This window comes from Lathyrus oleraceus, chromosome 3, assembly GCF_024323335.1.
Source record: "Lathyrus oleraceus cultivar Zhongwan6 chromosome 3, CAAS_Psat_ZW6_1.0, whole genome shotgun sequence".
Taxonomy (NCBI): Eukaryota; Viridiplantae; Streptophyta; class Magnoliopsida; order Fabales; family Fabaceae; genus Lathyrus; species Lathyrus oleraceus.
Genome location: NC_066581.1, coordinates 254,060,078 through 254,204,256, shown reverse-complemented (window position 1 = coordinate 254,204,256; position 144,179 = coordinate 254,060,078).

The window sequence follows — 144,179 nt, the reverse complement described above, 5'->3', positions numbered from 1 at the left end:
TTCTCCTTCATGGATGGCTTTTCTGGCTATAATCAAATTAAGATGGCACCAGAAGACATGGAGAAGACAACTTTCATAACCCCATAGGGCACCTTCTGCTACAAGGTGATGCCGTTTGGTCTGAAAAATGCTGGCGCAACATATCAACGAGCTATGGTGACTCTTTTTCATGATATGGTTCATCATGAAATCGAGGTTTATATTGACGATATGATTTCCAAATCTCAGACAGAAGAAGAACATTTGGTGAATCTGCGGAAACTGTTTGAGCGTTTGAGGAAATTCAAGCTGAGACTTAATCCGAGCAAGTGTACTTTCGGGGTGAGATCTGGAAAATTGCTGGGTTTTATTGTTAGCGAAAAAGGGATTGAGGTGGATCCTGATAAAGTGAAAGCGATACAAGAAATTCATGAGCCAAGAACAGAAAAACAAGTTCGTGGTTTCTTAGGAAGGTTGAACTACATTGCACGGTTCATCTCTCACCTGACAGCCACGTGTGAGCCAATATTCAAGTTGTTAAGAAAAGATCAGGCTATCAGGTGGAATGATGATTGTCAAAGGGCTTTCGAGAAGATCAAGGAGTATTTGCAGAATCCTCCAATCCTTATGCCTCCAGTCCCAGGGAGACCGCTGATTATGTACTTGACAAAACTTGATAATTCTATGGGTTGTGTTCTCGGTCAACACGACGAGACAGGTAGGAAAAAGCATGCCATCTACTACCTGAGTAAGAAATTCACAGATTGCGAGTCGAGATACTCAATGCTTGAAAAGACATGTTGTGCACTTGCATGGGCTGCTAAGCGATTGAGACAATACATGCTGACTCACACAACCTTACTGATCTCCAAGATGGATCCAGTCAAGTATATATTCGAGAAGCCAGCTCTCACCGGAAGGGTTGCTCGTTGACAAATGGTACTGACAGAGTACGACATCCAATATACATCCCAGAAATCCATCAAAGGGAGCATCCTGTCAGACTATCTTGCTCAACAGCCGATTGAAGACTATGAGCCGATGAAGTTTGATTTTCCAGATGAAGACATCATGTTCCTCAAGATGAAAGACTGTGAAGAGCCAGTTGTTGAGGAGGGACCTGATCCAGATGAGAAGTGGACTTTAACGTTTGATGGGGCCGTCAATGCCAAAGGAAGTGGAATTGGTGTTGTCCTTACTACTCCGAAAGGTGCTCACATGCCTTTCACCGCTCGTCTGACTTTCGAGTGCACCAATAACGAAGCTGAGTATGAAGCGTGCATCTTGGGAATTGAGCAAGCCATTGATTTGAGAATCAAGACTCTGGACATCTTCGGAGACTCAGCTCTAGTGATCAATCAAGTGAATGGTGATTGGAATACTCTCCAGCCTAATCTGGTCCCCTACAGAGACTACACGAGAAGACTGTTGACTTTCTTTACCACAGTAAAGCTGTATCATATACCTCGTGACGAAAACCAGATGGCAGGCGCTCTTGCCACTCTATCCTCCATGATCAAAGTGACTCGGTGGAACTATGCTCCCAGGAACGAAGTTATGCGCCTTGATAAGGCCGCGTATGTGTTTGTTGCTGAACTGGTAGTTGATGACAAGCCCTGGTATCACGACATCAAGTGCTTTCTGAAGAATCAAGAGTACCCTGCAGGGGCATCCAACAACGACAAAAAGACTTTGAGAAGATCGGCAGGCAGTTTCTTCTTGAACAAAGACGATGTGCTAAATAAGAGGAACTTCGACATGGTCTTGCTCAGATGCGTAGATAGACACGAAGTGGACATGTTGATGTAGGAAGTTCATGAAGGCTCCTTCGGTACTCATACCGGCGGACATGCAATGGCTAAGAAATTATTGAGAGCGGGTTATTACTGGATGACCATGGAATCTGATTGTTTCAAATATGCTCGGAAGTGCCATAAATGCCAGATTTATGCTGATAAGGTGCACGTGCCGCCAAATCCTCTGAATGTGATGTCTTCGTCGTGGCCGTTTGCTATGTGGGGCATTGATATGATTGGAAAAATTGAGCCGACTGCTTCCAATGGGCATCGTTTCATCCTTGTTGCCACCGACTATTTCACCAAGTGGGTCGAAGCAGCGTCATTTGCGAAGGTCACCAGACATGTGGTTGCCCGATTCATCAAGAAAGAGATCATTTGTCGCTATGGGATTCCCGAAAGAATCATTACTGATAATGGTTCTAATCTCAATAACAAAATGATGAAGCAGTTGTGCCAGAACTTCAACATTCAGCATCATAATTCTTCCCCTTATCGTCCTAAGATGAACGGTGTTGTTGAGGCAGCAAACAAGAACATAAAGAAGATTGTGCAGAAGATGGTCGTTACGTACAGAGATTGGCATGAGATGCTACCCTTTGCCTTGCATGGGTACCGTACTTCAGTACGTACGTCGACCGGGGCAACCCCTTACTCCCTTGTGTATGGTATGGAAGCAGTCCTACCTGTTGAAGTGGAGATTCCTTTTCTAAGAGTCTTGTTGGATGTCAAGTTAGCCGAAGCTGAATGGATTCGGACAAGGTTCAATGAGTTGAGTTTTATCAAAGAGAAGCGAATGGCAGCCATTTGTCATGGGCAGTTGTATCAGAGTCGGATGAAGAGAGCCTTTGATCAGAAAGTGCGTCCTCGATGTTTCCAAGTCGGAGATTTGGTGTTGAAAAGGATCCTTCATCCTCAGACAGATCACAGGGGCAAGTGGACTCCTAACTATGAGGGACCATATATTGTCACTAAGATTTTTGATGGTGGGGCCTTAATGCTTGCAACTATGGATGGTGAAGACTTCACTTCCCCTATGAACTCAGACGCAGTTAAAAAATACTTCGCATAAAATAGACCCGCTGGACAATAAAAAGAATAGTCCAGGCAAAAAATGGGCATCCCGGCGAATCAAGAAAATAAAAAGGTTCGGGCAAAAGTTAGGGATAAAAAATGAAAAGATTGTACACCCGGTAAGTTAAAAACCTGAAAAGGCAACTTAGGCAAAAATGGGTATCCCGGTGGATTGAAAACCCGAAAGGGCAATCCAGGCAAAAGTTAGGGATTAAGCGAATGACTGCGTTCTGAGTAGTTTTGAATCTCATCCCGTGTCGACAACCGGAAACTTTCAAAGGATAAGAAACAGTCCAATCACCTTGTTCAGAAAGCTGATCATCTGGAGGGTCTTGAAGACGAGCGAGTCATAGCAAAATTGGAACCCGATAGAAATCCATTTCACATATTAATTTCTGTTTTTTATCTTTTGTGCGATTACCTCTTTCCAGGGATTGCTTCCTGATGTAAATGCCTATTCAGAGGCCATCCAATCAATAAAATCATGTTATTCAATACATCTCTGCTTTCATTTTCATTTTACTGTTTTGTTTGCAAAAATGACGTCTGAATTTTTGATAAACATTGCATCATGAAACATAAGAGCTTTACAGGTACATGCTCAACAAACATTTAAAATTGCTCTAAATTTTAAGCGCTTTGGATCGTCTATTCAGAACAGGTACACCCGGGGCATTTCCTTAATGTCCCCAGCAGATGATCGCGGATTGTTACTTCAACAGTTGGTAGTTGGTATCCTATTCCTGCAGAGCTGGTCCAAGCATTGGATTCTTCAATCCCCAGCAGGTTCTCACTACTGAACTTCCCCAAGTATGTGTTTTAGACTATACACTCCCCAGTAGAGTTGACAGTGCCAGACTGTATACCCCCAGCGGAGTTGACAGTGCCAGACTGTATCTTCCCAGTAGAAGCGGTTGCTCCTCAGAATTCGATGCCAGATCGATAATCTCGATCCCAGATCCGTCGTCTCTTTCCTTGAAGCAGAATCTCAGTACAATATCGGTGTTTGCCTCCCCTGCTGAGTCGTCTCTCTTGTAGATTTTGGTTTCCAGAACCACTGTCACTTTCCTTAGCAGCAAGTCTTCAGTGTCATTCTCTCCCCAGGCAGAGTCTCGGTATCTTGTTATTTCCAGAACACCGTGTGACGGGTCATTTCCCCCACAGAGTTCTTTGTGCTGTGCATCTCCGACAGCATTACCTGGGTCTAGAAGATTGTGATCATTTCCCCAGCAGATGTCCTTGCCTCAGCTTGGCATTCTCCCTAGCATTTCGCATCCCTTGCATGTAGAATCATATCGCATTGCATCCTCCCAAATTGTGTAGCATTTCCATTTTCATGGAGCATTACGCCACTGAAAAATTCAAACATAAGCATGTAAAGCATAAGACATTCTCGGTATCCCAAGTGATAAACCAGAAGCTTGTTTCCAGTACTCAGATTGAAGGTTGTTTATGACTTATTATCCCCAGTATAGGTCGTTGGCCCACGTGCCGCCTCAATTATCATTTTCCTTATTTCTGCCGATATTGACAGGCATGAAAGTTTTCCGGTATTCAGACCGAAGTGGCATTCAGGCCAGTTTTCCGGTATTCAGACCAAAGTGGCATTCAGGCCAAGTTTCCGGTATTCAGACCGAAGTGGCATTCAGGCCAATTGTCCGATGTTCGGATCGAAGAAGTTTCCGATGTTCAGGTCGACGCAACTTGTGGCATTCAGGCCAATTTTCCGGTATTCAGACCGAAGTGGCGTTCAGGCCAGTTTTTCCGGTATTCAGACCGAAGTGGCATTCAGGCCAATTTTCCGATATTCAGATCAAAGAAGTTTCCGACATTCAGGTCGATGCAACTTGTGGCATTCAGGCCAATTTTCCAGTATTCAGACTGAAGTGGCATTCAGGCCAATTTTCCGATATTCAGATCGAAGAAGTTTCCGACATTCAGGTCGATGCAACTTGTGAAATTCAGGCCAGTTTTCTGGTATTCAGACCGAAGTGGCATTCAGGCCAATTTCCCGATGTTCAGACCGATGTTAATAATCTCATATGTTCCGATACTCAGATCGAAGTCATTTCCAGTATTCAGACTGGTGATTGGCATTCAGGCCATAGTTTTTCCTCTATTACCACTTATTTTGGTATTCAGACTAACATTCTTTTTTCGGTGTTCAGACAGACTCTCACCGTACCAGACAGATTCTTTATTGATATTCAGATCAAGACCATCTCTTTGCCGATTCTGACAGGCATTGCTACTTCATTTTTCTCACTTCAGAGTAAATTTCCGGGTTTTTTATTGTATTCAATCCCTTGATACCTCGAAAGTGCGAAAGTCGTTGCTATCTCCCTTTCGGGTCTCTAGTTGATTGAATAGGGGCAGCTGTAATACCCCAAAATTTACCCTTCATTTTTCATGGAACCATGGGATTATGTTTCACACTGCATTAGCATCATACTAGGTCATACTCATTGCATACTGCATCAGTGACTTGGGAAATCAGGGTTTGATTGCTCACTCCTTAACAGAAGGAGCCCACACAAAGCAAGACTAAGAATTGAACTTCATTCTCCAAATATACAAGTCTCAAGGGGTTCCATATGTCTTATTATGGTCCCCCAGTTCATCAGTGGAAGATTCAAAGCTCTCAGAGTGTGCATCTGGATTTAATCACAAATTAGGGTTTCATGGCTATCTGCAACAGGAAAAGTTTGGTTGGAAGTGAAGGAGCTTATCCATGTCATGATTATAGAGGCATCTTGGCCTAAGAAGATCCACAATTATCTCACAAAGATCCATTGGCAATCAGTGCAATCAGTTTCTAGTCATTTTTGCCCTAAAACTAGGGTTTGGTATAAAATCGGTTTATTTCTGATTCCTTGGGTGAAACTCATTTCCATGACCCTCCATATGTCCACAAGGGTCTACATACAAAAAATCAGCTCTTTATTTGAGCCAGAGGTGCTTCAATTGATCAATGAAATCGGGAATCAGACAACTGTGGGTCAAAAAACTCAACTCCTGACATTTTGAAAGTGGAATCTCAAAATTCATGCCTAAGGGAGCCTACATGTGAAATTTGATCAAGGTTGGATCATGGATTCATCACTTAATCAGGAGTTGGAAAAGTTACTAAATTTGGAAATAGTTGACTTTCCATTTAGGGCAAGTTTTTATGGTTTTTGCACCCACTTTAAGCCCATTTTCCATCAAGATGCAAGCTCCATTTGAAACTTTCTCCAACATGAAAGTTGTTCCTCTTGTTCCAAGCTTTCTAGAGATATAAAGTTTGTTTCATTTGGATTAATATTGAGAAAGTTATGCTTGATCAAAGTGAGACATTATTTTAGGACACTTAGAAAATTTTCTAAGTCCAAAATCTTCAAGATTTGTCAAGACTTATGGGCCAGGTTTCTTGCACTTCAAGGCATCTTTTGAAAATACTTTCTTCATGACAGTTGTACCTTGCTATGTCCTTTTTCACATCCTTTTTGAATCATCCCATTTGGATCATTGGTTTGAAAGATAGACTCATCTAAAGTTGGTATCATAGACTGAATTTTTTGACAGCATTTAGGCCAAACTGGCCCAACCATTCTGCAGTTGTGGGACCTGAACTTCAAGGCCATTTTTCACCTCTTTCCACTCATCATTTCAACTTGTGTTCAACATGAAAGATGTTAAGCTCCATGCCCTCTTTCTACTGTTTGCATTGCCTTGCCATTTGGTTACATATTCATCAAGATACAAAGCCTCAAAGTCACCCTGTCGGACTTATTTCCATGCCATGCTGCACAAACCAAAAACGACCAACACACACTTTTTACCTCATTTGGCCATTTGCTTTATGTTCACTCACTTAAATTTTGCCACATTTAGCCATTTCTTTTCACACCTCATTTTTGCACCTTTTGTATCATTTTGCTCATGAATCCAAACCAAACATTTCAGCCCATTAACACTTAAAACCCTACATATTTAAACATCAAAACCCTAATCTTGAAGGGTGGTGGCTGTAAAAGTTCAGAGCAAGAGCAAGCAAGGCAAGGTTCTTGAAGTTTCAAAGCATCTCATTTTCCTTCCATCTTCAAAGGGGCAGTGGATCTTTCGTCCACTAGGTAAACATTTCACTCACTCTCTTTCATGCTCATGCTATGCTTGCTCATCATATTTTCCATGTTCATTTAAGTTGGAGTTTTATGACATTGATTTTCGTTGTATCCGTGTGCATGAGCCCCCTTGCTGTTCACTTTTCTCTATGTTCAAGCCACTATTTTGAATGAAACAAAGCACCATTGTGTTCCTCTCATTTCGTACTTGAATTTTGATTTTTATACCATGCCATTTGGTGCCATGAGTTGTGAGAAATCTTGGTTTGAAGTTTGGAAAAGATAGGCTGCGTTCTTCGCGTTTTGCATTCATCTTGCATGGAGTGAGGGTTCGCATGAGAAAGGTGACGCGTGGCACGCTGTAAAATCGTTGGATCGCGTTTGTGCTTTAAATCCTGGCCGCTGGCAGCTGTTTTGTCCTATATGACTTAAAAACTAGCATGACCAATTGATATGTGTGACATAATTATTAAAATGAACATTTTCTTTATGCTGTCACGCTGGGAATATTTCACTGGGTTGTGGGCCTTTCCACCCTACTGTTCGCACCCCACATGTTGCTTGGCCCATTACCAAGTCCATTCATTTTCATTTTTATTTTGTTATTCTTACTTTATTTTGCTGTTTTTGTTTTTAATTCACAAAAATATTTTATTTATTCATAAAAATACCAAAAAATATTTTTTATATTCCTCAATGTTTTATTTATTTTATTTTAATTTTAATTTTCATATTTATTTAATATTAATATTATATTTTAATTATTTGTTTCAAATAGTCCATTTTAACACACTTATTTGTATTAATTTTATTTTCATGACTTAAAATTATTTTTAGATTCTGATTTTTTGGATGAAGGTTGACCAATATCTCATGGTCAACCTGACCTTTTCTTGGAATTTTATTTCCCATTTTTTATTTATTCTTGATTTATTTCTAACCTAGTTTTGTTGTTTGACTTTTCATTTGACTTCTGTTTTATTTCAATTAATTTATACACCAATTTTCATTATTTTTGAAATCTTTTTGGGGGATGATGATGTCCTGACCCTACCTAACTTAGTTTAATTTTTCATAATTTTATTGATTAATTTACTATTTATTTGGTAATTTTCAAGTTGACTTGACTTTTCAGTTGACTTTTCCATGATTGATGTTTGATATAGGGATTGCTTAAGGCAATTGAAGAGATCTTTCGATCCTCCCTTGTTCATCTCATATGCCATATATTAGAGGTTTTTCATCTTGATTTTATTTGATCCTTGCATCATTTCCCGATTAAATTATTCAGTGATCCTTTGTGTGCATAGTTTCACCTGTCGGATTCATCTGATATTTTTTTATACTTGTTTCTTTCATCCATGCTTCTATTGTTTGATTGCTTAACATGTCTATACATCTCATGCATTATCTAATTCTCATTCATTTCATTATTTGATTCTTTGACTTGATCATATACCTGTCTATTTATCTTACTGATTAAACTGTTGCCTACTTGTATGGTGTATGAGGCATATATTACTATTGTCTGATTACCATGAACAACCCCCATTCGTAACAAATGTATCCCTCTCCCATGAAGTGTATAATGTTTATTCTTTCATTCTTTATTCATCTGTTAATACAAGAAATAAAACAAACATTCGATAACCTTTTCAAAACAAGATCAAAACCTCGATCCAACGTCGAGTAGTCATTTTTAAAACTTAACAGAACCAGCACGTATTCATCCATTCTTTTGTAAGTTGATTGCTTCATGCATCGCCATTTCTCTTGTAAGTCGATTGCTTCATGCATCACCATCTACCACCTGTAAGTCGATTGCTTCGTGCATCGCCATCTACCCTTATCCCTGGTTCCTTTCCTTGCTCCATTCGTCGATTCTTGCTCCGTTTAGGTAGCACCCATTAGGTAGAACCCTTTGTATGATAATATAGGTAGTACTCCCTTATTCTTTTGTATGATAACATAGGTAGAATTCCCTTATTCTTTTGTATGATAACATAGGTAGAATTCCCTCGTTCTTTTGTATGATAACAAGGTAGAATTCCCTCATTCTTTGCATGCTAACATTAGGTAGATATTCCCATTTATAAATCCTAACAAATAGGTCCACATTGCATGATAACTCTAGGGCAGAGCTTCCCAATTTTTAGACCTTCCGTGCGTCTCCGATCCTGTGGCATGTTAGTCTGTCCTATTGCAAAGAGGTAACTGCCTAAGACTCGATTCAGCGAGCTACGACACCTGCTGCTAGGACGTGAACACATTGCCCACCCTCCTTTGACACAATTGGTGTCCTCCTTTGTAAGTCCATGTTCAGATGGCAACCCCTAGGTAGCCGAACTACGGCAACTCTGATTCTCATGTTCATATGAGATATGTAGGCACGAGACGCGATGTCTTGCTGAGTTTGACTGACGACTAACAACTAATCCTTGCTTGCTTTCGCCCTCGTTGCGATTCTTTTCTCTCGCCCTCGTTGCGATCGAGACTTTCCCTTTCTCTTGCCCTAGTTGCAATCGAGACCTTTGTTCCCGTAGTTAGCTGAACTACGTTTTGCTCTGATTCTCATTCCAGATGAGATACGTAGGCATAAGACGTGATGTCTTAGCGAGCACACTTCTCCTTAACCCATAGGTAGCCGAGCTACGAAGACTCTGATTCTCATATTCATATGAGATACGTATGCAGTGGATGCGATATCCGTGCGAGTCATTTTCTTTTTGACCCTTCTTTTAGTAAATAGTACATTAGATAAACACACACCCTTTAGACAAGAACAACAAGAGTGGATCCCGTAGAGTACTACGGATGCGTAAGGGTGTTAATACCTTCCCTTCGCATAATCGACTCCCGAACCCAAGATTTGGTTGCGAGACCTTGTCTTTTCCTTTCCTTTTTCCAGGTTTACTTCGAGCGTTTCCTTTCCCTCCTTTGGGATAAATAACGCATGATGGTGACTCTTCTTTCATTTCTTTTTTTCGCCAGTTGTGTTTTTTTCGTAGTTTAGGTTGCGACAATAAGGTTATCAGAGTCATAACCAATTCCTCTTTTCTTATTATGACTTGCACCATAGAGCATAGAAGCCATTTTGCTTCTTTCAAGTCCGTTGTTTAGAAATTTCTGAAAAGCTTTTTCATATTTGTATATGATAGTGTCAGAAGTAGGTGGAGCTTTAGAAAGGGTTTCTTCAAGTTTTGAACATTTCTTGGTTGAAAGTTCATTTCTTTTTCAAGAATAAAATTATTTTCTTTAAGTTCATAAATTTCTTTCTCAAGTTTATCACACTCTTCAACAGTCTCTTCATGAACCTTTTTCAGGTTCTTGAATTTCTATCGAATCTTCTGATACAAGCTCAGAGATTCTGATAAATAGGCGTCTAGATCAGAACGAGAAAAGTCAGAATCCCTCTTCAGAGTCAAACTCCCTTTCAGATGAACTTCCAGAGGTGGTGGCCATGAATGCAACATTTGCTTGCTCATCTTCAGAATCAGATTCTGAAGTGTCAGATTCAGAGTCATCCCATGTTGCCATGAGTCCCTTCTTCTTTGCTTTGAAAGAGTTCTTCTTGAAACTTTCCTTTATCGAGTTGTCCTTCTTTAGCTTTGGACATTCATTTTTATAGTGTCTAGGATCTTTGCATTCATAACACGTGACTTCTTTGTTAGGTCTGCCTCTGGAGGTTGAATCTGGATGTTCTCCCTTCTGTTTGGGCCTTCTGAAGTTATTGTTTCTTTTTCTCCAGAACTGTTTGATTCTTCTGGAAAGAAGAGATAACTCCCCTTCATCATCAAAATCTTCATTCTCAGAGTCATCATCTTCTTCTTCTTCAGCTTGAATGGATTTATTCCTTTCAGGCTTTCTTCTTTCTGATCTAGACTTTAGAGCAACAATTTTGCTTTTCTTCTAAGGTTCATCTTCCTCTAGCTCTATTTCATGACTTCTGAGAGAACTGATAAGTTCTTCAAGACTTATGCTGTTCAGATCCTTGGATAACTTCAGAGTAGTAACCGTAGGTCTCCACTTCTTGGGAAGACTTCTGATTATGTTCTTGACATGATCTGCTGTAGTGTATCCTTTGTCCAGAACCTTGAGTCCTGCAACTAAGGTTTGGAACCTTGAGAACATTACTTCAACAACTTCATCATCTTCCATTTTGAAGGCTTCATATTTCTGGATTAAGGCCAAAGCCTTAGTCTCTTTAACTTGATTATTGCCTTCATGAGTCATCTTTAAAGAATCAAAGTTTTCTTTGGTTGTTTCCCTGCTGGTAATATTCTCGTACTCATTGTAGGAGATTGTGTTCAACATAATGGTTCTTGCTTTATGGTGATTCTTGAAATCACGCTTCTGATCATTACTCATTCTGTTTCTTGGAATAGAGATACCAATTGTAGAAATAGGAGTTCGTAACCATTTGTGACAATATCCCAGAGGTCAACATCGTAGCCTAGGAAAAAGATTTCAATTCTATCCTTCTAGTAGTCAAATTTTTCCCAATCAAAAACTGGATGTTTAGCGTTGTAGCTATCTCTTTCATTTGTGTTAACATGATGTTTCACACTGGATCTCTCTTTACTATTAAGTGTTTGATTCAAGAATCAATAACAGAGCCTAAGCTCTGATAACAATTGAAGGTAAAGAAAAATAAGAAATGGGGGTTTGAATTGTTTTCACAGTACTCAAAAACTTTAGCAACACTACACACACAAAAGTAAATTCTAACAACACAAGAATTTTATCCTGGTTCGCTTGAAAAACAAAGTTGCTCCAGTCCATCCAGCCAAGGTGATTTCGCCTTCAATAAGGACTTAATCCACTAATCTCAATAGATTACAAAAACGTCAAAGAGTTTAACAATATCTTATCCTTCTCAAGTCTACATATTTAAAATAGTCACTTGAGGAATATCAACAAATTTTTAGAGAATTATAGGTGTTTGCCTTAGTGCTTCTAGGTAAGCAGTGTAAACACAATTAAGAACAACGAAACAATGACCACACAATATGAGCAACAACTCTTGTTTGATTACTGAATATTACAATGAAAATATGTTGAGTATTGTAGATCTAAGGTATTGTTGAATTCTATCTTTCCAGTATGATGTAATGAGGCCTTTATATATTGCTTTGAGATGATACCGTTGGAAGGGAATCAAAGGAGATTTCTTGCCAACTATGGGAATTAATGTTATTAATTTTCTTGTTCTTTCCGTAGCAGTCTCAGGACATAATTCATAATTTCCTTAAAATTAATTACACCATACTTAGAATGTTTCTTAATTAAGTCTTCTAATCTAGTGATATCAGATAGAATGTTGAGCGTGAACCAAAGTGAGTGGAGTCAGAGTCTTTGAGTAGTAACTTGCAGTCTTCAGAGATTTTCTTGAATAGTCTTCAGATAGATTCTTTTGAATAGTCTTCAGATGTTATCCTGAATAGTCTTCAAATAGATTCTTTTGAATATTCTTTAGATGTTATCTTGAATAGTCTTCAGATAGATTCCCTTGAGTATTCTTCAGATAGATTTTCTTGAATAGTCTTCGGATAGATTTTCTTGAATAGTCTTTAGATAGATTCTTTTGAATAGTATTCAGATGTTATCTTGAATAGTCTTCAGATAGATTCCCTTGAATAGTCTTCAGATGTCACAGTTGAACTGCAGTGTCAGATTTTGTATGTGTTTGCTTCTTAGAGGCGTTCTTATTTAGAGTCAGAGTTGATTTCTTCGTGTTGGATTAACTTTTCTGGACTACGTCAGATGCCAAATATTAGTTTCCTCATATTCATTTTACCTTAGAAGCCTGCACACTTAGAGAAAATTATTTGGGTACCAGTTTGTTTCATTCTTTGTTATCATCAAAGCTTAAAGGTATATTGTAGAACTAAATTCTTGTTATAACAGTACTTGTTCTAGCTCTTCAAGTGATAGAGGGACAATTTTAAAGAAAAATCCTCATATGTCGCTGGAAGAAATAGAAAAGACATTTCATCTAAAGCCATTTGTCATTATTGTGATGATAAGGTTCACATTAGGCCTCTTTGTCATGTTAGGAACGTTCAAGTCTCCAATGGTAAAATGACATGGATTCCTAAGTGTAACTCAACTAACCCTAAATGACCCACTAGTTTGGGACCTAATTGCTTATTTTAATTTCCGCGGGAAAGTCTTGCCTTCGCAAAAAGATTATGGTTTCTAGATAGCATATGTTCAAGACACATGACATGAGATGCTTTCATGTTCATAATGTTCGATGAGAAGGAAAGCAGTCATGTCACATACAAAGACAATACGAAAGGTGAAATTCTCGGTGAAGGAATTGTGGGAAATCCCTCCACAATTACCATTGAAAATGTGCCTTTACTAAAAGGGCTTAAACACAACTTACTTAACATTAGCCAATTATGCGACAAAGGGTATTTCAGTGTTTTTGATACTCTTTGTTGTATGATTGAGCATAAGGCAAGTAAGAACCTTATGTTTAAGGGTTCTATTATTGAAAATGTCTATATGCTTGATCTAGATGACATGTCAATGCATTGAACTAAGTGCTTAGTAGACAAGAGTGAAGATTCTTGGTTATGACATAGACGCTTAAGTCATTTGCATTTCGACTTGTTAAATAAAATAGCATCCAAGAATCTAATGACTAGTCTTCCTAAAATGAAATTTTTAAAAGGCAAATTATGTGATGCTTATGAAATGGGAAAGAAAATGAGAGTGTCGTTTAAATCGAAAAATATTGTTTCGACACCAAAAACTCTCGAGCTTCTCCATTTAGACTTGTTTGAACCTTCGCGGATAAGAAGTTTATGAGGCAACTATTACAGATTTGTAATTGTTGATGACTACTCTAGATTTACTTGGATGTTATTTTTAGCCCATAAGGCTGAAACGTTTAAGGCATTTATTGATTTTGCTAAGCTTGTTCAAAATGTTTTTATATTTAAAATTATCACTCTTCGTAGTGATCATGGTAGTGAATTTGTTAACCATTAACTTCAAAACTTTTGCACCGAAAATGAGATTGCTCATAATTTCTCATGTCGGAGAACTCCATAACAAAATGGTATTCTTGGGCATTAAATTTATGTTTTGGAAGAATTGGTCCGGACTATGATAAATGAATGGCTTATGATACATCAGAATAATGTCTTCACGTTTCTCTTTGGATGTTCAGAGTCAGAATCAATACTTGGATTTAATATGAATTTTAGTCTATGGTCTTGCACACTTGAACAAACATTAGTATACCCTATTATTCTTCAAATACTTTGTTATCATAAAAACCCAAGGGATATGGGACAAACCAATTTTATTCCAACAAACTTTCATAACTTGGTTTAATGAAAGGATTTCTAAAAAGAGTAGTGCATCAGAGACAATTTAATGAATGTCACATATACCTATGTTTAATGTAGTAACTTGGAATGCATAAGAGATTAATAAATTTTCATTCTATACAAATCAAAGGATGATCGTAGTTCCATGCAAAATAGTGGGGATATGGTTGAAGCTGAATCTATGTACTTCTCTAGTTCCAAAAATAACAATCATGTACTAGAATCTATAGCGTACTTATAAAATGATATTTTATTTCTATGTGCTTGGTTCTAGAATGTTGAATATGATTCTTTGTCAAATAGATATTATCAATATTATCAAAAAAGATTGGAATATTGCTTCCAATTATCTGATAGTCTTCCAACTGATATTTCATCCAGAGTAGTTGTGTGCAACAACTTGCAGTTGAGATATATTCTGCTTATGTTATAGACAAAGCAATTGTTGCGTGTCTTTTACTAGCCCAGAATATTAGGTTTTCACCTATGAACTGACAACTTCCACTAGTGAATTTTCTTTCGATTGTATCCCTAACATAGTCAGCATAACAAAATCCAACTAACTTACAATCTATGGATTTCTTATAAAGCAGACCTAGATTTGTTGTTCCCTTCCAATATCGAAAGATCCTCATAACAATTGTTAAGTATGTCTCTCTAGGATCTGCCTGAAATCTTTCATACAGACAAACACTAAATAAAATATATGGTCTAAAAGCTATTAAATAAATAAGAGAGTCAATCATACCTTTGTATAGCTTCTAGAAGATGTTGGTTTCGCTTTCCTCTTTGCTCATGTTATAGGTTTGATGCATAAAAATGCTCATGATTTTGCAATGATCAAGCTTGAACTTCTTTAGAAGCTCCTTTGGATATTTAGTCCGATAAACATAGACTACTTCTTTGCATTTATTGATTAGAATTCCAAGGAAGAACTTCATCTCTCCCATCATACTCATTTCAAATTCAGCTTGCATTGTCTTAGAAAATTCTTGGCAAAGAAAAGCATTAGGTAACCAAATATCATATCATCAACATAAACTTGGACAATTAAGATATAATTTTTAAGAGTCTTTTTAAATATCAACTTTCCCTTTCTGAAATCCGTTTTCTAACATAAAATTACTCAGTCTCTCATACCAAGCTCTGGGAGCTTGTTTGGGTCCATAAAGTAATTTCTTTAATTTAAAAACATAATCTAGATGGACTGAGTCCTCAAACCTAGGTGGTTGTTTGACATACACTTCTTCAGAAATGACACCATTTAAGAATACACTCTTAACATCCATTTGGTATAAAATGATATCATGATTGATAGCATAAAATAGAAGTAACTTGATTGACTCTAAGTGCAAAGGTTTTAGAGAAATCTACAAGTCTAGCCTTATTTCTTAATACTTCTCCTTGCTCGTTGAACTTGTTTATGAATACCCATTTTGTTCCACTAATGTTCTTTTTTGAAGGTTTGGGTAACAGATTCCAGACATCATTCCTTTGAAATTGATTTAACTCTTCTTGCATAGCCACAATCCAGCCATCATCAGAAGTGCTTCATCAATAAAAGAAGGTTCAGTCATGGAGAGTAGTCCTAGCAATGAATTCTCTTCTCTCAAGGCAGACCTTATATTTCTAAGGCTATCTTTGTTTCCAAAAGTTAAATCTTATGGATAAGAAGACTTGTACTTGAAGTTCTTCTTGGATTGTGATGCATTTGAAAAGTCATCTTGTGCTTCTTCAAATTCTTCATTGTCAGGATGAGCTTCTGAGGTAGGATTAATTTCTGGATCATTAGCTTCTAGAATAGTGATGGCTTCTGAGCATTCAGCTTCAGATGGATTGATTGCTTATGAACTTCCAGATTCTTGATCTCTAGCTCCTGATGTGTCTTTGAATACAAAACTTTCTGGAAAAAAATTGAACTAGCTCCGACATTTTACTGTTAGGCTCTTTGTCATCAAATTTAATGTGTATTGACTCTTCAACCATATTGGTTTTCGAGTTATACACTTTGCATGCTTTAGAGCGTTCAGAGTATCCCAAAAAGATACCCTTCTGAGCTTTAGCATCAGATTTCTTCGGATAGGCTTTGTTATTTATAATGTAACAAGTACATCCAAACTGATGGAAATAAGAGATTCTTATCTTTCTTCGCTTGAAAAACTCATATGATGTCTTGTTTAGAATAGGTCTAAAATAAATTCTATTATGAACATAACATGTTGTGTTTACAACTTTTTCTCACAATTACTTAGGTAAGTTATTTTCATGGATCATGGTTCTGGCCATTTCTTGTAAATATCTATTCTTTCTCTCTATAACTCCATTTTGCTGTGGAGTTCTAGGAGAAAAGAACTCATGAAGAATTCCACGTTTTTCACAAAATAGTTCAAATGACTTATTTTAAAGTTCACCACCATGATCACTTGTTACCTTTAAAATTTTAGATTTTTTTTTCCAGTTGTACTTGTATGCGGAAGATGTTGAACACATCATATGATTCATCCTTGCTATAGTCATCAACAATGACTAGACCATATTAATTCCCATTGATTGATGCAGTACTAGCAGAAGCAAACAAATCAATGTGAAGTAGTTTTAAGGGTCTAGAAGTAGAGACAATGTTTGTATACTTGAAAGAAAGTTTGCTAATTTTTCCTACTTGTCATGCTCCACAAAGAGCATGTGATTGATAATTGAGATTTGGCAATCCTTTAACAAGTTTCAACTTGTTAAATTTAGAGATTAATCTTTAGTTAGCATGACCTAACCTTATGTGGCAGATCCATTTCTCATCACTCACAAATAGAAGGCAAAGTACCTTATGATCAACCAATTTAGAAAAGATGATTTTTTAAACATTTCCCTTTCTCTTTCCTTTGAACACTATGGACTTGTCAGATTCGTTCATGACTATGCAATTGTTCTTATTAAACATGACTTCATAACCACTATCACAAAATTGATTAATGCTCTATAGATTATGTTTTAGTACATATACAAATCAAACATTATTAATTTAGATAGTGTTGTTACCATTAATACTCATACCAGTGATCTTTCCTTTCTGTTTTTCATTCATCAAAATGTATGCAAATTGATTTGATGAATGTATGTTGGCTTGTAAATCTTGATTGAAATGGCATGACGATTGTATGAATTGATGCATTTAAATAATTTCTCATATATAAAAGATTTTGAAGAGTTTTTTTCCTAAAATTATATAATTTTTATTATAATAAATTTTTAATAATAAATATTCAACCTATTAAATGTTAAATATATATTTTTAATTTATGAGAAATGAATTTGAAATAATTTCTCCTACTATAAAATATATTTTGATCAAAATTATTTTTTAGAGATATATCTAAAAATTACATTTTAAAAAATCTATAGAAAAGAGGCCCTTATGTCCGCCTAATTTATATAGATTGCTCAAACCTAGCTTTTTCAATCCCTAACACCGAGCCCTTTTTTTATCGTGATTGTGGCAAATTACAGAGAAAGATCGAAAGAGAAAAATGGCCCTGAGAGCATCCATACTCCGTCATGTTCGCATGCCAATCCAAGCTTTAATAATATATTTTAGTAGATTACTTAAAATTAATTTAATAACAAAAAAAATTGTAGTGTGTTAAAAATTAATTAAAATCTTTTTTCAACTCTACATTAAAATCATTTAATAATAATATAAATATTGTTACTCCAAACTAATTTAATAATATTTTTTAATTGATGGCAAATTAATTTTATAACAAAAAAATTGTATTTATATTAAGACAACTAAATAGTTTTTGCCACAATTAAAAATTAATTAAAAACTTTTCTCTTAATACTATTTTAAACAAATTTAATAGAGTTATTATCTTTCTTGGCTCCGTATATTAACTTTTAGATTTATTTTGATTCATTAAATTAAAGAGATTCGTATTAGTTTTTTAATTAGATGAAATGGACTAATATATAACCTTTTAAAATATGAAAGGACAATATAAAGCTTTTTTAAGTTAACATATGGGTGAAAAAGAATATCAAACCAATTTAATAATATTATAAATTTTGTTGCTCCAAACCAATTTAATAATATTTTTAATTGATTTCCATAAATTAACTTAATAAAAAAATATGTATATATATCAAGAAAAATTAATTAAGAATTTTTTCTTTTAATATTATGTTAAACTAATTTAATAATACTATAATTGCCTATATTAAAAAATATTTATAATACCATAAATTAACTATACACTTTCACACTCTTTTACACAATAATTTTATAAAAATGAGTTATATTATTGGAACCAACATAATGATAATAATAATAATAATAATAATAATAATAATAATAATAATAATAATAATAATAATAATAATAATAATAATAATAATAATAATAATAATAATAATAATAATAATAATAATTCAATTTTATATTTCATTAAATGCACTTACTATAGTTAAAGCAATTGGAAGATATTATTAAAATATATATTGAATTAATATTTGCCATTAATTAAAGTTTTTTTTGTAAAATTATCAAATGAAAATAATTATAATACATTAACCATATGGTTAATAGTAAATCTGCCTTATAGTATGAGGTGAATTTGAAAGATAACTTTGTAAGGGTGTTTTGAACCTTGAACTTTAAAGTTTTTTTTAACTAAAAGATGAATTAAACTTACAACTTTTTTTTTTGTAATATAATCGAAGTAAAATTAAGAATAATTATAATATATTTATTATATTGTTAATATCAAATTCGGTCCGTCATATGAGACAAATATGAAAAACAAACTTTTATGACAATTAGTTAGCAGTTATAGTGATGTAAATAAAATTTTAGAAAGATTGATCCCTTGGGTATACATAATCTTGCCAATTGAGCTACAATACTTTTATTTAGTCCATATTTTGTATACTTAATATTCTTTCTGTCATATTGGGAAGTAATATTCAAATAAAATTCATACAAAATCACATTTAAATAATATTCAAAATAAAATCACAAACTAAATAATTATTTTCTTAAATAGTATTAAAATAAATTTAAATGATATTCATGCATATTCTTTCAAATTCACCCATATAACACTGGGGAGTTGAATATTTTCCTTTAACTATATTTTTATCATACTTTATCGAGTCATTAAAAAAGCGTTGAAACATATTATACATGAGACACATACTTCCCAGTAAATTATAATTTTTTTTAAAATTATTTAGAAAACAATGGTATATTTTAAACACTTAAAAATAGTTGTTATTGATAACCATAAAAATAAATATGAAACAGAAATTTATCAGTAAAATATAGAAAAGTGCTACACAAATATTGGTCAATGATTATTATAAAAAAGTACTGAGCAAATTTTTTTCATTCATAAATATATAAAAATCATGATAAATATTTGTCATAAGTAAATAAAATGTTTTTTTATATATAACAATAAAGTGGTTATCTATTTCTCATATAAAAAAATATAAACAAATATAAAATTTATTCTTTCCATAAAAATAAAAATAAAGAGACTCTCATGTCTGCAATACAATTTAAACCTGCGGCTTTTGGTTTGTTTTTACTAAGTCAATTTTTAATAACCGGTTGTGTTGATTAATTTAAAATTTATTAATTAACTTTATATTGCATTTCTTTAATAAATCTAAAATATTATTAATTATATATTATAATAAACCCCTGCAAAAGCACGGGTAAATTGACTAGTTATTTATAATAATTAAATAATGTTAAAATTACAAAAATAAAATTTTGTCAAATTTTAAGAATTGGACATGTAAGTTTTTAAAATTATTATAATTGTAGTTTTATCAATAATAAATCTCTTTGATGTTTAATTTGGTCCCAAAAAAATATTATATATTCTATAATTATAATATTTTTCTCTTGCATTCTCATTAATCTTAAATATTTTAATCTTATAAATCTCATTATAACATTTGTCTCTAATCTACTTAATATAAGTTCAACACTATAACAATCCTAGCTACATGTCATCTTGACAACAACTCTAGACAAAAATCTTAATTCTATTTTTCATTAAATTGACCCTACTTTTAAGAAGAAGAAGAACAATAATAATAATAATAATAATAATAATAATAATAATATCCAGCTACAATTATTATAAATAATAATAATAAAAATAATAGTAATATTAATAATAATAATAATAATATAATATTCAATTACTAATATTAAAAATCTCCAAATAAAAATCATTATTAAAAAAATCTTCAAAACCTAGAAAATCTAGAAATCTAACCTATATTACAAATTTTATATAATATACATAAATCTTCTCTTGACGCCTGTCCGCTGAACGGTCAGCGAAACCACTGTCTGCTGACCGGGCAGCGGAACCCCCGGCTAACCTTGCGTAGGATTATCAGTCGCCGAAACTTAATTTGGTTTATTTAATTAACAAAATTTAAATTAATAATAATAATGTGTTTATTATTATTGTCTTGTGGTGATCGGTTATGACCTTAGTTTTCCTTTATTTTGTTTTGTGATTTTAAATACGACCTGCGTGTCGTGTCTCTCTTTTAATCTCTTAATGTAACTTCTTTTCTCATCTCACTCTCTCGTATGTAAAATGAGTTTCTTTTATGTAATACAATGTTATGAAGAAAGAGAAGAATACAATATCAAAAGAGGACAACCTTGAAGATCTTGCTTGGAGAAGCTTAGATCGTTATTAGGTTAGCTTAGGTTCTCTCATTGGCTTGGGAGAACAATTGCGCTAGGGGCCATAACTATTTCATTTTGTATGTATGTTGATGCATGTGAATGTACGTTGATGCATGTGAGAGACGATTTATATGATAAATAAGCCGGTGAGATCAGAATAATTGCAAATTCCCTCAAATTAAATATTAAGTTTATGCTTTCCAAGTTTTAACACTCATCAAGACTAGTATCGAATAATGTAGGTTTCGCCTACGCGAGGTGCATGTTCTATATTAGTAAGGTGCGTTGGGATAATTGTGATACCCAATTGCTAAAACAATGGGTCAAAGGTAACTAAACAAATTATAATAAGATTATATATGTTTAGAAGCAAGAGTTGGAAATGATTCATATGATGGATTGGAATAAGGAGTTATTCACCCAACTAAAATATTCGAGAGTTGTATTAGATACAATTGGAAGAAGTTCTTACCTAAATAACATAGTTTTGTGTAATCCACCTACACGGACTTAAAATAAAGTGAAATGTGGATCTCGACCCACTAGAAAATCTTCCAACGGGATTTTCCACATCAAATGGTGAGGGTCATTTGTTTTGAGTAAAATAGTGGGAGCATATTTAATTAAAGGCCTAATTAAATATGTTATTTTAGTGATACTTATATTTTCATTATTTTTCATCTATATTACCATGACAACAAACACCTCTAACAATATTTTGCAATCAGTCCTTGATAAAGAAAAAATATCTGGGACAAATTTTCTAGATTGACACCGAAATCTGAGGATTGTCCTCAAACATGATAGAAAGATGTATGTCTTGGAGAAACCTGTTCCTGAAGAGGAACCTCCTAGTTCTGCACCTAAGGTAGAAAGAGATGCTTATTAGAAGGACGTCGATGATGCCAATGAAACTGCTTGCCTCATGCTATCTACCATGAACTCAGAGTTGCAAAAGCAACATGAGAACATGACATCGTTCGATATGATCAAACACCTGAAGATGCTCTATCAAGAGAAGGCAAGGCATGAAAGGTTTGAAGTTTAAAAAGCCATTTTTCAAGGCAAGTTAGCTGAGGGAGCCCCTGTAGGTCCCCATGTGCTCAAGATGATTGGGTATGTGGAGAACCTTGGGAGGTTGGGTTTTCCCCTCGGAAAGGAACTTGCGACTGATTTGATCTTGCAATCGTTGCTAGATAGCTTCAGTCAATTTGTCCTTAATTTCAATATGAATGATATGGACAAATCTCTTCCTGAACTGCTAGCCATGTTAAGAATTGCTGAGCAGAATCTGAAGTCAAAAGGGAAGTCCATTCTGATGATCGAAAATGGAAAGAGACAGAATAAAAGACCAACCAAGCAGGGTGGTAAAGGGAAAGGAAAAGAAGTTGTCAAACCCAAACCCATAGCTCCTGATTTGAAGCCTAGTGGAGGAATAGCAAAGGAAGACACATGCTTCCATTGCGGTAAAACCGGACACTGGAAGAGAAACATCCCCAAAGTACCTGGAAGATAAGAAAAATGGAGTAGAGACTTCAACTTCAGATATTTTTGTTATTGAAATTAATTTATCTACTTTTGCATCATGGGTATTAGATACTGGATGCGGTTCTCACATTTGTACCAATGTGCAGGGGCTAAAAAGGAGTAGAGATTTGGAAAAAGGTAAAGTTGACATACGAGTTGGCAATGGAGAAAAGGTTGATGCTTTAGCCGTAGGAACTTATGTATTGACTTTACCTAGTGGTTTAATGATTTAGTTAGAGAACTGTTATTATGTACCTGCAATTAGTAGGAATATCATTTTCGTTTCTTGTTTAGACAAGTTTGGTTTTTCATTTATAATAAAGAACAATTGTTTCTCCATTTATTTGAATGATATATTCTATGTTATTGCACAAATGAACAATGGACTATATCCTTGATATTGAAATGCCTATTTATAACATTAATACTAAAAGGATGAAACCTAATGAGTTAAATCCAACTAACCTTTGGCATTGTCGATTAGGCCACATAAATGAGAAACGTATTTCCAAACTCCATAAAGATGGACTCTTGGACTCTTTTGATTATTAATCATATGAGACATGCATATCTTGTTTAATTGGAAAGATGACAAAGTCTCCATTCACAGGAAAAGGTGAAAGAGCTAATGATCTTTTGTCCCTCATACATACTGATGTATGTGGACCATTGAACATATCAGTCAGAGGAGGTTTTCAGTACTTCATCACATTTACTGATGATTTCAGTAGATATGGTTATGTGTATTTAATGAAACATAAATCAGAGTCATTTGAAAAGTTCAAGGAATTCAAGAATGAAGTACAAAACCAAATAGGTAAGAATATTAAAACTCTTCGATCAGATCGAGGTGGTGAATATTTAAGCCTGGAGTTTGATGACCATCTGAAATAGTGTGGGATTCTATCCCAACTTACTCCTCCTGGAACACCCCAATGGAACGGTGTATCTGAGAGAAGAAATTGAACCTTGTTAGACATGGTCCGATCCATGATCAGTCACGCTAATCTTCCAAACTCCTTTTGGGGACATGCACTATTCACATCAGCTTACACACTTAACCGTGTTCCATCCCAAAAGGTTGAGAAGACACCATATGAGATATGGAGTGGTAAGAAACCACATATGTCTTACATGAAGATTTGGGGTTGCGAAGTTTATGTGAAACGACAAATTTCAACTAAGCTTGAGCCCAAATCTGACTAATGCTTATTTATGGGGTATCCTAAAGAAACAAGAGGGTATTACTTCTACAATCCTTCTGAGGGCAAAGTGTTTGTCGCTCGAACTGGAGTTTTCCTAGAAAAGGATTTTATTTCCAAAGTAATTAGTGGTAGGAAAGTAGAGTTTGAAGAAATTCAAGAACCGCAAAGCATCAATACACCTATGGAGGAATTAGAGCAGGAAACACAACTAGTTTTGGAAGAGCAACTTCTTCAAGTAAAACAAGACCAACGTAGGTCAAGCAGGATACGTTACCTACCTGAGAGATATGGATATCTCATAACTGATCAAGGTGATGTATTACTCATGGATCAAGATGAGCATGTAACCTACCAAGAGGCCATAACTGGTCCCGAGTCTGAGAAGTGGCTAGAAGCCATGAAGTCTGAAATGGATTCCATGTACACAAACCAGGTTTGGACCTTGGTAGAGCCTCCTGTAGGAGTTAACCCTATAGGATGTAAGTGGGTCTTCAAAAAGAAGACTGACATGGATGGTAAGATACATACCTATAAGGCAAGGCAGGTTGCAAAAGGATATAAACAAATTCATCGGGATGACTATGATGAAACCTTTTCACCAGCTGCAATGCTTAAATCTGTTTGGATTTTACTTGTTATCGCTACATATCATGATTATGAAATATGGCAGATGGATGTCAAAATTGCTTTCCTTAATGGGAATCTTCTTGAGTATGTGTACATGACACAACCTGAAGGATTTGACATACTAGAAGAAGCCCAAAACATATGTAAGTTACAAAGATCAATCTATGGATTGAAGCAAGCTTCCAGAATGGAGATGAGCTTTGTGCCTACAAGAAGATTAGTGGGAGCATGATAGTTTTCCTGGTATTATATGTAGATGACATATTACTCATTGAAAAAGATGTTCCTATCCTGCAACAAGTAAAGTCTTGGTTGGGGAAATGCATTTCTATGAAGGACCTAGGTGAAGCAACCTATATATTAGGAATCAGGATCTATATAGATAGATCATAAAAACTTATTGGCCTAAGTCAAAGTACATACATAGATAAAGTGTTAAGACGCTTTAATATGCATGATTCCAAGAAAGGATTCATACATATGCAACATGGCATGTGTCTATCAAAAACACAATCCCCTTCAACTAAGGAAGAAAGGGGTCGCATGATTAAGATTGCATATGCATCTGCAATAGGATCTATCATGTATGCCATATTATATACTCGACCAGATGTCTCGTATGATTTAAGTGCAATGAGTAGGTACCAATCTGATCCCGGTGATGCTCATTGGGTAGCTGTCAAGAATATCCTTAAGTATTTGAGAAGGACTAAGGGCTCATTCTTAATATATGGAGGTCAGGAAGAGCTTGTTGTAATTGGATACACCGTTTCTAGCTTCCAGACAGATAAGGATGACTTTAGATCGCAATATGGTTATGTGTTTTGCTTAAACGGTGGCGCTGTGAGCTGGAAAAATTCAAAGCAAGATACAATTGCTATTTCTACAACCGAGGCCGAGTATATTGCTGCCTTAAATGCAGCAAAGGAAGTTGTTTGGATCAAAAATTTCATTAGTGAACTTGGCATAGTTCCTAGTATTGTGGATCCCATTGGTCTCTATTGTGATAACAATGGTGCTATCGCACAAGCTAAGGAGCCTATATCTCACCAACAATCCAAACACATACTTAGGTGTTATCACCTCATTCGAGAGATAATAGATAAATGAGATGTGAAAATATGCAGAGTACCTACACTTGACAATATTACTGACCCACTGACAAAGCCTCTTGCGTAGCAGAAGCATGATGACCATACTAGATCTATCGGCATTAGGGGTATGCGTGATTGGCTATAGTGCTAGTGGGAGATTGTTGGTGCAAGCCCTAGAGGCCAATACTTTTGGTGCTTGTATCGAATTATTTATTAATAATAAAAGGATTTTTATTTATTATGTTTGTTTAATAAAGTCTCTAGAATAGCTAGTCCGTTTAATGTATCAAGTGTGACTTAATCATGAGATCCCGTTAAACATAAGGACATTATTCTTAAAGTATCTGTAGTTGAGCTTTGTTGTGAAGTGGGATAATATTAAAGCATTAATACTATTATGTATATAGACTGATGATCACATCTCATGGATCATGGATAAGGAGTTATCAAGTCTTAAACATAGGTATGAGTATTAGGAGTAATATTTATACTGGACTGACCCGCTATGAGAATACTATATAAAATGTTATGCAAAGTGTCATAAGTTATTCTCATGGTGATAGTGGTGTATACCACCCTTTGACCTAAAACCACTATGGACCCTAGATGTAAAGTCGAGTGATTTATAACTGATCAAACGTTGCTCGTAACTGGATGACCATAAAGACAGTTGATAGGTATTCCACGAAGCATGCTGAGGGACATGAGTGACCTAGACGGAATTTGCCCATCCTGTGTAACAGGATAAGTGTCTACGGGCCCAATATTGAACTGGACAAGGATGACACGGTCTATGCCTTGTGTTCAATATAGACATAAGGGAAAAAGAGTAATTGTACACATAAGTATTATCACAAAAGGATTTGCCAGATCACATGACATTTTCGTGTCTTGGGTAGCAGTGATGTGTTGCTAGATACCGCTCACTGTTTATTATGTTAAATATGTGATTTGATATAATTGCTAATGTCGCGAAAACCTACAGGGTCACACACAAAAGGATGGATTGATGAGAGATAGAGTAAATAAGGAACCCCGTAAGGTACGATACACTTAAGTGAATTATAGAACATCGTAAGGTATGGTGCACTTAAGTAGAATACAAGATATGGTAAGGTACCACGTGCTTAAATGATTTTGGTATATCATAAGATATGGGCCACATACACTTAAGTGGGCTTTTTAGCTTACAACCCACACAAGTGGTTCTATAAATAGAACCCTTGTGCAGAAGTATTTATTCAGATGAAAATTTTGTTTCTCTCTCTCTCTCTCTCTCACTCAAAGCCTTCATTCTTAGCAGCTAGCACTAAGATTGAAGGAATCCGTTCGTGTGGACTGAGTAGAGGCGTTGTCACCATTAAACGTTCGTGATCACTCCTTAGATTTGCATCAAAGGATTCAATCGCCACAAGAGGTAATGATTTCCATCATTGATCATGCCCATTCGTAAGGATCACTAAAGGAGAAATTTTTAATTTCCGATGCGTTTTGGATCGCTATTCTCCTTCAATAGGGTTCGTGGATATTCCCTGTATTGGTAAGAAATTTACCTGGTATAGTGGGGATGGGATTTCTATGAGCAAGTTATATAGGTTCATTCTATCTGATAATTTAATATCTAGGTGGGGAATGGTGGGTCAGTATGTGGGGGGAAAGAGGTATCTTTGATCACTGTCCCATTTGGATGAGAGTCAATGTCCTTGATTGGGGACCCAAACCTTTCAAATTTAATAATTGCTATTTGGAACACAAAGAGTCTGAGGAGTTTGTCAAGATTAATTGGAAAATATGTCTATACGGGGGGAAGAAAGCCTATCTAACCAAAGAAAAGTTCAAAATTCTTAAGGGGATATTAAGGGTTTCAAATAGAGAGATATTTGGTTGGCTTGATCTAAAAGTGGAAGAATACATCAATCAGATTAATGATCTAGACATCAAGCTTTGAGCTTATCCAGAAGAATCCTTTAGGGATATTTTGATTAACAGAGGTGCAACTACAAAAGAGACGTGGGAGAAGTTAGCTTTAAAAGATAGATAGATTGGTCAGAAATCCATAGTCAAGTGGTTAAGGGAGGGATATGCTAACACCAATTTTTTCATTCTTGTTTGAAGAATAGAATTCTGAAGAATTCCATTGTATCTCTGAATTCTTGGGGAGGTCTAGTGGAGTCTGTTGGGGGTATCAAAGGGGAGGTGTTCAGTTTATTTGGAAAGAGATTTAAGGAACCTGATAGTAACATACCAACTTTGGATGGGATTGAATTTAAAGCTTTGACCATTGCTAAATCTCATCTTATTAAGGAACCCTTTACAAAAGTTAAAATTAAGGCTGCAATGTGGGATTGTGATGGGAACAAGAGTTCAGGGCCAAATGGATTCAACCTGGAGTTCATAAAGAGGAGTGGGAGTGTGTTGAAGAGTGATTTGTTAGGTTTCTTACAGGAGTTTCATGTAATGATACTCTTCCTAACACCTTTACTTATTCTTTCTTAACTTTGATCCCTAATAATAAGAATGCAATAGGATTGGAAGAATATAGGCCAATCTGTTTGGTAGGCATCCTTTATAAGATTTTATCCAAAATTTTGGCCTCTAGATTAAAAAAAGTTCTCAGTAGTATTATTTCCCTTAATCAGTCTGCTTTTAGTCCTAGAAGACAAATGGTATATGGGGTTATGGTAGCTAATGAATTAATTGATGAAGCATTCAGAAGCAAGAAAAGTTGTATGTTTCTTAAAGTGGACTTTAAAAAAGCTTATGATAGAGTTAGCTGGAATTTTCTCAAATTTATGTTGAATTTTGGTGTCAATTGGTGTAGGTGGATGGAGGCTTGTGTCTTTTCTAGTCATATTTCAGTTTTAGTTAATGGAAGCCCAACCAAGGAATTTAAAGTTGAGAGAGGATTAAGGTAGGTTGATCCTCTATCACCTTTCCTCTTTGTTCTGGTGACTAAAGCTCTTACTGGTCTTGTTAAGAAAGCTGTGGAAATTCGAGTGTTTACTGGTTTCAAGATTTCTAGCAACCTGTCTTATGATATTCTTTAGTTTCTAGATGATACTTTACTTATTTGTGAAGGCACTTGGCAGAATCTTTGAAGTGTGAAGCCCATCCTTAGAGGATTTGAGTTAGTGTCAGGTTTAGGGGTGAACTTATGGAAAAGTAATTTATATGCTATCAATATTAATAAGAATTTTACTGAAGTTGAATCTAATTTTCTTTCCTACAAAGTGATTGACATTCCTTTAAAATTTCTTGGTATTAAAGTGGGCAGTTGTTAGATGCCCAAAAGTGCTTATTTGAGCTATCATATGTGGGCATCTTTCACTCTTTTGCCTTGCTAAAATTGTCAAAATCACATTTATTTTACATGGAATGCGTTACATTGATAAACAAGCTTGGTGCCTTTGATGTGTTTGTTATTGTGCAGGAAAGGCATGAATTAATTGATAATAAAGACACAAGAGAATTGGCAAAGGAACCAAAGCAAAGGAGCATTTCATCTGCCTGCTCGCTAGGCGAGGCTGTGGCGAAGAATGGTTTCGCTAGGCGAGCTCCTGGCGAACAGCTCCAGTAAATTAGCAAATTAATTCGCTAGGCGAGCTCATGGCGAAGTATGCAGCGAATTCATTCTGTTTTGGTGAAAAAGTGCAGCCAGCACTCACTCGCTAGGCGAGGCTCTAGCGAGTCCCCAGCGAGCATTCCAGTAGCTAAACCTCTCAACCTCGCTGGGGGCGAGCTTGGAGCGTTTCCTTCGCTAGGCGAAGGTATGTTCGCTAGGCGAACATGACAGTTTAGCAAGCCCTGTTTGCTCTGGGCGCAGGGGCTTTTTGTGCCCATTTTAGGACCTCGCTAGGCGAGCCATTCTGCTCGCCTAGCGAACATGACAGTTCTGCACTTGTCTATAAGTAGCAGGTGCCACTTTTGGGCACCATACCTCATTTTTACCAACTTTTCCATTTTTTGTACTTTCTCCTAGATATTTTACAGCATTGCTTTGTGGGAGATTTTATGCCCTAATTTCATTTCTCTTCATCTAGCTACCATCTTCCACAAAAAGAAGGTGGATTCCCATCCAACTTCGATTATTCGACTTGGATGTTGATCAACCCTCTTTTCTTACTTGCCGACCAAGCTACCATGAAAATGAGTAGCTAAGTCTTCCATTTGTCAAGGTTAGATGTAGGTGATTGCTAGCTTTGTGTGTAAATGTAAGGATCCTCATATGTGAACTCTTTAACGGTAAATATATGATGAAAACTTTGTTTCTATTTAAAACTCTTTGTGTTGGTATTTGATCGAGAGATGTTTACCGATTCTTGACCTAGGTTTTCATCCAAACTTGTTTGTTAGCTAGAGATAGTAACGAATGATTTTGTTCACCATAAGGTTGAACCAAAACGTTGTCTTTTTGATAGATTGTGTTCGAGAGAAACAATGGATCAAAATGACAAAACTCACAATGGGTGTTCGAGAGAAACGCATTGAGAGGACTTTGTGAAATTATTTATCATCTAAAGGAGTTTATAAGATTGTTGACCGAGCAAATACATGCAAAGCAAATGTAATCATTGAAACCTAACTTTGACAATATTTCTCATATTAATCAAAACGTAACTTTTACCGCAATTAATTACTTTGTATGCAAGATAACTTGATTAAAACCAAAACCCTAGTGTTACATTAAGTTAAGATTAATTCAACCATTGAACGGCAGTGATATCTTACAATCTCTGTGGATACGATAACAAAACCCGACACTTAAAAACTGTCTCAACAAAATGGCGCCGTTGCCGGGGATTGTAAATTGATATTGCGAGCATCGCATTGGTTGTTTAAGTTTTAGCTTGTGAATTTTTGACTTGTGCTTGTAATTTGTTTGGTTTAGTGTGCAGCTTACGTTTTATGCGAGGGAAAATCCCTGTGGACAAACTTCTTTTTGATCCTGAGATCGAGAGAACCGCAAGGAGGCTCAATAGCAAAACAAGACGTAGGAGGCAACAGGCTAGGCAACGCCAAGAGCAAGGAGAAAGTTCTTCAACCACAAATCCACACCCATTCGTACCAAACATGGAGCCACAACCACCACCACCGATTTCTACTCCATGTATCAACAGTCCAAGGAACACCGCTCAGTTTGCCAACCAAACTGGAAGGCAAGCTGAGATGAAGACGGGAACTCTGAATTTATTGTATGGGAGTCCATTCACCGGAATGGACCATGAAGACCCATTTGCTTTTCTCACAAAATTCTATGAGATAGCATTGGCTGCCGGAGTGGATCAGGCTCAGGAGCTTCCGTTGTTCAGACGTTTATTTCCTCACGCTTTGCTCGGTAAAGCAAAGGATTGGTATCTCGATCAAACACCTGCCGTAATGACAGATTGGAATGTGTTAGAGGAGAAATTCATTGAAAGATTTTTCTCTCATAACCGATTCATGGAATCAAAGACGGCCATCTCGGTGTTTTCTCAAGGAACCAGTGAATCGTTGAATGAAGCGTGGGAGAGATTCAAGTCCATGCTAAGGAAATGCAAAGGGCATGGATTTGATGAATTAACTCAAATCCATATCTTCAGAAATGGACTTCAACCAAACTGTAAGACGTTGTAGGATGCCACCTCGGGTGGCTCGTTGATGTCAAAGAGTGCCGAAGAAGCCACAAACATTATCAACCGTATGGCTTTGAATGATCTTCAAAGTCAAAGTCGTGGAAATTCTTTGAAGAAGGCGGGAGTGCTTGAGTTAGGGACGAATGATGCCATACTTGCCCAAAACAAGCTCATCTCACAACAAGTGGAACTTTTAACGCAACAAATCAAAGAGTTAAGAGAACCGTCAAAAGCTAAACAAATAGCTTGTTGTGAACTTTGTAAAGGTGAACATGACACCGGATTTTGTCCACCTCCCGGTTTTGACGAAGTAAATTACATGGCCAATCAACGGGACTATCAACCAAGACAACAACAACCTTATCAACCGCACCCTCAACAACAACAACAACAACAACAATTCCAAGGGAACCAAGGGTTCCAACCTAGAAGCAACTATTATCATAACCAAGGTTATGGAGGTGGTTCTTCTAGCCGTCAAAATCCTCCCCAAAATCCGTATCAATCTCAACAACCGCCGGTAGTCAATTCTAAATTGGAAGAGACATTGACGCAATTCATGCAAATGTCAATGGCCAATCAAAAGAGTAATGACGCGGCCATAAAAAATCTTGAAACTCAAGTTGGGCAACTTGCCAAGCAACTAGCTGAACAACAAACCGGTCCTTCTTTCTCGGCCAATACGCAAACAAATCCTAAGGAGCATTGTAAGGCGATTATGACGAGAAGTGGAAGGGAGTTGGGTAGTGAAAATGAAAAAAGAGTGGAGAGTGAAAAAAGAGAGAAAGAGAAGGAGATTGAGGAGAAAATAGTGGATGAAAATGTTGACGGTGAAGTAGGAGTGTGGAGTGATGAGGAAGTAGTTGAAAATAATAAAAATAATGGTGAAGTTGAACAAGAAAAAGGTGTGGAGATTGAGGAAAATAATAATGATGAGGTGCTAAGGGAGGTAGTGAAGAAGCCTAGATGGAAAAGTGCTAGAATTGCAAAGGGAAAGGAGGTAGTGAGCGCTACTCCGGTCCAAAATCTTTCTTACCCTCATGCCCCTTCCAAAAGGGAAAATGAACGGCATTACGCCCGGTTCATGGATATTTTTAAGCAATTACAAATAAACATTCCGTTTGCTGAAGCTTTGGAACAAATGCCAAAGTATGCCAAGTTCATGAAGGACATACTAACCAAAAAGCGGAGGTATACGGAACCGGAGACCATCGTCCTTGATGCGAGCTGTAGTGCCATCATTCAAAGGACGCTTCCTAAGAAAGAGGTTGATCCGGGAAGAGTTACATTGCCGGTTAAAATTGGTGATGTGTATGTCGGAAAGGGACTTATTGACTTGGGGTCGAGCATAAATCTAATACCTTTGTCAATTATCAAGAGGCTAGGCAACATCGAGATTAAGTCCATCCGAATGACATTACAATTGGCGGATAAGTCGACGACCCATCCTCATGGCGTAGCCCAAGATGTGTTGGTGAAGGTCGACAAATTCTTTTTCCCGGTGGATTTTATTGTAATTGATATGGAGGAAGATGATGATGCTCCGCTCATATTGGGCCGACCATTCATGAAGACCGCAAGAATGATGATTGATGTTGATGACGGTTTAATGAAGGTGCGTGTTCAAAATGAGGAGGTCACCTTTGATCTATTCGAGGCGATGAAGCATTCCAAGGATAGAAATGATAGCTTTCGCATCGATGTGATCGAAGACGCTATTATGGAAGTTTCAAAGCATATCCACGAGATATCTCCTATGGAGTTAGCTCTCGACGACTCATTAGAGGTTTTCACTGTTGAAGAGGAGCTAGCTCTTGAGGAATGTTTGAAGGAACTTGATAGCTTGGAAGACCTACAACCGTGGGAAGTAGAGGAAGAAAATTTGAAGAAGGAGGTAATTGACGAGAAAGCGCCAATTGAATTAAAAGAGTTACCTTCGACTTTGAAATATGTGTTCCTAGATGAGACCGAGGCAAAGCCGGTCATCATAAGCAACCTTTTGACAAAAGAAGAAGAAGCCCGTCTAATCATTGTGCTAAAAACCAATCAAGAAGCTATGGGTTGGACTCTTTCCGATCTTAAAGGAATTAGTCCATCCTATTGTATGCACAAGATTTTGATGGAGGAGGATTTCAAGCCGGTGGCTCAACCACAACGCCGCTTAAATCCTACAATGAAAGAGGTTGTAAGAAAGGAAGTGGTGAAGCTTTTGGATGCGGGAATGATTTACCCGATCTCGGATAGTCCGTGGGTTAGTCCCGTGCACGTGGTTCCGAAGAAGGGTGGAATGACCGTAATCCGTAATGACAAAGACGAATTGATCCCGACTAAAGTAGCAACGGGGTGGAGAATGTGTATAGATTATAGACGGTTGAATACCGCGACTCGTAAGGACCATTTTCCACTCCCATTTATGGATCAAATGCTTGAAAGACTATCGGGCCAACAATACTACTGTTTTTTAGACGGCTACTCCGGGTACAACCAAATTGCGGTTGACCCGGTTGATCATGAGAAGACGGCTTTCACGTGTCCGTTTGGAGTGTTCGCATACAGAAAAATGCCTTTTGGGCTTTGCAATGCGTCGGCGACATTCCAACGATGTGTCCAAGCTATTTTTGCCGATCTAATAGAGAAAACAATGGAAGTCTTCATGGATGACTTCTCGGTGTTTGGTGGGACGTTTAGTCTATGCTTGGCAAATTTGAAGACGGTGTTGGAAAGGTGTGTGAAGACTAATTTGGTGCTAAATTGGGAAAAGTGTCACTTTATGGTGACCGAGGGGATTGTGCTAGGCCACAAAGTCTCTAAAAGGGGGCTTGAAGTGGATAGAGCTAAGGTTGATGTAATTGAAAAATTACCCCCTCCGGTCAATGTGAAGGGCATCCGTAGTTTTTTGGGGCACGCGGGGTTCTACCGGCGCTTCATCAAGGACTTCTCAAAGGTGGCTAAACCTTTGAGCAATTTACTCGCCAAAGATCAGGTATTTCTCTTCACCGACGATTGTTTGCAAGCTTTCGAGGTTTTAAAAGAAAAATTGGTTACCGCTCCAATAATAGTCGCTCCCGATTGGAAGGAAAATTTTGAACTAATGTGTGACGCGAGTGACTATGCCGTTGGAGCGGTACTTGGCCAAAGAAAGGACAAAACTTTTCATGCTATACATTATGCGAGTAAGGTTCTTAACGAGGCTCAAATAAATTATGCCACAACGGAAAAAGAACTACTCGCAATAGTGTATGCGCTAGAAAAGTTTAGGTCCTATCTTATAGGGTCTAAAGTCGTGGTGTACACCGACCACGCGGCGATTAAATATCTGCTGACCAAGCCGGATTCGAAGCAAAGGCTCATCCGTTGGATCCTCTTGTTACAAGAATTCGATGTCGAAATTAAAGACAAGAAGGGGTCGGAAAACTTGGTAGCGGATCATTTATCCCGCTTGGTGAATGTCGAGGTCACCGCATCTGAAAAGGAAATCCGGGAAGAATTTCCTGATGAAAAATTGTTTAAGGTTCAAGTTAGGCCGTGGTTTGCAGACTTTGCAAACCACAAGGCTAGTGGTTGTGTGCCGGCCGATCTAACTTCGAACCAAAAGAGGAAGTTCCTTTCGGATGCGAAGTATTATGTTTGGGATGACCCATACTTGTTTAAGTTGGGTAGCGATAACCTGTTAAGGAGATGCGTAACTGGTGATGAAGCCCAGAGCATCCTTTGGCATTGTCACAACTCGCCTTATGGCGGACATTATAATGGGGTTAGAACGGCCACAAAAATTCTTCAATCGGGATTTTATTGGCCAACTATTTTCAAAGACGCACATACCCATGCGCAAAGTTGTGACAGTTGCCAAAGAAGTGGTGGGATAGGTAAGAGAGATGAGATGCCTTTCCAAAATATCCAAGAAGTAGAAGTGTTCGATTGTTGGGGCATAGATTTTGTTGGACCTTTCCCACCCTCTTACGGGAATGAGTACATGCTTGTTGCTGTTGATTATGTCTCTAAGTGGGTTGAGGCGATTGCCTCACCTCGGGCGGATGCCAAAACGGTGATAAAATTTTTAAAGAAAAACATCTTTTCCCGTTTTGGAACCCCCCGAGTGTTGATAAGTGACGGAGGGTCACACTTTTGCAATGCACCTTTGGAAACAATTCTAAAACATTATGGTGTGTCGCATAGGGTGACAACTCCGTACCACCCTCAGGCTAACGGGCAAGCGGAGGTCTCTAATCGAGAGATTAAGAGAATCCTAGAAAAAACCGTGTCTAATTCTAAAAAAGAGTGGTCCCAAAAATTGGACGAAGCATTATGGGCCTACCGTACGGCCTTTAAAGCTCCAATTGGCCTAACTCCGTTTCAATTGGTATTTGGTAAAACTTGCCATTTGCCGGTTGAATTGGAGCACAAGGCTTTGTGGGCCCTAAAATTTCTAAATTTTGAACCTGAGTTGGCCGGTAACAAAAGGAAAGTACAACTACTTGAGCTGGAGGAGATGCGCAATGCCGCATACCACTCAAGTTGGTTGTACAAGGAAAAAGCAAAGAAGTATCATGACAAGAAGATCCGTACCAAAGAATTTGTGCCCGGACAATTGGTCCTATTGTTCAACTCCCGGTTGAAGTTATTTCCCGGGAAGTTGAAATCGAAATGGTCCGGGCCATTTCGGGTGAAAGAAGTAAAAGAGTACGGGGCCATTATCATTGAAGACATGGACGAGAAAGACAGTTGGACCGTGAATGGCCAACGATTGAAAGTGTATCTCGGCGGTCATGTGGATCGCGAGAGTTGTGCTCAGCCGCTCGATGCTCCCCTGTGAGCATCGCACCGTCGAGCTTAGCCGACGTTAAACAAGCGCTAGTTGGGAGGCACCCCAACATTGTAAGTATTTATTGTTTTATGTATCATGTTGAATTCTGTTACAGTGTGCGAAACATGGCTGGATGACTTGCAAGTGCTGCATTTTCAAATGCATTTGCTGTCATGCTCGCTTGCAGCTCGCTAGGCGAGGCAGAAGCGAGCATGCTCGCAAGCTGCTCGCTAGGCGAGGCAGCAGCGAGCGCTGCAGCACTGTTTTATATTTAAACACTTCAGCAGAGCCATTTTGCCCTACCTTCAAAAATTTGTCTGAACGGCTCTGCTGAGGATTTCGTGCGTGGTTTCTCAAACTCCCTCTGTTGCATCTTTATCACCGACACGTGCTTCTTTCGCCAATTGCAAACTCTCCCCACTTCTCTTTTCCAAATCCGTTTACCAAAGGTTTGCCCCACTTCTTTTTTCTTTTTGTTTACTCTTAAATTCCAAATATGCATAGCAAATAGGATAAATTTGGTATGGGAAACATGGAGGTTGCATGAGATATTGTGGAGTTTGCAATGTTGTACATTTAGGTTTTCAAATTAGGGATTTAATTTTACTTTAGGTTTTCCATGAAATTAGGCATCCCCAATAGCATAGAACAATTCATTATCATGAGAAATCATTGGGTTTTGCTGTGGGAACCTTGTGTGTACGGGTATTGGGGGAAACATCTTTGAAAATGCAGAAAATCCCAAAACCCGTAAGGTTCGCTAGCAGCTCGCTAGGCGACCTGGGGCGAACGTTCGCTGCAACTTCGCTAGGCGAAGCAGCAGCGAACATGACAGTAATTTGAATTTTGTTTTAATGGCTAATCTGTTTGTTGGTGTGTATTGTTTCTTTGTATATTTTGCAGAATGGAGTCTAGATCTGGAGCTGGTAAGAAGAGAAAAGGAGATGCAACTACTTCCAGGACCGTGCCGATTCAATTCGACAACGACAAGTTCGTAGGCCCGAAACAAGCGGCACGTTACATCGCTTTGGAGAAGCGAAAAATCCTTCCTGAGAGGCGTTTTCTGATCAACCCGCAGGGCACTTACCGAACTTTCGCCGGGTTGATAGACGCCAAGAAGTGGGATAGGCTGATAAGTCCCTTGGAGCATTATGACATTGGTACAGTGCGGGAGTTCTATGCTAACGCACTGCCCGACGACGACGAGCCCTTCACTTGGGTTTCTAGAGTTGCCGGGCGTACTATTCCTTTTGACCGGGATGCGATCAACAGAATCCTAGGGGAACCGCTCCAGCTGGGAGCTGATCAGAGAGACCAGTACCACACCGACCTCAGACTTCATCGAGACGTCGCTGCCATTACCACCGACCTGCTTTTGGCTGGGAGATCGGTTGAGCCGAACCCATCTGGGGTTCCTGTGAGATATCACCGGGAGGACATGACTCCCATGGCTCAGCTGATTCTACTTCTGGTTTTAACCAACATCCAACCCAAATCACACACCTCTACTGTGCCGATCCCAGTGGCACATTTAGTCCATTCCATCCTGACTAATGTTGAGATTGATGTGGCGAGGATAATCGCCAATGAGCTGAAGACTGTGGTTGAGAGTGGGCTGAAATCGGGGGCTCGTGTGAATTGCCCACTGGCCTTCCCGTGTTTGATTATGAGCTTATGTATTCAGGCTAGGGTGAGACTTCCGTCTCGTGGACAGGTTAGGATCCCGGCTCCAATTGATGATCGGTATGTAGCTAAGTATTGTAGAGCTAAGGCTACCGCTGGCAGTGCGGCCTCGGGAAGTACTCGGGCTGCTGATGGTCCTAGTGCTTCTTCTCCCGGACTTGATCCGTACCTGAGGGCTGTTTGTGACTACAGTTTTGAGTGGATGGCAGCATCCCAAAGAGCTATGATTGACATGCACAACAGTATGCAGAGGTTGGAGCTGCAAGGTAATGACCCCTCCGGTGCTCGAGCATTGTTAGCGCGTGAGCAGTTTTTGCTCAACGCTAATTGGCCTGTGGACAGGCCAGTCTATGGTGAGGGGGAGGGAGCTGAAGCTGATGATGAGGATATTGATGATGAGGCTACCGGTTCTGAGGCCGGTAGTGAAGAGGAGTCTTGAGCCCTTTGTGGGTTAAGTTTTTGAGTATTTGTATTTCAGTTTTTATTATGTCATTTTTATTTGTACTTTCGAATTTTGTATTTTGACCATGGGTTGTACTATTGGGGTGTTTTGTCCCCCACGAACAAAATTTTATTTTTCAGTTAATGTTATTTATGTTTGTTGTTAATTTTGTGTGTTTAATAAATTTTTGGTTGAATGAGTGGCAAACCCTTCTAGATTGGTTGCTCCTCAAGAAGTACCCAATGAAGGTGCATCCGAGCTTGGATGGCAATGATAAGAATAACAAGTGAATGAAGCTAAGGTACATGGTTACCGTCGGCTAGAATTTTAGAATGCATTAGGAACTTTACTCTTTTTGGTAAATTGAATATTGTCTTTGTGCAACATAATTGAATGAATGTTTCATCTAGAACCTAAAACCACAAAGTGTGAGGAAACCTCCATTTGTTCACTTAAATGCTGGATTCTAATAAATTTTGTTGATTCATGTGATTCATTATTTGTCTGTTATTATTGTGAAATTGTGGAAGCAATTAGAAATGATCAAGGCACTTGTTTTCTTTCGAGCACAACTACATCCAAAAACAACTTACCTGTGAGCAGAGAGAGTATTTGTTAACCCTTTTGAGCCTAAACAGTTGAATCTCGGCTTGAAATAAAGCGAGATCTCAAAAATCTTTTTTTTTTTACAACCCGGAAAATATTGATTATTGTTTTTTTGCCGTAAAAAGGTAAGAGCATTCACTTAGGGTGTGGAAGAAATAAGTTGGGGAGAACGAAAAAGAATTGGTAAGCACCACAACTCTTGAAAAAGAAAAGAAAAACCGAGCAAGCATAGAAAAATATATGTATAGAAAATATAGAAAAGAAACATCTGTTTTGTACATTTGATGTGAAAGAAAAGAACAAAAATATAAAGAATGAAAATGAATGCTTGCTTGGAAGAAAAATAGTGAAAAATAAGAGTTGAGTTGTGGAATATGTGTTGTGAAGGTTACAAATAAGAAACAGATGAAACAAGTCGAGTAGTGTGAATAATACTGTGAATGTCTCTTTTGCATCGGCACTTTCGTTTCAATGGCCTTAGAAATGACCCTTGTTTGTTAACCTGACCAAGCTTCAACCGAAAAGCCCTTAGTGATCTTTATGCTTCCACAGTACCATTTTTAATTGATTAGACATTGTATGAATCTGTTTGATTTCTTCATTATTTGTTAGAGAGCGAGATTAGTCCCGCGGTTGCAAACGCGCAAAATCTTCATTCCTGATTCGAAGAGGAGAGATAGGATGATTCATTCAGAAGAGTATTGTTGTAGATAGATAAATATTTTGCATTGCTATTTAAGTTTAAGTTCCTAGGTATTATTTTATTCAAACCGTTGGGAACTTGTATATGCGAATTTCGCTTGTGTTTGAGCCGTTTATCCAACTTCGGAGAAACCGTTTCTTTATGCAAATCCTCTTGTCTTTCAAGAGGCATACTTTGCTTGAGGACAAGCAAGAATCTAGTTGGGGAGAGTTGTTAGATGCCCAAAAGTGCTTATTTGAGCTATCATATGTGGGCATCTTTCACTCTTTTGCCTTGCTAAAATTGTCAAAATCACATTTATTTTACATGGAATGCGTTACATTGATAAACAAGCTTGGTGCCTTTGATGTGTTTGTTATTGTGCAGGAAAGGCATGAATTAATTGATAATAAAGACACAAGAGAATTGGCAAAGGAACCAAAGCAAAGGAGCATTTCATCTGCCTGCTCGCTAGGCGAGGCTGTGGCGAAGAATGGTTTCGCTAGGCGAGCTCCTGGCGAACAGCTCCAGTAAATTAGCAAATTAATTCGCTAGGCGAGCTCATGGCGAAGTATGCAGCGAATTCATTCTGTTTTGGTGAAAAAGTGCAGCCAGCACTCACTCGCTAGGCGAGGCTCTAGCGAGTCCCCAGCGAGCATTCCAGTAGCTAAACCTCTCAACCTCGCTGGGGGCGAGCTTGGAGCGTTTCCTTCGCTAGGCGAACATGACAGTTTAGCAAGCCCTGTTTGCTCTGGGCGCAGGGGCTTTTTGTGCCCATTTTAGGACCTCGCTAGGCGAGCCATTCTGCTCGCCTAGCGAACATGACAGTTCTGCACTTGTCTATAAGTAGCAGGTGCCACTTTTGGGCACCATACCTCATTTTTACCAACTTTTCCATTTTTTGTACTTTCTCCTAGATATTTTACAGCATTGCTTTGTGGGAGATTTTATGCCCTAATTTCATTTCTCTTCATCTAGCTACCATCTTCCACAAAAAGAAGGTGGATTCCCATCCAACTTCGATTATTCGACTTGGATGTTGATCAACCCTCTTTTCTTACTTGCCGACCAAGCTACCATGAAAATGAGTAGCTAAGTCTTCCATTTGTCAAGGTTAGATGTAGGTGATTGCTAGCTTTGTGTGTAAATGTAAGGATCCTCATATGTGAACTCTTTAACGGTAAATATATGATGAAAACTTTGTTTCTATTTAAAACTCTTTGTGTTGGTATTTGATCGAGAGATGTTTACCGATTCTTGACCTAGGTTTTCATCCAAACTTGTTTGTTAGCTAGAGATAGTAACGAATGATTTTGTTCACCATAAGGTTGAACCAAAACGTTGTCTTTTTGATAGATTGTGTTCGAGAGAAACAATGGATCAAAATGACAAAACTCACAATGGGTGTTCGAGAGAAACGCATTGAGAGGACTTTGTGAAATTATTTATCATCTAAAGGAGTTTATAAGATTGTTGACCGAGCAAATACATGCAAAGCAAATGTAATCATTGAAACCTAACTTTGACAATATTTCTCATATTAATCAAAACGTAACTTTTACCGCAATTAATTACTTTGTATGCAAGATAACTTGATTAAAACCAAAACCCTAGTGTTACATTAAGTTAAGATTAATTCAACCATTGAACGGCAGTGATATCTTACAATCTCTGTGGATACGATAACAAAACCCGACACTTAAAAACTGTCTCAACAGCAGTAACCCTAGGAGGATTGATAGTTAGAGTTTTCTTGTGGAAAAGGTTAAGATAAGGTTAACCTCTTGGAGAAGCAAACAACTATCATTAGGAGGATGGTAACTTTAATCAATTCTACTTTAAACAACATACCAATATTTAGTCTATCTTTTTACAGGGTTCCTTCTAGAATCAGGAAGGAATTCGAAAATATCCAACAAAATTTCTTATGGGGTGGGCCTGATCTTAAAAGGAAGGTTCATTGGGTCAGTTGGAGGTTGATTTGTAATCATAAAGACAAGGGAGGTTTGGGGGTAAAAGACATTGACACCTTCAACAAAGCTTTTCTTTGTAAATGGAAACTGAGAATTCTGGTTGAAAAGAATACTATTTGGTATGAGCTAATCAAATTAAAGTATGACAAGTTTACTTTAGAATTCCTTTGTGATTCTGATTCTGGTAGGAGAAACAAGGGATCCATTTGGCGAAAGGACTTGATAAACGTGAAGTTTGATAAGTTTAACATATTTTCTTATTTTGTAGGTATTATTCACTATTTTATGGGTAAGGGAAATAAAATTCCTTTTGGGCAAGCTAAGTGGCTAGGTGACCAATGTTTTCAAAATAGATTTCCTGTTATTTTTCAAGCTTAAACCAAGAAGGAGTGTGTCATTTAAGAAGTGGGTGAGTGGATCGATGGAAGGGGGGAATGGGACTTTTAAATAAGATAATATCTGAAGTCTTCACAGATATCTCTAACAAAGTTGCAGAGTTGAAGTTATTTTTGACAGATTTGCATCCTGATATGGAGGCTACTGATAAATTTTTATGGAAGGGAAATTCTTCAAAGATCTTTTCAGTTTAAACTGCTATACCAGTTGATAGATGATTATGAGCTTTGGAGGAGCCTCTCTTCGTGGTCTTATTGGATGTTTGGAGGAACGAAATCCTACCAAAAATTAAGCTTTTTGGTTGGAGGTTGTTCCTCCATAGATTACCAAGTAGAGATCAACTTAAGAGAAGAGGAATTCTAGTTAACAAACATGATTTACCTTGTGTTTTCTGTTTCATAGAGGTGTTATCTCATATTTTCGACACGTGCATTAATTATAAAATGTGATAAGTTTCATGTGTAAATGGGTTTATGGCTAAAAATCAAAGTGGTTAGTTACAACCATGGAAGTCTCGACGAATTTGATTTGTCGAGAAAGTAGTATTATTTTAGGTCGAATAGTAATTAGTAAGAGACAAGGGAGTTTAATGGTTTTGGGATTTAGTGAAATTCAGAGTTTCCAAAACATTTTTCCAAGCAGTCGAATGAGGTGTAGTGGCTTGTTAGTCGCATCACCTGAATTCCAATCCTATGTATAATTATCATCAGTCACAATGTATTGACTCATCACGATCTTATCATTGATTGGATTGAATAGCCTATAAGCTCCAATTTTTGGATATCCTACCAGAATCATAGGTTCACTTTCATCATCAAGCTTCATTCTCCTTGAATCATGAACATGTTTGTAACAAATAGAGTCAAACACCTCCAGATGACTCACTGATGGTCATTTTCCACTCCAGACTTCTTTCAGAACCTTGTTTTTTAGCTTCTTGGTAGGGCACCTTTTAAGAATATAAACATTTGTGGTGAAAGTTTCACCTTATAAGGACTTTGGAAAGTTCTTATGCTTCAACATGCATCTCGTCATATCCAATAGGGTTATGTTTCTTCTTTCTGCTATTACATTATGTTGAAGCATGTAAGGAATAGTTACCTCATGATTGATATCATGTTCTACATATAACTCTTCAAACATCTTGGAGTGTATTCTCCACCTCCATCTATTTGCATAACCTTGATCTTCTTTTCACTCTGGTTTTCGACAAGCATTTTGAATCTCATAAAGATTGAAAATACTTCATCTTTGCGCCTGATCACATAGATCCAAAGCTTTCAAATGTACTCATCGAAAAATGAGACAAAGTACCTATTTCCACCAATGATGTAATCCTCAAATGGGCCACATGCATCTGAATGTAATACTTCTAGTATACAGGAGGATCTCATTGGCATAGTCAAAATGAAAGACTTTCTAGATTGCTTGCCTACTAAGCAACCTTCATAGATTTTTTCGGGCATTTCAAGAATTGGTATATCAATTACCATATCTTGAGTAATCAGTTGATTGAGTGACCTAAAATTCAAGTCGCCAAGCCTCAAATGCCACAATCAACTATTCTTGTGGTCAAAAACTATATTGAGGCATTGTACCTCAGTAAACTGATCATGGTCTTAAATGCCATATTCTTCGACATAGGATATTTTAAGACCAAACTATTCTGGGTGTCGAACAGTTCCAAGGCTCTATCTTTCATAACTCTAAGAAAACCTTTTCGACAAGTTGTCACACACTTACCAGGTTGCACTTCATTCTAGGTACATATAGTACATATTTGATACTAGCTTTTGCTCCATTGGTCATTTGAATAACTATGTCTCCAGTACCTCCTTCTTGAAACGAAATATTATCAGCAAACTTAACCTCCCTCTTCTTCGAACAACCTGTGTCGAGAAACCATTTGAATAAGTATGTCACCAGTACCTCCTTCTTTTGCTCCATTGCTCATTTGAATAATTATGTCACCAGCCATATGATTCGAACAACCTATGTCGAGAAACCAAATCTTAGTGTCGACATGCTTATCTGCAACTGTAGGCATAACCACTGTGTCTTCAGAATCATCTTAATCTTGGCATGCAAGGTTTGCTCATTCATTATTGTCTTTTGTCGCTCCTTTATATTTCATGTACCAATAATTAGTTGCCAAGTAACCCCAATTTTTACAGTTATAGCATTGCACACCTTTTATTCTCTTCTTTGACTTTCTGATAGGAGTTTATTTCTCCTTATTTGGAGGATTCAGAAGCTCTATCATTGACCTTATGCTTTTGAGGGTTCGACCAAGAAATACTACTCTGAATCTTGTCTCCTTTGCCCTTGAAATTGTTGGAACCACCATGTTTCTTCTATGTTTAAGCTTGTAATGCTTGTATCGAATCTTGAACACTTTTCCTTTTGGTAATCCTCATTTCATGTGCCTCCAACGAACCAACCAAATCTTCCAGTTTCATGGTTTCAAGATTGTTGATTCTTGAATGGCTACGACAACATGATCAAAGTTAGAGGTTAACGTATGCATTACCTTCTCAACTATCATCTTATCAGTTAGGGTTTCACCATAAACTTTCATGAGATGGACAAGATTCTAGACCTTCGAGACATAGTCTGCAATCTCTTACTCTTATACCATATGTAGTAATTCATATTGCCTTCACATAAACTACAATTTAACGATTTTAACCTTCTCACCTCCTTTGTAATACTTAACAATAATATCTCGTACCTTCTTCACCGATTCAGCATGAAAAATCTGATCAAAGTTTGCCACGTCTATTACCGATTGAATATAAAACACAATCTTGCAGTCTTTTTTCTTGGCCTCCTTGTTCGCGACTCTCTGAGCATCAATTGTGTTCTCAGCAAGCTCAGGGATGCCATTAGTAACCACTTCTAAGATTTCATGAAAGCCTAACAAAGATTGCATCTGTTTTTTCCATCGGATCCAATTCTTGCCGTCAAGAATTGGAAGAGAATCTGGAATGTCATTGTTACCATTCATCATTGCAGCAAACACGATTAACAACCCACGATCCTGAAAACACGATCACTGACGTGTGATTCTTGAAAACATGATCAAGAAACTAACCGGAGCTCTAGATATCAACTTGTTGGTGCGTGAGACACTTTTAGTGAAGAGAGAGAGAGAGAGAGAGAGAGAGAGAGAGAGAGAGAGAGAATGAAGAATAAGAGTTGTTATTATTGAATGTTATAAAACTGAGTTACAATATGCATGTATTTATATACAAAGTTACTTGTACTCTAACTAACAAACTAACTTGGTAACTAAGTAACTGAAAATCAATAAGCCTAACTAACTTGGGATACAACTTGAATTATATCACAACACGAGCTCTGATCAATTTCGATCATGATTTGTTGAGCTCGTTACTACAAAAGAAATGGAGACATCTTCTTACCCTTAGAACGATTATGTATAGATGGTTGAGATAACTCATTTTAACCGCATAATTGGTTTAGTATTTTACTGACATATTTTCTTTCTTAAATCACTTCCTCTTTTCATACGTCAGTCTTAAGGGACTATATATTAATATTCTCGAAATGGAATAGACGGGCCTAGTTTGATCTCAAGTCATATCAATCGAATAATCAATCACACAATATAGTTAATATAAATAACGACCACTCAAATAAAAGGGACGTGGCCGATAATGATCATAACTTATGTATTCAGAAAAATAAGATAAAACTGTAACCATAATAATTAGAGACAAGAAGACATAAAACAACCATGATATATATATATATATATATATATATATATATATATATATATATATATATATATATATATATATATATATATATATATATATATATATATATATATATATATATATATATATATATATATATATATATATTTTGCTTGCATATCGATTAATCTTTACAGCCTAGATTGCAACTAAGTGCACCTAAAAAACAAAAGCAAAATCAACTCTTGTCCGTGCAACTAAGTGCACCTCTTCCAGTTTTGATTGGAACAAAGGGATATAACAATAAATACATGCATATAATATTGAATCAAAGGCCACTACTAAAGCTGTTAAAACAAACAAACAAACAAGGTCACTAAAACCACCGCTAAAGGTATTGTTGAACACGACTACAACCTAACGTTCCACTATTAAATATATCAAATCAAAGTGTACTACAAAATAAGCCGTTTGAAAAGCTACAAAGTAAGATCCACAAAGCATTTTAGAAAGTTATGACATACATATCTATGCAACTTTTTCTTTTTTTCGGGTATACATATCTATGCACCTTTGGTTTGTTTGATAGTGTTGTGTATTTGTGTTACTTAATAAATGTTTAATTATAATTTTAAAATCATGATTTTGATTTATTTTTTTTAAGTTTTATATTAGATTTCGGTTTGTTTTTAGAACTAAAATCTCACACAAAACTTAAAAAATAGACCAAAATTATGATTTTTAAAACAGGAGATTAAAATAAAAAATAAAATAAAATAGAAGGAGCAAAGTTGCAATTGAACCTATAATAAATAAAATTTGAAATTTATGAGATTTGGATCATCTCAGATTGATTGTCTTACGTGTCCATTTATATCTAATCTCAATTATTCATTCATCACGTCTTTTTTTTGTTTTTTTTTTGATAATCAACTATTGAATTGAAAAATGAGAGATGACAACATTAAAAAGATAGGAGAAGATCCATATTTGATTAAAATGTAATGTAAAATAAACATTTACATATATTCTTGCTGCAGGCCAACCCAGCCTATTTAAAGCCATAAAATCACTTTTAAAAGTGAAACCTTTTACTTAACTATGAGAATTAATGTAAATTATATGTTTCTTTATATATTTATAGTTAAAATAAAAATGTTCGAGATCTTATTTTATCCCAAAAATTTGAGACTTAAAACTCTTGTTTGTACTACCTTATTATTGGTTTATCATATTCTTACTTAATTTAATTTACGAATTGGTGTTGTACTTAAGCCTTTAGGATATTTGCAAAGTGGTTAACTTTATCTATTTAACAATAAAAGTGAATAATCTACATTGAATAATTCTTGGATGAAAAAGAGGAGTACATCAATATTTATACATATTAGAATAAGAGAAGGGTTGTGTAACATCAGAGTAACAACCAATAACAAACCTCAAAAATAGGAAAATACACTAACAAAAGTACAAACTTTAAAATAGGATAATTGATCCCTAATATTTATTTTTAAATGGGAGAGTTTATATTCAATATTCTCTGTATTAAAAAATACTATAAAATAGAGATGGTTTAACAGGTTTAATAAAAAAATCTGCAAGGTGATTGAAAAAAATGATCGAGAGAAGATGGAAGAGATCAATTTAGAGTTGTTGACAAACAATATGACAATCTATATCAAAATGATTTGATATTTCATTACAGCTAGGATTCATTGCAACGAGTCTAAGCATAAATGCTATTACATTACATAAGAGCGGGTTTAATAGAGGAAATGCGAAGGTCTTAAAGGAGATATGTGACCCGTGGAAGCTAACAAGTGTTGTAAAACTTGTAATTCAAGTAATGTGGTATTCAAATATAGGGTAGTGGTAGCCAGATATTGTAACATCCTAACAACCTCAATGCAAAATAATATGAATTTAAGACAACTAGACACATAGGGTGTCGCACAAACACAACATAAATCTGCCCCGTAACGCGGGTTAAATAAAACATGTAATAATTCAAATATTTGTCATCACATGCTCGCCTTTACATAAGCTCATTGCAGCGAAAAATAAATCAATTAAAGTGACTCAACAACGCATGACACAACAAGTAAAAGTCTAATGCTCACGTCAACAACATCAAGATAATAATAAATAACGAAACATAACGTTCGCCTGTTCAGTGTTACAGATTAGAGCAAAGGAATCTAAATATTTCATAAAATAGAAAAAAGAAGAACAACCTCAACACCATCCTTCGACTTCTAAGCAACTACTCATTTACATGCTCGTATGTACCCCAAGAAGGAGCACAAAACTACAAAAACAACAAAAACATGTGAGAATACACTCGAAATATACAACGGTGTAAAAGTATGCAAGGGTAGCCTAAGAAAACATCAAAAACCACATATCTTATTCACATCATTTCATCACAATTTATTCACTGTAACCACATAAATATTCTCTGTGAGGGCAAAGATTCCTAGTCCTTATTTTAATGATGTCAAACCTTTCTAATTGCTCATAACGTGTGATTTGGACGGTGTCATCATATAATAAAATGCATTCATCCTCCAACATGCTCAAAGTACAAGTGAAATGTGTCAATGCATATAGGAGCATCTTATTGACTTGAATAATGCACTTGATCATCGTTAGTACCTTAGATTCATAAAATAATGGTTTCAAATGATCAAAATACATCTCAAAAACTCATTTTTGACAGTTTAAGAACTTTGAGTTGACTCATGACTTAGAGTGATAGAACTGTGAGTCGACTCATGACTTGGAGCGTAACTCTCGGGTCTGAACAGGTCGAGTCTATGAGTCGACTCATGACTTGGAGCATAACTCTTGGGTTTGAACAAGTTGAGTCATAGGTCGATTCAACTCTGGAAAAACCTGTTTGAGTCGACTCATCCCCTGTTTGAGTCGACTCATTGCCTATTTCATTTGAACCATGTTGCCACAGATCTGAACAGGTCGAGTCATAGGTCAACTAAACTCTGGAAAAACCCTGTTTGAGTCGACTCATCGCCTGCTTCACTTGAGTAGTTTTGCCTCGGGTCTAAACAAGTCGAGTGACCTGTGTGAACATGTCGAGTGGTCGTTGTTGGTACTCAATTTTCTGCTGTGTATTTTTGCAAAATTATTCCGTTATGTCAGTTACTTTGTCCATGCATCATATAAATATTCTAGAGTCTCTTATTCAACAAATAACAAGAAAAGTGAAAGATATACACTAAAATGCTATTCATCTTCATTCTTCATTTCATTTCTTAACAACTACACATAACAATTTTTGTTGATCATTGTCAATTGTTGTGGTGATAACTTCCAAATAGGATTCTGTAATCATAGTTTGGGTAGAGGCTTTGAGTGGGTTTTTCTTGAATAAAACCATTGGGGTTTTGTCCTCCAAGAATTTGGGGATTTTTGCACTAATCTTTGCTTCATAGATTCAGCCAAGTGAAAGGTTTGAAGAATGGTGGGTTCGTTCAAACAAGTAACGGTAACCGAAGGATTGTGAAGGAAGGTTAGGGTTCAAGCGTCTTGCGATTGAAGTCAGTCGAGCTAGAATTTTGGAGAACATGGAGTTCTTGCAATAAGGTAGCTACAACTAGAGGTTTCATGCAGATCTGATCGAAATCAGTCGAGCTAGAGTTTAGGAGAACATGGAGTTCTTGAAATAAGGTAGCTATAACCGGAGGTTTGTTCGGAACGCTTGAAGGACTTGGTTCAACTCGAATCAAGGGGAGAGAAGTGAATAGGATATGTAACAACACTTGGGGTTGGTTGGTGGTGGTCATTTCTTCTCTTGTATTAACTTTGCAACTTGATAATAAATATCTCAATTCTAGTTTTTGAATTGGGCGCAGACGTATCCTAAGCGAGGATGAAAGGGGAATTGCATAAACAAATCTGTTGTTATTATCTCTTTCTCTTAACTCTTTAAACTCTGTATTAATTGAGTCTTGTGTGAATTTAATAGTAAAATTAATCTCGCTTAATTGTTGTGCATAGAAGCTGTTCGATAAATTGGTGCAATCACTTTGATTGAAACTAAGTAAAATTATCCACATTCAATTTGAGTGAAATTGAGACTTGGTGTAAAGTGCACACCAATTGTTTGATAAAATTAACCTCACACAAGTCTATCAATGTTTTACTTGTTCTCTTATTGTATTATCTCATCATTAGTCGTAACTATATCAAGGATTGAAGTAATTAATCGATTGATTTAGATAATGGTTGATTATCTCTATCTTAGTTATTCCATTTGGTTTCACGCATATCCGATCTTTCCATTAATGGATCGTTTAGACGATTGTGGTCTAGGGAGCTTTCGCAACCTTTGAAAACATTTTTAAAAAGTACTAAATTTTAAATACTGATCTATTCAATCCCCCTTCTAGATCGGTAGTATCGTCTAACAAGTGGTATAACGAGCGCCAGTTTGTCTAGTGCTTCACATATAACTTTTTAGAAAATAGTAACGATCCTAAAGGGGCATACAATAGAGCGCCTATTTTTACCGATGAAAACTACAGTTATTGGAAAGATTGCATGTGTATCCATATCAACTCTATTGATAGGAAGGTATGGAAAGTCATCCAAGTTGGTCCTATGGAAATAACCATGACCAATGCAGATGGTGTTGTTATACCTAAACTTGAAGCACAATGGAATGAAGAAGATGAGAAAAAGTATAACTATGACTGGAAAGCCAGAAATATGCTCATCGCCACCTTAGGTGTTGATGAGTATTATAGGGTTTCTCATTGTACTAGTGCTAAAGCTATGTGGGACTCATTACAAATTACCCATGAGGGAACCAATGATGTCAAACTAGCTAGAATCAACACTTTAACTCAAGAATTTGACCTTTTTCATATGAAGGATGGTGAAACCATTGCTGATATGCAAAAGAGATTTTCTCATCTAATCAATTGGTTAAATGATCTTGGTAGAACTACCCCTAATGATGTTGTTACTAACAAAATCTTAAGATGTCTTAACAGGGATTGGCTACCAAAGGTCGCCGCGATTAAGGAAGACAATAATCTAAGAACATTGGACATGACAACATTATTTGGTAAGCTTCAAGAGCATGAGCAAGAGCTCATGAACCTTGAGAAACATGAGAAGAGTTAAAAGAAGGAAAAGAAGAAGAAAGCTAAGGACATTGAAAGGAAGTCTATCGCTATAAAGGCTTCAAGATCTAAGTCATCCACCAATGATACGTGTGAGGGTGAATCAAGTGATGATGATAAAGATTCGAATGAAGACATGGAGCAGTTCGTAAGGAGTTATAACCAATACCTTAGAAAGAATGAAGTTAAACATTCGGATAAAAAACTTGTCAACTATAGAAGACAATCAAAATTCTCGAATCGAGAGGAAGGTAAGACAGCTAAGTCAAAAGGATCATGCTATAATTATGGAAAGGCCAGTCACTATAAGCCGGACTGTCCCTTGTTGAAGAAAGACAAAGGAAGAGACAAACGTCACAAGAAATCGAGCAAAGCTAGAAGAGCATATATTGCATGGGAGAGCGATAGTGAGTCCTCAAGCGATGATAACTCAAGTGATGAAGAAGAAAATGTCAATATTTGTCTTATGGCTCATCAAAAGAAGAAAAAGAATGTAAGTCATTCTAAGTATGATTATTTTGATAAAATGTCTTATTTTGATTTGCAAAAAGCCTTTAGTACTCTACACGATGAGGCCAAGGAAACTTTTAAATGCTTAGCCTCAAATAAGAAAATTTCATGTTATTTAGAAAATAAGATTTTTGATTCCGAAAAGGAATTAGAAACTCTTAAGAAATCGAGCATAAAGGCTATTAAAGGCAAAACTGAAGATGATAAGGGATTTTGGTTTAGATGGTATGGATGTGAAACTTGTCACATTTGGCAAAGAGAGGTTAGAACTCTTCAAGCTAAATTAGACAAGGCTTTACAACCTAAAGTTACCTTTGCTATTGATCAATCACATTTTATAAGTAACATGAATAATCCTTATCAAAAGTATACTTATGTGGTAAAGGATCAAGTTAGCAAAAGAAACTCTCATCCGAACTTAAATTGTCTATATTGTTGCAAGAGGGGACATACTATTGCTAAATGCCGATTTAGGAGATTTTTGGTTCCTAAAGGCATTTTTCAATGGTTGCCCAAATGCAACCAAAGTTTCACTCACACACTAGTACCCAATGAAAATTGGGTACCTCCTTCCCTTATTTAAATTGCAGATGGAATATCTTGAGGATACAGAGAGAACATGGGTTCTCGATAGTGGATGCTCAAGACACATGACGGGTGACATTTCCTTATTTTTTGACATTGTGGCTAAGAAGAAAAGGTTTGTAACCTACAGTGATAATAACAAGGGAGCTATAATTGGAAAAGGTAGTGTAGGTAATCCCTCCTCTACTACTATCTCAAATGTCCTTTTAGTTGAAGGCCTTAAGCACAATCTCATTAGTATTTGCCAATTATGTGATAAAGGATATAAAGTATCGTTTTCAAAAGATTGTTGCATGATTAAACATAATGATAAAAAGAATGATGTGCTTAAGGGATGGAGGGTAAATAATATATACATGCTTGAATTGAATGAAGTATCTTTGACTAGCGCTAAATGTCTCGTCTCCATGAGTGAAGACTCGTGGCTTTGGCATAGGCAATTAGCGCATGTCAACTTTGACTTGCTAAAGAAAGTCATTTCAAAAGATCTAGTAGTTGGTCTTCCCAAAATCAAAATTTTAAAAGATCACTTATGTGATGCGTGCCAAATAGGAAAACAAACAAGGATCTCTTTTAAATCTAAAAATATTATTTCCACAACGAGACCCCTTGAACTTCTCCATATGGACCTTTTTGGGCCATCTAGAATTAAAAGTCTAGGTGGAAACTACTATGGTTTTGTTATAGTAGATGACTACTCTAGATTTTGTTGGACCATTTTCTTAGCAAGTAAAAGTGACACTTTTTCAGCTTTTGAAAAGTTTGCCAAGATTTCTCAAAACAAATTGAACACTAGCATAGTTACTATCCGAAGTGATCACAGAGGTGAATTTGAAAACCACCTCTTTGAGGAATTTTGTGAAACAAACAGCATTGATCATAATTTTTCTGCTCCAAGAACTCCACAACAAAATGGAGTAGTGGAATGTAAAAACCAGGTTTTAGAAGAGCTTAGGAGGACTATGATCAATGAAAATAGTCTTCCTAAATATTTTTGGGTCGATGTCATAAATACAGATGGTTATGTATTGAATAGGATACTCATTCGTCCTATTCTAAACAAAACTCCTTATGAATTGCTAAATGGAATGAAGCCTAATGTTTCATATCTTCATGTCTTCGGATGTAAATACTTTGTATTAAATAATGGTAAAGAAAACCTTGGTAAATTTGACTCAAAAGCCGATGAAGGTATCTTTCTCGGATACTCTCAATCTATTAAAGCATATAGAGTATACAACAAAAGGTTACTTATCGTTAAACAATCTGTGCATGTTTCCTTTGATGAATCTTATCGAAAAATTGTCGGAGAAGGTATTATTGTTGATGGTGCAGGTGTTCCTTCGAAAGACATAATAAAAGATCAAGAAGAAAAGAGTGTTGAACCCCATCCGGAAAAAGCCGAGGAGGAGTCGGATCACATATCTGAAAAGGAAGAGAAGGATCATTCTGTTAATAGCAATGATCTTCCTTTGGAATGGAAATCTTCTAAGGATCATCCCATCGATAATATTCTAGGAGATATCTCAAAGGGAGTTACCACACGGTCAAAGATAAGTAACTTTTATTATCATTTCCCTTTCGTCTCTCAAATTGAGCCTAAAAATTCCAAAGGCGCATTACTCAATGAACATTGGTTTTTAGCAATGCAAGAGGAACTTAATCAATTCAAAATAAATATGGTGTGGGATCTTGTTCCCCATCCGCGAGACCATCGAGTAATCGATAGTAAATGGGTGTTTAGGAACAAGTTAGACGAAAACAGAGTTATAACTCGCAACAAGGCTTGCCTTGTTGCTCAAGGGTATAACCAAGAGGAAGGCATCGACTATGAAGAAACTTATACTTCGGTCGCCCGACTCGAGGCTATACACCTTTTGCTTGCCTATGTTTGTTCTCAAAATTTCAAATTATTTCAAATGAATGTTAAGAGCGCTTTCCTAAACGGTTACATTAATGAAGATGTCTATGTATCTCAACCTCCCGGTTTTAAAAACTATGAGCATCCTAACTATGTTTATAAGCTTAAATGTGCTTTGTACAGTCTTAAACAAGCCCCTAGGGCATGGTATGAGCTTCTTAGCAAATTTCTACTAGAACAAGGATTCTCAAGAGGGAAGGTTGATACAACCCTTTTTATTAAGCGTCAAGGAAAACACTCTATTTTAATTCAAGTCTATGTAAATGACATTAATTTTGGATCTACTAACATAAATTTGGTCAAGGAATTCTCTAAGTTGATCCAGGGAGAATTTGAAACGAGCATGATGGGGGAGCTAAATTACTTCCTCGGACTTCAAATCAAGCAACTTGAAGAAGGAACTTTTTTGAGCCAAACGAAGTATTGCAGTGAGTTACTCAAGCGCTTCGATATGGTAAACTCCAAACTAATCGACACTTCAATGCCTACTGTGGTTAATATGGATCAGGATGAAAATGGTAAGGTCATAGACATAAAAAGGTAAAGAGGTATGATTGGTTGCCTCCTCTATCTTACCGCATCTCGACCAGATATTATGTTTAGTGTATGTATATGTGCTAGGTATCAATCATGTCCCAAAGAATCACATTTAAAGGCCGTCAAGCGCATACTTAGATACCTTTGTGGTACTTCAAAGTATGTGATTTGGTTTTCTAAGGGAAGTAATTGCTCTTTGGTTGACTACTCTGATTCCGACTTTGTCGGTTGCAAATCGGATAGGAAAAGCACTAGTGGCACTTGTCATTTTTATTCAAATTCCTTAGTGAGTTGGCATAGCAAAAAGTAAGTTTCGTTTGCTTTGTCAACGATCGAGGCGGAATACGTTGCAGCCGATAATTATTATGCTCAAATTTTATGGCTCAAACAACAATTACTTGACTTCAATGTTCAACTTGAACGTGTTCCCATTTTTTGTGACAACACAAGTGCATCAATTTAACCAAAAATACTATACTACATTCACGCACTAAACATATTGAAATTCGGCATCACTTCCTTAGGGATCATGTTAAGAAAGGTGATGTTGTCTTCGAGCACGTTGATAGCAAAAATCAACTTACCGATATTTTCACAAAACCACTTGCGATAGAGCCTTTCTTCCACATTCTTAGGGAACTTGGTGTTCTCGATATCTCAGATCGCTTTTAAATTTATATATAATTCTTTCTCTCTATATATATGTTTGTCTATTCCTTGATTTATAAGTGTGGGCTATGTGAGGGCACTCATCGTCTATCATCATTGGAGGTAATATAGTTCCTATCTATTTGAATTATCCTGATCAATTATGTGTATATATATAATATATATATATATATATATATATATATATATATATATATATATATATATATATATATATATATATATATATATACATGTTCTATGTAATGCAATTCTTGATGTTCTTTTTATGGTTTGATCTAAGCTTGATCCATTTCTATGTTTGAATTATGCTTGAACTTGCTTAGGTATCATATTTAACATGCATGTTACTGTATTTAGTTATTTGTCTTAAAGTTTATGCTAAACAAATGTGGCAATGTTATTTACTTATTTTCTTTTGCTCCGTGCAATATTTATGCCTATAATTCTTACATTGACTTCATGTTATGTGCATGGTTGTTAATGTCTATCTATTACAAAGTAGTTGACTAAGTGCTTATGAATATCTTTGTTTCTCGTTGACCGTATCATTGTTTCTTTTTGATGTTGTCAAAGGGGGAGAAGCAATACAAACACAATAGCAAATTTATAATAGCATAATGTTTGAAGGCATAACAGATTTATAATAGCAGAATGTTTGAAGGCATGCATAAAATCAGGGGGATGATGTCTATCAAAGTACGCGATTGTGCCATGGTTTGCCATCATAAAAAAGGGGGAGTATGTGAGGGAAAAGATTCCTAGTCCTTATTTTAATAATGTCAAACCTTTCTAGTTTCTCATAACGTGTGCTTTGGACAATGTCATCATATCATAAAATGCATTCATCCTCCAACATGCTCAAAGTAAAAGTGAAATGTGTCCATGCATATAGGAGCATCTCATTGGCTTGAATAATGCACTTGATCATTGTTAGTACCTTAGGTTCATAAAATAATGGTTTCAAATTATCAAAATACATCTCAAAAACTCATTTTTGACAGTTTAAGAACTTTGAGTTGACTCATGACTTGGAACGGTAGAACTGTGAGTCAACTCATGACTTGGAGCGTAACTCTCGGGTCTGAACAGGTCGAGTTTGTGAGTCAACTCATGACTTGGAGGGTAACTCTTGGGTTTGAACAAGTCGAGTCATAGGTCGACTCAACTCTGGAAAAACCTGTTTGAGTCGACTCATCCCCTGTTTGAGTCGACTCATTGCCTGTTTCATTTGAACCATGTTGCCACAGGTCTGAACAGGTCGAGTCATAGGTTGACTCAACTCTGGAAAAACTCTGTTTGAGTCGACTCATCTCCTGCTTCACTTGAGTAGTTTTGGCTCGGGTCTAAATAGGTCGAGTGACCTGTGTGAACAGGTCGAATGGTCGCTGTTTTGGTACTCAATTTTCTGCTGTGTAGTTTTGCAAAATTATTCTGTTATGTCTATTACTTTGTCCATGCATCATATAAATATTCTAGAGTCTCTACTTCAACAAATAATAAGAAAAGTGAAAGATATACACTAAAGTGTTATTCATCTTCATTCTTCATTGCATTTCTCAACAACTACACATAACAATTTTCGTTGATCATTGTGCATTGATGTGGTGATAACGTCCAAATAGGATTGTGTAATCTTAGTTTGGGTAGAGGATTTGAGTGGGCTTTTCTTGAATAAAACCATTGGGGTTTTGTCCTCCCAGAATTGGGGTTTTTTTGCACTAATCATTGCTTCATAGATTCAGCCGAGTGAAAGGTTTGAAGAACGGTGAGTTCGTTCATACAAGTAACGGTAACCGGAGGATTGTGAAGGAAGGTTAGGGTTCAAGCGTCTTGCGATTGAAGTCAGTCGAGCTAGAATTTTGGAGAACTTGGAGTTCTTGCAATAAGGTAGCTATAACCGGAGGTTTCACGCAGATTCGATCAAAATCGGTCGAGCTTGAGTTTTGGAGAACGTGGAGTTCTTGCAATAAGGTAGCTACAACCAGAGGTTTGTTCAGAACGCTTGAAGTGCTTGGTTCAACTCGAATCAAGGGGAGAGAAGTGAATATGATCTGCAACAACACTTAGGGTTGGTTGGTGGTGATCATTTCTTCTCTTGTATTAACTTTGCAACTTGATAATAAATATCTCAATTCTAGTTTTGGAATTGGGGGCAGACGTACCCTAATTGAGGACGAAAAGGGAAATTCCTAAACAAATATGGTGTTGTTCTATCTTTCTCTTAACTCTTTAAATTCTGCATTAATTGAGTCTTGTGTGAATTTAATAGTAAAATTAATCTCACTTGATTGTTGTGCATAGAAGCTGTTTGATAAATTGGTGCAATCACTTTGATTGCAACTAAGTAAAATTCTGCATATTCAATTTGAGTAAAATTGAGACTTTGTGTGAGGTGCACACAAAGTGTTTGATAAAATTAACCTCACACAAGTCTATTAATATTTTACTTGTTCTCTCATTGTGTTAACTCATCATTAGTGGTAACTATATCAAAGATTGGAGTAATTAATTAATTGATTTAGATAGTGGTTGATTATCTCTATCTTAGTTATTCCATTTGGTTTCACGCATATCCGATCTTTCCATTAACGGATCGTTTAGACGATTGTGGTCTAGGGAGCTTTCACAACCTTTGATAACATTTTTAAAAAGCGCTAAATTTTAAATACTGATCTATTCAACCCCCCTTCTAGATCGGTACTATCGTATAACATTCTCCGCAACCAATACCAATGTAATCATTCAATTAGATATGCAAATTATGAAATGCAATGTACTTAACACCACGACTCTACATGCATGTTGTACCATTATGGACAACACACCAATTTGCTACTAACACCTTTAGTAACGCTTCACCGATTTTCATCTGGAACCAGCTACTCGCTCCTGAATCCACACCTTCAGACCATAGCACACCAAAACTGAACCAAAATCCGTACACCATGGTGCATGATTTTCAAGAACATGCAATATCACCAAAATTATTACCATAAAATTACCACCATTAAGCACAACAACATAATAATTGATTAATTCAACAATCAATAATGAAAAACACCAAAATACCTCCAACAGTGGCCAAATAGTATCCTAATCACAACACAACCGCAAAAATCGGAACCGACAACTCAGTTCCATACAACTGAGCAAATTACACTCATTCTGGCAACATGGTAGGTTACCCATCACCAGGGTGACGCCCGTCAACCGCCCACTCTACCTCATATGTCATCACTATGACGCTCGACCCACAAAATTGGGCCCGGGTACCATGACTGTATACCCGTGGAGACCTGGTCGTCAAGAGGGCGACGCTCGTCACCTTGAAGCAGAAATAGATTCTACATTTTTGGCCATGGATTTTAATTCAAAACTTTGATTTTTTCTTCCCAATCCTTAAATCGATCGACAAAATTAGGGAAAACATTAACTAACATCAATACATCATTTATCTATCTATTAACACGTAATTCCTTCGATTAATCATGGTTTTTACATTCTTTATTCATCAAAATTACAACACACACATAAAAACCAATTCATACCATCATCACTAACAAGAACACACAATTTCCATGATAAATCAGTACACAAATTTCATAAAGTAAAACACATAATTCATGCTATCACAAAACTTGATTCACATTCATCAATCATTCATTAGAAGTGAAAATGAGGGGGAAACCTAATGAGATTAAGGACTTCCCTCTCTCTAATCATGCATTCAACTCCATATTTGGACTAATTCCCCCTACCTTGAATTTTCCAGCAAAAGCACCTTCAAACTCTAACAGTGGAGGTTCTTCCTAAGCCTTTGTTCTTTTAGCCTCTTCTTTGCCAAATTTTGTTTTCACGTACTAATCTCAAAAACTCTTTACTAACTCTTTTTTATTAGAAACTTAATTCTCCTCAATTAGTCATTCTCACAATACCCTATATTCACCAAAATATCCTTATTGACTCTAATTTTATTTTAATAATAACAATCCTCCTTATTCTTTAATATTATTAATTCTATTATTTAATTAAATAACTAGAACTATGTCCCACCAACTCAAACATCATATATCAACACTAATCATCTAAACACTGTCCAAATGCATATAAAAATTTATTTAAACAATTAAATATACGTAAATTCAATTAAATAAATAAATTAAACAATCGGGTGTTATAAATACCATGTTGTTGTAGCCGAATATACAATATTTGTATTCGACTACCAATGTGGCTTTTTAGTTTTTAAGTTAGTTGGTTAGTCAAGTCTTCTGTGCAATGTTGTATATATACCTCCTTAAGGGTATAATCAAATAAGACTAAGTCTCTTCCACCATTATCTCTCTCTCTCTCTCTCTCTCTCTCTCTCTCTCTCTCTATATATATATATATATATATATATATATATATATATATATATATATATATATATATATATATATATATATATACACACACACACACATACACACACTCAATTGTCATATTGTGTTTCTTGTTCTAACATTTGACATAAAGAGTATGGCTAATTGATCTAGTAAATGATGGCATCAATCTCAAATGAATGAATCCACGTAAATCTTCCAATTCTTGATGCGAAGAATTATGACAAGTGGTGTAAGTTGATGAAAGTGGTGTTTGGTCATTAAGATATTCTCTAAGTGATCAAGAATGGTGTGAAACCAATTGAAAGTGATGGAACTACTGCACAAAAGGTTGCATATAAGTAAGAAAAGGTGGAGGATTACAATGCTTTATATCTGATACATCAGTGTCTTGATGTATATAATTTCGAGAAGGTTGGAGATTGTGAATATTCAAAACAAGCAAGGAAAATTCTTGAGACACCGTATGCAGGAGCAGAGAAGGAAAATGTCGTGAGGTTACAAACCCACAAAAGGCATATGGAATTGATTCACATGGATGAGAAAGAAAGCATTAGTGATTATGTAACAATAATAACAATATTGGTGAATCAAATCAAAACATGTGGATAATCAATCAATGAACAAAATATGGTTATGAAAATCTTGAGATCTTTAACATCAAGATTTGATAATGTGGTATTGGATATTGAAGAGTCCAAATACCTCTCAATAATGAGCAAATAAGAAATACATAGCTCTCTTGAAGCACATGAACAAATAATGGATGAAAGAAAAAATGATAAGGCAAAAATGGAGATTGAGTTGCAATTAAAATTCCATAAAGAAAAGAAAGAAAAGTGAAAGTGGTATGGGAATAGAAGCAGAGGAAACTATCAAAACAATGGTGGTATGGATTCTCAAAATCTCAACAAAGTAACATCTCAAAAAGGTTAAAGTGGTAACAATAATCTTGGTGGATCTAATAATGGATATATAGGTTATGAAAGCTATAGAGGAAAATGTGGCAAGAAGAAATTTGACAAGAGCAATATCCAATGCTAAAACTGTCAAAAGTTTTTGTTGATCAATGTTAAGACAACAAGAAAGATCCACAAGAAGATGAAGCAAAGCTTGTTAGACAAGAAAATGATGATGGTAACATCCTCTTAATGGTTTCTATTGTTGAATCAAGTGGTAGTCAAATACAAGCATCATGTAGTCGAATATAGAAATCATGTATTCGATTACCAATTGAACAAATGTGCTTGTAACCACTAGAGAAGATGTTGAAGGTAGTGATCAATGGTACCCTGATTCAAGGTGCTTAACTCATATGACTAGAAGGAAAGAGTGATTTGTAAAGATTAATTAAGACATGAAGAATAAGGTGAAATTTGTAGATGATAACACACTAGTATTAGAGAGGATTGATGATGTATCAACCAGGAGAAAGAATGGTGAGCACTCATTAATTTTATATGTGATGTACATTCATGGAATCAAATGTAATATTTTAAGCATATGACAATTCTTGAAAAGAATTACAAGGTTCACATGGAAGAAAAATGTTAAGAGTTTTAGATTCAAAGGGAAATTTGATTCTAAAGTCCCATATGTCAAAGAATAAAACCTTCAAGATCAAGCTCAATGTGATTGAGCATAGTTACTTGGCAAAAGCTGCTAGTAGATAGGAATGAATTTGGCACTATAGTATTGGGCATCTCAACTTCATAGATCTTAATTCTATGCATAAAAATGGTATGTTTCAGGTTTAGAAAAGATACTTATGCCTTCAAGCTAATAAGAATAGGGGAAATTTTAGCAAAGATATAGGATAAAACCAAGTGTCAACTTGAGGTGGTATAATTTGATGTTTTGAACCTATGTAGGTGGATTCAATAGGAGGAAACAAATACTTCGTTACATTCATTGATGATTTTAATAGGAAGCTCTGGATATACTTAGTCAATAAAAAAGATGAAGTATTTGAAGTATTTAAAAAGTTTAAGTCCATGGTAGAAAGACAAAGTGGTAACAAACTTAAAACTTTGAGGACAAATGGTGGAGATGAATATGTCTTAAATGATTTTGGAAAGTATTGTAACCAAGAAGGTGTGGATCATGAAGTAGTGTCATCATATACACCTCAACAAAATGGAATTATTGAGAGGAAGAAAAGGTCAATTATGAACAATGGTAATAAGCATGCTAAAAGGTAAGCACTTGCAAAAATAATTATGGGGAGAAGTTGTGTCCACTGCCACATACTATCTAAATAAGTGTCCAACTAAAAGCTAAGAAACATTACTCCTTATGAGGCTTGATCAAGAATCAAACCTAGTGTAAGCCATTTAAAGGTGTTTGGATTATTTTCCTACAAACATGACCCTGGTCAACTGAGGAGAAAGCTTTGTGATAAAGGAGAGAAAATGATACTTGTAGGGTATCACTCAACAGTTGGTTACAAGCTCTATCATGTTGCAAATAAGAAGACTGTGATAAGTAGGGATGTAATTTTTTATGAAATGAAATAATGACACCAAGTGGTATTCTAATAGAAGCCTGATGCAGTCGAATACCATAACCATTAAACAATACATACAATAAGAAGACTTTGAAAAGGTTTTTACACCTATGGCAAAAAATTAGATCATTAGACTAGTTATTTTAATTTGCAAATAGAAATAACTAGTCCATATCTCAAATGGATGTCAACTAATAATTTTTAATGGTCCATTAGAAAAAGAAGTGTATGCAGCACAAGCTCCTGGATTTGTTGTCAAACACCAAGAATCAAAAGTCTACAAACTGTAGAGAGCATTATATGACCTCAAGCAGGTACCTAGGGATTGGAACAAACTTATTGATTGATTTCTAAAGGATCTAGGATTTAACAAGTGTGTATTTGAATATGTAGTGTATGTCAATAAAGATACAAGCAAAAAAGTGATCATCATATGTCTTTATGTTGATAACCTACTTATCATAGGAAGTAATGATGACCACATTAGGTTATTTAGAAGTGACCTAATGAAGGGGTTTGAGATGACAGATTTTGGCCACATTGTTGGTTAGTAGTTTGAGTATCGGGGTTTGTTATCGTCTCCACAGGGATTATGTGATATTGCCGTCGTTCGACAGTTGTTAAATTCTTAACTTATAGTAACAAGGGGGTTTTAGTTTTCGGTCATGGTAGCTAGAATAAAAAGTAAGAAATTGCGGTAAAAGTTTTGGTTTTACGATTTGAGAAAGATTGTCAAAGTTAGGGTTCGACGATCACTTTGCATGCATATGTTCGATCAAACAAATCTCATAAACTCCATTAGGTGATAAACACATTCACAAAGTCCTCCAATGTGTTTATCTCTAACACACATTTTGGTTTTTCCCATTTTGATCCATTGTTGATCTCTCACACAATCTATCAAAATGGCGACTTTTAGGTTCAACTTTTTAGTGAACAAACTCATTCATTACTATCTCTAGCTAAAGAACAAGGATGGATGAAAACCTAGGTCAAGAGTTGGAAAACACCTTTCAATAATAAACCAACACAAAGAGTTATCAATAAAACAAGGTTTTCACCATACATTCATCATCAAAGAGTTTACAAATGAAGATCAGCCCATATACATACAAAGCTTATGATCATCTACATCTAACCTTGACAAAATGAAGGACTTAGCTACTCATTTTCATGGTAGCTTGGTCAACAAGTTTCAGTCGAAGGTTGATCAACATCCGAGTCGAAGAATCGAGATTGGATGGGAATCCACCTTCTTTTTGTGAAATATTGTTAAGAGAAGAAGAGAAATGAGAAAATGGGTTTTTAGGGTACAAAATATGATCCCAAGAAAAATGGAGATGAAAAGATGCTGAAAAATATCTAAGTCTGGTTTCCAAAAAGTAGCCCCTGCTACTTATAGTACTGCTATCTGAGCTGTCATGCTCGCTAGGCGAGCAGAATGGTTCGCCTAGCGAGCCCCAAAATAAGCCACCAGAGACACTTGCGCCCAGATGAAACATCCCAGAAAAGTTGCATGTGTTCGCTAGGCGAAGCCCTCGCTTCTCTCATTCGCTCCAGCGAGCCTTGATAATTTTGCTACTGGAATTGCTCGCTACCTGCTCGCTGGAAGCTCGCCTAGCGAGTACTTGGCTACTTCCCTCGCCACAACGAGTTCTGAAGGTTTTGCTACTGGAATTGCTCGCTGCTTCCTCACTGGGTGCTCGCCTAGCGAGTAATTGATAGCTATGGTTCTGTCCAAGTCTGGGAGTGTTCACTGGCAACTCGCTGAGTGCTCGCCTAGCGAGCACTTCGCTAACTCACTCGCTTAACGAGCTTGCTGATGTTTGCTTTCTTTCTTGGTTCCTTTGCCATCTTTCTTGTGCCTTCGTTTTCTACTCTTTCATGCCTAATTCCTGCACAATAACACACAAATTAAAGGTACTAAGATCATTTCACATAGTATTGCAAATCAACAAAAGCAAGGGCAGTTTCGAACACTTTTTCGACAAAAAGGAGTGAAAGATGCCCACATTTGATAGCTCAAACAAGCAAACTTGGGCATCTAACAACTCTCCCCAACTAGATTCTTGCTTTCCCTCAAGCAAAGCATGCCTCTTGAAGGACAAGAGGATTTGCTTAAAGAAAATGATTTCTCTGAAATCGGATAAAATGGCTCAAACACAAGAGAATCAACCAGACACAAGTTCCCAATGGTTAGAATAACATAATACACAAGAACTAAAGCCTTATAGCAATGAAAAACATGTAAAAATCCACAACAATGTTATCCTGAATGAATCACCCTATCTCTCCTCTTCGAATAAGGATTGAAGAAATTACGCGTTTGCAACCGCGGGGTCAGTCTCACTCTCCAACAAACAATGCAAAAGACAATTCAATTCATACAATGTCTAACAATTATAAATGAAAATGCGGAAGCACGAAGATCACTAAGGTCTTTTCCGGTTGTAGCTTAGTTAGGTTTACAAACAAGGGTCATATCTAAGGCCATTGAAAACGAACTTGCCGACGCAAAAGTGACATTCACTGTATAAGCTATTCACACATCTCAACTTCGTTCCATTTGTTTCTCATTTGAAACCTTCACAACTCTTATTTCACAACTCAATTTTATTTTTCACTATTTTTCTTCCAAGCAAGCATTCATTTTCATTTTCTCTATTTTTTTTTTCTTTTCACACCGTATTCACAAAATAGATGTTTCTCTTTTCTAACTTTTTTTCAATGCTTGCTCGGTTATTCAAGAGTTGTGGCACCTACCGATTCTCATTTTCGTTCTCCCCAACTTATCTTTTACTCACCCTAAGTGAATGCTCTTGACTTTTTACGGCAAAAGAACAATTATCAAAAATTTCAGGGTTTCAAGAAAAAAGATTTTTGACATCTCGCCTTATTTCAAGCTGAGATTCAACTGTTTAAGCTCAAAGGGGTTCACGAATACTCTCTGCTCACGGATAAGTTGTATTTGGAACTAGTTGTGCTCGAAAGAAAACAAGTGCCTTGATCATTTCTAATTGCTTCCAAAAATTCACAATAATAAAAGACAAAGCATGAATCAAATGAATCAACAAAGTTTATTAGAATCCAGCATATTAGTGTACAATGGAGGTTTCCTCATAATTTGTGGTTTTAAGTCCTAGATGAATCATTCATTCAATTATGTTGCAAAAAGAACAATATTCAATTACGAAAAGAGTAAAGTTCTTAATGCATTCTAAAATTCTAACCGGAGGTAACCATGTACCTTAGCATTATTCGCTTGTTTATTTTTATCATCGCCATCCAAGCTCGGATGCACCTTCATTGAATACTTCTTTGAGTAGCAACCAATCTAGAAGGTTTGACCCTCAACAACCAAAAATTTATTAAACAAAAGAAATTCAAACCAAACACAATAATTTAAAACATAAACACAATTATCATCACTTCAAAATGTTAAAAATGTGCATGGGGGACAAAACACCCCAAAAAGTACATAACCAAAACCAAAATACTACATATCTGAAAATACAATAAAATAAAACATAACATGAAAAATAAAACTTAGTCCTCATAGGACTCAGAACTCTCTTCACTACCGGCCTCAGAACCGGAACCATCCTCATCATCACCATCATCATCATCATCAGCACCACCAGAAGTATCAGCACCAGAAGCACCAGCACCCGCCCCCTCTCCGAAAACAGGCCTGTCCTCAGGCCAGCTAGCGTGTTGCAGGAACTGCTCACGCGTCATCATAGGATGCTCTCCAGAAGGGTTACGGACCTGCAACTGTAATAACTGCATAGAGTCATGAATATCAATCATGGCGCGCTGAGTCGCCGCCATCTAATCCCAATTGTAGTTGCAGACAGCCTGCTGGAAATGATCAAACCCCTAAGCAAAACCAGGACCATCAAAAGCCCCGGTATCATCAACAGCTGTACTACCTCAGAAGTTCTTTGGCTTACAGTACTTGGCCACATATCTATCATCGATTGCTGACGGAATCCTTACTTGACTGCGGGAGGGTAGCTTCACCCTCGACTGTTGGCATAAAGCCATGATGAGACAAGGAAAAGCAAGGGGGAAGTTAACTCGTGCCCCCGACTTCAGCCCGCTCTCAACCACGGACTTCATCTCAATAGCAATGACTCGCGCCACATCAATCTGTATATTAGTGAGAATGCAGTGGACCAAGTGTGCCACTGGGATCGGCACGGTCGACGTGTGTGACTTGGGTTTAATATTGGTCAGAACCAGCATTAGGATCAGCTGAGCCAAGGGAATCATATCCTCCCTATGGTACCTCACAGGAACCCCAGATGGGTTCACCTCAATTGACTTTCCCTCAAACAACAGGGTTGCAGAAATATAATCAGTGTCCCTGTGGAGCCTCAGATCCCTGTGGTATGTGTCCCTCTCATTAGCTCCCAGATGGAGCGGTTCACCCAACACTCGGTTAATAGAATCCCGATCAAAAACGACCTGACGGCCTGACACTCTTGTAGTCCAAGTGAAAGGCTCTTCGTCATTCGGCAACGCGTTCGCATAGAACTCGCGCACTATCTCAATGTCATAACTTTCGAGTGGAGCGATCAACCTGTCCCATTTCTTGCTATGTATCAACCCAACAAATGTTCGGTAATCGCCTTCGGGGTTGATCATAAACCTCTTCTCTGGCAAGATTTTCCTTTTTTCCAATGCCACATAACGTGCGGCTTGCTTTGCCCCGATGAATTTGTCGGTGTCAAATTGAATTGGCACAGTACGGGAAGTGCTCCCGACCTTTCTCTTTTTCGACGCACTCGACCTGAATGCCATCTGTAAAATCATAGAAAAGAAACAACACACAACCACAAAATAGATTAGAGAGCAAAACAGAAAAACCAACTACTGTCATGGTCGCTACTGCTTCGCTAAGCGAGGACCCAGCGAAGCTTCGCTACGGGTTCGCTTAGCGAAGTGGCAGCGAATGCTCGCCACAGATTCTCCTAGCGAGCTGCTAGCGAATGTTACGGGATTCTGAGTTCTCCATTGTTAACACTCCAATTTCAGAAAACCCAAAGCCTAATGATACCCAATCTCCCACATTTCAAAAACAAAGTAATTTAACATGCTAGGAATCGTTCTAAACATACATGCAAACCTAAAAACCCAATCTCTCAAATTCAACCCTAATGATTCATTCTTCAGAATTTACAACATTGAAAGCATAAAAGAATAGAGATAAAACAAACCTGATTGAAGAGGTTGATTGATTTTGAAATGTAAAGGTTAGGGTTTGCAATGCAACAGTTAGGGTTTGTGTGAGATGAAGTAATAGAGGTGATTTTTGTGCAAGTGAGAGTGAGTTTGATCCTTATATTCAGACTTAAAACAAAATAAAGAGTTTTGGGCCCAAATGAGTGGCCCTGTGAAATAAAATAAAAGTTCTGTCACGCTACGCTCGCTACTGTCTTCGCCTAGCGAGCAACTAACGAATCAACTCGCTACTGCCTTCGCTTAGCGAGCAGCTAGGGAGCATGACAGTATTTTCTTTTTTCAAAACAGCATGCACAACACATTTCAGCAAGGTTCCATCAATTTGAACACCAATACCACACAACAGAAAGCTGTAAATACTTACAATGTTGGGGTGCCTCCCAACAAGCGCTTGTTTAACGTCGGATAAGCTCGACGGTTCGAGATGCTCACAGAGGAGCATCCAAGGAGATTGCACAGCTCTCGCGATCCACAAGACCGCCAAGATAAACCTTCAAACGTTGGCCGTTAACCGTCCAACTCTCTTTCTTCTCCAAGTCCTCAATGACAACAGCTCCATACTTTTTGACTTCTTTGACACGAAATGGCCCGGACCATTTAGATTTCAATTTTCCGGGGAATAACTTCAACCTAGAATTGAACAATAGAACCAACTGTCCGGGCACAAATTCCTTCTTCCTAAGCTTTTTGTCATGATACTTTTTCACCTTTTATTTATACAATCAACTTGAGTGATATGCGGCATTGCGCATTTCTTCCAACTCAAGCAATTGCACTTTTCTTTTTTCACCGGCCAAATCCTTATCAAAGTTCAATAATTTCAGAGTCCACAAAGCTTTGTGCTCCAATTCAACCGGCAAATGGCAAGTCTTACCAAATACCAATTGAAAAGGAGTTAGCCCAATTGGAGCTTTAAAAGCGGTACGGTATGCCCATAACGCTTCATCCAATTTTTGCGACCACTCTTTTTTAGAATTTGACACGGTTTTTTCAAGAATTCTCTTAATCTCACGATTAGAGACTTCGGCTTGACCGTTTGCTTATGGGTGATACGGAGTCGCCACTCTATGTGATACATCGTAATGTTTCAAAACGCTTTCTAACGGTGCATTACAAAAGTGCGACCCTCCGTCACTAATCAACACTCGGGGGGTTCCAAAACGGGAAAAGATGTTTTTCTTCAAAAAATTTATTACCGTTTTAGCATCCGCCCGAGGTGAGGCAATCGCCTCAACCCACTTAGAAACGTAGTCAACCGCCACAAGCATATATTCATTACCATATGAGGGTGGGAATGGTCCAACAAAATCGATACCCCAACAATCGAATACTTCAACCTCTTGGATGTTTTGGAGAGGCATCTCGTATCTCTTACCAATCCCACCACTTCTTTGGCAACTATCACAACTTTGCGCATGGGCATGTGCGTCTTTGAAAATAGTAGGCCAATAAAATCCTGACTGAAGGACTTTAGTGGCCGTTCTTACCCCATTGTAGTGTCCGCCGTAAGGCGAGTTGTGACAATGCCAAAGAATGCTTTGCGCTTCATCGCCAGTAACACACCTCCTCGAAAGGTTATCACCACCCAATTTAAACAAGTATGGGTCATCCCATACGTAGTACTTAGCGTCCGAGAGAAATTTCCTTTTTTGGTTCGAAGTTAGGTCGGGAGGCACCAAACCACTAGCCTTATGGTTCGCGAAGTCCGCAAACCACGGCCTAACTTGAACTTTGAAAAGTTTTTCATCAGGAAACTCTTCCCGGATTTCCTTCTCGGAAGCGGTAACCTCCACATTAACTAAGCGAGATAAATGATCCGCCACCAAATTTTCCGATCCTTTCTTGTCTTTGATTTCAACATCAAATTCTTGCAACAAGAGGATCCAACGGATGAGCCTTTGCTTCGAGTCCGGTTTGGTGAGCAAATATTTAATCGCCGAGTGGTCGGTATACACTACAACCTTGGAACCAATAAGATAGGACCTAAACTTTTCAAGCGCATACACTATCGCAAGTAATTCTTTTTCAGTGGTGGCATAGTTAACTTGAGCCTCATTAAGAACTTTACTTGCGTAGTGTATCGCATGAAAATTTTTCTCTTTTCTTTGGCCTAATACCGCTCCGATTGCATAGTCGCTCGCATCACACATGAGCTCAAAATTTAAATTCCAATTTGGAGCGACTATAATTGGAGCGGTAACCAATTTTTCCTTTAAAATTTCAAAAGCTTGTAAACACTCATCAGTTAAAAGAAATACCTGATCCTTAGCTAGCAAGTTACTCAAAGGCTTAGCTACCTTTGAGAAGTCTTTGATAAAGCGCTGATAGAAACCGACGTGCCCCAGAAAGCTTCGGACTCCCTTCAAGTTCACCAGAGAAGGCAACTTTTCAATCACTTCAACTTTAGCACGATCAACTTCAAGCCCTCTTGAAGAGACTTTATGGCCAAGCACTATCCCCTTGGTCACCATGAAGTGGCACTTCTCCCAATTAAGAACAAGATTTGTCTTCACACATCTTTCAAAAACCGTTTCCAAGTTGTCCAAGCATAGACCAAAAGAACCACCAAATACGGAGAAGTCGTCCATAAAGACTTCCATTGTTTTCTCGATAAGGTCGGCAAAAATAGCTTGCACACACCTTTGGAAAGTCGTCGGTGCATTGCACAACCCAAAGGGCATTTTACGGTATGCGAAAATTCCAAAAGGACATGTGAAAGTCGTCTTTTCATGATCGACCGGGTCAACTGCAATTTGGTTATACCCGGAATAGCCATCTAAGAAACAATAGTATTGTTGCCCAGAAAGTCTTTCTAGCATTTGATCCATGAACGGGAGTGGAAAGTGATCTTTTCGAGTTGCGGTATTCAACCGCCTATAATCAATGCACATATGTCACCCCGTTGCCACTTTTGTCGGGATCAACTCATCCTTTTCATTTCGAATCACGGTAATGCCACCTTTCTTCGGAACCACATGTACAGGACTAACACGTGGGCTATCCGAAATCGGGTAAATCATTCCCGCATCCAACAACTTAACAACCTCCTTTCTAACAACTTCCTTCATAGTAGGATTTAAGCGGCGTTGCGGTTGAGCTACCGGCTTAAAGTCCTCTTCCATTAAGATCTTGTGCATGCAATAGGAAGGACTAATTCCTTTGAGATCGGAAAGAGTCCAACCCATGGCTTCTTGATTCTTTTTCAAAACATTGATCAAACGGGCTTCTTCATTCTTTGACAAAAGGTTGCTTATGATAACCGGCCTTGCTTCGGTCTCGTCGAGGAATGCATACTTCAAATTAGAAGGTAATATTTTCAATTCAATTGGCGATTTTTCTTCATTAACCTCCTTCTTCAATGCTTCCTCCTCAACTTCCCACGGATGTAACTCTTTTAGACTATCAAGTTCCCTTAGGCATTCATCAAGAGCTTGCTCTTCTTCAATTGTGAAAACTTCAAAGGAGTCATCAAGAGCTAACTCCATAGGAGATATCTCAGGAATATGTTTAGAAACTTCAAAAGTTGCCTATTCGATCACATCAATGCGAAAGCTATCATTACTATCCTTTGAATGCTTCATGGCTTCGAATAGATCAAAAGTAACTTCTTCCTTTTGGACCCTTACTTTCATCAAACCGCCGTCAACGTCAATCATCATGCGTGCGGTTTTCATGAACGGTCGGCCAAGAATAAGCGGAGCACCGTCATCTTCTTCCATATCAATCACAATGAAATCAACCGGGAAAAAGAATTTGTCAACTTTGACCAATACATCTTGGGCTAACCCATAAGGATGGGTAGTTGACTTATTGGCCAATTGCAAAGTCATTCGGATGGCCTTCATTTCAATGTTGCCAAGCCTCTTCACAATAGACAATGGTATTAGATTAATGCTTGACCCCAAATAAATTAGCCCTTTTCCGACATAGACATCACCAATTTTAACCGGCAAAGTAACTCGTCCCGGGTCAACCTCTTTTTTTGGAAGCGTCCGTTGAATGATTGCACTACAACTAGCATCTAGGACAATTGTCTCCGGTTCCGTGTATCTCCGTTTTTTAGTAAGTATGTCTTTCATGAATTTCGCATACTTAGGCATTTGCTCCAATGCTTCGGCAAACAGAATGTTCACTTGGAGTTGTTTGAATATATCCATGAACCGGGCGTAATGTCGTTCATTCTCCCTCTTAGATGGAGCATGTGGATACAGAAGGTTTTGGATTGGAGTAGCGCCCACTATCTCCTTTCCTTTAGAAACTCTAGAACTCATCTCTCTTTTCTTTTTTACTCCCTCCACCTTCACTTCATCACTCTTATTTTTTCCAACTTTCACACTTTCTTTATTTTCTACTTCACCATTTTTTTCATTCTTTTCAACTTCTTCCTCACTCCACTCCCCAACTTCACCATCAACGCTATCCTCTATTTTTTTCTCCTCATCTTTTTTCTCATCCTCTCTTTTTTCACTCTCATCTCTTTTTTTACTCTCACTAATCAACTCCCTTCCACTTCTCGTCGTTATCGCTTTACAATGCTCTTTTGGATTGGTTTGTGTGTTCGCCGAAAAAGATGGTCCGGGTTGTTATTCCGCTAGTTGTTTAGCAAGTTGACCGACTTGAGTTTCGAGATTTTTGATTGCCGCATCGTTGCTCTTTTGATTAGCCATCGACAATTGCATAAATTATGTCAATGTCTCTTCTAACTTTGAAGTCACGACCGACGGTTGTTGAGGTTGGTAAGGATTTTGACGGCTAGAAGTACCACCCCCATAACCTTGGTTATGGTGATAGTTAGCCCTTGGTTGGAACCCTTGATTCCCTTGAAAGTGTTGTTGTTGATTTTGAGGATGTTATTGATACAGTTGTTGTTGTTGTTGCCTCGGTTGGTAGTCTCGTTGGTTCGCCATGTAATTCACTTCTTCGAACCCGAGAGGTGGACAAAACCCGGTGTCATGATCACCCTTGCAAAGCTCACAACAAGCTATTTGTTTAGCTTTTGAAGGTTCTCTCAACTCTTTTATTTATTGAGTTAAGAGTTCAACTTGTTGTGAAATGAGTTTATTTTGGGCAAGAATAGCATCGTTTGTCCCAAGTTCAAGCACTCCCGGTTTCTTCAAAGTGTTGCCTCTAATTTGACTTTGGAGGTCATTTAGAGCCATACGGTTAATGATATCAGTAGCTTCATCGGCGCTTTTAGACAACAAAGAACCACCCGAGGTAGCATCCAACAAAGTCTTGCAATTAGGTTGAAGGTCATTCTTGAAAATGTGGATTTGCGTCAATTCGTCAAAACCATGCCCTTTGCACTTCCGAAGCATGGATTTAAATCTCTCCCATGCCTCATTCAATGATTCGTTGGCTCCTTGCGAAAACACGGAGATAGCCGTTTTGGATTCCATGAACCGGTTGTGGGAGAAAAATCTTTCAATGAACTTCTCTTCCAACACGTTCAAATCCGTCATGACTGCAGGTGTTTGATCCAAGTACCAATCTTTGGCTTTGCCGAGCAAAGCATGAGGAAATAGTCTTTTGAACAACGGTAGCTCTTGAGCCTGATCAACTCCGGCCGCCAATGCTATCTCGTAAAATTTGGTGAGAAAATCAAAGGGGTCTTCATGGTCCATTCCGGTGAATGGACTTCCGTATAGCAAGTTAAGAGTTCCCATCTTCATCTCGGCTGGCCTTCCCGTGTGGTTGGCAAACTGAGCTGTATTCCTCGGACTGTTGACACATGGTGTGGAAGCGGGCGGTGGTTGTGGTGGTGGATCCATGATAGGTGTGAAAGGTGGTTGGTGTGTTGTAGAAGAACTTTCTCCTTGTTCTTGTCGTTGTCTAGCTTGTTGCCTCTTTCGTCTCGTTCTGCTATTCAGTCTCCTTGCGGTTCTTTCGATCTCAGGATCAAAAAGAAGTTGGTCCTCAGGAACCTGCCCTCGCATAAAACGAAAGCTGCACACTAAACCAAACAAATTAACAAGCACAAGTCAAAAATTCGAGAGTTAAAAAATTAAGCAACTATTGCGATGCTCGCAATATCAATTCACAATCCCCGGCAACGGCGCCATTTTATTGGTTAGTAGTTTGAGTATCGGGGTTTGTTATCGTCTCCACAGGGATTATGTGATATTGCCGCCGTTCGACAGTTGTTAAATTCTTAACTTATAGTAACAAGGGGGTTTTAGTTTTCGGTCATGGTAGCTTGCATAAAAAGTAAGAAATTACGGTAAAAGTTTTGGTTTTACGATTTGAGAAAGATTGTCAAAGTTAGGGTTCGACGATCACTTTGCATGCATATGTTCGATCAAACAAATCTCATAAACTCCATTAGGTGATAAACACATTGACAAAGTCCTCCCAATGTGTTTATCTCTAACACACAATGTGGTTTTTCCCATTTTGATCCATTGTTGATCTCTCACACAATCTATCAAAATGGCAACTTTTAGGTTCAACTTTTTAGTGAACAAACTCATTCATTACTATCTCTAGCTAAAGAACAAGGATGGATGAAAACCTAGGTCAAGAGTTGGAAAACACCTTTCAATAATAAACCAACACAAAGAGTTATCAATAAAACAAGGTTTTCACCATACATTCATCATCAAAGAGTTTACAAATGAAGATCAACCCATATACATACAAAGCTTATGATCATCTACATCTAACCTTGACAAAATGAAGGACTTAGCTACTCATTTTCATGGTAGCTTGGTCAACAAGTTTCGGTCGAAGGTTGATCAACATCCGAGTCGAAGAATCGAGATTGGATGGGAATCCACCTTCTTTTTGTGAAATATTATTAAGAGAAGAAGAGAAATGAGAAAATGGGTTTTTAGGGTACAAAATATGATCCCAAGAAAAATGGAGATGAAAAGATGCTGAAAAATATCTAAGTCTGCTTTCCAAAAAGTAGCCCCTGCTACTTATAGTACTGCTATCTGAGCTGTCATGCTCGCTAGGTGAGCAGAATGGTTCGCCTAGCGAGCCCCAAAATAAGCCACCAGAGGCACCTGCACCCAGATGAAACATCCCAGAAAAGTTGCATATGTTCGCTAGGCGAACAATCCTTCGCTAGGCGAAGCCCTCGCTTCTCTCATTCGCTCAAGCGAGCCTTGATGATTTTGCTACTGGAATTGCTCGCTACCTGCTCGCTGGAAGCTCGCCTAGCGAGTACTTGGCTACTTCCCTTGCCACAGCGAGTTCTGAAGGTTTTGCTACTGGAATTGCTCGCTGCTTCCTCGCTGGGTGCTCGCCTAGCGAGTAATTGATAGCTATGGTTCTGTCCAAGTCTGGGAGTGTTCGCTGGCAAGCGAGCACTTCGCTAACTCACTCGCCTAGCGAGCTTGCTGATGTTTGCTTTCTTTCTTGGTTCCTTTGCCATCTTTCTTGTGCCTTCGTTTTCTACTCTTTCATGTCTAATTCCTGCACAATAACACACAAATTAAAGGTACCAAGATCATTTCACATAGTATTGTAAATCAACAAAAGCAAGGGCTGTTTTGAACACTTTTTCGACAAAAAGGAGTGAAAGATGCCCACATTTGATAGCTCAAAGAAGCAAACTTGGGCATCTAACACACATCACATACTTCCTTAGCATTGAATTTCGTAAGACAAGCAAATAATGGTTTATGCATCAAAAGAGGTACACACTTGAGATTTTGAGGAAGTTTGAAATGGAACATTGTAATCATGTTACAACACATACACAACCAAGGCTGCAACTATCAAAAGAAGAGGATGCGGAGGGGGTTGATCCAATAAAATATAGAAGGCTCATTGGATCGTTGAGGTAAAACTAGACTTAGAATATAGTGTGGGAATAGTGAGTAGGTTATGGAGAAACCAAAATTATCTCACCTAGTTACATTCAAAAGGATCCTTAGGTACATCAAAGGATTAATGGGCTATGGTATCTTGCTTCAACCACTTGACTAGGGAAGAAGCTAGAAATTACTTGGATATAATTGGTGTGATGAGTAAGATAACAAGAAATCAACAATGGGGTATATCTTTCTTTATGTATGGAAAAGAACTAATCTCTTGGTGCTCAAGGAACTAGATACAAGAACTGTGCAATGAGAAGTGTGATGTAGTGACATTGAAGATTGTCAATGTATCTTCATTAAACTTTGCCGAAAATCCCATTTCTTATGGGAAAAGTAAGAACATAGAGATGATGTTTTAATACTTGATGGAAAAGGTGAATAAATGGATATTGAAGTTGGAACATCGCAAGAGTAAAGATCAAGGTTGACCTACTAACCAAATGTGTAACAACTAAGACATTCAAGAGATTAAAGAAACTAATGGTTGATGGATTTCTAAAGGACTAGGGTTTAACAAGTGTGTGTTTGAATATGGAGTGCATGTCAATAAAGATACAAGCAAATGATTGATCATCATATGTCTTTATGTTGATAACCTACTTATTATTGGAAGTAATGATGTCTATATTAGAGAATTTAGAAGTGATCTAATGAAGGAGTTTCAGATGACAAATTTTGGCCACATCACATACTTCCTTAACATTGAATTTCATAAGACAAGCAAATAATTGTTTATGCATCAAAAGAGGTAGGCACTTGAGATTCTGAATAAGTTTGAAATGGAACATTGTAATCCTGCTATAACACATGCACAACCAAGACTGTAACTATAAAAAGAAGAGGATGAGGAAGAGGTTGATCCAACACAATATAGAAGGCTCATTGGATCATCGAGGTACTTGTTCAATACAAGACCAAACTTAGTATATAGTATGGGAATAATGAGTAGGTTATGGAGAAACCAAAAGTGTCTCACCTAGTTGCAATCAAAAGGATCCTTAGGTATATCAAAGGATCAATGGACTATGGTATCTTATTTCAAACACTTAACAAGGGAAGAAGCTGCAAATTCCTTGGATAAACTGACTCTAATTGGTGTGACGAATAAGATGATAAGAAATCAACAACTAGGTATATCTTTATTTATGTATGGAGCATAACTAATCTCTTGGTGCTCAAGGAACCCGATACAAGAACCGTGCAATGAAAAGTGTGATGAAGTGACATTGAAGATTTTCAATGTATCTTAATTAAAACTTGCCAAAAATTAATTTCGTATGGGAAAAGTAAGAACATAGAGACAATGGTTCAATACTTGATGGAAAAGGTGAGTAAATGGATACTGAAGTTGGAACATCGCAAGAGTAAAGAGCAAGTCGCTGACCTACTAATCAAATGTGTAACAACTAAGACATTCAAGATATTAGAAACTAATGATCTTGGAGACCTTATAGAACTCTAATTAAGGTGGTGTGTGGTAAAACTTGTAGTTCAAGTAATATGGTATTTGAATACAAAATAATGATAGCTGAATATATGATGTCATTAATCGACTACCAAAGTGGCTTTTTAGTTTTTCAATTCATTAATTAGTTGTTCTGGACCGATGACAAGTCCAATACTACATAGACCCGGTTGTCATCCATTACATATAAACTACAAAAGGAGCAATTAAATTAAAAAGATATTGACTCTATTCATAATTCTCTCAAACTTCATAATGTAACTTTGCAGATTTATCCTAACAACTACACCGGAGTAGCTTGCTTCACCACTTCAAGAACTTGCTTTAACAATCCTAATTCTACCATGACGCAATCTTAACGGACGGAATCGAAAGGACCATGTGTTTTTGTAAAGTCATACAACACAAAAGTAATTAATAAAGTATTAATATGCCAAGAATTAAAAAAATAAATCAAAACCAAAGTACTTTAAGGTGGCACGGCACATCATATAAACTTTAATTGATGAGTTAGATGACAAACAACCAACATTAAAGACTTTTTATCTTTATATTTTTTTACAGGGTCTTTTTCAAACTCACCTCAATTAGCAAATAACATAGACCAAATTGAATATTAACTCTTTATCATATAGATAAATTCTTCTCTTTCAGTGTGACTTACAAAAACAGGTATAGTTTTTATTATTATATATACAATCAATAATTATAATGTTCGAGAAGAAAAAAGTATCTCAGTTACATACACATACGCATGTTGTTTTAAATTATAGGGATCATTCAATCTTTACAGCCTAGACTGCACAACGAACCTAAGCTCATAATAATTTCTCACCAAGAAAGCAAAATTGCAAAGCTAGTCCGTGCAGCTAAGTGCACCTCTTTTGGTTTTGATTGGAACAAATGTACCCAACAACAAATACATGCATGTATCTTCTATAATTTAAAATCAACAAGGCAACTAAAACCAAAGCCAAAGCTCTTGTCGATCTCAACTTCAACTTAAAGTTCCACTATTGAAAATATCTAGTTGTACAAAGAAAACACAAGCCGATTGAGAAGGTACAAAGAAAGGCCCACAAAGCAGATTGGAAAAAGTTCTGACATAAATATCCATGCAACTTTGGTTGCTTTGATTTTGTAGCACGGTGGTAAAGGATTCTAATATCTTGAGATGATAAGCCAACCAGATATAAAAATAAGATTAATATTTATTTTGTCTTCTATCGTATGGACGATTTTTCAAAACCTCCTCTAAAAAAATTTGAACCTTCAAAAAAACTTAAGACATAATAAATAATGATACAAAATTCTTTTTTTTAATAACGTGTATTATCAAATTAACATTTTATTTTTATTTTTATTAACTCTACACGGTTTTTATTTTTTATTTTTTTTAAAACTGAAAATTTTAATACTTAAAAAAAATTAAGATTTTGCCAAAGGAGAAGCTGAACTAAGGTCTCCTCCCATGCCTAGCACACTTACCGCTTGGGCATGTTACTTATTTTGCATACTTATTCCACTTAAATATTTGATTAGAATGAATATATTTTAAAAAATTTATTACATTTTTGTTTTAAAAATATTTATTAGGGTTTTAGTACATATATTTAATATATAATTATTATAAAGAAAAATTAGTACTTAATAATATTAATTAAATAATAATATATGATATGATATGTTTTATTTAATTTGTTTGATTTGAATAAATATATTTGAAAAAGTGTGTCTAACTGAATATATTTTATTCTAATAAATAAATAAATAAATAAATAAATAAATAAATAAATATATATATATATATATATATATATATATATATATATATATATATATTTCAACTAAAATATATTTAAAGTAAATATATAAAATGCGTAATATATGTTTATTCTAATCAAACAACTAAGTATGTAATATATATAATTAATAATTATTTAATAATTAAATAGTAATTATTTAAAATTAATATTTAACTATTAAATAATATTTGATAAAATGTAATTAATAATTAACATATTTAAATAGTAATTAACTAAATGAATATATTCAATTAATATATCAAATTAATTTTAATTAAATCATAATTCAATTAAATATTAATCAATTAAATAGTATTTTTAATTCAAAAAAATATTAATCAAATAAATCAAATTTAATTCAAATTAAATAGTAGTCAAATTATATGTAATAAATTTATTATATAAACCCCATAGTTAATAATATTAATTTATTATATAATTTAGTAATATAAAATATATCATAAATTATTATTGAATTAATATTAATTAATACTAAATAGATTTTTTTGTAAAGAATTATGTATTAAATATCATGTATGTACTTGTTTAATAAATATTTTTAAAACAAAAGCATACCCGACCATGTGCATGTGCTGCAGCACAGGACCTCATATTTTAAGAGACCCTAAAATTTGAAAATTTTAACTTTTTTTATAAATATTAATAAAAATAAATAAAATGTTATTAAAAAAATTTAATAATTGAAAAAAATATTATGATAAAAATTTAATACATACAAAAATTAAGATTGATCAAGACTCAAAATAATTATGATTAAATTTATTTTTAATTAATACGTAATTGTATTTTTGATTTTTTTTAATTATTATAATTGTATTTTTTAAAAAATTTGAGCCTATTTTTTAAACTAGAACGGGACCTCCTATATGATTGGGCCGGTCCTGAACAAAAGTATAATAAAAAAGTTTAAAATATAATTAAAAAAATATATTTATTCTAATTAAACAAATTAAGTGTGCAATATTACATTTAAATGGAATAAAATTGCAAAGCAAGTTATATAAGGGCGCAAGGATGGGAGGAAGGGGACCTGAGTACATATCTTACTTGTTGGAAAAGTTTTGATTGTTTAGATATTAAAATTTTCAATATTAAAAAAATCAAAAATCAAAACCAATTAATAAAAAAAAATTAAAAAAATGTCAACTTGATAATCAAAGTCATTAAAGAAAAAAGTCTTCCATATATATTATTTTTTATGACTGGATTTTTTTTTGGGTTAAAACAGGGGAGTTTTTATAAGATAGGAATAAAATCCAAACTTTTTGAATTTTTCAAAAATTATCCATATCACATGGTGCAAAATAAGTATTAATCCATAAAAATAATATGATAAAAAATATTATATTGTTTAAATAAAGATGAGGGATAAAAGTCACTCGCAAGTAACAAATTGTTAGAAAATTCGGTAAAATTAAATGGATCCAAGACTGAATCGTGATTGAGAATCACTTTCCTTAAAAGTATTTCAAGCACTCTTTTATTATGTCTTAGAGTTGGAAAATGCAAGAACACTCAGGATAATATCAGCCTTAATTTCGAGTCTGCACAAGACAAGTGAAGAACCCGAAATGCAAGGAAGGTTTTTCTGGAATTTTGGAAGAGAAATACGTTTTTAGTTCTTGTGTTATTTTTCTGAATAGAATCATATATTTATAGGAGATATGGATGTTGTTTCAAAAGTATGCAACCTTTGATGAAACAACACCATTTCACCATAAAACACAATGTTTCATATATGACACTATTTCATGAAAAGATATGAAAATTGAATTCAAAATTCAAACAAAACAATAACTAAAATTTTGAGCACTAATAAAACTCTTTTGTCATTTTGGAACTAATATTGCAAAACAATTTCCAACAATCCCCCACTAGTTCTAATAATGACAAAAATCATTCCAGATAGTGAAATATAAAAAGTGTTAATACAGTTAGGTATCTTTCGATTTTAAACTTAACCTTAGTGAGGATAACGCAAAGTTTAATCGGAATGTTTGGTAGCAAAGCTTTTAAACCATTAATCCATGGGATCAGACCGGCGTTACCTTACACACACTCTTTAAAGGTTCTTCCTTTACATATCTCGCTTAGCACTTATTTATGGCCATATGCTATCCTTTTCATGAATTTTTCATGAGAGAAACTCTAACTCTCACTTTGAGACGGCACCATCTCAAAATTCACATAGGTGAGGTTCATATAGCATCCTTTCCAATAGATACTCTTCTTCGTTAATGAACTTCATTAAGAGGTTTTGGAAACCTCAACCCTCAATTCAACACAGTCAACCTTATTTCCCAAATTCTTGACTTACATCCAATTCAACGACTTGTTGTTACCCATTGAATCTTGAAGTTAATGTTTTGTTAACATAAGATTGGGTTGCTGCCGCTGTCGGAACTTTTATTTAAGGAGTTTCAACCCCATTCCTCTCGAGGTTGTTCGTACTAAGTCTCTGGCCAGTGGCTTAGTAAACGGATCTGCTAAGTTATAGCATGTTCGTATGTAGGTGAGTGAAATGATTCCATCCTTAATCAATTTTCTTACGAACGAATGTCTAAGTCCTATATGTCTAGACTTTCCATTATACACTTCGCTGAATGCTCTTGCTAATGTGGCTTGGCTATCGCAATGTATCATCACTTTTGAGACATTGTCTTTAGCCAATGGAACTTCCAACAGAAGATCCCTCAACCATTCCGCTTCTTGACCGGCGGAAGCGAGAGCCACGAACTCTGATTCCATGGTCGAAAGTGTAATGCATGTTTGTTTCTTGCTCTTCCAAGAAATTGCTCCACCAGCAAGTGTAAATATCCATCCAGTTGTAGATTTATGGTCTCCAATATTAGATAACCAACTCGCATCAGTGTATCCTTCTAATATGGCAGGGAACCTTCCATAGTGAAGACCAAGGTCCTTGGTTTTCAGTAGATAGCCAAAAATCCTTGTAATTGCCTTCCAATGTTCATTACTTGGATTACTAGTAAATCGACTCATTTTACTGACTGCAAATGATATGTCGGGTCTGGTACATTGCATTAGGTACATTAGACACCCTAGTGCACTTGCATATTCCAATTGAGCCACTGATCTTCCATTATGCTTTTGAAGTTTGTTGGCATGATCAAATGGAGTGGTTACTTCCTTAAAGTTTAGATGTTTAAACTTATCAAGCATTTTCTCAATATAGTGGGTTTGACTAAGTTCATAACCCCCACTATTTCGCTTAACCTTGATCCCTAAAATTGTGTCAACAAGTCCAAGATCTTTCATCTTGAAAGTGGATGTTAGAAACTTCTTTGTTTCTAATATTCCTTTTAAATCATTACTAACGATCAACATATCGTCGACATAGAGGCAAAGGAATATTACAGTGGTTTTGCACGTCTTTGTGTATAAACACTTGTCACAAGAATTAGGAATAAATCCATTTGAAAGTATTACAGAGTCAAATTTTTTTGATGCCACTATTTTGGTGCTTGTTTTAGTCCGTATAAGGATTTGACAAGTTTACACACCTTTTGTTCATTTCCAGGAAGCAGGTAGCCTTCCGGTTGTTCCATGTAGATTTCCTCATCGAGATCTCCATTTAGGAACGCTGTTTTAACATCCATCTGATGGATTATAAGATCATTCAAAGATGCTAAGGCAAACAACAATCTAATAGTAGTTGTTCTTGCTACTGGTGCGTATGTGTCGAAGTAATCTATGCCTTCTTTCTGTCTAAATCCTTTTGCCACTAATCTGGCTTTATAAGTGTTTAGAGTACCATCGCTATGGTATTTCTTCTTAAACACCCACTTGCATCCAATGGGCCTTGATCCCTTAGGTAAGTCAACAAGTTCCCAAGTGTGGTTTGATACAATTGAATCCATTTCATCTTGGATAACATCTTTCCAAAAGGTGGAGTCCCTTGAAGTTATTGCTTCCTTATAAGTTTTTGGATCATCTTCCACTTGAAGAATAATCGGAATGCGTTGAACAAAGTTCTTACAATTTCCCTCAACAAGATAAAAGGAAATAGATTGAGAATCAATCTCATCTGGTCCTAGATTCTTTGTTTTCCGAATTCTCTTTCTTATCCTAGGCTCGGGTTGTGGTTCAATGATTATAGGAGTGCCTTCAGTTTGTATTTCTACAATCCGAGAAGAGTTATCTTCATGAGATTCTTTATTAGTGGCCGACTCCGATCCTTTATCCTTTGTGATAAGGTTTTCAAAGAATTCTACATCCCGGGATTCAACAATTACATTAGATTCTAGATTTAAGAGTCTATATGCTTTACTGTGTTGTGCATATCCTACAAAAGCACATCTTATTCCTCGAGGACCCAACTTGGTTCTTTTAGGGTCCATGTTTTTGTAGTATGCCACACACCCCCACACTTTAAAGTAACCGATATTTGGCGCTCTGCCTTTCCATGACTCATATGGAGATATACCAGTTTTCTTTAACGGAATTCTATTGATTATATGACAGGCGAACAATAATGCCTCACCCCACAAGTTAAGGGGTAATTTAGAATGCATCAACATGGCATTCATCATCTCTTGATATGTTCAATTCTTTCTTTCTGCCATGCCATTTGTTGCGGTGTTCGTGGTGCCGAACATTCATGTATTATACCGTGCTCTTCGCAGAATGCATCAAATTCAATTGAAAAGTATTCGCCGCCCCTATCACTTCTAAGGACCTTTATACTTTTATTTAATTGATTTTCGGCTTCTGCTTTATAAGTCTTAAAGGCATTAAATGCATCATCTTTATGCTTTAAGAGATATACATGAGTGTATCTAGAGGAATCGTCTATGAATGTAATAAAGTATCTATTCCCTCCACGTGTCAACATGCCATTAAATTCGCACAAATCTGAGTGCACAAGATCAAGTAATTTCGTTTTCCTTTCAACACTTTTGAAAGGCTTCTTAATCATTTTTGATTCAACACATAATTCACATTTTTTGAAATCCTTTATATTACATGAAATTAGTCCAGATTTAATTAGTCTCTTCATAGAACTAATACCACAATGTGCTAATCTATTATGCCATAAAGAAACGGAATCAAGCATGTAAGCGGAATTAGAAATTTCATTAATATTATCATTAGTACATAGTTTGATCATTCCCTCTGCGGAATATCCTATTCCAATGAATACACCATTACGGGTCAAAATAAGTTTGCCCGATTCATATACAGATTTAATACCCGGTTTTCCCAATAAGTCCCCACTAACAAGATTCCTATTCATGTCTGGAACATGAAGCACATTTACAAGTGTAACTTTCTTTCCAGAAGTGAAGTTAAGTTCGACCGAACCGGTTCCAACAACTTTAGAGCGGACTTCATTTCCCATTTGTACCTCTTGTCCATCAATTGCTTCAGAATAGGTTTTGAATGCAGCCTTGTCATAAGTAACATGCACCGTAGCACAAGTGTCATACCACCAACCTTGAACTTTTCCTTTGATTGCCATAATTTCGCTCACTGTAGCAATTATGTCATCGTCTGATCGAATTGCATTGATCTCATTTTTTGCTTTATTTTGTCTGCAATCTCGAGCATAGTGTTCAGGTTTACCGCATACGAAACATTCGTTCTTTGGACCTTTATGACCGCCAGAGTTCTTGAACTTGTTATGTTCTTTCTTTGGTCCAAGATGACTCTTCATGCCATCATGTCTCTTCTTTCCCTTGTTGGTCACAGCGTTTGTTTTGAAATGAGTAGGGGGTTCTGATTTCTCCCTCTCCTTCGATTCCTCCTCGATTCGAAGATGTTTCTGAATTTTCTCCAAGGAGAAGTCCTCGGAACTGTGCAACAATTTCTTTCGGTAGCCTTTCCATGAAGGTGGTAATTTTGCAATAATTGCACCGACTTGGAAGGTCTCAGGGATGTTTATTTTTTCTGCCTTTATTTTATTGACCAGAACTTGCAATTCATGCACTTGGGGAAGAATGGGCTTAGAATCTAAGAATTTAAAATCGAAATATTTAGATATTAAGAACTTCTTCGTACCTTCCTCTTCAGCCTTGAACTTGAATTCTAGTGCCTTCCATATTTCTGTTGCCGATGGATTGTCTGTGTAGAGGTCGTAGAGACGATCAGATAAAGTGTTCAGAATGTGTCCACGGCAAAGCAGTTCGTCCTCCTTGCGTTTCTTGCGCTCCTTCTTGAGTTCTTCCGAATCATTTTCTGTTGGTTCAGGTATTGGTTGTAGGTCAAGATCAAGAACATAGTGAACCTTCAGGGCAGTCAATAGGAATGTCATCTTGTCTTGCCATCTTGTGTAATTTGTTCCATCAAATCGATCTAACTTGACAAGATCCTGGTTTATCACTTTGATGCTTGAAACAGCAGCGTCTGAAGCCATTATGTTACTAATACTTTTAAGATTGTTAGAAAATTCGGTAAAATTAAATGGATCCAGGACTGAATCGTGATTGAGAATCACTTTCCTTAAAAGTATTTCAAGCACTCTTTTATTATGTCTTAGAGTTGGAAAATGCAAGAACACTCAGGATAATATCAGCCTTAATTTCGAGTCTGCACAAGACAAGTGAAGAACCCGAAATGCAAGGAAGGTTTTTCTGGAATTTTGGAAGAGAAATACGTTTTTAGTTCTTGTGTTATTTTTCTGAATAGAATCATATATTTATAGGAGATATGGATGTTGTTTCAAAAGTATGCAACCTTTGATGAAACAACACCATTTCACCATAAAACACAATGTTTCATATATGACACTATTTCATGAAAAGATATGAAAATTGAATTCAAAATTCAAACAAAACAACAACTAAAATTCTGAGCACTAATAAAACTCTTTTGTCATTTTGGAACTAATATTGCAAAACAATTTCCAACACAAATATCAACAATTAGTTCTTTTCTCTATTTTTTTAATCTTGTTTTGATATTATGTTTAATGTACATATGTGTGCATGCTTTTATGAAAATTCAAAAGACTCGTATCTCATTATGGTTAAACTCTCTATGAGGAATATCACTAACACCATAATCTTCATTAATAATATGATATTTCACTTTTGGATAAAATGCATTGAGATTACACACCACTTTATTAAAGATTAATTTAAAAATGAGATTATGTAATTGAGTTTGTGTCTTTGACTAATCAACTAACAATTCTTCTTTTTCTTCTTGATTTTCATGATGCCAAAGAGATCAAAGAAAGTTTCATAAACATCATCAAATAAAAAAGAAAGTTTAAAACTAATTAAATAATTAAGAAGTTTCTAATGATTGATGCGAGAGAATAAAATTCCAAAAAGTACCATCAAGAAATAGTGTCAACCGTTAAATGTCAACCGTTAAACGCTCGAGTATGATTATGAACTATGTTGTTCAACTTTTATGTAGGATCAAAAATATATATTAAGTGAGTCACTCCTTTTAGATCATTCTATCCTAAACATGTGATATATATAATTCTCCGTGATTGCTTCTATAATATATCTTTGTTTTATAATTGTATAACTTTATTTGAGTTTAATGTTTTCTCTCGTCTACAGAGATTTGCACATATGATTAATGAAATTATAATATTTTAATGATTTATCACGTTGTAATATGAACAATCTCGATCAGTAGTCTAGTTTATGCACTATAAAACCTTTGTCAATTACGATTGGTTACTTCCAACATTTGGGAGGTTGCTTCACACGAAGTAGATTATTTTGCGATTGGATATTCTTAGTAGCTATGAGGATGCAAGGTTGTAAAATCGTATTTTTATAAAAGGTCTTAAAAAAACAGAGTCATTATAGGTTTTAGTCATGGAATTTCTCTCGTATAGAAGTAGATGATTTGTAAGAAAACTTAATTGTCTTTATAGTTATATATTTGTCAACCATTAGTTTAGCTTTTTAGTGTTACAAATCTATATAAGCTAGTATCATCTCACATATTGTATCTTGTACTAAAAAAAGAGAAAGTTTATAAATCTTACGATTAAAGTATAGAGTGCTAAACACACAAAAAAATCGTCATTATTCTTATATATTATCATACCTTAATCTAAACCATGTTACAACCTTAAAGATCTTAAAAATGTGTTACAATACTTATTTGATTGTCTGGTTAAAAAAATTTCAAGCATATGATTCACTGAGGTTGCAGATTTGAGTAATTTTTTCCAGCTTTTTTATTCTTATTCGTAAGCTAGTTTTCTTTATGATTTACGATTGTTAGCACTAGTTTATAAATCACTCCAAGACTCCCTTGTACCTTAATTGGTTATAGTTGAGATATTTCTTTGGTCTGGACAACTCATAGTTTTTACTCTCATATTGAGAATTTTCTACGTTGAAATATCAGTATTTTTTGTGCCTTTATTTGTTCGATTTGCCGTCTTATATTTGTTGTTGGTCCTCAGGGTTCCTACAAGTGTGAGGAATTTTATATCCGCTGCATATTAGTTTGTTATTGTGTCTTAATTTCCCATCAGAGTGGCATTAGGGCTTTTGGTTAAGGGTTATTTTACTTGTTTGAATGATGGAGTAAAATATAAAGATGAATATGGTATTGTTGAATGGTTCTAATTATCATTTACCAGTTTTTAGTTCCGTTAAGCCGAATTTTGTGTCTAATGAAGAATGTGAGTTTAAACATCAACAAGTATGTGGTTTTATTCGAAAATATGTAGAAGATAATGTTTATAATCATATTGCTAATGAGACACATGCAAAAACTTTGTGGAAGAAGATAAAGTCCTTGTATACCTCAAAATCAGGGAATAATAAATTGTTATTATTGAATGGCTTCATAAGTTTGATGTATAAGGAAGAGACTTCTATTTCAGCTCACTTGAGTGAATTCCATGGGATCATTGATCAGATGTACGAAATGAGTATCAAATTTGATGATGAACTTTTGAGACTATTTATATTGCTATCTTTACCAGATTCTTAGGAGAATTTTCGAATTTCTATCATAAGTTCTGCTCATAGAGGTGTTGTTTCTTTGGAAACGGCTAATGGTGGTATTCTTAATAAGGATATGAAAAGGAAGGCACAAGGTTCTTCATCTTAATGTAAGGTACTTCTCACTGAAAATAGGGTGAGAAGTCATAAAAAGGAACTGAAGGGTGATAAAGAGAATAACATAAGCAAGTCTGAGCCGCGCTACAAGAATTTGGAGTGTCATTATTGTGACAAAACATGATACATACTAAAGTATTTCTATCAATGGAAAAGAGATAACAAAGGCAAGAAATACAAGTTTAAACAAAGAGACCATGAAGATCACGATGATAATTATGTTACTACTACTACTACTACAACTAATGATCTTGTTATTCTACGTGATGATGAGTATGTTGATCTCGTATCAGACGAGAGCATGTGGTTAGTTAACATTGGTGCTATATTGCATGTTACACCAAGAAATAATTTCTTCACATCTTATACTTCTAGTGATTTTGGAATGTTGAATATGGGTAATGATGGTGTATCTAAGGTAATTGGTGTTATTGATGTTTTCTTGAAAACCAACTTGGGAATGAAATTGTTTCTTAAAGGTGTCAAACATACTCCAGATGTCCGTTTTGATTTGATCTATGTGCATATGCTTGATGATTGTGGTTATGACAATCACTTTGGTTATGGAAAGTGAAAACTCAACAAAGGTAACTTGGTTGTGACTAGAGGGAAACATATTTCTAAATTATATTGGACAAAAGCTTTGGTTGCTAGGGATAATGTGAATGCTATCGACACGAATGCATCTTTGTGGCACCGAAGACTTAGTCATATTATTGAGAAGGGGTTAAATATTTTGGCAAAAAAGGATGTTCTTCATGGATTAAAGAATACAGATTTGGAGAAGTTTTCTCATTTCATGGATGGTAAATAGACTAAAGTATCTTTGAAGAGACATTTTCCCCCAAGGAAGTCAAAGTTGCTTCAATTGGTATATTATGATGTTTGTGGTCCATTAAAGGTAAAATCCTTTAGTGGTGCACTTTGTTTTGTTACCTTTATTGTGGTCCATTAAAGTTCAAAGAATTCCATGTTGTGGTTAAGAGACAGGCACGCGAGAAGCTAAAATATGTTCGTTTTGATAATAGTGGAGAGTATTGTGGACCATTTGATTCCTATTACATGCAGCATGGTATTGCACATGAAAAAACTCCTCATAAAACTCCTCAATTGAATGGTTTAGCAGAGAGGATGGATCGAACAATAATTGAGAGAGTAAGGTGTAAGCTCTCTGAAGCTAAGTTTCCTAATCATTATTAGGGCGAGGCACTTTACACGATAGTGCATGTTCTTAATCTCACTCCTACAGTTGCTTTAATTAGTGAAGTTCTAAACAAAATTTGGTTTGAAAAGAATGTCAAGTATGATCATTTGATATTCTTTGGTTGTAAGGATTTTGTGCATAATGTAAAGGATGAAAGATCCAAGTTGGATAAAAAGTCAAAACAATGTATCTTCATTGGCTATGGGAAAAATGAGTTTGCTTACATGTTGCATGATCCTTTAAGAAAGAAGCTTATATGAATTCGCAATGTGGTGTTCATAGAAGACCAAACTATCGAAGACATTGATAAGGTAAAGAAGGCTACACCCATGAAATATATTAGTTTATCTAATGTTGATCCAGTTTGGTTACCTAGTCATAAGCTGGATGTTATTGGTGGTGAAGATCAGAATGGCGAGCCATGTGATTATGTTGATGATCAATAACTTGGAGATGAGGTAAATATTCCAATTAATGACGGTGAAGGGGAGAGCGATATGTCACAGGATGAGAATCTTGGTCGAGCTCCAGAATCATCTCAAGTTCAACTTAGGAGGTCTAACAGGAAAAGACAACCTTCTATAGGTGTAATTATGATGAGTATGTGACCTTGCTCGATGAGTATGAACTTGACTATTTTCAAGAGACCACGAAAAGTGATGATAATCAAAAGTGGTTGGATGGAATGCATGATGAGATGAAATCATTACACGATAATCACACGTATAATTTAGTGATGTTTCCTAAAGGCAAAATGGCTTTGGAAAACAGGTGAATTTATAGAGTTAAACATGAGAGCAACTCCAAGTCTTCAAGATATAAAGACAGATTAGTGGTGAAAGGTTTCCGTCGAAGAAAGAGTGTTGATTTTAATGATATTTTCTCACTTGTTGTAACGATGTCATCAATTATAATAATGTTGAGTTTGGATGCTACTCTTGATTTAGAGGTTGAGCAAATGGATGCGAAAACGACTTTCCTTCATGGTGATTTAGAGGAAGAGATCTCCATAAAATAATTTGATGATTTTCAAGTTAAAGGCAAAGAAGATCATTTGTGTAGATTGAGAAATAATTTATATGGGTTGAAGCAAGCTCCAAGGAAATGGTATAAGAAGTTTGATTCTGTTATGTGTGATCAAGAATACCAGAAGACTACATCATATCATTGCGTCTTTGTTAGAAAATTTTCTAACGACGACTTTATTATCCTGTTATTATATGTTGATGATATGCTAATTGTAGAGAAATGTATTTCTAACATTAACATGTTAAAGAAGCAATTGGGAGAGTCATTTTACATGAAAGACATGGGAGCAACTAAATATAATCTTGGCATTAGAATCATGCGTGGCAAAAATAAGAAGAAACTTTGGATATCGCAAGAACATTATATCGAAAAAGTGATGCAAAGATTCAAAATGAAAAGTTCTAAGGCGGTAAGCACTCCTTTTGCTACTCATTTCAAGATAATTTCTAATCAAAGTCCTTCAAGTGAAAATTAAGCATTTGATATGAAACGTGTTCCTTAGTTCCTTATGCGTCTATTGTAGGTAGTTTGATGTATGCAATGATGTGTACAAGACCAGATATAACACACGTGTTGGTACAGTTAGTAGATTTTTATAAAATCCAAGCAAAGATCATTGAAATGTTGTAAAATAGATTTTAAGGTATCTTCACGATACTACTTATGTGAGATTTTGTTTTGGAGGAGATAACCCTACTCTATTGGGATACTCTAACTCTGATATGACTGAAGACATTGATTCCAGAAAGTCTACTTCAAGTTACATGATTAAATATGGCTCAATCCTATAAATTTTCTATTAATCTTTGTATAATTATATAATATATATACCCCAATGAATTTATTGTTGCTGCACAATGTGAGTAAAATTGATAATAACCTACTAAAAATTATAAATATCCACGTGGAGACAAATCTTTGTAAATTGTACTACTTGGCGACAGATAGTACACTTACCTTAAGCCATTAAGTTGTTATTACTACAACTTGTTTAATCAACCGGTTTCTATCCACATGAATAGATTTCAAGAAACATATGGAAGTTTGGATTGGGAAATCGTAACCTGTCTAATTTAATTGTTTTAGGAGTTTTAATGTTTGTGCATATCTAAAAAGACAAGTTGGATGCTAGAGCTATAAATATGGAACTTTAATAATCAAATTTCACTAAATTTATAGATGTTATTTTTTATGAGACTTGTACATGGATGATGTAAAAAAGATCTTAAAATTAAAGATACATAATCTAGGGGGAGAACGCCCCGATTTAAGTGAAAGTTCCCACTATTCAGACTACATTGTATAGGCTCCCACTATATATATATATATATATATATATATATATATATATATATATATATATATATATACTACGCCAAATAAGGGAAAAGAGGGCGCTTATTTTGGCCTATAACAGCGCTTTTAAGCGCCCTCTAATCTGGCGCTGGCATAGGTAAAGACAGCGCTTTGTTTTCCTGGAGAAAGCGCTGTCTAAAGGGCCACATTATAGTGCGCTTTATGAAAAAAGCGCCCTCTGGAGTGGTCCATAAAGGGACACCTTAGAGGGCGCTTTCTGGGAAAAGCGCCCTCTAAAGTTGTCAATGTAAAGTGTTTAGAGGGTGCTTTCTGGAGAAAGCGCCCTCTAAAGTTGTCAATGTAAAGTGTTCAGAGGGCGCTTATTTTTTTAAAATAACTAACACTTTAGAGGGCGCTTTCTGCAGAAAGCGCCCTCTAAAGTTGTCAATGTAAAGTGTTTAGAGGGCGCTTTCTGGACAAAGCGCCCTCTAAAGTTCTCAATGTAAAGTGTTTAGAGGGCGCTTCCTACAGAAAGCGCCCTCTAAAGTGTTAGTTATTTTAAAAAAATTTGTTTGAAAAACAGTGGATATTTAATTGGTAACCTGTTCGCATGCTGCAAAAGTGTAAAATTCATATTGATTTCATCCTTTAATCCAATGTTATACACCATTAATCCATTGATATATACAACATGAATCCATTTATATACAACATTAATCCTCCATATATACAACATTAATATATGATTCTTTGATCAACAATATACAACAACATATTCATGATTTAGTAAAAGTACAACAACAATATACAACATATATACAACAACAACATACAACAACAACATTTCATACATATATGTACCAATATACAACCTAGCTATATGATTCTTTGATCAACAATGAATTGACACAATTCATCCTTCATTTCATCCAAATGAGCTCTTGAGTAAGATTTGTATTCCTCAAAGTACTACAATTAAGAGAATAAAACATATTCATGATTTAGTAACAAATTAGATTAGTTATCCGATAATATTAAAATAAACCCTAAGTTATTATTCCATACCATTTTTGGGATGTCTATACGATTCAATGCAATGATATCTCTCATAAATCTCAATACAAAAAATCCGCAATCGACCGAATTATTTTGCTGAGGACACTACACAGAAAAACAAACAATATATATATAGTTAATTTCTTACAAACACTATTATAAGCAAAAAAACAAACACTATTATAAGCAAAAATAAGATACTTAATATATACCTGAACTCTGACCCAGGTAATGTCCTTCCTAATGCGGTAATTCCTTTTCGATCTAAATTTTAGTATTGCCCTAACAAAATAAAAACGTATATTGAGATCAATCTGACAGACATAATTAAATATAGAAATACACACGAATATTTAGGGGAATTTCACTTACGTGTCAACCGTCTTCTTCAAACCCGAATATTTACTCCAATCACCCGATAACGAATCGAGATAATACACTATTAGTCTCGAAAGATCCATAGCAACCAACACCCAGTGGCCACTGTAAAATAAAACAAAAATTTAGATGAATGAAAATTTTCTACGTAAAAGATATACATAGATTAGAATGAAATTATTAGAAAGAAAATCTAACCCGTTGCCAGAATTAAACGGTAAAAAATACAAACTGGGTGTAGTATTATCGCCGGCCGCCATGAATCTATCGACTAGATCATTCTTTACGGATGTTGGATTTTTCGATATTAACGTTGCGTTGACACGGGAAGCAGCAATAAAATTGAAACGGTTACACAATTCAGTTCCCCGCATCAATTTGTCATACATATACCTTAAATAGAAACATAATAAATATTAGACTACTCATTGAAATGTGTAAATAAATTGTTCAACTAAGTAAATTATAGATTGATCGGAGTACCATATGTATGTATGAATGACAGCGATGCCCAATTCGTCGTGCTCAAAAAGTTGTTGCATGTCCTCCTTTGCAATTATTTCGGAATGAGCAAATCCGAAAACACCTTCATCAAAATCTACACCTACGAATGGACCCGTCCATAATATCGGACTCTTCCACCATTTTCTCAAGACGCATCATAATTTGAGATTTTGTCCCGGCCGTCGTTGGAATATCCTTCGTTGGAATATCCTTCGTTGGAATATCCTTACCATCGCTTTTCAACTTTCGACCGGGAACCTAAAAATTCATATAAAATAAATCATTACTTTTTGTGATGCAAAAGAACCGTTGTGTATATAATTCAATGGGTATATATATTTATACCTCTTTTTGAGATGCAACCAACTCGATGCGTCTTGAAATCCCTTTACCAGCTTTAGGGGTGGGTCTTGTAGGAGTCTAACATTACCATGTAATAAGGGTTGATTAAATATCATAATTGTAGCTGAATTGAAATGTGAATACTAAATATTCATAATCATTTAGAACATATATACCTCGGCATCAGGGAAAATTAGATTTGACGGCCAACCAACAAAGAATCCGACTGCATCTCGCATCAACGTTGTCTCTGAAACAACGTCGGGTAATGGTAGACGGGCGTCCGTATCTAATACGAGGTCAACCGAAACTTTCATAAATCCCACCAGGAGGGGATTATGGTGAAGTAATTCACCCGAAGTATTGTGCACTTTTCCCTTGCCAACCATGCGATAAGTTGGTGACGATAGATACAGCTGACAAGGTGAAATGCCCTAAACCAATAATAAATGTTATTGTTAACTTGTATATGTGTCAAGTAAAAAAGTGCTATTTTAATTTCATAATAACATATATAATTACCTCGGGAAATTTCGGTTGATGATTGATACTAGCTCGGTCACTAGTATCTTTTGCCTCGGAAGCGCACCTTTCCTCTCTATACCTTGCATTCTCGTTTTGCAGTTGGAGTACTTGTGCCCTTAACTCCGCCAAAGTCTCCATCACCTCTTTGTTGGTAGGATTTTTTGTTTTTGTTTTTTTATAAAATGACGACGGAGTCACACCAAAACCCTTACCCCTCACACGACCGGAATACTCAGGAACATTTAGTACTCGACTAAGTACGCTCCTGCAATCCTGGACCTCGGTTGAAGGTACGGTTTGGGATAAAGTCTCCTGAAATATTATTAGAGGAGATTAAAAATGAATTATATGTCTAACAAAATTTTCGATATAATTAAAGAAATAATGTTACATATACTTACACATTCGTCATAAACATTTTGGACCGCTTCAACGACAGCCCCATCCTTCCCAACCCGAGCAGCCTTCCATAATACGTGGTCCGGAAGAGATGTTGCGTCACTTTTCTCCTCGGCTAGCTACACATTGAATTAGATTATAAGATCATCAATTATAACATATTGTGACAATGTATAAGCTCATAGCATTTGAATATACTCACAATTCTTTGTTGTAACCGTGTATAACCCGTACGCCCTTTTTTGTACGGATACGCGGGTTTTGATGCCCTTTTCCTATTTATGTCGCTTATTTCCTGGATAAAAAAGTTTAAGGCATATTAGAACCAAGTAACTTAACAATTGTATAATACCATAATTAATAGACATTACATGGAATTTTTTGTTTCTTCGTTTGGCGACAAAGTTATCCCATTCATCGGCTGAAATAATCTCGGCATACTTCATTGGCCGTTCTCCTTCAACAAATTTTCCTTCCTCATCCTTGAGAAATTTGTTGCACAAAAAGGATCGAAATCCTCGGAGTCTTTTTCCGGCCAATTGAATACAATATTTTTGCCGGCTTTCATCGATGTGAAAGGATCTCTAAAAAACATACAAATGGAGTGTGTTATTATAAAGTCATATTATAACAATATATGGTTAACAAATAGTCAACAAAAAAAACATATAACAATATATGGTAAGTACCTGTATCTCCGACCATATTTTTTCCTTGCCAACCTTCAAGTCCGGACTTCTCCAATTATCACATGTAATCGGAATATGTTGTCGAACAAGGAAACCAATGTAACTTGCCAACATTGAACCGTTAGGCTCAATTAGTTGGTCTTCAGCACTCCAATGCACTTCAAATTTTACACCCTTGTCTCTTGCACGAATGATTGACTTCATAACAGTCAATCCTCGTTTGATTTCTTTTTCAACATTATTACGTGATTCATTCGCGGCATGGGTATCGTCTTGGTTAGCCATTTTATCTGTAATATAGAAATGATTCAATAAGACCCAAGTAAGACAATGATTCAATACGTCAACACATTCATATACCTTCCATTTCTCATGCAAAAGACCTACTGCATGCAAAAGACTAATGCAAACTCACACACACCTACTGCATGCAAAAGACCAATGCAAATTTATGGTGTTTGGAACATGAACAAACTTGCATCCATAATCATCAAACTTCCAAGCACAAGCTCAAACACACTTCAAATGATATCAGTTTTCAATCAGAAATAAAAAACTCAGTTTGCCCTAAACAACATTAATCAACATAATGCACAAAATGTAAAACTAAGTTTAGAAAATGCCCTAATCAAACACATGAAGAAAGTGAACGGTAAAGATGGAGAAGAGAAATACCTTCAAGGTGACGGTAACGATGGAGAAGAAAGTGAATAGTGACGGTGGACGTGAACGTGAACGCAGCAGCAGAAAAAGGCGACGGCGACGACGATGGTGAGGGAGGGAGAACGAACGGAGGACGAGAGTAATCGCAGTAGACGGTGGACGCAGTAGAGAGAAAACCCAGTTACGTTGCTTATAGAGAGGGAAAATAAAGAGACATGCAGTATATGTTATAATTTTAATGTTTACTAAAGGGGACCTTAGAGGGCGCTTTTTTAAAAAAAGCGCCCTCTAAAGGGGGCCTAAGAGGGCGCTTCTGAAAGCGCTCTCTAAGGCTTTCCAAAAGCGCCTTCTAAACTGGAAATGTACATGGACTTAGAGAGCGCTTTTTCAAAAGCGCCCTCTAAGGGTAACCTTAGAGGGCGCTTTCACAAAAGCGCCCTCTATTGTTGTCCCTCCATTTTTTTTTTGACTTCACTTTAGAGGGCGCTTAGTTACAAAAGCGCCCTCTAAAGGGGGCCTAAGAGGGCGCTTCTAAAAGCGCTCTCTAAGGCTTTCCAAAAGCGCCTTATAAACTGGAAATGTACATGGACATAGAGAGCGCTTTTTTAGAAGCGCCCTCTAAGGTTACCCTTAGAGGACGCTTTCAATAAAGCGTCCTCTATTGGTGTCCCTTCATTTCCTCATTATTTTTTCGCTTCACTTTAGAGGGCGCTTTGTTACAAAAGCGCCCTCTAAAGTGCGCTGTCTATTCAAGTTGTTCGCTCCTTATTTTTCTCTTCACTTTAGAGTGCGCTTTTGTAATAAAGCGCCCTCTAAGGGGCGCTGTCTATTCCAGTTTTTGGCGTAGTGATATATATATATATATATATATATATATATATATATATATATATATATATATATATATATATATAAATGAATCGTTGAATAGTGATTTGAACTACACAAAATCAACTCAATTGAAATACACATTATTGAGTTATGTGGATGAAGACTATGTGAAAAATGTAGACACTAAAATATCATTGTTGGATTTTGTGTTTGTATTATTTGGAATAAGCATTAGTTCGAAAGAAAACCAATAACCTATTGTTGCAAATTTGGATTTTGTGTTTGTATTATTTGGAATAAGTATATTTCTTTAGTTAAAAGGGTTAAGGAAATCATTTGATTAAGAAGTATTATATCGAAGTTAGAAATTACTCTTGAATATGTGAAGATACAATGTGATAATCAAAGTACAATTTATTTGTCTAATCATCAAGTGTGTTATGGAAAGACAAAGCACATTGACATTGTCTTAGACTTTATTAGAGAAATGATTGAATCGAAGGAGATTATGGCAAAAAAAAAAAAAAATTTACTTTGGAAGACCATATGATAAATATTTTCACTAAGTGATTACCTAAGTCAATGTTCAAACATTATTTAGACTTAATCAGTTTTGTTGAAATGTGATTATAAAAAAAAAGCAAGAAATAGCATTTATCATATGTTTATTCCAAATTTTATTTTAATTTTATTTAGATTAATTGTTTTTGGATCCGTATTTGAACACCAAATATTTATGAGTAGTACGTGGACTGTATTCAACCAAATTAAATTAATAGTTCAATTTAGTTTCCAATAATTACTTCAATAAAAATACATTTAACCGTTAAAGCAATTATAAATCAATTTTAAATCTATTTAAAATGAGATTAATTACTATTCAATGTTAGAGTAAAAAGATTTACATTGTCGATTCATTATCATCATCCATTTGTATTAATTTATAGATTTTTAAAATAAAAATCAAACTTATTTTAACATCCAACGTCTAGGATTGACTGACGGTATAAAATCTCTTTCCACCTATTGTGTATTTCAATTAATTTCATTTAAAATCTATTTATATTTATAAAGCAGCCGGATTCTCCAGCCAAATCCACGAAAGATATTAGAATCCTTATTTACCATAGTGTCCTGGGATTAAAGTAAATCAAACCAAGCAAAGGTGCACGGATCTGTATGTCAGAACTTTTTCCAATATGCTTTCTGAGCCTTTCTTTGTACCTTCTCAAACGGCTTCTTTTTTTTCCACCATCTTAAAGTAAGGAGAAAGCCAAAAGCTGAACGCACTTTGAGTAAGTTTTTTAACTACAACTTTCTGTGCTGTGTGACGATATATAATTATTATAAAATAAAAAACACACTTACATAATTTATTTAACACATTAATTATATAATGTTCTAGAAGCACACAAAATATCCGTTATATACACATGCATGTTCTTTTAAATTATAGCGTTGGATTAATCTTTACAGCCTTGATTCCACCACGAGCCTAACCTCATGTTAGTTTCTCACCAAAAAGAGAAGTAAAGTAAATTAGTTTACTTTAGTGAGCATGTTGGGTGACCAAAGCAGCTGTTTACTTCTCTTTATTCCGATATACAAAGCCTTTAATTTTTTTAAATTTTAGCCTTTTTTTATTTATTTAAATTATTATTTATTTAAAAGGTCACTTAATTTTAATCAATATATATATATATATATATATATATATATATATATATATATATATATATATATATATATATATATATAATTTTTAAATTAAAAATCATTAAGGTTAATATGAGATCAATCATTTTTCTTATTACTTGGCACTAGTTTTGAATGTGTATTGCACATAGGAAATAGTCAACAATCATAAATATTGTGATTGATTCTCAAGAGTCTAACAAAACTTGGGATTTAATAGATTTGTCTCCTAATTTCAAACCAATATATTAAAATAATTCTTAAATTTTTTTTAAAACTTAATAAAATTATTAATAAATACAAGACTTTCCTTGTGGCTAATGGTTTTAGACCTAAAGATAATATAGATTTTTTAAGATAATTTTACTTCAATCACAAGGATAATATGATGGCATTCATTTCTCTTTTTACTATTTATAATTTAGAAAAACACCAGATAGATGTTAAATATGTTTTTCTATATTATGAACGGTAAGAAAAAATCTATATGAATAAACTTGAAGGTTTTGTAATTCATGGGAAATAAATGGTGGTCTCCAAGTTAGATGAATCAAAGTGAATAGAAATTACAAATGTATTTATTATAATTTCGATAATAACATTCTCACTATCGTGTATCTCTATGTAGACGACTTTCTCATTTTTGGTTCAGAGATTCATGTTGTAAATATCATGAAATCATTGTTTCATAACAACTTCAATGTGAAAGACCTCAAAGAAGCTAATGTAACTCTTGGAATTTAAATTACTAGGTCTTAAAAGGGAATTTCGTAGGATCAATCTAACTATGTTGGGAAGATCCTAAGAGAATATGATTATTTTGATTACCAATCTGATTGCACACAATATGATTCAAGTGTAAATCTATTTAAGAACACTTGTGAAAGTGTAAGACAATCATAATATGCAAACATCATCAGCAACCTAAAGCATGTCATTAATTGCATTAGACTTGACATTGTCTATGTTATCGGACTGTTATGCAGGTGTCATACGGTGAACTGACTTTATGTGTTTTTTTTTTTGCTTTGGAAAGCAAATGTCGCGGATAGCAAGAGTCGCCACCGACTTTTCTTTTATCCAATAAGGAAAGGTGGAAAAGAACAGGAAAGACCTTAATTAGATTTTGGGTTCGGGAGGTACATTATACAAAGGGAAGGTGTTAGCACCCTTTGTATCCATGGTTATCCATGGGCTCTTAATTGCTGGATCACTTATGTTTGTCTGAAAATAAGTGTTTGTGAATTGCTAAAAAAATGTTTTGAAAAGAGAATTTAACTTTGTAATGATTCTGGTATGAATGTATACAAAGTGGTTATCTCGTTTAGTTTTGAAAGTTACTTAGAAAAATATAACTCGGTAATGATTCTAGTATGAATGTATACCAAGTGGTGATTTTCTAAAGATGTTTTGAAAGGGGTGGGGTGTGAAAAAATGTTTTAGGTTGTGAGCCAGCAATTAAGGGTTATACCTACCCAAGGCCTTTATGGGCATTTCCTATCCTTATGAGGGTAAAACTGTCCTTACTATTGAGAAGTAAGTAGTTTTATCCTTTGGATGTAAAAGGGACATCGTAGGGTCATCGATTGGTCATTGAAGGCAACATTTGTAAGGATACCTTAGCATTCGAAGGGACAATCATCATTTAACCGTAGGCTACAACAAAGGGTCATCGAGGGACAAAATCATATATTCGAGGGCAACATCCGAGGGACTATGATTTATTTTATAGGGACATGATGATTTAATCGAAGGGTCTTTGCTAAGTGTATCCCCACATTCGCGGGACATGACCATAATACCGTAATACCGTAAGGCAACAAAGAGAGGTCCAAGATCACATATTCAAAGGCAATGTTTTACAATCAATTAGGTAGTTGTAATCAATTAAGTAATTAGGTCCATGTTATAATCAATTAGGTAATTAGGATGAATCTCCGCATTAAAATCAATTAAGTAATTAGGATGAATCTCCACATTAAAATCAATTAAATAATTAGGATGAATCTCCACAAAGGTATCCCACAAATAAAGTGGAATACCTAGCAAGCTACTTTTTCCTGGGAATATGTGAGTCCTTACAATATTCAGCAAACAGGTCAGAATACCAAATGGGGGTGCAATCGAGGATTACACCGCAAAAGAAACACAGCAGTAGGAATGTTAGGCAAAATAACGCATGATTAAAATAGAACAGATCAGATAAGCATAGAACAGAACAACCAAAATATTAGCGACTGTCACGTTCGCCTCTGCCTCGCCTAGCGAAGGCTTAGCGAATACTCGCTACACGCTCGCTTAGCGATGTGCTAGCGAGCGGCTGCGGGTTTTGAATTTCAGAACAGTACGATCTCCGCATGCTTCACGCCCTATGGCATCCAATACAGTCATTATATGGTTCAGCATTCAAGATATTCAGGCACACTTAAATTCACATGCAAAACCTCAAATATATTTATGAATTCAACTATAATATCACATGCAAATTAAGAACATAAAGCGGTAATGGTAATGCAAACCTGTTTGCAAGTGAATTGCAACCTTGAATTGGTGAGTCGGATTGAGTTGGGCGGAGGTGACTTTGATGCAGATGAGTTTCCTTCAGGGTTTCCTTTAGGGTTGCTCTGAATTCTCTGGGTTAGCCTCCAGGGTTTGCTGCGCCTTCTCTCTTGCTCCCGTCTTCCTTCCGTTTTCGTTCTCCCTTCTTCTGACTGAAGTTGTGGTATTTATAATGCTCTTTTTATGACCTAATGGGCTCAGAATGAAGCCCAAAATTTTCTGGTATTCGCAAGCTTCGCTAGGCGAGTGGCATAGCAAAGGGTTCGCTAGGCGAAGGAATTGCTCGCCTAGCGAGCAAACCAGTTTAGGCCATTTTCTGGATTCTGTCATCTGTGTGCTGGGTCCTTATCCTTTTAAGATCAATGCCTTGAAAAATAATTTGGAGTGCCTTAGAAATGCCTTGTAATATTAACGGGCAAATTTTGGGGTATGACAGTTGCCCCTGTTCAATATTCTTGAACCGAGAGAGTTAGAATGGTGTGTACGCCATTCGTGGTCTGGAGGTGGAAGATTATTGAACATTAGAATGCCCCAAAAATTTGCGCTTGTTGATCAAAGGTTAGTCTTGATGGAGATGGGCTTAAAGATGCTATCCAGGAAGTTTGCCGATGAAAGATCAGAATGGGTCATACGCTGCTGGGGATAAAGGATCAGAATAGATCGTATGCTAGATCGTATCTGAGTAGCAGAATGAGTTATCCATTAGGCGGGTGACTTTGCTGGGGATGAAAGATCAGAATGGATCGTACGCTAGATCGTATCTGAGTTGAAGATCCAAATGGGTCGTACATTAGACCGTATTGGAGTTGCAGAATGAGCCGTACGTTAGGCTGTATCTGAAGAAGAAAGTAGTCGTACGCTAGACTACACCCCGGAATGTACCGTACGCTAGGCAGTATCTGAGGATTTGAAGGTCAGAATGGATCGTAAGTTAGATCGTATCTGAGTTGCAGAATGAGCCGTACGTTAGGTTGTATCTGAAGAAGAAAGTAGTCGTACGCTAGACTACACCCCGGAATGTACCGTACGCTAGGCAGTATCTGAGGATTTGAAGGTCAGAATGGATCGTACGTTAGATCGTATCTGAGTTGCAGAATGAGCCGTACGTTAGGCTGTATCTGAAGAAGAAAGTAGTCGTACGCTAGACTACACCCCGGAATGTACCGTACGCTAGGCAGTATCTGAGGATTTGAAGGTCAGAATGGATTGTACGTTAGACCGTATTTGAGTTGCAGAATGAGCCGTACGTTAGGCTGTATCTGAAGAAGAAAGTAGTCGTACGCTATGTAACACCCCGATAATAATAAAATAATTATTTAAATTGAGTTAATAATTTATTTATTAATTTAATTAAATAATTGGAAATTTTATTATTATTATTATTGGAAAATATATATATGTTGGAAATAAGGAAAAGAGCCCATTTTGGAGTAAAAAGGTTTTTACGTGCAAAAGCAGAGAAGCGATCGTGAAAGAGGAAAAAGGGCAAGAGGCAGAGCAAGAGGAAGAAGGTTGGAGAAGAGAAGAGCTTGAAGCTTGAGATTCGCCGGATTAATCAGGTAAGGGGGGTTTATCGTCGATTAATGGGTATTATGGGATAATATGTGATGGGTAGTGATAAGCCGTTAATTTGACCCTAATTGGGATTATTGATGCTGAAGAATTATGTTGGATAAATTGTATTTAAACTGTAATTGATTCTGTGTTTGGGTTAGTTGTGAAATTCCGAACGTATAGCTTTTACGGAATCGGAATCGGAGGTCCGGAAGTCCTCCAACGGCGGAAAATGCGGAGAATTCTGCATTCTGCCTTGTGTTAGCGCAGGAACTGCTGTTTTGTCTGCATTAACCGGTTAACCTAGGGCGTTAACCGGTTAACACTGTTTTGAATTGTGAAAAGGTGCTGTTTTGCCTGCGTTAACCGGTTAACCCAGGGCGTTAACCGGTTAACACTGTTGCGTTTTGCCAGAAAATGTGTTTTTGCCTGCGTTAACCGGTTAACCCAGGGCGTTAACCGGTTAACACTGTTGCAGAGTGGAAAATTGGCTTTTTAATGTTGTGTACATAATTGAGAGTTGGCCTATGTTGGCGTATGATGTAATAGGGATTATTTCCCGCTGTTTTGAGCAGTATAGGTATTAGTAGAGTGTGCTAATACTGTGTTTAATTGACTTACATGATAATGATGTGTTGATACATATGTTGATGATGTATGATGGTATGCATAATGATGTGAATGTATGTATTATGCATGTATGTGTGAATGGACTGTTGTATGGCTTAGAGTGTGAGCATATGTCCGTTGTGAATTGTTGTTGATGCTGCATTGCTAGATGATTAGCGTGCATAGCATAGCCTTCGGGGCTGTAGCTAATTCCCATGGTGAGGAATTAGTGAGTGAATCATTGTGGATTTGTTGTTGATGTTTGCATGCTAGATGATTAGTGTGCATAGTCTAGCCTTCGGGGCTGTAGCTAATTCCCATGGTGAGGAATTAGTGAGTGAGTCATTAGATCTCAAATGAGTGGGACTAGTGAGCTTAGTAGCCGTATCTGGAGGGATCGGTGAGCTTGAACTAGATGTTCAAGAATAGTCGGTACCGCATGTGTGGAGTCTCATTGCATAATGTATGTATGGCGTATAATATGAATGGATGTAGTCCAATATTATACGTGTGTTGTGTTGTTATGGAGTATGATTTAAGATTATATTTGTGTTTTATGTTGGTGTTGAGCATGAGGTTGAGCTGATGTGCTGTTACTGATTGTATGTTGCGATTAGGGTGATTAATGTGTTAAATTACTTAACATGACATTATATTCTATAATGCTTATTATATTGATTGAGGAACTCACCCTTACAACTATTTTTCAGGTAACGAGAAATGAGTTGAGTAGAAGCGAATGCTTGGAGTCTAGTGTAGTCTCCTTAGTGGGTCGTGCTCTGATAGATGTAACATCGGGATGGGATGTTTTATGTTGTTGGATGAATTACATGTGAATGTTACATGTTTTACATGATTGAGGAGATCTCTATCCGCTGCGTTTTATGCAAATGTTTATGTTTTGAATTAATAAAAGAGCATGACCGTTATATTGTTGAATGGTGTGAATAATTGTGTGACACCCTTGAATGGCATAATTACTCTGAATTGTTATATGTTTATTATTTTTAATTAAATATTTGGGGTATTTTAGAAGGGTGTTACATTAGTGGTATCAGAGCATAGTCGGTCGAGTCGAGTCGTAATTATTCTGTTTCCCCTGTACGGGATAGGTGTTGTGTAACCCTATCAGTACTCATTGTTTTAGTTTGTTGGGTTTTCAGAATAGAGATGGCTGGAAGAGGTAGAGATGATGCTGCGATTGCTGAGGCTCTGGGTATGCTAGCTGGAGTACTTGGAGGGAACCCGAATGTTGTGGGAATGGGAGCTGCTCGTCAACTGAGTGAGTTCCAGAAGAACAATCCTCCAATGTTCAAGGGAGCATACGATCCAGATGGCGCTCAGAAGTGGTTGAAGGAGATCGAGAGGATCTTCCGAGTGACTGAGTGTGCCGATAACCAGAAGGTCAGGTTCGGTACGCATATGCTGTCAGAGGAAGCTGATGATTGGTGGGTTGCTACCCGCACTGAGTTGGAAACTGTTGGGAATGCTGAAATCACTTGGGCTGTGTTCAGAGAGAGATTCCTGAGGAAGTACTTTCCAGAAGATGTCAGAGGAAAGAAAGAGATAGAGTTTTTGGAATTGAAGCAGGGTAACAAGTCTGTTACTGAGTATGCTGCTAAGTTCGCAGAACTGTCGAAGTATTACACTCCCTATAATGAGGCTGCTGGAGAATTTTTGAAATGTGTGAAGTTTGAGAACGGGTTGCGTCCTGAGATCAAACAGGCTATTGGATATCAGCGGATCAGAGTGTTTTCTGACTTGGTTGACTGTTGCAGGATTTTTGAACAGGATTCCAAAGCTAGAGCAGAGAGCTATCAGCAAAGGGTTGATAGGAAAGGCAAGAATCAGAATGATCGTGGAAAACCGTATGCAGTTGGAAAAGGTTTTCAGAAGCAGAGTGGGATGAAGAGGCCTAGTGGGGGAGACTCTAGTGCTCCTGTTAAGTGTTATAGATGTGGTCGGGCTGGACATCGTGTCCATGAGTGTACCAGTGCTGAGATGAAGTGTTTCAAGTGTGGTAAAGGTGGTCATTTGGCTGCAGAGTGTCGGTTGAAGACTGTAACTTGTTTCAACTGTGGAGAGTTGGGTCATATCAGTCCACAGTGTCCTAAGCCGAAGAAAGAGAATCAGTCAGGAGGCAAGGTCTTTGCTTTATCGGGTTCTGAGACTTCTGCAGATGATCGTTTGATCAGAGGTACGTGTTATATAAATGGTTTTCCTCTTGTAGCTATTATTGACACCGGTGCTACTCATTCCTTTATATCTTTGGATTGTGCTGTGAAACTTAAGTTAGGGATATCTGAGATGCATGGTAGTATGGTGATTGATACTCCTGCAAAGGGTTCAGTGACTACTACTTCAGTTTGTTTGAATTGTCCTTTGAGTATTTTTGGTAGAGACTTTGGGATAGACCTTGTGTGTCTTCCCCTAGTGCAGATTGATGTTATCTTGGGTATGAACTGGTTGGTGTTTAACCGAGTTTCTATCAACTGTTTTGATAAGACTGTGATATTTCCTGAGAGTGAGGAAGGAAAGAGTTTGTTTCTATCAGCAAGGCAGGTGAATGAGGAAGTAGCAGATGGGGCAGAGTTGTTTATGCTGTTAGCGACTTTAGAGGCTAAAGATAAACTGGTGATTGGCGATCTAGCCGTGGTGTGTGATTTTCCTGATGTGTTTCCCGAAGAAGTGAATGAATTACCGCCAGAGCGTGAAGTTGAGTTCTCGATTGATTTGGTACCTGGTACTAGGCCGATATCGAGGGCTCCTTATCGTATGTCTGCTGTTGAGTTAGCTGAATTGAAGAGTCAGCTGGAAGATCTGTTGGATAAGAAATTTATTCGTCCGAGTGTGTCACCGTGGGGTGCACCAGTGTTATTGGTTAAGAAGAAAGAAGGTACTATGAGGTTGTGTGTGGACTACAGGCAACTGAATAAAGTGACGATTAAGAATCGGTATCCTTTGCCGAGGATTGATGATTTGATGGATCAGTTGGTTGGTGCAAGTGTGTTCAGCAAAATAGATTTGAGATCTGGGTATCATCAGATACGTGTGAAAACTGAGGATATTCAGAAGACTGCTTTCAGAACAAGGTATGGACATTATGAGTATTCTGTAATGCCTTTTGGTGTGACTAATGCACCTGGAGTATTCATGGAGTATATGAATAGGATTTTCCATCCGTACCTAGATCAGTTTGTTGTGGTGTTTATTGATGACATTTTGGTGTATTCGAAATCTGAAGAAGAGCATGCTGAGCATTTGAGAGTGGTTTTAGAAGTTCTACGAGGAAAGAAGTTATTTGCTAAATTGTCCAAGTGTGAATTTTGGTTAGAAGAAGTTAGTTTTCTTGGTCATGTGATTTCAAGAGGTGGTGTTGTTGTTGATCCTTCTAAGATAGAAGCGGTGTCTAAGTGGGAAGCTCCGAAGTCTGTTGCTGAGATTCGAAGTTTCCTTGGTTTGGCTGGTTACTATAGGAAATTCATTGAGGGATTTTCTAAGTTGGCGTTACCGTTGACGATGTTGACTAGAAAGGGACAAGCGTTTGTTTGGGACTCGAAATGTGAAGAAGGTTTCCAAGAGTTAAAGAGAAGGTTAACTACTGCTCCTATTCTGATATTACCGAGTCCGTCAGAACCATTTGAGGTTTACTGTGATGCTTCATTGTTGGGTTTGGGTGGTGTGTTGATGCAGAATAAGCAGGTTATAGCTTATGCTTCGAGACAGCTGAGGGTTCATGAGAGGAACTATCCCACACACGATTTAGAGTTGGCAGCTGTGGTGTTTGTTCTGAAGTTATGGAGGCATTATTTGTACGGGTCAAGATTTGAAGTTTTCAGTGACCATAAAAGTCTGAAGTATTTGTTTGATCAGAAAGAGCTGAATATGAGACAGAGGAGATGGTTAGAATTTCTGAAGGATTATGACTTTGGTTTGAATTACCATCCGGGTAAAGCAAATGTAGTGGCGGATGCATTGAGTCGAAAATCATTACATATGTCTATGTTAATGGTTAAGGAATTGGATTTGATTGAGCAGTTTAGAGACTTGAGTTTGGTGTGTGAGAGTACTCACAATAGTGTTAAATTGGGAATGTTGAAGTTAACAAGTGGTATTCTGGATGAGATCAGAGAGGGTCAGAAATCCGATGTGTTTTTGGTTGATAAGTTGACTTTAGTGAATCAAGGTCAAGGTGGTGAATTCAGAGTTGATGAGAATGGTGTTTTGAAATTTGGTAATCGGGTGTGTATTCCGGATGTTACCGAACTTAAGAAGAGTATTCTTGAAGAAGGACATCGTAGTGGTTTGAGTATTCATCCTGGAGCTACGAAGATGTATCATGATTTGAAAAAGTTATTTTGATGGCCGGGAATGAAAAGGGAAATTGCGAGTTTTGTTTATTCCTGTTTGACTTGTCAGAAGTCGAAGATTGAGCATCAGAAGCCGTCTGGGCTAATGCAACCGTTGGCTATTCCAGAGTGGAAGTGGGATAGTATCAGTATGGATTTTGTTTCTGGTTTGCCGAGGACAAATAAGAATTTTGAAGCCATTTGGGTGATTGTTGACAGATTGACAAAATCGGCTCATTTCATTCCGATCAGAATGGATTATCCGTTAGAGAGATTAGCCGAGTTGTATATTGAGAAGATTGTAAGTTTGCATGGTATTCCGTCGAGTATTGTTTCGGACCGAGATCCTAGATTTACATCGAAGTTCTGGGAAGGTTTGCAGAAGGCTTTGGGAACTAAGCTGAGATTGAGTTCTGCATATCATCCGCAGACTGATGGTCAGACTGAGAGGACGATTCAGTCATTAGAGGATCTTTTGAGAGCTTGTGTTTTAGAAAAGGGAGGTGCTTGGGATTGTTATTTACCTTTGATTGAGTTTACCTACAACAATAGTTTTCATTCGAGCATTAGTATGGCACCGTTTGAAGCTTTGTATGGTAGGAGGTGTCGGACACCTTTGTGTTGGTATGAGTCCGGTGAGAGTGCTGTGGTTGGACCGAAGATTGTTCAACAGACTACAGACAAGATTAAGATGATTCAGGAGAAGATGAGAATTGCTCAGAGTCGTCAGAAGAGTTATCATGATAAGAGGAGGAAGTCACTTGAGTTCCAAGAGGGAGATCATGTGTTTCTTCGTGTTACTCCGATAACTGGTGTTGGTCGAGCTTTGAAGTCGAAGAAGTTGACACCTCGATTTATTGGTCCTTATCAGATTTTGGAGAGGATAGGGGAGGTAGCCTATCGTATCGCTTTACCGCCGTCGCTTGCGAATTTGCATGAGGTTTTTCATGTGTCTCAGTTGAGGAGGTACATTCATGATCCGTCGCATGTAGTCCAAGTAGATGATGTACAGGTGAGAGATAACCTGACTGTTGAAACATCACCTATGAGGATCGAGGATCGAGAGTTGAAGCAGTTGCGGGGTAAAGAGATTGCCTTGGTGAAGGTAGCTTGGGGAGGACCAGCAGGTGGCAATGTGACTTGGGAACTTAAGAGTAAGATGAAGGAGTCTTACCCAGAGTTGTTCGCTTGAGGTATGTTTTCGAGGACGAAAACTCTTTTAGTGGGGGAGAGTTGTAACACCCCGATAATAATAAAATAATTATTTAAATTGAGTTAATAATTTATTTATTAATTTAATTAAATAATTGGAAATTTTATTATTATTATTATTGGATTATTATTATTATTGGAAAATATATATATGTTGGAAATAAGGAAAAGAGCCCATTTTGGAGTAAAAAGGTTTTTACGTGCAAAAGCAGAGAAGCGATCGTGAAAGAGGAAAAAGGGCAAGAGGCAGAGCAAGAGGAAGAAGGTTGGAGAAGAGAAGAGCTTGAAGCTTAAGATTCGCCGGATTAATCAGGTAAGGGGGGTTTATCGTCGATTAATGGGTATTATGGGATAATATGTGATGGGTAGTGATAAGCCGTTAATTTGACCCTAATTGGGATTATTGATGCTGAAGAATTATGTTGGATAAATTGTATTTAAACTGTAATTGATTCTGTGTTTGGGTTAGTTGTGAAATTCCGAACGTATAGCTTTTACGGAATCGGAATCGGAGGTCCGGAAGTCCTCCAACGGCGGAAAATGCGGAGAATTCTGCATTCTGCCTTGTGTTAGCGCAGGAACTGCTGTTTTGTCTGCGTTAACCGGTTAACCTAGGGCGTTAACCGGTTAACACTGTTTTGAATTGTGAAAAGGTGCTGTTTTGCCTGCGTTAACCGGTTAACCCAGGGCGTTAACCGGTTAACACTGTTGCGTTTTGCCAGAAAATGTGTTTTTGCCTGCGTTAACCGGTTAACCCAGGGCGTTAACCGGTTAACACTGTTGCAGAGTGGAAAATTGGCTTTTTAATGTTGTGTACATAATTGAGAGTTGGCCTATGTTGGCGTATGATGTAATAGGGATTATTTCCCGCTGTTTTGAGCAGTATAGGTATTAGTAGAGTGTGCTAATACTGTGTTTAATTGACTTACATGATAATGATGTGTTGATACATATGTTGATGATGTATGATGGTATGCATAATGATGTGAATGTATGTATTATGCATGTATGTGTGAATGGACTGTTGTATGGCTTAGAGTGTGAGCATATGTCCGTTGTGAATTGTTGTTGATGCTGCATTGCTAGATGATTAGCGTGCATAGCATAGCCTTCGGGGCTGTAGCTAATTCCCATGGTGAGGAATTAGTGAGTGAATCATTGTGGATTTGTTGTTGATGTTTGCATGCTAGATGATTAGTGTGCATAGTCTAGCCTTCGGGGCTGTAGCTAATTCCCATGGTGAGGAATTAGTGAGTGAGTCATTAGATCTCAAATGAGTGGGACTAGTGAGCTTAGTAGCCGTATCTGGAGGGATCGGTGAGCTTGAACTAGATGTTCAAGAATAGTCGGTACCGCATGTGTGGAGTCTCATTGCATAATGTATGTATGGCGTATAATATGAATGGATGTATTCCAATATTATACGTGTGTTGTGTTGTTATGGAGTATGATTTAAGATTATATTTGTGTTTTATGTTGGTGTTGAGCATGAGGTTGAGCTGATGTGCTGTTACTGATTGTATGTTGCGATTAGGGTGATTAATGTGTTAAATTACTTAACATGACATTATATTCTATAATGCTTATTATATTGATTGAGGAACTCACCCTTACAACTATTTTTCAGGTAACGAGAAATGAGTTGAGTAGAAGCGAATGCTTGGAGTCTAGTGTAGTCTCCTTAGTGGGTCGTGCTCTGATAGATGTAACATCGGGATGGGATGTTTTATGTTGTTGGATGAATTACATGTGAATGTTACATGTTTTACATGATTGAGGAGATCTCTATCCGCTGCGTTTTATGCAAATGTTTATGTTTTGAATTAATAAAAGAGCATGACCGTTATATTGTTGAATGGTGTGAATAATTGTGTGACACCCTTGAATGGCATAATTACTCTGAATTGTTATATGTTTATTATTTTTAATTAAATATTTGGGGTATTTTAGAAGGGTGTTACACGCTAGACTACACCCCGGAATGTACCGTACGCTAGGCAGTATCTGAGGATTTGAAGGTCAGAATGGATCGTACGTTAGATCGTATCTGAGTTGCAGAATGAGCCGTACGTTAGGCTGTATCTGAAGAAGAAAGTAGTCGTACGCTAGACTACACCCCGGAATGTACCGTACGCTAGGCAGTATCTGAGGATTTGAAGGTCAGAATGGATCGTACGTTAGATCGTATCTGAGTTGCAGAATGAGCCGTACGTTAGGCTGTATCTGAAGAAGAAAGTAGTCGTACGCTAGACTACACCTCGGAATGTACCGTACGCTAGGCAGTATATGAGGATTTGAAGATCCAAATGGGTCGTACGCTAGACCGTATTGGAGTTGCAGAATGTCAGAATGGATCGTACGTTAGATCGCATCTGAGTTGAAGGAGTCATATGTCGAGCTGAATCAGAATGAACCGTACGTTAGGCTGTATCTGATAATATTTGCTGTATTTGCAATGAATATCTGGTGTGGGCTTAAGGATGCCACCATTGGGAGGATATCAGAGTGAATGTTCATATGGATTATATCTGAGAGATGTAGTTGAATCTTGAATGTAATTGATAAAGATGTCCGTCTGAAGGGCCCTTTGTTTTGACTGTACCGGGAGGATAATTAACCTGAAAAATAAAGTTAGCTTCATGCCATGTCATGATGCATGAGATATTTTACGCTTATGAAAATAAATGCGAACAATGTATGCATGCGGATGCTGTGAAATGATGTAATGAATGAATTATGCGTCTGAAAAGTTTTTTCTGGCGACCCCCTGGGGAAAATAAATCCCCATCTTCTGGTTGGAGATACTTGTATTGATGACCCTTTCTCATCTAGGGATACTTGATTTCTGTCTGATGGTAGAAATATTTAACAGAAGCCTGGCTGGGGGTGGAAGAGATGACCAATTTGTCTAGTAATGCCAATTGCTTCTGGGGAATAACTGGCTTTGCTGGGGAATAGAATTAGCCACGGATTCATTGGAAAGCATGGTTAGACCTTCTCCTCGATCCTGAAGTCTTGTAGTAATCGCTATTTCTATTTTATGCATGCATTTTTGGTACACATCGATCATATCCAAATGCATATATTAATTCAAATTAAATCAATGAACGTTTACGCAAACAAAACAGAAAAAGTAAAACAAAAACATCTTTTTGGAAATAAAATTGTATTGATTTTGAAAGAGGGCCTATAAACAGGCAATTTGTGTACAAGGAGACAGAAATCCTAGTCAGAGAAAATCGTCGAGAACATAAAGAAAAAGCTATGAAGGAAAAGTCCTATCGATTTTAATTCTGCTACTGTCATTATGTCTTCAAGCATCTCATCTCCTGCTGTCGGATAGAAGTGATTGGCTTGTTCAGTCCCTTGAACTTGGATGAAGCTGTCTGAGAACGGGACATAGTCATACGCTTTTAATCCCTAATTTTTGCCTGGACCGCCTTTTCAGGTTTTCAGTCCACCAGGATACCCTTTTTTTGCCCAAGCCTCCTTTTCAGGTTTTCGACTCGTCGGGTGTACATTTTTATATGTTTATTCCTAATTTTTTTGCCCGAACCCTTTTGGTTCGCCGGGATGCCCTTACTTTTGCCTAGGTACGTCGACCTAACGGGTCTCTTTTATGCGTAGTATTTTTTGACTATGTCTGCGTTCACGGGATGTGGGAAGTCTTCGCCATCCATCGTAGCAAGTATCATGGCTCCACCAGAGAATACCTTCTTAACTACAAATGGCCCTTCGTATGTGGGAGTCCATTTGCCCCTGGGATCACCTTGTGGTAAAATGATACGCTTGATCACCAAGTCGCCGACTTGATACACCTGTCTTTTGACCTTTTTGTTAAATGCCTGGGTCATGCGCTTCTGATATATCTGCCCATGACAAACAGCCGCAAGTCTCTTTTCATCAATCAAATTTATCTGATCGAGTCGAGTCTGAATCCATTCATCCTCGTCTAAACCTGTCTCTTTCATGATTCTTAGAGAGGGAATCTGAACTTCCACCGGTAAGACGGCTTCCATTCCGTAGACTAAAGAGAAAGGAGTTTCCCCTGTCGAAGTGCGTACTGAAGTGCGATAACCATGAAGAGCAAATGGTAACATCTCATGCCAGTCTTTGTACGTTACTGTCATCTTTTGTATGATCTTCTTGATATTCTTATTAGCAGCCTCCACGGCGCCGTTCATCTTTGGCCGGTACGGAGAAGATTATGGTGTTTTATCTTGAACTGCGTGCAGAGTTCAGTAATCATCTTGTTGTTCAAATTAGTGCCATTATCAGTGATAACTCTTTCAGGGACGCCATATCGACAAATAAGATTATTCTTGATGAACCGTGCCACCACATTCTTAGTGACAGAAGCAAATGAGGCTGCCTCTACCCACTTTGTAAAGTAATCAATAGCCACGAGGATGAAACGATGTCCGTTGGAAGCAGTAGGTTTAATCTCTCCAATCATATCAATGCCCTACATTGCCAAAGGCCAAGGGGCTGTCAACACGTTTAATGGGGCAGGAGGCACATGTACTTTATCCGCATAGATCTGGCACTTGTGACAAGTTCTGGAGTGATGGTGGCAATCAGCTTCCATGGTAGACCAATAATACCCTGATCTCAGAATCTTCTTGGCCATTGTATGTCCACTAGAGTGAGTCCCAAAAATACCGTCGTGCATGTCTTCCATAATCTTTTCTGCTTCCTTTTTATCCACACAACGAAGCAAAGTCGAATCATGATTACGTTTGTATAATATTCCATTACTCAAAAAGAATTTAACGGAGAACTTCCTCAGGAATTTTCTGTCATTGATGGATGCCCCTTCAGGGTATTCCTGAGCTTCTAAATATCTTTTTACTTCGTGGAACCAAGGTTTCTCTTCTACTTCAGCAGCGTTAAGTTCATAACAATATGCTGGTTCATCTAGTCGTTCAATGGTGATTCTGGGAGCTTCATTGTCCCATCTGACTCTGAACATAGATGACATGGTGGCCAAGGCGTTTACCAACTGATTCTCCTCTCGTGGAATATGTTCGAACGTAATCTCTTCAAAGTATGGGATTAATGTCAACACCCGCTCTCGATAAGGGATGAGATTCGGATGTTTAGTGTCCCATGCTCCTTTGATCTGACTGATTACCAAAGCTGAGTCTCCGTACACACCCAAAAGCTTGATTCTTAGGTCTATAGCGGCTCTGAGTCCCAAAATACATGCTTCATACTCAGCCATATTATTGGTACAATCAAAACATAGTCTAGCAGTGAAAGGCGTATGACAACCCTTGGGGGAAATGATTACAACACCAACACCATTGCCCAATGCATTAGAAGATCCATCAAAAACCATAGTCCATCGGGATCCCAGTTCGGGTCCTTCATCCGGTCCAGGTTCTCCATAATCAGTAACAAGCATGACATCCTCATCTGGGAACTCAAAATTCATAGATTGGTAATCATCCACTGCTTGATGAGCCAAATGATCGGCCAGCACGCTTCCTTTGATTTCTTTCTGGGTAGTATACTAGATATCATACTCTGTTAAAATCATCTGCCATCTCGCTATTCTTCCGGAGAGGACAGGTTTCTCAAAGATGTATTTAATGGGATCCATCTTAGAAATCAACAAAGTGGTATGATTCAACATATACTGTCTTAGTCGGCGAGCAGCCCAGGCCAAAGCACAACAAGTTCTCTCGAGTAGTGAGTATCTTGTTTCACAGTCGGTAAACTTTTTGCTAAGGTAGTATATGGCATGCTCTTTTCGACCAGACTCGTCATGTTGCCCCAACACACACCCCATTGAATTTTCTAACACGGTTAAATACATAATTAGAGGTCTTCTTTCAACTGGTGGCACCAGAATTGGAGGTTCTTGGAGATACTTCTTGATTTTGTCAAAAGCTTCTTGACATTCATCATTCCATATCATCTCTTGATTTTTCCTTAGTAGTTTGAAGATGGGTTTGCAGGTAGCAGTCAAATGGGAAATAAATCGGGCAATGTAGTTCAAACGTCCCAAGAAACCTCTGACTTCTTTATCTGTACGGGGAACTGGCATCTCTCGAATAGCTCTCACCTTGGCCGGGTCAACCTCAATTCCTTTACCACTGACAATAAAGCCCAAGAGTTTACCGGATCTTACTCCAAAGGTGCATTTGTTCGGGTTCAATCTCAACTTGTATTTCTTTAACCTCTCAAACAGTTTGTATAAATGATCGAGATGTTCTTCTTCGGTATGAGATCTGGCTATCATGTCATCCACATATACTTCTATTTCATGATGGATCATGTCATGGAACAAAACCACCATAGCACGCTGGTATGTTGCCCCGACGTTCTTTAAACTGAATGGCATTACTTTGTAACAGAAAGTGCCCCATTGCGTCACAAACGTGGTTTTCTCCATGTCCTCAGGCGCCATCTTAATCTGGTTATAACCTGAGAATCCATCCATGAAGAAGAATACCTTGTGTTGAGCGGTGTTATCTACCAGAACATCAATGTGCGGAAGTGGAAAGTCATCTTTGGGACTCGCTTTATTCAAATCTTTGTAATCTACGCACATTCGCACCTTACCATCCTTCTTCGGCACTGGTACCACATTAGCAACCCATTGAGGATAAGAAGTAACAGCCAGAAAACCTGCATCAAATTGTTTCATAACCTCGGCTTTGATTTTCTCAGACATTTCAGGACGCATGCGGCGAACCTTTTGCTTAACAGGACGACAATCTTCCTTCATTGGCAAACGATGCATTACTATATCAGTATCCAATCCTGGCATGTCTTCATAAGACCAAGCAAAAATCTCTACATAGTCATGTAACATCTGAATCAATCTTTCTTTGATACTGTTTTCCAAGCCCGCTCCTATTTTGACTTCTTTCTTGTCTACTTCGGTGCCCAGATTTACAATTTCAATTGATTCCTCATGCGGCTGTATAGACTTTTCTTCTTGCAGTAACAATCTGGCAAGTTCTCCAGGTACTTCACAATCTTCCTCACTTCCATCCTCGGCTTGATAGATCGGATTTTCGAAGTCATAATTAACAGTAGCAGAACCATTATCGACAGGATCCAGAGTGGGTGTGGATCTGCAATTCGTTACGTGAGTGTGTGTAAGAAAACATAGCTTGTTTGAAAGATGACGGGAAAGATAAAGAGCGCAATATTTGAATGCAAAACGTCCATTGATTTATTGAATGTGAATATGCTTATGAAGATGACAAAACCCTTAACAAATTAGCTATTGTGCCCCGGGCATAGACACAATGCTTTTAAGAAGTTTAATTGTAAAAAATTAAAATTTGCAACACTAAAATAGAAAATAACAATTACTCCTGACTAAAGGAAATCGGAATAGTGTCTTCAGCCTTCCAATTATTGAGTCCGTCACTAATTGTTGGGAAAATCCAGCTATCCAGATCGCAATCGCTATCAGCATCTTCTACAGCATTAATTTGATCTTTGACCATCTTTTCAGAGTTAAATCCCAGACCGGACTTGTCAGACTTGTATGGTACGTTGATCAGTTGACCCCAACCAGTACGACCACCGTTTTCAACCACGGCTTGAGCATCTTTCAGAGAAATCATGGCAGGAGGAGCACGAATAACCTTGGGCACAAGGGGAGTTGGCTTAAGGACAGGGCTGGTCGGAGGAACTACTTCAAATGACTGAGAAGGAGTCTCAAAGAATTCACCATCCATCTCGACGTATTTGAAGGCCTGCACACTACTGACAATATATTCTTCTTCTCCACGCACAGTGACAATCTTACCCTCTATTGGATACCTCAGCTTTTGATGGAGAGATGAAGCTACAACACTTGCCCCATGAATCCAAGGGCGTCCCAGCAAGCAGAAATAGGCAGGACGAATGTTCATTACGTGAAAGATAGTGTTGAAGACTTGAGGTCCTATCTTGATAGGGAGAACCACTTCACCATGGACAACACTCTTCGCACCATCGTAAGCACGCACCACAATGTCACTAGGCTTCAGTTCAATGCTTTTACAGTCAAGTTTATGGAGCACGGCTTTCGGTAGTACATTCAAAGAAGAGCCATTATCGATCAACACGTGAGACAAGGTGATCCCCTTACACTCAATGGAGATATGCAGAGCTTTATTGTGATTCTTTCCTGCTGGTGTCAGGTCAGCATCAGAAAAGCCTAGGCCGTTGTCAACAGCCAGATGAGCAACATAATTTTCGAACTGATCGACGGAGGTCTCCTGAGGTACATGAGCAGTCTTCAAGAATTTTATCAATGCATTGGCATGAGATTCAGAAGATAACAACAAGGATAACATCGAGATCTTAGACGGGGTATGCCCCAGCTGTTCTACCACATCAAAATCACTCTTACGGATGATTTTCAGCATTTCTTCCATTTCTTGTTTGGCAACATCTTCAGTAGTAACTTCGACGGGTGTCCCTGACTGAGAAGGGTTAACTGGTTCCTTTCCTCGGGTTTTAGGGGCGGGAGGTGAGATTTCTGGAGAGAAGATCCTTCCACTTCGAGTAACTTTACTAGTCCCAACAATGTCATTAGAATTAGAAGAATTACCAACTTGCTTCACGCCATGGATGTAAACATCACCTCCATAATTCCACGGAATGGCTTTGCTTGAGGAATACGGTACTGGGCCAGGTGCAGTAATGATTAGGGGAGCTACCTTGGGCTCAGTAGTAATCTTCACAGGTACTCTAGTAGCGGTAATCTTCACTGGACCTTTGGACCTGGCAATCACAGATATTTCTTCCACAGGGTTTTCCACCTTAGGAATCTTTTCGAAGAGAATTGTACGATCGTCCATCAGCCGTTGAATACCATCTCTCAACTTCAGACAATTATCGGGTCGAAGTACACAAAGATCGCAACTTTCAGCACAACCTGGAAATAAACCAGCTTGCAATAAATTCTTCTTGATGATCAGGAGAGGAGATGTTAAGTCCGCCACATTAGCAATGTGAGAATTGTCATCCACAGAATTAACAGTCTTGTCATGGTTAGGCATAGGAGCAGTGATGACATTAGGAGTCTCTGGAGGATCAAATTCAATTTCCCCAGCATCGACCATATCCTGAATCTTATTCTTCAACAACCAGCAATCGTTTGTATCATGCCCGGGGCTATCGGAGTGATACGCGCACCTGGCATTGGGATTATAACGGGGAGAAGTAGTGTTGAGATTTGCAGGAGGGCCTCTGAGAGTAATTAAATTTGCCTTTAGCATACCCTGCAGTGCTTGCGCTAAAGTCATATTGATCTTGGTAAACTGCCTTCTTGGCCTGTCTTGCCTGTGCTGGAAATTTTGAGATGGCGGTGCTGCAATCGTAACTGCTCCAACGACATGGTCACGATTTTTCTTGTTATGACTCCTTTCACCGTACACAGCATTTGATTCATTCTTTCCCTGATGGGTCTTTCTGGTGCTTGCGGAGGTAGCTGCCTGTATCTTTCCACTTCGAATACCGCTTTCAACACGTTCACCCGTCAATATAAGGTCAGTGAAACCTGATGAAGAACTTCCCAGTAGATGGCTGTAGAATGGACCAGTCAGTGTACCCATGAACATGTCCACTAATTCTCGATCAGTCATAGGGGGTTTGACTCTGCCAGCCAAATCTCTCCATTTTTGAGCATATTCTTTGAAGCTTTCTTTAGATCCCATAGTCATATTCTGCAACTGTAGCCGAGTAGGCGCCAATTCAGAATTGTACTGGTAGTGCTTGTAGAAAGCTGTCGCTAAATCAGTCCAGGTGCGGATGTTAGAGCTCTCGAGCTGATAATACCACTCCAACTGTGTGCCAGACAGGCTCTCCTGGAAGAAATGGATCCATAGTTTCCTTTCAGTGGTATACGGCTGAATCTTTCTCACATAAGCTCTCAGATGCATCTGAGGACAAGACGCACCATCATACTTAGTGAAAGCGGGGACCTTGAATTTGCGGGGAATGACCACATCAGAGACCAGTCCCAAGCTTTCGAAATCCAGACCGGGCGCCTTTTGACCCTCCATAGCTAGCATACGTTCTTCCAGCAACTTATACTTATCCTCTTTTGGAGAGTACTGTTCATCTTCATAATCTTCATCGTCGTCCTCCTGGTTGAGAGGATCAGCATTCTCATCTTCCGAATCATTTTCTGTCTCCTCTTCTTGATCCTTCGGAAGTCTAATCTTGACTCCTGCAGCCTGTCCTTTAAGCCTTCTTCCCGGGTTAATGTAACTCACAGGTTTCTTGTCTTTCTTCTTCTCGAGCAAGAGAGACTTCAGTTCTTCCTGCCCCTTGGATAAGCTCAGCATCATCTCCTGGAATTGAGCATTCTGAGCTTGGAGATCTTTGACATTTTGTTCGAGGGCCATTTTTCTGTTTAGAAGGAAGACCGTGAGAATATTGATCTTTTAGGATACCTGTTATGCAATGTTATGTTATGCTATGCAATGTATGAAATGTTTTCAAGGACTCCTGGAATTTAACTTTGCGTAAACCACCAAAAAGGGACTTTTATTAATAATTTTTAATCAATGTTCATTACAATAAATAATAAAATACAATAAAAGCTCAAGTCTCCCAGGGACGGCTTCTTTTCGGACGAAGATATGTATTGAGCCTTCGTTCCTCATTAAGCTGGCTGGTGAGTTCTAACACTTTCTTCCTTTCAGCACAGAACTGAGCTTCAAAAGTATCTCTTTCCTCCCTCAACTGGATCCAGGATCTCTTGAACTCTTCAACATCGGTAGGCATATCTGGATAAGGAATGATCTGAGAAGTACCTCCTTCAACTTCTGGTTCAACAATCAGCGGTCCGACTGCAAGATATGGCATGCCAAGTTCACGAGCTCTTGCGCGTACCCATCTGAGATAAGGTTCCATAGGAATAGAGTTTTTCGGTCCTAAAGTACTTCTTTTCACCATGCCCCAAGATCGCACAAATCTTTGACGGAGACCTTGGGGATCGTTGTCATGGTCAAGCATCGTGCCTTGGATAATTATTTCATGTGGGCCGTCTCTTCGAGCATAACCAAACTGGCGTAGGGCTAAAGTTGGGTTATAAGTAATACCTCCTCTTATCCCCATGAGTGGTACGTTAGAGAATTCTCCACAACGGTCAATGATGATAACATTTTCTTTGAGATGAGGACACCAACGGATGTCTGAATGGGAGAGCGACATTATCCTTTGAGACCATTTCAGATTTTGCTCATTCTTCAAGACTGATTGAGGAAGGTGTGAAATAAACCACCTAGACAATAAAGGTATGCAGCACATGAGAGTCCCTTGCCTTTTCATAGTACGAGTGTGAAGGGAATGCAAAATGTCTCCAAGCAAGGTAGGCACAAGGTTATGAGTGAGAAATATCTTAATAGCATTCATATCTATGAATTGGTCTGGGTTAGAAAATAACACCAAACCATAGATTAGTAATGCTAAAACATCTTCGAAAGCATGGACATTCATAGCCTTTAGGAATTCTCGGGCCTTATTTATCAGCAATTTGGCAAGTAAACCCTTAATTCCACTTCTTGTTACCCAATTGGTTTCAATGTCTGACTTTGTCATGTGTAAAGCTGCGACAACTTCTTCAGACTTCAGAATCTTTTCCAAACCACTGAAAGGTGTTTGATCAAGAATAGGTATCCCAAGCAGCCTGGAAAATTCTTCTAATGTGGGTACCAACTGATAATCTGGGAATGTGAAGCAATGATGTTTAGGATCGAAGAACTGGAATAGGACTCTCATCATATCTTCTTTGAAACTAATGGTAACCAAATTGAGGAGGGAACCATGTCTCTTGATGAACTGAGCGTGATCGGGAAGTTCTGACACTAAATCCTTGAGTTGAGGAGAGATGGCTACAAAATTGATCCGGATGGTCTTCCTGGAAGCCATAACCTGTTTAACAGAGCAAAGCTAAATCCCTAAGTCCTTGAAATGGTTAGTACAATGTTATGATGTTATGATGTTATGATGTTATGATGTTAAATAAATAACAAGCACAAACAAGTCAATCCTTCCTAGGTTTTAAGGCTTGCATGAGTTCCATAGGTAAGTACCCTCCCCACTGAAGTTTGGTTGGTTCAACCTGTCCTAGAATAGTAATCGGGTTCTAGAAGGATCTCAAATCATTGACCTTCCTTTAAGTCCACTTCAGTGCAACACCAAGTGGTTGACCGAAGCTTCCCTAAAGTCCAATCTCAAAGAGTGTAGTATCGAGTCTCAACCAACCTCAGTCAGAACCGAAGTCAGTTATCTCACTACTTTCTAATGGCTAGGATGAGTCAATTAGGGTTCTAAAGGTCTGGTTAATGCTTTGATGACACCACACGGAAGCCAAATTTTTCCTCAAGTAAACATGAGGAACATCAGGACATCCAAAGTGTCACATTAACCGTAGCCATCATTTTGACCATTCCAGTATACGCCGGATAGTCGCGATGATCTATTGCTACTTACCTAAGGTACACTAGATCCGGGTGTAGGATCTTTCACTCAAGCATAAAATACCCAAGCAATCCCTTAAAAGTAAATCAGACAATTTGAATAAGTGATCTTGTTTTTTAAGGTAACCTCTCTTTTTAACTCCCCAGCAGAGTCGCCAGTTCTGTCATACGGTGAACTGACTTTATGTGTTTTTTTTTTGCTTTGGAAAGCAAATGTCGCGGATAGCAAGAGTCGCCACCGACTTTTCTTTTATCTAATAAGGAAAGGTGGAAAAGAACAGGAAAGACCTTAATTAGATTTTGGGTTCGGGAGGTACATTATACAAAGGGAAGGTGTTAGCACCCTTTGTATCCATGGTTATCCATGGGCTCTTAATTGCTGGATCACTTATGTTTGTCTGAAAGAAAGTGTTTGTGAATTGCTAAAAAAATGTTTTGAAAAGAGAATTTAACTTTGTAATGATTCTGGTATGAATGTATACAAAGTGGTTATCTCGTTTAGTTTTGAAAGTTACTTAGAAAAATATAACTCGGTAATGATTCTAGTATGAATGTATACCAAGTGGTGATTTTCTAAAGATGTTTTGAAAGGGGTGGGGTGTGAAAAAATGTTTTAGGTTGTGAGCCAGCAATTAAGGGTTATACCTACCCAAGGCCTTTATGGGCATTTCCTATCCTTATGAGGGTAAAACTGTCCTTACTATTGAGAAGTAAGTAGTTTTATCCTTTGGATGTAAAAGGGACATCGTAGGGTCATCGATTGGTCATTGAAGGCAACATTTGTAAGGATACCTTAGCATTCGAAGGGACAATCATCATTTAACCGTAGGCTACAACGAAGGGTCATCGAGGGACAAAATCATATATTCGAGGGCAACATCCGAGGGACTATGATTTATTTTATAGGGACATGATGATTTAATCGAAGGGTCTTTGCTAAGTGTATCCCCACATTCGCGGGACATGACCATAATACCGTAATACCGTAAGGCAACAAAGAGAGGTCCAAGATCACATATTCAAAGGCAATGTTTTACAATCAATTAGGTAGTTGTAATCAATTAAGTAATTAGGTCCATGTTATAATCAATTAGGTAATTAGGATGAATCTCCGCATTAAAATCAATTAAGTAATTAGGATGAATCTCCACATTAAAATCAATTAAATAATTAGGATGAATCTCCACAAGGGTATCCCACAAATAAAGTGGAATACCTAGCAAGCTACTTTTTCCTGGGAATATGTGAGTCCTTACAATATTCAGCAAACAGGTCAGAATACCAAATGGGGGTGCAATCGAGGATTACACCGCAAAAGAAACACAGCAGTAGGAATGTTAGGCAAAATAACGCATGATTAAAATAGAAAAGATCAGATAAGCATAGAACAGAACAACCAAAATATTAGCGACTGTCACGTTCGCCTCTGCCTCGCCTAGCGAAGGCTTAGCGAATACTCGCTACACGCTCTCTTAGCGATGTGCTAGCGAGCGGCTGCGGGTTTTGAATTTTAGAACAGTACGATCTCCGCATGCTTCACGTCCTATGGCATCCAATACAGTCATTATATGGTTCAGCATTCAAGATATTCAGGCACACTTAAATTCACATGCAAAACCTCAAATATATTTATGAATTCAACTATAATATCACATGCAAATTAAGAACATAAAGCGGTAATGGTAATGCAAACCTGTTTGCAAGTGAATTACAACCTTGAATTGGTGAGTCGGATTGAGTTGGACGGAGGTGACTTTGATGCAGATGAGTTTCCTTCAGGGTTTCCTTTAGGGTTGCTCTGAATTCTCTGGGTTAGCCTCCAGGGTTTGCTGCGCCTTCTCTCTTGCTCCCGTCTTCCTTCCGTTTTCGTTCTCCCTTCTTCTGACTGAAGTTGTGGTATTTATAATGCTCTTTTTATGACCTAATGGGCTCAGAATGAAGCCCAGAATTTTTTGGTATTCGCAAGCTTCGCTAGGCGAGTGGCATAGCGAAGGGTTCGCTAGGCGAAGGAATTGCTCGCCTAGCGAGCAAACCAGTTTAGGCCATTTTCTGGATTCTGTCATCTGTGTGCTGGGTCCTTGTCCTTTTAAGATCAATGCCTTGAAAAATAATTTGGAGTGCCTTAGAAATGCCTTGTAATATTAACGGGCAAATTTTGGGGTATGACATCAGGTTTGTCACTAGACCTAATAATGAGCACTTGAAAGGAATTGACAGGTCATTGAAATACCTAAAAAGAATAATGAATCTTGAATTACATTATGAATCTTGGATTACATTATCAGAGGTTTTATGTTGTCCTTGAAAGTTACATAGACACATTTTGGAATAAATTATTAGATGATTGCATAAAACCTAACTTACCACTTTTTTTATTTATGATTTTAGACGGCAAGTTCCCCGTAGAGAGATGTCTCACATGATCTAGTTCATCAAATGCATCAAAACAGTTAAAAAGCAACTTTCATATGAAATAATTTCAAAAAATGAAAGACATAAAAATCATAGAAGAAAGAATAATGGTACAGAAGGCACTCAATAAATATGTTATTGTACTCGCATTGATAGTTGATTGCAACCAAGGCATAATGGTAAACTTTTAGCCACATTAACATGATCTTATTCAGGATTTTATGATAACACCATTCCCACTAAAGATGAGTTACATGTAATGTCTTTTTGAGTTAAAGGAGTCGAGGTATGGTGTGACAAACACACCATTAAAATTTTATGAAACCATCACTACTCAATCATATTTTATCTTGATTTTTATATATTGTTTCGCTTGATTTTTTGGAAAACCATGGAAAAGATTAAGAGACTTTTTAAATTATCAGAGAAAGCTAATTGACCTATAAATCCAACATGTGAGCGAGTGATCCCTCATACCCCTTTTTGAGCTAAATGTAAAAAAAGTATTCTTTTTGAAAAATTACAATCCTGAACCTGAAAAGGAAAACAAATGATATCTCTTATATTTAAGATTTGGATAAAATTCATTGTATATTATATTGTATTTTGTTGCTAAACCAGAAATGAAGAGGATTGCAGAAAATATGACGGAGCGAAGCTTTCTATGTGATTCAGTGGTGCAACACCGTGGATCAGAGGCTGCAACTGTGGTGCCTTTTAAATCAAAGATGTTGATCTTGAACCAACGTTGCGAATCATTGTTAATCTTGAATTTTTGTTGCTAATCTTTGGTATCGAGGATCAAGGGGTGGGGGGTATCTGCATGGTTAGTACTCCAACGTCCAAGTCAGTTAGGGTTCAAGATAATCATAGTGAAAGTAGAGATTTGAGATTGTGCACCTAAAAACTCTTTATGAAGGTGTTTATACCTTGAGCTCAAAGGAGCAGGCCGAATAAGTGGGCCTTATCTTATTGGGCCTTTAGTCGGTACTAAATATCTTCCCCATAAGACTTGTAGGGTGCTCTAAATGCCAGATGAGTCTTTTTAGTATTCATGCCTGACCTTTAGGAGTGGTTGTCCAGGAATCGGTTGGAACGCACTACTTTGTATTTTCCAACGAGTAGCGGTCATTAAATGTAGTTCCATCATTGAAATGTTTTGCCATTTTTCTCTTTACGTGTGACCTTAAAAAGTAGAGAGTGGTGTGACTCTTCTTACTCTGCACTTAAGTGTGCTTGAGTTTTTTTGTGTTCCCAAGATGAAATCTAACTGTTGATACACACCCGCCTCTTACTTTCAATCCAATCCGCCCAATTTTCTTCGCCTATAAAAGGATAGAGGAAATATGGAGAAACTTTTCGCAATCTTTTAGATTGAGTTTCCCTTGTTTCCTTTAAGTCTTTCTCTCTTCTTTGAGAATGGTTTTACAAGAGTAACTATCGTCCCGCATTTAAAGCTTCAAGGATCAAGGATTCAAATTTTGGATTTTGGTTTTGCTTTATTGCCCCCGACCTTACATTTCAAGGTATATTTTCTTCACTTCAATTTTTTATTCAAGAATTTATTGTATCTTCTTTACAATGTGCGATAACACTACTAACGTAGATAATGATTCAGAGGGTAATGTTTCTTCCTCTTTGAGAAGGAGAATGAAGCCTAAGTCGCATTCCATTCCTTCTATTATTAGAGATTTTGAATAGGAGATGATTTCTATGATATAGACTTTTGAAACATAAGAAGTGTTTGGGGACTCCTTTTTTGAGAGAGCTCCGTCATGCAACTCTTCAAGAATTCTCCTTTTAAGGAAAACTAGTGGGGTGAGGATAATGTTAAGAGACCAATGTCCCCTTCTATATTGACTGAGGCAGAAATAAAAGTTGCTCATTGAATGAGGGAACACACTGATAACTTTATCTGGTTCTATAGAAGGAGGATCTATCGCAAGCCTAGCGATATTGAGATCGTGAATCATTTGGAGTACTGGGGGGATGTTCCATGCTTTATCTTGGACCAGTCCTGGCGATCATTTTAAATCCGATGAACTGGCTCAAATGAGACTTCGATTATTTGAGTCTGACAATGCCTATTGATATCATTGGGTGGCCGCCGAAGTGGTTAGGACTCCTTTCACCCTGAACACTCTCGAGGCTATAGGAAATTTTAAATTTACGATCAGCAACCCCTTGGATTTGTTGATTCTCATATTAGGCCCGACGGAGCTAATATGATGTTCTTTTGAAGGTTGCTCGATTCCTCTATACGAACGCCTATTCACCATGTTGGGTGTATGTTTTCCCTTTTCTGATTTTGAGGTGGCCGTGATGAACCATTTGAGAGTTTCCCCCTCATAACTTCATACCGGAGCTTAGTTTTCATTACGGTGTTCCAACTCTGTGTTGAACATAAGTCTTTGGAACCTTCTTTGGAGCTCTTTCTTGATCTCTTTTACGCGGCCCGCACCTCTTAGGACAACACCCAGGATCAAGTATTGATCTTTCTTCTCCCTCATATCCCTTGGTTCGATCTTTTCACCAATGACTGGGGTGACTTCCTTGAATGTTTCATGCTGGTAAAACCTGTTCACCCGAAGCTCACTTTGCCTTATGTTTGTCTTCGACCTTGGTGGGATGTGCTCATTCTTGTAAAAATGGTTTTTAAAGTACCGATCCAAATCTAATTTCCTTTGGCCTCTTCCTTTTTATCACTCAGGGTAATGTCCTCTTTCCTCCGAGGAAGTGAAAATGAAAAAGGATATGTGTGTTTGGTATTAAAGGCTCGACTATGAAGAAATATTTGGTCCTGGTGAAGTACCCCCTTCTCAGCAAAAGAAAAAGCAAATTGATACATTTGAGATTATTAATACCCCCGGTTCTATTGAGAGTCAGAAACTCTTTGGTGAGGATGGGGACCCATGGATTTTATTTAACAAGTGTAAATTGTGTCTTGCAGATAACATGGGATCACGGTCTAATGACAGGCTTATCTGGCCGAGTGATAATAACTTCTACTATTACGATTATTCCTACTCCAACGGTTTGGGCACCAATTATAATTTCTACCCTGACATTATTTGTGACTATTATATTGGGTATAAATCTCAAGGTGGAACATCTGAATACTATGGTGGCTGACTTCTCTTTCCATGGGCCTCCACCCTATCCTTATCCTCTCAAGAAGATCTAGGGTGATAGTTTGTCTAATCTTGTTGAACGAGGTTCTTCCAAAAACACTCGTTTAAAGGAGAACACTGAGCGGAGAATCTTACTCCCTTCTTTCATCTTCCTGTTATTCTTCTATCTCGGGTACCCAACACCCAAGAGAAATTTTTAGCTAATGTGGCCACTGAGGACCTAACTTTTGTCTGGAGTTTATCTGTAGCTGATAGGAGGGCTCTTTTTGTTGATGCTTCCTATGCCCTATTTAGGGAAGGATCCCTAGTTTCAATGGTAGTTACTATCCAAGACGATGTATTGGGCTCTGGTGACATTTCTAAGGAGTGGAATAAATCTGAAGGGTGTGTGTGCCAGCTATGCATGAATGCGTGTATTTCTTTGACAATGGGGTATTTGATTGATGTAGTTGGACGTGCAAAGCATCTCCAAAACACCCATGTGGGAATCTATTGTTGTAGTCGGACGTGCAAAGCGTCTCCGACAACTTCTCTAGACTCTTCAGGCATGCTCTACATTATGGGGATTCGATTGCTAAAGTCGAACGTGCAAAGTGTCTCCAATAGCACTCCTAAATTTTTAGGCACACTCAGCGGTATGTGAAATTAGTTTCTTTAGTCATACGTAGAAAGCATCTTTGACAGCACCCCTAAAATCTTTAGGAGCGCTTCTGCTCTGTGTGGAATTTGTTGCTTTAGTCCGACGTGAAAAGCGTCTCTTAAAACACCACTAAAATCTTTAGGTGCGCTCAACGCTATGGGGAATTATTTTCTTTAGTCGAACGTGCAAACTTCTCTGACAATACCCCTGTAATTTTTAGCTTTGGCATCAACTGTATTGGTTGTATCTTGGTTCGCTGTTACGTGCATTCACTCTTTGGTGTCGTAAAGAGGGGACAAGATAAAAAGAAGAGAAACAATAATATAACAGTAATACGTATAAGTATATGGTTTTCATTTAACAATTATATATATAATTACAGTTAGGTAATATATTTACAAATATATTACTTAAATCTTTTAGTCGAGCACATGAGGATACTGATTGCTCGCCCTCGGATGTGTTGCTCATGTTGTTTGACCGCCAACTAATCTGGAGGACTAAGTCTTCAGCTTGGGAAATAGGTACTTTCCGGGGTCGAGGTGGACCAATGTCTCTGAACTCAAAGCTTTCTTAGGGACATCTAGGTTGCTTGGTTGTTTGACCGGAGACTGAAGGATTCTAGTTGGCATTTTTGTTGAACGACATATCTTCGATTCTCTCCTGGCTTTGTAGCATGTAGAATCTCCCGGGTAGTTATACATGGGATTCCCTTTATGCATGAACTACATTTCCTTTTGATTTACACTTCGACCTTCTTCATAGTCTTTATTTTGGAACAAGGTCGGGGTGTCGTGTACTTCTCCCATTGATAGAGAGCCATGTGGCATTTATTTACCCTATCAATTTTGATACCCAATAGACTATCTGATCTCTCGAGTTACCCCATACTCGGAGATGCCAATCACCCTGCAACTCCTTTATCATTCTACAGTATTGGACACTTGGATATTGTCTGGGACTGGGTTTCGGTCATTACGATAATGAGACATTCGACGAGAGGGTTTTACGATGATGAGCCATCCGATGTGGATTGGCCATGGTACCATTTGAGTGGAGGCGGACCCAAAATGCGGCTCTGATGGAGGCGAGGCGAGACTTGAACGATTTTAGCTCAGTGAATTTGAATATGGATTCTAGGGGGTCTTTCTAGCCTTGTGGGGGTTTAAGATCGAGACTTCTGGATGGTCGGAACGCTGTTGAACTGAGTCTCGATCTAAGGATGCATGTTAGCGTCATCTCGTGGTAGCGCGAGATCAAGACGAACAATCAATCAGTGTTGGATCAAATTTTGATAGGTCCAAATGCTGCAAATCAGAGAACTCAATTTTGGGGAACATCAATTCTCTCACCGTAGATGATTTTCGGTTTCTTGATCTGAGAATTGGACATGACTTCGTAGAAATTGTAGGAATATGAAGCCGATTCCCACAGACAGCACCACTGTTCAGTTGCGGAACAAAAAATGGAAAGGATTATAGAAACTATGCCAGAGCGAAGCTTTTTAAATAATTTACTGGTGCAACAACATGGATCGGAGGTTGCGATTGTGGCACCTCTTGAATCATAGATGTTAATCTTGAACCAACATTGCAAATCCTTGTCGATCTTGAACTGACGTTGCTAATCTCCGTTACGGAGGATCAATTGGGGGGGGGGGGTACTTTCGTGTTAGTACTCAAACGTCCAAGTAAGTTAGAGTTCAAGATAATCATAGTAAGAGTGGAGATTATGAATTATGTACTTGGAAACCCTTTGTGAATGTATTTATACCTTAATTCAATGAAACAACCAGAAAAAGTGAGTATTATCTTATTGGATCTTTGACCGACACGAAACAAATTGTAAATAAGTTAGGAGATATTATGTTTTATTGTGTCACAAGTGAAAAAAAATGAAGCATGAATTAGAAAAAAAAGGCCAAAATTTAAAAGCATAAAAAAGAGAAAGAAAAATAAAAATGAAACGGTGGAAAAAAGAGTAAATGAAATGAAAAATAAAAATAGAAATGAGTAAAAAATAATCTATAAATAAATGCTCTCTTAAAGGTAGGCTCTTTGAATTCCCAGCAAAAAAATCATCTTCTTTTTAGTGCACCTATATCACAACTTTGAAAAGACTTTAGTGATCCATGGTTTAAAACATGTCCATATTGATATATATGAAACTCAATTTGATTAAATATTTTAATTGGTGTGAGAGAAATAATCAACTCTTTTTAGATATACACTTGTGAAATACTGATAATGATTTGTTATTATTGATTGAAATTTCTTATTGTATCATTTAATATATGGCAACTTATTTCTATACATGATTTGTTTTGATAATATAATATTGATTGTCTTAAATTGAGTTACTATCAAATCTATGCAAAATATTGAAAAGATGTTTGATTATAAAACCAAATTCATTGCGATTATACGGTGAAAACCAAGTGATATTTGTCTTTACTTTTATTTAAGGGAAAGCAAAATGCTAGGTTGGATAGAGTTGAGAAATGGGTATTTTATATTTTTATCACTATTGTATTCATATATTTATTAGTTTACTTGCACATGATTTAACAAGAAAAATTCCAAATTTATGCTTAATTTGAAAATTGTCCTAAAATAATGCATCAATCCTATTTTATTATTACCTTTTGAATCTCATGAATTTAAGGATTGAAAAACACTACATAAATATCAAATGTTGAGCAAAATGGAGCAAAAAACCCAAGTCTTGAAGGCCAAGATCGACCAACAAATCTAGAACAAAAATAAATGGCATACACAATTATAGTTAATTTGCTCGGAGAATGAATCCTCGACTAACTAAATCAAAACAAAAGTTTGGATTGGAAAACAGGGCAAATTTGTTGGAAAAATCACAACCCTCTAGAGATTCCAAGGCATTTTAGAAGGAGGTTTTTGAAGATTTCTTTTGTTTAAAGAAATCCAAAATTTTAACTCATTAGATGAGTCATCTTTCTCCCAACAAATAAGGACAAAACTTAAAATTTATAAATAGGACTCTTGGCCATTGTTTTAGATATAAATTTTTTATTTAGTGTTATATTTATGTTGATTTCTTAGTGAAACAACTTGAACGTTCATCAAGTCGAAGGTCTGCCAAAGTATAGTTAACTAAGGATTGAGAGAGTATCCAATGTATTTTTTCTTCCGCACCTTCCATATTGCTACATTCTGTATGAGTGAGTAAATCTTGCTTGTTGGAAGTAAGATTTCTACATTATTATAATTTATATGGATTTGATGTATTCATGACGTTATGCCCATTTTAGTTAATTAAACATATTTGATCTTTCCACGTTTGTTTAATGTTTGTCATATTTGTATCATGGTTTTGAATTTATATAACTCTGAAATGCACTACTACAAGAAACACCTATAATCACGATTTTGACAGACATATAATCACGGTTGAGCAACCATGGTGAGACGACGTGTGGTTGTAATTTGGCTATTTACAACCACGGTCTATTGGCCGTGGTAATAAACTAGAAAACACGCTACATATAATCATGGTTGTAATAAACAATCGTGGTTGTAAGTCAACCCAGTTTTTTATTTATGCCACATGTTTTGCCTGATTAAAATGATAACTTTCATCACAATATATAATATTAAATATTTTTAACACAAGAACAACAAGAACAAAAACAATAATAAAAACAAGAGCAAACAACAAGAACAACAAGAACAACAACAACAAAAACAACATGATGAACAACAACTATTTTGTAACAACAAATGAAATGAATAGGTTGAAAGAATGATGTACCTTGAAAGTTCTTCAATGGTGATAAATATTAGAAGCTATACAGAGAAAAATGGAAGAAAGCGTATGAATAACATGGAAGAAAGTGTAAGAAGAAGAAGAAGAAAGATAAAGAAGAAATAATGCTCAAGTTGATTACTTTTAGTTATTATGAAGAAGAAACAATTATGTGGAAGAAGAAAGACATAAGAGAAATGTTAGGATTTTATTTTGAGAGAAACAGTTGTTCTCTGCTGAAGCGAGATAACTTCGCTTATATATAAGCAACACCTTTCACCACGATTGATACTAAAAACCATGATGAAATGTAAGTACTTTTCACAACAGCTTCTAGTAATAACGGTAGTGATAGATATCTTAGTTTTTAAAGTTGATATCATATAAAATGTTGATATCATATAAGATGTTTTGTTTTTATAATATTTAAATTGAAAGATTATATATATAAAAAATTATAAGGACAAACCTTTTCTCTAATAAAAAAAATAGAAAATTTTTGGGGTTGAGATTCATAGCATGTAATCTTTAATCTATCACCATAATTGGTATAACTAACTATAAAAAATAAATCAGGAGTGTCTTTTGTTATTTCTACTATTTTAGTTTGTTTCCTTAGCTTAGTTTATTGTTACATTTATTTTAATTTTGTATGGTATTTTTTGAATAAACAACTATTTACACCCTCTCATTTCACATGTCATAACTTGGGCTACGAGAATCAGATTGTCGCGTTCTAATAGGTGTTGGAAACATGAGAGGATAAACTAAAAAAATTATGTTGAAGTGAGAATCGGAGTGTAAAAGATTTGAATAAATCATTAAAGTTTCAGACTTTAGAAAATAATTAGCTTTTGGCCATTTTTTATGTTTTCCGACCCGGTTTGAATTAGAACCCGAATCCTTGTCTCCTTTAACCTAAGTCATCCGCATATACTGTTCATTCATCTTATTCACTATTCACGATTTTAGCTTTACTTTGTAATTTTTATGGAGAACTAATCCCTAAGGCAAATTCTGCTGATTTACGGGTTCCATCGCTTTAAGGTTAAAATAATTTCAATCTAATTCTTTTCCGTTCAATTTTATTATGTGATTATTGAATGCTTAATTCGATTTTTATAGAGTATATTGGTTTAATTTGATTTTTGTATGATCCTTAACTGTAATCATGCTGGCGTAACTTTTTCGTTACCGTGTTTGCCTAATTCGAGAGAGCTTAAATCAGTTTGCTTAGTTCGGATGATAGGAACCTACACCACACAAACTAAATTACGTTTGTCAATGAGTTTTGTAATCCAATAGGAATAAAATAATCCACTTATAGGATTGTAATTATAATAGTCAGTGATAAGTCGGAACCCAAATTAGTAGGATTAGCCATTTTAACTTATTCAGAATCAATAATTTGTTATTGTTTCCTTAATCGAACCTAACCCCCATTGTGTTGGAAATCCCCCAAAACCTATGGAGAATTTAAATCAATCTTGATGAACAAGATTGTTATTACCCACACAATAACAATGAAAAGAAAGAACAATGGAGAAAGAAAGAGTGTAAAGAACGATGAAGGAGAAGAAGAATTAAAATTCTGCAGAGTTTCTCTCTGCCCACAAACTGTGGAAAACTTCTTATTCACTTTGCAACTGCAAAATGCTGTGAATACAATGTTATAAATACTCTTCACTTCATTACAAAAATAAGGGTCACTCCCTCTATTTATAGATTTAGGTTAACTTGGACCTCAAGCCAAAGCCCAAAACTATAAAAAAAACCCAAAATAGCTAACACTACTAAAATAAGCATAAGTCAAAATCCTGTGTGAAGCAACATGCTTCGACAGACTAACACAACTTAGCATATTAGGTGGTTTGACACTTCCTTGTTCTGTCAAGAAACCTGCTTCGACACAAGGAATTACAATTCAACACACTGCCTAATTCATTGTGTCTAAGCTATCTACATTCACCATAACTCTTAGTCTTCTGAACACTTCGACCTGGACTCCCTTCGTCATGATGTCTGCAATCTAATTCTCAGTTTTGCAGTGTTCCATATTCATCTTCTCATCTGATATCTCCTCTCGAAGATAATGGAACCTCATTTCGATGTGCTTGCTTCGACCATGTGCTATCAGATTTTTCGCCAGATTAATAGCTGACATGATGTCGATCTTCTTGGTAATTGCTCCATGACTCTTCACTGTTATCTCTTCGACTAGATTCACCATCCATTTTGCTTGACATGCACAAAGATAAGCAGCCATGTATTCTGCTTCGCATGACGATAATGCCACTACTAGCTCCTTTCCCGAACTCCAAGCAACTGGTACACCACCTAGCATAAACACATAGCCAGTTGTGGATTTTCAATCCTCGGCATCACTACACCAACTTGAGTCTGTGTATCCCACTAATTTGAATTCTTTTCCTTCATCGGCTGTAGGAAACAAAATGCCATAGTCGAGAGTTCCTTTCAGATACCTTAGTATCCTCTTCGCCGCTGCTAGATGTGATACCTTTGGCTTCTGCATGAACCTACCCACCATACCTACACCGCATGCTAAGTCAGGCCTTGTGTGACAAAGGTATCAAAGTTACCCAATAAGTCTTCTATATTGGGTTGGGTCGACATCATCTTCATCTGAATCTTTCGATAGTTGTAATTTGGGCTCAGCTCGAGTCGAAGTTAGGTTGCAATCTTGCATCTCAAAGCTCTTGAGTATTTCTCCTGCATACCTTCTTTGGTGCATCATAAAACCTCTATCACTCTTGTATAATTTGATGCCAAGGAAATATGAAATGTCACCCAGATCTGACATTTCGAATTCGTTGTTGAGATCACCTTTGAAGTCTTTGATCTCCTTCTTACAGCCACCTGTTATTAGTAGGTCATCGACATAGAGACATAATATAAGCAATTCATTCTTGCTTCTTCTTAGATATACTCCATGTTCACTTGTGCACTTCACAAATTCCTTCTCCCTTAGAAATCCATCTATCTGCTAGTTGTTCATTTTTTCTAGACCAACAACCAACCTGATTGTTTCGATCCTAGCAACAGGTGCAAAACTTCATCGAAGTCGATTCCTTCTTTCTGAAGAAATCCTTTCGCCACAAGTCTCGCCTTGTGTCGAGTCACTTCTCCTCTGGGATTCAATTTCACCTTGTATACCCACTTCAGATCGATTGCCTTCTTGTTTTGGGGAAATTCAACAAGTGACCAAGTGTTGTTGACTTCGATTGACTTCAGCTCTTCGTCCATTTCTTTCATCCACTTTGAATCTTTCAATGTCTCACCTGCATTGACAGGTTCAACATATGCATAGAAAGCATAGTGCACTACCTCACCTTTTTCATCGATCACATCATCTAATGTAATCACATCTTCTTGCAACCTTGCAGGCATGTGTCTTATTCTCTGAGGTCTGCTTGGGCCTGCTTCACCTCTGACTTCTTCCTGTCGAACTTCTCTTTCGACTTCACTAGTTGGTTCGTCACAAAAGATTCTCAGTGAATCTTTCTTGTATTCTCAGTCCAATCCCATTTGCTAAACTCATCTATGATCACGTCCTTGCTGATTACTACTTGCTTATTCACCAGTTCGAATAACTTGTTTCCTCCAGTCGAATGATATCCTATCAAGATCATATGACTCGGCTTGTCACCAAGTTTTCTTCTCAACTGATCTGACATATGTCTATGTGCTATAGATCCAAACACCCTGAGATGACTCAAGCTAGGCTTGACACCAGACCAACATTCTTCTGGCGTGATTCCTTCTAGCTTCTTTGTCGAACATCTGTTCAGGATATATGTCACAGTCGACACAGCTTCTCCCCATAATTCTTTGGGTAGATGCTTGCCTTTAAACATACTTCTAACCATATTCATGATGGATCTGTTCTTCCGTTCTGCGGCTCCATTCTGCTGTGGAGTGTAAGGTGTCACCACCTCATGCATAATCCCTTCTTTCACACATAATGTATCAAAATCTTTCGACACATATTCTCCACCACCATCAGTTCTCAAAATCTTGATCTTTCGACCGCTCTGTCTTTCGACCATAGATTTAAACTTGGCAAATACCTCGATCACTTCACTTTTCTTCTGAATCAGGTAAGACCATAATTTTTCGACTGAAATCATCTATGAATGTAACAAAGTATTTGTTACCTCCAATCGAATCTACCCGGAGAGGACCACATACAACATAGTATATGACTTCAAGAATTGCCTTCGACCTGCTTCCTGCATCCTTACTGAAGTTGTTCTTATGCTGTTTTGCTTGCACCCATTCTTCACACACTTCGTTTGGAATGTCGATTTCTGGTAACCTTGAAACCATATTTCTTCTCTTCAAATCTATGATGTCTTTGAAATTGAGATGACCAAGTCTGTAATGCCATATCCATTCATCTCTGTTGGTTGCTGTTGCAAGGCACTTATGCTCCATCATATTTAGTTCAATCTTGAAGGTTCTATTCTGAGACATTGGAGCCTTCAATATCAACCTTCCATTTGAGTCGAGAATTCTCATCATCTTGTCTTCGATCGACACCTTGTAGTCTTTTCGACTAACTGCCCTATGCTAAGCAAATTACTCTTCATGTCTGGTATGTATAACACATTTGAAATTACTGACCTCTTGCCATCTTTCCTCATAATCAGAATATCATTAATACCTTCAGCTGCTAGAGTGTTGTCATTTGCAAATTTCACCATGTTCTTCATTGAGGGTTTTATGTTGACAAACCAATCTTTTCTTCTAGACATGTGTGATGAGCATCCTGAGTCCAAGTACCATTGGTCCTTGAATCTCTCTTCATCTCTTGTTGTAACCATCAACAACGTCTCTCCTTCTTCATGTTCCTCCAGCTTTGCATAAGTTTCTTGATTCTTCTACTTTTATGGACAATCACTAGAATAATGACCATACCTTTGACAATTGCAACACTGAATGTGACTCATGTCTAGCTTTTGACCACCACCTCTTCCTCTACCTACAACACCACCTCTTTGGTTGCCTTGGTTGCCTTGGTTCCGGGGTTTTTTCTGATTCAACCAGTTTCCTTCTTGCTGATTTTGACCAGTCGAATTGTTGTAACCTCCTATGCCTTTTGTTGATTGTAATTTTAAGTGTCGGGTTTTTATTATCGTCTCCACAGGGATTGTGAGATATCACCGCCTTTCGACAGTTGTTTTAATTCTTGGCTTAAGGTAACAATGGTTTTTGGTTTTAGTCACGGTATCTTGCATAAAAGTGTAAGAAATTGTGGTAAAAGATTTGGTTTTGATATTTGAGAAATATTGCCAAAGTTAGGGTTCGACGATCACTTTGCATGTATATGTTCGATCAACAAAACTTATAAACTCCTTTAGATGATAAACTATTTCACAAAGTCCTCCCAATGTGTTTATCTCTAACACACATTGTGAGTTTTCCCATTTTGATCCATTGTTTATCTCTAACACAATCTATCAAAATGACAACTTTTTGGTTCAACCTTATGGTGAACAAAATCATTCATTACTATCTCTAGCTAACAAACAAGATTGGATGAAAACCTAGGTAAAGAGTTGGTAAACATCTCTCGATCATAAACCAACACAAAGAGTTTTCAATAAAACAAAGTTTTCACCATATATTCATCATTAAAGAGTTTACAAATGAAGATCATCTCATATACACACAAAGCTTATGACCATCTACATCTAACCTTGACAAAATGAAGAACTTAGCTACTCATTTTCATGGTAGCTTGGTCAACAAGTTTCGGAAGAAGGTTGATCAACATCCGAGTCGAATAATCGAGATTGGATGGGAATCCACCTTCTTTTTGTGAAAGATTGTTAAGAGATGAAGAGAAATGATTTCTAGGTCACAAAGTATCTCTAGAGCAATGCTGGAAAAATATCTCAAAAGTACAAAAGTATGGAAGTGTAAGGTATGGCTCCAAAAAGTAGCCCCTGCTACTTATAGTACTACTACTGAGCTGTCATGCTCGCTAGGCGAGCAGAATGGCTCGCCTAGCGAGCCCCAAAATGAGGCACCTGAGGCACCTGCGCCCAAAGAAATATCCTTTTCCAGATTAGCATGTTCGCTAGACGAACAAAACCTTCGCTAGGCGAAGCCCACGCTTCACCCTTCGCTCCAGCGAGCTTAGGAGGTTTTGCTACTGGAATTGCTCGCTGGGAGCTCGCTAATGGCTCGCCTAGCGAGTGAGTGCTGGCTGCACGTTTGACTAAGTCTGGACGTGTTCGCTACACCCTTCGCTGGCTGCTCGCCTAGCGAGTTTGTTGATGTTTGCTACTGTAAAATACTGGAGCTCTTCGCTGGGTGCTCGCCTAGCGAGCTCTTCGCCACATCCCTCGCCTAGCGAGCAAGCTGATGAATGCATCCTTTTTTTGGTCCCTTTGCCAACTTTCTTGTGCCTTCATTTTCTATTATTTCATGCCTAATTCCTGCACAATAACACACAAATCAAAGGTACCAAGATCGTTTATCATTGTATTGCAATTCATCTAAAACAAAGGTGGTTTCGAACACTTTAGCAAGGAAATGGAGTGAAAGATGCCCATATTTGATAGCTCAAATAAGCACTTTTGGGTATCTAACAACTCTCCCCAACTAGATTCTTGCTTGTCCTCAAGCAAAGTATGCCTCTTGAAGGACAAGAGGATTTGCATTAAGAAAAAGGTTTCTCCGAAATCGGATAAACGGCTCAAACACAAGCGAATCAGCAGATACAAATTTCCAACGGTTAGAATAAAATAATACACAAGAACTAAAACTTAATAGCAATTCGAAATATGTATCTATCCATAACAATATTATCTTGAATGAATCACCCTATCTCTCCTCTTCGAATAAGGATTGAAGAAATTACGCGTTTGCAACTGCGGGAATGATCTCACTCTCCAACAAACAATGAAGAAATCAATTCAATTCATACAATGTCTAACAATTATAAATGGTAATGTGGAAACACGAAGATCACTAAGGACTTTTCGGTTGAAGCTTGGTTGGGTTAACAAACAAGGGTCATTTCTAAGGCCATTGAAAACGAAATTGTCGATGCAAAAGAGACATTCACTGTACATTATTCACACATCTCAACTTCGTTCCATTTGTTTCTCATTTGAAACCTTCACAACTCTTATTTCACAACTCAATTTTTGTTTTTCACTATTTTTCTTCCAAGCAAGCATTCATTTTCATTTTCTCTATTTTTTCTTTTCTTTCACATCATATTTACAAAACAGATGTTTCTCTTTTCTATATTTTATATATTTTTTTATGCTTGCTCGGTTTTTCAAGAGTTGTGGCACTTACCGATTCTCATTTTCGTTCTCCCTAACTTATTTCTTACTCACCTTAAGTGAATGCTCTTGACTTTTTACGGCAAAAGAACAATTATCAAAATTTTCCGGGTTTCAAAAAAAGATTTTTGAAATCTCGCTTTATTTCAAGCTGAGATTCAACTGTTTAAGCTCAAAGGGGTTAACGAATACTCTCTCTGCTCACAGGTAAGTTGTATTTGGAACTGGTTGTGCTCGATAGAAAACAAGTGCCTTGATCATTTCTAATTGCTTCCACATATTCACAATAATAAAAGACAAAGCATGAATCAAATGAATCAATAAAGCTTATTAGAATCCAACATTTAAGTGTACAATGGAGGTTTCCTCACAATTTGTGGTTTTAAGTCCTAGATGAAACATTCATTCAATTATGTTGCAAAAAGACAATATTCAATTACAAAAAAGAGTAAAGTTCTTAATGCATTCTAAAATTCTAGCCGGAGATAACCATGTACCTTTGCATTATTCACTTGTTTATTTTTATCATTGTCATCCAAACTCGGATGCACCTTCATTGGATACTTCTTTGAGGAGCAACCAATCTAGAAGGTTTGACACTCAACTAACCAAAAATTTATTAAAACAAAAGAAATTTAAAACATAAATAATAACATTACTTAAAAATTTAAGATTGAGCATGGGGGACAAAACACCCCAAAAGTACATAACCAAAATCAAAATACACAAATCTGAAAATACAATAGAAATAAAACATAATATGAAAAATAAAATAAACTTAGCCCTCCAAGGACTCATAACCCTCATCACTACCGGCCTCAGAACCGGTAGCCTCATCATCATCATCATCATCATCTTCAGCAGCACCAGAAGAAGCACCAGCACCAGCTGCACCAGCACCCACCCCCTCTCCAAACACAGGCCTGTCCACAGGCCAGCTAGCGTGCTGCAGAAACTGCTCACGTGTCATCATAGAATGCTCACCAAAGGGGTCGCGCATCTGCAACTGTAACAGCTGCATAGAATCGTGCATATCGAGCATGGCGCGCTGAGTTGCCGCCATTCAATCCCAGTTGTAGTTGCAGACAGCCTGCTGAAAAGGATCGGATCCTAGAGTAAAAGTACCAGGACCATCAGAAGCCTCGGTAACCTCAGCAGCTGAACTACTTCTTACATTCCTCGGTTTGCAGTACTTGGCCACGTATCGGTCATCAATGGCCGGCGGGATCCTTACCTGACCCTTGGAGGATAGCCTCACCCTCGCCTGTTGGCATAAAGCCATGATTAGACACGGGAAAGCAAGGGGACAATTCACTCGTGCCCCCGACTTTAGCCCGCTTTCAATCACGGACTTCAACTCCAAAGCAATAATCCTCGCCACATCAATCTGGATATTCGTGAGGATGCAGTGAACCAAGTGTGCCACTCGGATCGGCACGGTAGAAGTGTGAGACTTGGGTTTGATGTTTGTAAGAACCAACAAAAGGAACAGTTGAGCCAAGGGAATCATGTCCTCCCTATGGTATCTCATCGGAACCCCAAATGGGTTCAACTCAACTGATTTCCCTTCCAAAAGCAGGGCAGCAGAAATCGAATCGGTATCCCGGTGAAGCCTTAAATCTTGGTGGTAAGTGTCTCTCTCATTGGCTCCCAAATGGAGCGGTTCACCCAGGACACGGTTAATTGCATCCCGATCGAACGCAACAGGACGGCCGGACACTCTAGACGTCCATGTGAATGGCTCGTCGTCGTTCGGCAGTGCGTTCGCGTAGAACTCACGTACTGTTGCGATGTCATAATGCTCCAAGGGGGATATCAACCGGTCCCACTTTTTGCTGTTAATCAACCCGGCGAATGTACGGTTCGTGCCTTCAGGGTTGATTATAAATCTCTTTTCCGGTAAAATCTTTCGCTTTTCCAAAGCAACATATCTTGCTGCTTGCTTTGGCCCGACAAATTTGTCGGTGTCGAATTGTATGGGCACAGGACGGGAAGTGTTCCCGCCCTTTCTCTTTTTCGAAGCGCCGGACCTGGATTCCATCTGCAAAGACATAGAGAGGAAACAACGCAAACACAAAACAGATTAGAAAGAAAAACAGAATTCCAACTACTGTCATGGTCGCTGCTGCTTCGCCTAGCGAGAACCTAGCGAAACTTCGCTACAGGTTCGCCTAGCGAAGTGGCAGCGAATGCTTGCCACTGATTCGCCTAGCGAGTTGCTAGCGAATCTTACGGGTTTTTGGGTTTTGCAATGTTTACACTGAAATTTGAGAAAAACCCAAGGTCTCATGGTATCTATTTCAGAACAAAATGATTTATCATGAAAGGCATCATTCTAAGGTACATGCAAATCTACACCCACATGCAAAACCTAATTCACTCATTCCCCCAAATTTACCCTAAATGACATATACTTCAGAAATTTACAATGTGAAAGCATAAAGTAATGAGAAGGGGCAAACCTGGTTTGAGATCTGTAGAAGTTAGAATGCACAACGATGGTTGCAATGTAACAGGTGGGGTAGTGAGTGAGATGCAAAGTGAGAGAGTGTATGTGAGTTCTGGAGTTCAGAGCTATAAAAAGAAAAATGGTACTTGGACCCAAAAGAGTGGCCTGCTGAGAATTAAATGATTCTGCCATGCAGCGCTCGCTGCTGCTTCGCCTAGCGAGCAGCTAGTGAATCGCTACTGCTTCGCCTAGCGAGCATCTAACGAGCATGACAACATTTGCTTTTTTCAAAATAGCATTCCTGGTACATTCAGCAAGGTTTAACAATTGGAATCCCAATACGACACCACAGAAAAACTGTAAATACTTACAATGTTGGGGTGCCTCCCAACAAGCGCTTGTTTAACGTCGGATAAGCTCGACGGTTCGATGCTCACAGAGGAGCATCCAAAGAAATAGCACAGCTCTCGCGATCCACATGACCGCCGAGATAAACCTTCAAACATTGGCCATTAACGGTCCAACTCTCCTTCTTTTCCATGTCCTCAATGACAATAGCTCCGTACTCCTTAACTTCTTTGACCCGAAATGGCCCGGACCATTTTGATTTCAACTTTCCGGGGAATAACTTCAACCTGGAATTGAACAATAGGACCAACTGTCCGGGCATAAATTCTTTCTTTCGAAGCTTTTTGTCATGATATTTTTTTACCTTCTCTTTGTACAACCAACTTGAGTGATATGCGGCATTGCGCATCTCTTCCAACTCGAGCAGTTGCACCTTCCTTCTCTCACCGGCCAAATCCTTTTCAAAATTTAAAATTTTCAGAGCCCACAAGGCTTTGTGCTCCAATTCGACCGGCAAATGGCAAGTTTTACCAAACACTAATTGAAAAGGAGTGAGCCCAATTGGAGCTTTAAAGGCGGTACGGTATGCCCATAACGCTTCATCCAATTTTTGTGACCACTCTTTTTTCGAATTTGACACAGTTTTTTCGAGAATTCTCTTAATCTCACGATTAGAGACCTCGGCTTGACCATTAGCCTGTGGGTGATACGGAGTTGCCACTCTGTGTGATACACCGTAATGTTTTAAAATGCTTTCCAACGGTGCATTACAAAAGTGTGACCCTCCGTCACTTATCAACACTCGGGGGGTTCCGAAACGGGAAAATATATTTTTCTTCAAAAAATTTATTACCGTTTTCGCATCCGTCCGAGGTGAGGCAATCGCCTCAACCCACTTAGAAACGTAATTAACTGCAACACACATATACTCGTTACCATAAGAGGGTGGGAATGGTCCTACAAAATCGATGCCCCAACAATCAAATACTTCGACCTCTTGGATGTTTTGGAGAGGCATCTCGTCTCTCTTACCAATCCCACCGCTTCTCTGACAACTATCACAACTTTGCGCATGGGTATGTGCGTCTTTGAAAATAGTGGGCCAATAAAATCCTGATTGAAGGATTTTAGTGGCCGTTCTCACCCCATTATAGTGTCCGCCGTAAGACGAGTTGTGACAATGCCAAAGGATGCTCTGCGCTTCATCGCCAGTAACACATCTCCTTAAAAGGTTATCACTACCCAACTTAAACAAGTACGGGTCATCCCATACGTAATACTTGGCATCCGAAAGAAACTTCCTTTTTTGGTTCGAAGTTAGGTCGGGAGACACAAAACCACTAGCCTTGTGGTTCGCAAAGTCTGCAAACCACGACCTAACTTGAATTTTGAAAAGTTTTTCATCAGGAAACTCTTCCCGGATTTCCTTCTCTGAAGCGGTAACCTCCACATTAACTAAGCGAGATAAATGATCCACCACCAAATTTTCCGATCCTTTCTTGTCTTTGATTTCAACATCAAATTCATGCAACAAGAGGATCCAACGGATGAGCCTTTGCTTCGAATCCGGTTTGGTGAGCAAATATTTTATCGCCGAGTGGTCGGTATACACTACGACTTTAGACCCTATAAGATAAGACCTAAACTTTTCAAGCGCATACACTATCGCAAGTAATTCTTTTTCAGTGGTGGCATAGTTAATTTGAGCCTCATTAAGAACTTTACTTGCGTAATGTATCGCATGAAATTTTTTCTCTTTTCTTTGGCCTAATACCACTTCGATTGCATAGTCGCTCGCATCACACATTAGCTCAAAATTTAAATTCCAATTTGGAGCGACTATAATTGGAGCGGTAACCAATTTTTCTTTCAAAGTCTCAAAAGCTTGCAAACATTCATCGGTTAAGAGAAATACCTGGTCCTTAGCTAGCAAATTACTCAAAGGCTTAGCTACCTTTGAGAAGTCTTTGATAAAGCGCCGATAGAACCCGACGTGCCCCAAAAAGCTTCGGATTCCCTTCACATTCACCAGAGGAGGTAACTTTTCAATCACTTCAACCTTAGCACGATCAACTTCAAGCCCTCTTGAAGAGACTTTATGGCCAAGCACTATCCCCTCGGTCACCATGAAGTGGCACTTCTCCCAATTAAGCACAAGATTGGTCTTCACACATCTTTCAAGCACCGTTTTCAAGTTTGCCAAGCATAAACTAAAGGAACCACCAAATACCGAGAAGTCATTCATGAAGACTTCCATTGTTTTCTCAATAGGGTCGGCAAAAATGGCTTGCACACATCTTTGGAAAGTCGCCGGTGCATTGCACAACCCAAAGGGCATTTTTCGGTATGCGAAAACTCCAAACGGACATGTGAAAGCCGTCTTTTCATGATCGGCCGGGTCAATCGCAATTTGGTTATACCCGGAATAGCCATCCAAGAAACAATAGTATTGTTGCCCCGAGAGTCTTTCGAGCATTTGATCCATGAACGGGAGTGGAAAATGATCTTTTCGAGTTGCGGTATTCAACCGCCTATAATCAATACACATTCGCCACCCCGTTGCAACTTTAGTAGGGATCAACTCATCCTTGTCATTTCGGATCACGGTAATTCCACCTTTCTTCGGAACCACATGCACAGGACTAACCCATGGACTATCCGAAATCGGGTAAATCATTCCCGCATCCAACAACTTGACAACTTCCTTTCTAACAACCTCCTCCATAGTAGGATTTAAGCGACGTTGTGGTTGAGCTACCGGCTTAAAATCCTCTTCCATTAAGATCTTGTGCATGCAATAGGAAGGACTAATTCCTTTGAGATCGGAAAGAGTCCAACCCATGGCTTCTTGATTTTTTTAGCACATTGATTAAACGGGCTTCTTCATCATTTGACAAAAGGTTGCTTATGATGACCGGCTTTGCTTCGGTCTCATCTAGGAATACATACTTCAAAGTAGAAGGTAACATTTTCAATTCAATAGGCGCTTTTTCGTCATTAACCTCCTTCTTCAAGTCTTCCTCCTCAACTTCCCACGGTTGTAGTTCGTTTACACCATCAAGTTCCCTTAAGCATTCATCAAGAGCTTGCTCTTCTTCAACTGTGAAAACTTCAAATGAGTCATCAAGAGCTAACTCCATAGGAGATATCTCATGAATATGCTTAGAAACCTCCAAAATTGCCTCTTCGATCACATCGATGCGAAAGCTATCACTTCTATCTTTTGAATGCTTCATTGCTTCGAATAGATCGAAAGTAACTTCTTCATTTTGGACTCTCACCTTCATCAAACCGTCGTCAACGTCTATCATCATGCGTGCGGTTTTCATGAACGGTCGGCCCAGAATGAGCGGAGCATCATCATCCTCTTCCATATCAATAACAATAAAATCGACCGGGAAAAAGAATTTGTCGACTTTAACCAAAACATCTTGGGCTACGCCATGAGGATGGGTAGTCGACTTATCGGCCAATTGCAAAGTCATCCGGATGGACTTAATTTCAATGTTGCCAAGCCTCTTTACAATAGACAATGGTATAAGATTAATGCTTGACCCCAAATCAATTAGTCCTTTTCCGACATAGATATCACCAATTTTAACCGGCAAAGTAACTCGTCCCGGATCAACCTCTTTTTTCGGAAGCGTCCTTTGAATGATTGCACTACAGCTCGCATCTAGGACAA